This window comes from Leptopilina heterotoma, unplaced genomic scaffold (assembly GCF_015476425.1).
Source record: "Leptopilina heterotoma isolate Lh14 unplaced genomic scaffold, ASM1547642v1 Lhet_472, whole genome shotgun sequence".
In the NCBI taxonomy this organism is placed as follows: Eukaryota; Metazoa; Arthropoda; class Insecta; order Hymenoptera; family Figitidae; genus Leptopilina; species Leptopilina heterotoma.
Window position 1 is genome coordinate 369,082 of NW_025111099.1, and position 144,179 is coordinate 513,260.

The following is a 144,179-nucleotide window of genomic DNA, read 5'->3' on the forward strand; positions in this document are numbered from 1 at the left end:
CAGCACCTAGGCTAGGGACCGTTTACTAATGTTAATTTAAGAGATTTAAATCTATAATTAAACCATACTATTATTTACTTTTTTAGAGAAAAAGTCAATTGATATTTTCAAAAAATCAAAAAATGAGTTTTTTCAAAAACGGCCCAAGCGATTTTTTTCTTTTTGGGCTCAAAATTATCAGGGGCCATCCTAGAAAAGAAATCAAAAAGAAATTTTGATACGCAAGCATCTTTGGGTTGAACTTCATTCAAACCCACCGTGTGGACTATTACCCTTTTTATGTATATAAATATATATAAATATGTTTTTATTGTTTTTGATCCAATAACTATATTTTTCCTTCAGAATTTGAATACTTAAAAGTTTAGAAATTTATTATTTCCAAGAATTATTTTTAATGTATACATATTACGTTTCGATGGTTTTGAGTAGAGTAAAGTCTTGGTGGGGAATGTACACGTGCCTTTACTGCATCCTATGCCTGAACGTTAGGTTAGGTTTCGATAATGTTAGTGGTAATAGTGCTTTGTGTGTGAATTTCCCCGTTATCTTATATTTATATATGTATATAATATAAAGTGAATATATATTTTAATCATGATATAACGTAAAAAAATATCACCTGTGTATTTAAATTTAGTTATATTTACATTATAATATTTAGAATCAAATAAGTTAAATATCAGTGAAAAATCAAGATTTTAATGTGTAACTAAAGTTTGGAAAAAAAGTTTCTGAGCAATACAGGAAATTAATCGCTTGTGTGAGTAAATCACAGTGATGTCATATGCATCAAACATTCATTATTATTATTGTATATTGAAGAATAAGTAAAAATAGAGCCTGTACAATAAAATTTAAAAACGTTTTACCAATATATAAAATAAAATTAAATAATTGTTTTTATTAAACTGAAATATTTATATTTTAAATTCTATATCCCTTCTTGTTTAAATAAAGATAAAGATTGAGAAAACAAATTTAAAAAGAATTATTTTTAAATTAAAGTACAAGCGACTGAGAAATTGTTGCAACTTTAAATGCAAACTTGTCAAATTTATTTAATAATGTAGAAAACTTTATAAAAGTCCACAATATAAATATTCCATAATATTTATCTGATAAATCTCTGTATAGTATAAATTGTAGCATCCTTTATATGTTAAATGTAACAGATTACCTGATTTTTTAACGTAAAAATATTATTTATATTGAAAAGCCTTTAATTCGATCAGAATAATTTAGTTCAGTTTCCCAAATTATTTTATTCAATGATTTTGCTTCCCTTACAACAAAAAGATATCCTGATGAAACAGCCGGTCTCTGTAGGATATCCTAATAATATCCGTTGGATATCTCTAGGACATGCAGCGGATGTTTCCATAATATCCTGGGATATATAGTGCTATGAGGGTAGTAAAACAAAAATAATTTTGTCACCTCAACAAAAATGTTTAATACATCTTTCTTTTGTAATTCGGACAATTACTTAACGACTTTGATGAATCAAATGCGCATTTTTTCATTACATACAATACTTATTTTCTGAAAATTATATCATAAAAATAATAACTGGATTTTATATTTAAAAAAAGTAAAAACAAAATTTTATTTACGCTTTTTTAAATAATACCGATGCTTTTCTGATTAAATTTTTTAAATGTTTTTCATAATTTTATTCTTAAAGTTTTCATCAATTATATACATTGAGTTACACAGGAGGTTATCCTCTGTTCATTAATTTATTTTCTATAAATTTTAATAGAATATATATTACATTAAAAATTTTAATACTTAATTCTTTTCAGTTTTCGCTTGCTTTTGTATTTTCATTTTCATAATTATATAAAATAGAAAAGAAATTTTGAAATTCATTATCATAGAAATAATTTATAATTTATAAAAATTGGTCACAAATAAATGACAACAATAAAAGGAGCATGTCTTGCGGTTTTCGTTTTTAAATTTGATAAAAACTAGCTTAAATCTACTGTCGTGCTATCTGGATATAAACTTTGGAAATCTTATGAGTTTTATTTCATATCAAATTTTGCAAAAAATTTATCGAAACTCTTGAGTAAATTGATTAATTTTGATTTTTTGTCAAAAAATAATCGGTAGGTTAATCGTTTATAAAAAAGGAAAGTTTATATTTAATTAAAAAACGCATATTTGCTTCCAAAGCTTATAGCATTAGATTATAAAATTTCTAGGTTTTTTGGTCTTAAACTTTTTATAAAAACGGTCCTCCCTTTTTTTGGCCATAAAAGAAACGATTTTAAATGTCACTTATCGACGCCATTTCGAGAAAAAATTTCTAATTAAAATTTCTTCGCTTTATTTAATAAACTTTCTGAAAAGTTCCATTCTTTTTTTAATTTCCCCAAAATAAATAATCACAGATAAGTCTTTTTCCTTCCTCTATTAGAGTAAAAAATTGAAAATGAGTTTTTAAAATTATTTTTTTTAAATATATTTGATTGATTTAATTTAATTTTTATAATTTCAGAAAATGAGTTTCGAAGCAGACGCAATTTCCTCTTTTCCAATTGCAAATATGGCTAAAGATAAAATTAATTTAACAAAGCTTAAAGAAATTGAGAACAATCTTGATCGACAAGAAAAAATTTCTATAATGTTTCTCACGACACCAACAAAAATTGTTTTGCATAGTTATGACTTAATTTCAAACTTGCTGAAAAATCATGAAAATTGTGTACTTTCTCAATGGTTTTTGTTGGAATTTAATAAAACAAACTGGGAAGAAAAACTCTTAGAATCTTTATTATTAGTTCAGAATTTACAAATCATTAGGTATTTTGGATTCACGGAGTATGAAGAAGAACTTTTTAGAAAACAATTTCTAATCAATGAAAAAGAAGTTTCACCTAATTTAAATAGAGTATTAAAGTCTCTTTACTTATTGTGCGAAGATCTTTGCGATGAGGAGATGAAGAAAGTAGTTAATCAGTTTGGAGGGACTGATATTCAACAGGAGGAATTCGAATTGTACTTACTCTATTGGATTCAAACCAATCGCATTTCAATTTCAGGTATAGTACAAAAGATTATTTATAAAAATATCAGGAAAAGCTTTAATAAAGGTAAATAATACTATAGTTTACAGTGAAATTGACAATCGAAGAAAATTTTTTGTCTATTAGTAGGTATTTCTTGAAGAAAAAAAGTTAAATTTTTTTCCTCGTGCATTTCTTTCGATAAACGTCCGTAATCATATTTACTTTTTAAAGTATGTGAATATACATTATATACATATATATTCAATAGCAATTTTTTAGTGGAGTGAAGCTCGATTTAATAAAAAATGATAATTCTACAATAGATTTAATGACCAAAATTACTTTTCCATTTTTAGTAATTTGTTTTGAAATGTGGTTGTAAATTTTTTAAAAAAGTTTTAGTAGAAATTACGTGTGGAATTACATACGAATTTCCAGCACAATATTTTGAAAATTTTCCATTAAAAATTCGGTAGTTTTCACACGAATATCGTACAAAAGTCGTTCTGAAATGTGGTCGAAAATGTTTTACTAAATCAAAATCCAAAAACCGCTGCCAAGTTGTACATTTTTATAATTTTGGTGTTCATTTCATGAACACTTTGCTTCCTCATAGAAATAATAATAATTGAAATATAAGAATTACTTTTTATAAAAGGGTTAAAAATCATTAATTCTTGGTCCAAAAAATGTGTTTTTATATATTCTATAAGATGGTAATAATAGTTTAATAATTACACATAAGTTAATAAACAAGAATGTTGAAAAAATGATATTTTCCACAATTCTTGATTTTTCAAATACCAATAATTTCATAATTTCTGCCCGAATCAGGTTAAAAAATAGGTCAATCGAAGCGTTTTTTAATGCTCTTCAAGTTGGTAATAATTTTTTGAAGTTACTTTTACATTATTTAAAAAAATTTTTATAAAAGTCTTATTTTTCAAAATTTTATATTTTTAAAAGTTTAATATCTCCGGTTAATATAGACGAAAAATGTTCAATTAGGGCTCAAAAGATGCGTCTGAAAAAACTCTACAAAACTAAATACAAAACAAAACTTAACTTCTACATTTTTCAACAAAATTTTCAAAAAAGTTTTATTTTCTAAAATTTTTGATTTTTTAAAGTTTAATATTTCCGGTTAATATGAAGGAAAAATATTCAATTAGGGCTCAAAAGATGCGTGTGAAAAAACTCTACAAAACTAAAGAAAAACATTTATAAGTGTCCTAACATTTTTTTAAATTATGTTCAAAAAACGTTTTTTTACAAAATTAAAAATGCAAAAAAAAATAGTTAAACTTCATGAATCGGGCTGAAAATACTCTCATTTTATGTCCCCCGTGGAGACCTACAATTTAAAAAAAAATTGAGGCCTTTAGCTCTTTCTTGTTCTGAGATATTGAGGCAAATGTAATGTTAGTACACACACACACATCGGGACAAATTTTTAAAATCCGTTTTTTGGACTTCGGAGTTCAAAATACGTGGTAATTTTTTTTTATTTATTTAGAACATTTATACAGGGAGATCCTGTGCATATATAAAGTACTAAAGTATTAGGCATAATAAAAAAAAATTTATAAATATGTCAAAAAATGACAATCCAAAATTTTGCTAATACAAAGCTTCCTTTATGAGGAAGCAATAAATAAAAACGTCCAAAATAAATAATGAAACATGTGAAAAAGCCACGTTTTTACTTTTCAATCTTCAAAATAGAAATATAAAATGTTAAGTTTACCTACTTTCGATTCACAGTCATCAAAATAAACAACTAAAAAAAGACAATTTCATTCAAGGCAACCATGTAAATTTTTATATCTCAATTTTTAATTTTTAATTTCTTTTGACTTTTTGACCAGGACAAAAAATCCAAAAAGTAAGTGCAAAATGAAAACTATTATTTTTTATTTTTTGGATTTCATTTAATTTGGATTTTTTGGTTTTGTTTTGGACTTCTTGTCCGGATAGCCTTCTGATTATGATAAAGAAATTTCTGGAGAAAGCAAAAAATGTCCATGATATATGAATAAAAATTTTAAATTCTTTACAAATCTTTAGTAATATTTAAACGACTTTACATATATGCCAATCATTTTCTATTGTAGAATAATTTTTTCAAAGTGTTAAGATAAGATATTTATATAAAATTTAAATTTCCATTTTTTGTTAGAGATAAAATTAACTATTATTTATATTATAAATTATTCATTATACATTTATTTGGTATATACAAATAAACAAAATTCTGCATTCTCAAAAAAACAAAATTTTGAAAATTCAGAACTCAAAAATTTGACCATTAAATTGTGTTAACAAAAATTTTTAAGTCATAAATTTAAAAGAGCAGATTCTAATGCCCTCTGTTGCGAAGTAGTAGAAAATTTCGACTTATTATTGTGAGGTTCTAATACTGTATTACCTACCAGTTTTATAAAGTATTTCAAGAAATTGCTTTAATGAAAAATGAATTGACATCTCCTAGAAAAAGAATTTATTTTCTTATTCAATGTTTTAATTAGAAAATAAAATACAGTTTTTGAAAAATAATTTATTGCGAAATAAAAAATTAATATTTAAATCAAACAAAATTATTTTATTTAAATATTGAATCAAATAAATGTTTTTTGGGTATAATTTATTTTTGAACAGATATTTTGTTCGTAAAATAATAAGTAGAAAATTTCATATATATAATTTTTTGATATACAAGATTACTTTCTGTTTCTGTCTATACCTATGTTTGATACGAAAAGTGTACTGAGTTCAATGTTTGCCCAATAGGTTGAGCTAGGAGTATTAAAATAAAATCTGATAAAGAATGATTAACTTAGGGCGGTATTCATAGTCCCTACTTAAGCAAGGACTTAAGCTTTGCTTGATCAAGTCGGTCTTATTCGAATGAGTCGAGCTTAAGACCGTATGTATTCATAGTCAAAAATAAGCAATTGCTTGGTAAAGGAAATGCAGCTTAAGAACTTCTTGACCAAGCAAATGCTTAAGATGATCTTATTGAGCGTTCGGCTTTTTCCGTCAATATTCTCTTGTATCTACCAATAACCCAGTAAAAAAAGAAGTATTGAGTGGAGCGTTTAGGAATTGAGTGAAGCTCTGAGCCAATACGGATTCGAGTAAAAACCGTATTGGGACGTTTGACTCAATCTTTTTTTCATCCGCCGAATACGGTCTTATTTTAGCATTAAAATTAAAATCACATGAGCAGAGTACACATTATAAATTGAAAGCACAATTGTCCTGGAATGTAAAAATGCCGATTTAGATAAGAAACTGTGAATATTTTTTATTTTTTGTTAAAAATTGGTAAAAGCAAAGTTTGACAAGCGCGACTGATTTTACCATGTAAATAAATGAAGTGGCAAGTTTAAATGGACTAAAAGAAATCTTCTGTTACCGACAGAAAGTTCCTAGAAAACAATGAAATTTCATTGTTTTGTTGAATTTACCACAATTCTCTACGAACTTTCTGTTGGTAAAAGTAGATTTCTTTTAGTCCATTTCGTCCATTTAAACTTACCACTTCATTTATTCACATGGTAAATTCAGTTGCGCTTGTCAAACTTTGCTTTTACCAATTTTTAACAAAAAATAAAAAAATATTCAGTTTCTTATCTAAATCGGCATTTTTACATTCCAGGACAATTGTGCTTTCAATTTATAATGTGTACTCTGCTCATGTGATTTTAATTTTAATGCAAAAATAAGACCGTATTCGGCGGATGAAAAAAAGATTGAGTCAAACGTCCCAATACGGTTTTTACTCGAATCCGTATTGGCTCAGAGCTTCACTCAATTCCTAAACGCTTCACTCAATACTTCTTTTTTTACTGGGAAGCGATAGTAGATAGCTTATATTCATTAGAAAAAATGACGCTAATGCACATAAAATATCTGATAAGGGAGAGGAGGGGGGGGGGGGTAAAAAAACTGAAAAATATGCATATTTAATATTTTTAGGATAAAAGTTATAAAGTAAAAGGATACAAGAAATGACTACCAGAATGATGAAAAATTGAAATATTCTTATTCCTCACGAAATATTATATTTAGATTCTAAATGTTTCTGTATTAAAAAATAGAAAAAATTATTTTAACTATTATTATATTGTTTCTAAAAAAAATTATTGAGTCAGAATCAGTGAAATTTTACAAAAAAATAAGGAGTATTTTTATAATCGAAATGAAAAACAGCATTTTTATTTAGCCATTGTCTCTAACAAACAAACGACAGAAAAAATTTTGTTTAAAAAAAGTTATTGTAAAATGAATTTTTTTGCAACTTTTTATAAAAAAATCTTATTTTTCCTAAAACAATGAACCAAGAGTGCATATAAAAGGGGTAAAACAATTAACTTTCATTTGGAACTACAAAATTTTTAAAAATAGTATTTTTTAATAATTATTTAATATTAACAGTTTTATTTCCTCATAGGGTGTCGATTTTCTTAGAATCAATTATTTTTACAAATTTTCAAGTATAGCGCGTATATAAATATTTCAACATGGGGAACAAATTCTCCGGATGTATGTGTGTGGATGCATATCGAAATGTTTTTTCAACATTTCGATGAAAAAAAAATACTTTTTATTTCTCGTGAAAATTTTATAAATTTTGAACCTTTTTCTAAATTATTAAATTTTAATTATTATTAAATTGTTTTTAACAAAAAATCTTTTCATTTTTATTATAAATATTTATAAAAAGACAATAAGTAATTGCTTAAGTCATGTAAAACGTTGACTTAAAATCATAACCTCAATTCGTTCAAATAAGCTCACCGGCAATGTCAAATAAGATCATCTTATTTGACTATGAATACTTGTCATTCTTAAGATGGGACTATGCATCTCAAAATCAAAGCATTTACTTTGTCAAGCATACCCAGGCGCGAAAGACCAGTGCTGACGATGGATTGAAACTTGACTGAGTCTTGAACGCCCAGCGTGGGTAACCCAGAGTTGAAGCAGTCTTTATATCATTGTCACTGAATATTGGTTCAGCATGGGACACCAATGTTCGTCCCATGCTCGATTTAACACTCGGTCAATCTTCGTGAGTGGAGCTTCAACATCCAGTCTTTATTCAAACTTGAATCAATCTTGATAGTTTATTTATTACCGTGTGCACTTAACAGTATAAGATATAAATATTTATAAATTATTTAATATTAAAATATTATTTCTGATAATTTTTAGTAATTTTTTATACTATTTAAAAATTATTATTCTTATTATTAATTATTATTAAATAATATAATAAGTATTATTATTATTACTAGCAGGGCTACGCGCGCTAAGGCGCGCGCGATATTTCTGTTTCTGTCTTATGATACTCAAGACCTTATTTTATTGTGTGTATTTAAAAATGTGACTAAGACCTTATGATCCGTTTTTTTTTCTTCTGAAATATTGGAAAAAGATTACAATTTTTTTTTGAAGAATTAAAAAAACATAAAACACGAAAACCAAAAATTGAATTTAACACACTGAGCTATATTGTAAAATGTTTATAAAACGTTAAGGCAATTACAGATTTTCTCAAGATAATAGAAAGGTTTTTTCGCAAATAAAATTAACATTACCAATTTGTTGAAATTTGTACCACTGTTAGATAAAAGTTTTTAAAAAATGTAGTTAAATTTTTTACACCTGTGGGTACTTGTGAAAAAAGTTATAAGCGTCTTTGTTTTTAACTTTTAACATTGAGTTTTGTGGGAATTGAGTACATTTTCAATCATATTTACTCACCACAAAGTACTTAACATTAAGAAATTAATAAAACCTTTTTTAATACGAGACATATATATATAATGGTTGAATATCTGTTAAAAAAATGTCATTAGGTACCTGTGAGAGTTGCAATAAATTAATTTGTAAAAAAATTTCATGTTTTATACAGTATATTGAACAGCTGTTTGAACATCTGGAAACATTGCACACAATTTTCTACTCAAAACTACACGCAGAAAAATCCGATTGAAAATTGTGGAGTTCAGCGCTAGTAACTTAGATTTCATTCCCAAACTTGTCTACCTTTGCGGCTCCAGGATAGAAAACAGGGAAATGAATCGTAAAAGGTTTAAAGCACGTCAGTAGGCTTAAAATGTTTTCGTTCTTATGCACACTTATACGCGGAACAAAGCAGACTAAACACATTCATAGGCGCTTCTGGGCGGAGTCCAAGGCAAGTCTAGTGCCGAGTCCCATACTGAATATAATTTGAGCAGATCTTCTAGTGACCTACATTATTACTTTTATTTGTCAAAATATTTACTTTTATTGGAATATTCAATTTGAAACTAAATATAAAATCTAAAAATGAAACAACTGAAAAAATTAGAATACTTTGAATTTTATAAAACTTCTCACTAGGATTTTTATTATTCTTTAGATATTTAAACGTAGAATCTCTTTAAAAATTAAATACAAGTCCTTTGCCATTTTTACTAAAATGATCTGCTTTAAAACACGTTTAAAGAAAGAGATTTTATTTAAATATCTACAGATTAAATAAAAATCCCAATGCGAAGATTTTTAAAATTCAAAGTATTCTCTATTTTTTAAAAATATTATTTAATTTTAGACTTTACATTTAGTTGCCTAAATTGAACATTACAATAAAATATAATAACAATTAGGAATTGCATAACCGGCTAAAAACAAAATAAACACACACCTAACCTCAAAATGAGATCAAACATTTCACATACATATTTTTCTACATTCATTTGTAACACTAGAACTTTATTACAAAACTGCACTCACTATTATATTTAAAACTAAAATTTTTATTAATTGAAACAATTAATACACCACAAACTACACCGAGAATTCCGTGTATATCAAAAACGAAGAAACTGAACAAACGCGGGCGCAGTCGCGCCACAGAGTTTCGTATTCCAAAAAACTGTTTGGGAATGAATCTAAGTTAAAAGAAGACTATTGGCGTTTATTAAGATATTTAGCATTGTTCTTCATTGAAAATCGTTACTAAACTTTTTAGGATAGAGAACAAAAATGTAATATTTCTTTCTATGATAATACAAATCATTCAAATTGTTTTATATTCAGTCCGAAATCTGAATTTTCATTTTTCTCCGTGTAGCAGTGTAGTCAAAATAAAGTTTTCGTGTCACAACTGTGCTAAATTTTTTTATTTCTTTTAATACCAGATATCATTATATTTTATGTTTTTGGGGTTACTGAATCCAAATATTTGGATGGGTAAAAAATAACCAAACATGAAAAAATGAAATTTCTTTTCTGTATTTAAAATTAAAACCGCTATATTTAATTTTTGTTTTAAACGAAATTCTTTTTTTTCACACCGAAATCGAAAAGAGCACACTCAATACCTATAAGATACATACTTGCGGTATAAAATATAATCCGTTTTATTCATAAAAGTATAGGTTGAATTTGCGCAAAGAATTTTCTTATTTCGGGCGTTAATGGGTTAATCATTAAAATAATAATTATTATAATATTTGGGGAGAGTGGGACAAACCGTCCAGATGTCAATATCTCCGAAATGGCGAGATTGTCAAAACTGTTGTTTAGAATTTCAAAACAACCATGTGTAGTATACCTTATTTTTAAGCTAACATTTATCCTCAAAATGGGCGTATGGGTCAAACAGCAATAATTTCAATAAGTTAAAATTTGACTGGTTCCCTTCTTAAATTATTCTCTTCATGTAAATAGTAATTTTTTTTATAATTATTGAAATACCAGATTTTCTGTCTTGGTAGTTAAGACTTGCAATGCAGATATCAAATTTTCTTGCAGTTTCTTTCTTCTTTTCTAGACGTTTCGAGGAACCATGGCTACTTTTTTCGTAATTCGATGACGTTGTCGCAAAAGGTTCAATTGGTGCACTAGTATCTTTATTTAAAAAAAAGTTTGCAATCTTATAATCGAGTCAGTCGAAATATAAAATAAATGAACTAAAAAGAGTTATAAAAATGAAAATTTAATGAGTCCAAAAAGTAAATATTCATAAATTTTTATTTACATTGGGGTAAGGCTTTCTGAAGTGAACTCATGATTTGCGAAGGGTATTTTAATTTCATTGAAACACTATATTTTAAAAGTAAATGAGATAATTAATTAAATTTTCTTTACAGCATTTTATTCAACGTAAAATGTGGAACTATAACCAAAAAAAATTTCTGGGCCCGCATTTTATTTACAAAATAAAGCTATATTTTTGTTATTCGCCATATTGGATCCGCCATTTTAATTTTAATTTTAATTAAAATTTTCGAAATTATGAATCAAATGCTTAATAAATAAAGCATTAACTAACAAATTAAAACCAATTCAACGCATGTAACGCGGCAGTGCAACCGCCCGCGAAACTGCATGCTCCATGTATTTTTTACAGCGCGTAACAGGCATAAAAAACCATCGGTACACTTCAGAAAGCCTTATCCATTGTTCGAAGATAATTGAATCTTAAATAATTATACGAATTAGTTTTTTAAAATATTTGCGATTGTTCACAACTGGAGGCGGGGTGAGAGTCAAAAATTGATGAAAAATTGTCCATTTGGTTTATGGAACAACGATAAAATTTATACTTCTCACTCATACCTCGTTCTCGATCTCCCTTTCTATTACTCCTTAATCTATCTGTGAGTGAAAAAAGAAAAATAATTAGCCAATAAGGAAATAAGACGCCCATTTCGTATTTTGGCTTGAAAGTAAAATTCCCCACTTTTCCTTCCCCTATCAAATTCTGTTCCTCTCTTTCTACCCGACACGGAAAATGGAGAAAACATGATACCCCCTTCTAAACCCAAAAAGTGGGCATTACTTTCTTAACTATTCGTCTCTCTTTCGCTCCTTCTCTAAACTAAAAGGAGAGACAATACCTCTCTCCCTCTCTTTCTCTCTCACTGTGAACAGAATACATAGGGAAAGACTAACTTATTATACATAGATATAATAATAATATTCGCCTCTCTTTCGCTCCTACTCTAAACTAAAAGGACAGGCGATACTTCCCTCTCTTTCTCTCTATCAATCTTTCTCTCTCACTGTGGACAGAATATACAAGCTGTGGACAGACTGAATGAAAGAATTCGAAGATTATTATAGTTATTTAAGATATCAATTGGTAAATAAATATTAATATTTATTTAGTGTATAATATTTATATTAATTATATAAGATTCATATAAATAAAATTAAATTATATTTATTTTTTTTCTTGCAATGTCAAATTATTATTTTCAAAGTTCAAGAGTTTCGTTTATCTGAAAAATTTTCAGTGAAAAAAATGTTCATTAGGTAGTAATAAATATTTATGCCTAGTAGTTTTACACTAGGTTTAACTGTTTACTGAATATTATCAAAAATATATTTTTCGTCAAACGCGCGCGACTAAACACAAATAACCTTGAGACGTTGCGATTGTCGTGCTCCCACCATCCCATCTACTCAATGTACACTTGAATCCAACGATGCCTTCTCTCCGGGAAGGCACTAATTTGACGAAGTTTGCCAACCTTCTATATTGTCTAAAAAATCAGCCAATAGAAAAGCAGAATATAGAATATAGAAAAGAAATATAGAAATATAGAAATATAGAAAGTGGTCAAAACTCGTCAAATTAGTGCCTTCCCGAAGAGAAGGCATCGTTGGATTCAAGTGTACTCCCCGCCTGTGACGTCATGAGGGGAAAGCATTGAGTAGATGGAATGGTGGGAGCACGACAATCGCAACGTCTCAAGGTTATTTGTGTTTAGTCGCGCGCGTTTGACGAAAAATATATTTTTGATAATATTCAGTAAACAGTTAAACCTAGTGTAAAACTACTAGGCATAAATATTTATTACTACCTAATGAACATTTTTTTCACTGAAAATTTTTCAGATAAACGAAACTCTTGAACTTTGAAAATAATAATTTGACACTGTGCGAGAAAAAAAAAATAATATATAATTTAACTTATAAAATTATCAGAAAAAATATTTTAATATTAAATAATTTATAAATATTTATATTTAATATTGTACAGTGCACACGGCAATAAAGGAACTGAATATTGTAACAAGATTACTGAGACTTGTAACGAGTATGGGACGAACATTGGTGTCCCATGTTGAGTGGCGGCACTGGCATTGATATAGTAGATTAGGCGAGAAGCCTTCCAGCCTTCTGTGGCCGAGCGGTTTAAATGCGTGCGTTGAGAACTTCCGGTATGCGTTAGGGGCGGGGTGCGTGAGTTTCGATCCCACATGCGAGCGAATATTTTTCATTCTTTGTTATAAGCGTTTATATAAAATAATAAAATTGTGTGTTGTGTCGTGAATAAAAAATGTGAACATGTTTATAAATAATGTTAAAAGTCTGTTAAAAATCAAGAAAAAAATGTAACGATTAACAGAAAAATTGTCTTTTTTTACTAAAATTATTTTTTTAAAATTACTATTCAAATGATATTTATTGTTAGTAATATATTATTATTTATATGAAAATAATATAATTATTACAAATAATAACTTATTGTCATTAAATGTATATATATACACATACATGAATTAAAATAATAACAATAATATTTAATTCATATATTCACATTATATTGAATAAACGTGAGAAACGAGTAAATTTGGGAACAGTGGAAGCAGTCTTGTTTCAGTCCTGCATTAGGCGTCCGCAGCATTGATTGAGCATTGGTGCCAATGCTGAATCAAGGCTCGCGCTGCAATCTGGAATCGGTGTTACATTAAAGCTTCCATCATTCCTGCTCTCGCTGATTCACTCATGCTCAATCAATGTTGACCAATGCTCGGCCAATCTTTATAAAGCCTGAACTCGGCGTCACTTCGCGCCTGGGTATGCTTAAGTTGCGGCTTAAGGCAATGCTTATTGCACGACTATGAATCTAGGTGGCAGCTTAAGTCGCTGCTTAAGAAATAAGTATCGACTATGAATACCGCCCTTAGTCTAAGATGGATATTTTTTCTTCAATGCACATGGAATAGAAAAATCTGCCTATAAGGTAAAGGTCCCAATTATGGGACAATTTACAATTTTGTCCCTATTATGAGACAGTATTACAAAAAATAAAATAAATGCAATTAAAATTGGTCATAAGAAATTTCTACTTATTTCAAAAAATTTTACACGTTATAAGAATAATTATTTGTGTATATCATTTAATTTAATAAGAAATGTTTATTTGCATTTTAGATTTTAAATTAAGGTAAGCCAGGTTTTTCGTCAGACTACCGTCCCACATTAGGTACACTTATTATTTGCTATCCCTATTATGAGACACACAGGAAATATACAGCAAACATAACCTCAAATATTTTTAGTTTTTTCGCATTAATTTTCTACCAGAAAAATTAGTTTTATAATTATTTATTAAACCAGAATTTGTTTATTGTATTTTATTCTTTCTAATTAATATTCAAATTATTAAGATAAGTCAATAGAATTCTAATAACTTATTGATTTAAATAAATGTCTCATAATAGGAACATTCATTTTGGGACACCCGTACATACAAAAATCATCGTCCCATAATTAGTGCAGTGCAGAGTTTCATAATTTAATTAATATTATATTTATTTTATGAAAGATAACCATTTTAGGGTCTAAATATTATTCACAACATATCAAACTTTTAATCTATACCCTAATTATTCATATTAACACTCCTGATTCCAAGAAATTTATCATAGAAATTTAGTTTAGCTTAAACAGCGTCCCATAATTGGGACTTTTACCTTATATCAGTCATAGCCCATGAGTATGAGTAAAATATAATATAATATATAGACCTTTAAAAACACATTATGTTTTTCTGTGACTGACAAGAAGTTTTTCTTATGGTATATGTACATAATTTTTTAATGACTTTTGATAAATTTAAGACTAATAATTCATGGTAATAATTCGACTAAAAGAACGCTTTTAAAACTTGTATTTCTCAAATCCTAAGGCATATAATAAATCAAATTTTTTCTGCTTTAAAAATATTGACTAATTTGGTTAAAAATACTCAAGACACTTGCCGCTATCACACGAACCTCTAATATTAAAATGCATAGAAAATAAAGAATAAGGGTTTAATATTTCAACATTGAAAACCGCTACAAAGTTAAAACTTTGCATATTATTGCAATTTAATACCAAAAGAGTTGCTTTTCAAAATTTTAAAAATATCAATAACTTCTTAATTTTAAAATGTATTAAGTAGTGGTGTATAACAATACGAGATTATCTTATGTTTTATAAAAATTTGTTTGTATTTACGAGAAGTTTTTAATGCGAGATTTTTGCGAAATCTTTTGTTTTAGAAAATTCAAGGAAAAGACCTTAGGAAGAAGAACAGAACGTTATTAATGAGAATACTAAGTATAATGAATTTTAAGAATTTCAATTAGCAAAAAAATTAAATTATGTAAACTATTATCAAGCGTCAGGATAAGGTTAATTCGGTGAAAAAATGCATATTTTTAAGAATTTTTTTTTTGGCGATGCAAAGAGAGTTAATTTATTTTATCATTCATATAAATAATTAAAACATATAATTACATATAATACAACATTAAACAATCCTTTATGGTTTCAACCATTAAGGATCAGATGCATAATACTTGAAGTTTGGCATTATTTTTACACGTTAACACGCAATTTAAAAACTTTAGCAATTGACATTTCTTATGGCTTAAGAATCGCTCTTTCCAATGTTGTATAACAAAATATTTTTAATTTAAAAATAAACAAGTTACAAATGATTTTTTAAGAAAAATATAAATCTGGAAACCTGGGCCTACAAAAGGTCTGTGAAGCTGGCTGAACCACTTTCATAAAAATGAACCCGTGTAGAAATTTTGCTGGGGCCCTGATCAGGGCCGGATAGGGCCGACCTATTAGGGAATGAAACGCCGCACCCGATATGGCCCTGATCTGGAAATCCACATTTTCTTGTCGCCCCGATCTGGGCCTGATCGGGCGCGGCGTTTCATTCCTTACTATGGCCCTAGTAGGGTAATTTCTACACGGGAATTTGAATAAATTTTTTTTTAATTAATTACCTATTTAAAAAAAAATTGTTTCATTGAGTGAGTAATACGCTAACCGCACCATTACGACAGACGCGTCAAAACAACAACAAAATATTTATCAATAGCCTAAAATTTAGTGCTCAATTAGTGCTTGAAGATTAACACAAAAAAAATTGTTTATTAATTATTTATTTATAAAAAACATTTATTCGAAAGAGTGAACACGTTAAAAATGTTTTAAATTCGTTTTATCAATAGTCTATAATTTAGTGCTCAAATAGTGTTCGCAGATTAACAAAATAAAAATTATTTTTTATTAGTTATTTAATTAACAGAAAAACTTATTCAAATGAGTGAGCGAACCGCTATCCGCACCATTACGAAAAACACATTAAAAACGCCAACAAAATAGTTATCAATAGCTTATTATTTAGTGCTCAATTACTGCTGACAGATTAACACAATTAAAAATTTGTTTGTTAATTATTTATTTAAAAAACTAACTTATTCGTCTGACTGAACGATTCTCTGGTCAGACCATAACGAAAAACACGCTAAAAACGCCAACAGAATATTTGTAATTAGCCTATTTTATTTAGTGCTCAATTAGTGCTCAAAGATTAACACAATTGTCATAAAAATATCAGTCTTGTGACATTTCAAATAAATATCATAATTCTTGAAATGTTGAATAATTTAGAATTTTTGTCGATTATTATTTCAATGCGCTCATCATTAGATAAATTTCGAGATTTCATTTTATTGATTAATCATAACTTATTGTAATGTTAATAATAAATATTATTTATATTTATAATAATAAATATTTTAACTAGTTTTACGTATTTCCAAATGAAAAGCAAGATTTATGATATTTATTTCAAATGTCACAAGACTGACATTTTGATTACAATAGTCGAAGTAATTACACATTTTCAATTAGTTTGCAACATGGACCTAAGAAATAAATGGACACAGCACAAAGTCCTACTTTAGACAAGGGGGGTGTTACACATCATCGGTAAAGGGTAATGATTAGGTGGAGGCTAGTGGATTGGTTGATTTGGGCGCTTGCGCCGCGCATAATTTAAAGAGCGAAATCTAACTAAAAACATAACCTGCAAAAAAATTACATTCCAAGAAATGAGTTTTCTAATAAAAATATGCAACAAATTTGTTAGATTCATCATTTGGTGAATATTTAAAAATAATATATACTACTCTTAATAAAATATGATAAAGAATAGATTTTTCTTATCGTCTTATAGTTTATTCTTTACTTTAACAATTAAATACCTATTATATAATATTTATTACTTAATAATTTGTAATTTACTATTGATTAAATCACGCTGTACCTATTATTTGTCCCTGTATCATTATTTAATATAAAAAATATAAACTTTAAATAAATAAATTGTAACTATAAAGGAATGACGTAAACTAGGTAAACAAACATCATTTTTCAACTAATATTTCTCTGAAACAAAGACACACTTTTTACAAAAACCTGTCAACGCACAACGGGCAAGCATATAGCACATTCTAAATTACAATAATCAAAAAGATTTTTTAAATGAAAAATTGGAAAGGTTGAAAAGTAACATTGACAGGCTGCAAGAAGTGCTTATAGCCAGTGGCTTTATACATTACCTTCCAATTTTTCATTTTATAACCGCATTACTGCATGAATCTGAACAATATTTTCGATTATTGTAATTTAGAAGATGCTTACCTATTGTAGTTGACATATTTTGTAAAAAGTGTCTGTGATTATTTAAAAATTAGTTGGAAAACGTTTGTTTACCTATTTCACGTCATTTAAACCAGTCACTGCCCTATTCTGTTGGGCGATAATCGAAGGCCTCACATAACCTCGAAATCGAAATCTTACGTCCATGGTTTGCAAACAAAACTAATTATATTACCAAAATTTATTTAAATGATTAATGAGTTAAAATTATTAAAAATAATTAAATTAATACGATGTTAAATTTGCTTCTTTGTTGTAGTGATTTCTTTAAAAAGAATTTAAACTAACTGTTATTAGTGCGATTAAAATGCAACGATTTCCTGAAAACTGTATCACTTTAAAAAAGGCAAAAAAGATTGTAATGTTTTGACTTGTAATTATTATACTTAATCCCTATTATGAATAATGACATAATGAAGGTCATAAATTTATTTAAAAGTAGTAAATTAAATAAAAATGAAAAAATATAAGTGAAACGTGTGTGAAAATAAATTTGAAAATGATTTATTTAAATGTTTAAGAAATAACAAACTGTGATTACAGTAAAGCTGGGAAAAATAATATTCAAACAGTTAAATTCATTTTTTTTAGTTACCTTGTATTGTACCTAATTTGCCATCGCTACTAATATACTGCCCACGAAAATTAAATCCACAAGAAGTTTTTGTTGCATCTCAAATTTCATTTGAAATCCAATCCTCCCATTTCCCTGGATCCAATCGAAATCCTACTCTTAAGTATTCCTTGCTTTTATTGTCTTTCCTTTTACTAATTTTTTCAATAAGTAAATCCTCGTAGTTTTTTTTCACTAAATATTGTGAATGAATCAATTGGATTTTCATTATCAGAGTTACTTTCATTCACACTATTTAAACTTGAATCTTCGACAATACTATTACTTTCGGGTACACACTTTTTTTTAATGTCGCACATTCGGCTGTACAAAGTTTTGGGCTTCATTTTCCCACCCAACTCATTGGAAAATTCCACCCAAATTTCGTCTTCTTTGCTTTTAAGGCCCGTCATATTTTCGTCGTAAAAAAGTCGCGGTTTCCAATTTAAAAAAGCCATTTCTATTTCAGTCTTAGAAATATTTGGCTTCCTCCCAGGTTTATTTGCACTAATTTTTGTGGAGATCATAGCTTTTCAACTACTTCATGAAAACTAAATATAATTTTCTTATAATGACAATATTTATTTTCATTTAGAATTTGTTGAATTTCTAAGACAATTGTGTCGAAACTTTGTTTTTGTATAATTACAATAATCAATCAATATTGGTTCTATCATAGTATTAGTTAAGCGTAGACAGTGTTAGAAGTTGCAAATTGTCATATGTAAATAATTTTTTGAAATTTGTAATAAACTAATGATTCTATTATAATTAATCTAAAATCAAACATAAGAATTTTTAAAAATATTTTTTTAAAAATTTTTTTATAATTTCTGTATTTTTTAAAAACACATTTTTGTTAATTAAAAATTTAATTGATTCTTGTCAAAATCATATTCCTGGCCCGAAAACTTAAAAATTTTTATTCCGTTAAGCATGTTATATTTTAAGGTTGACTATTGTTCATAGAAAAGCGTGATTGCCAATGAGACGATAATGGAAGATATGTTTATTACAGTATTTTTGACTTATTAATTATCAAAAATAAATTACATTTAATTACTTATTTGTTATTTTGTTTCTAATAGTTTTCTAGTCAAAATTAAATAATATTATTTTCATGTCATTAACATTAAAAATTCCATTATTCAGAAGTATTCTACACAAAATCACTATTTTTCTAAATTTAATCAGGAAAATCAGAAAAAAGGAAGAGAATTTTGTCAAAAGTGCTGGAATAATATTCAATTTCAAGAATTCATAAGAAAATTCTAAATGTTATTCTTCAGCGTTGAAAAGATTTTATTTATTTCAAACTTTTCCTGTTTTTAACAATAATTAGACTTTACAGATTTAAAATTGATTTTTTAAAAATAATTTAATTAGGGGAGACTGGGGCGAAAAGTTAAACTGCCAAAACCGTTAAAATTCAATATCTTTCGAACGAAAATAGTTAGAGCATTGCAATTTTAATTATAGAAGGGTGTTATCACCCTAAATAAAAGTCCGGAGTTGTGTGCAATTCTGTTTATTTTTGTGGTGTCGATATTGAAAGTTTTTTTTCAACCTACTTTTGAAAATTTTTTCGAAAAAGAAAATATCAACTTTTAAGTATATTTTTTGAATTTATTCTCATTGCGATTTTTTTACTTAATTATTTGGGTCCCCTGAAGAGATAGCTAAAGGTATTTGCCAAATATCTTTAGTCAGATTTTTTATATTTATTGTTAAAGCCAAAAACGCACCCTGGGGCGAAAAGTTAAATAATGGGTGGGGCGAAAAGTTAAATGTATTTTTACATGTTGTTAAAATTTTTTTTTATTTTTCGTTTTTTTGGGTTTATTTGTTTAAACATTATTTATTTGACATTGGGCAAGTACTCTGTCAAAAAATAAGCCGGTTAACGTGAAATAAACCAAAAATTTTTTTTTTGAAATTTCAATTTTTTAACTTTACAACTATTCTAAAGCTTTTGTCAAATAAACAAAGATCTTTTATTTACTAAATTACTTGTTTACGTATACTTTAACTTATCTACTACTTATCACCTATCAGAAAATAGTTTTAGTAGGCTAAAAATAGAATTTAACTTTTCGCCCCAGGGTGGGGCGAAAAGTTAAAAAAAAACAAAATTTTCAAAAAAGGACAATACATGTATTTCTTGCGAAAAATATTTTCTTAAATATTCTTAATATTTTTTTAAATATTAATTCTTATATATATATATATATATATATATATATATATATATATGAATTTTATGAATTCTAATTACATTTTCAGCCATATTATGTCAGCCATCATGAATTTCGTGTTTATATATATATGTTGTTTATATATATATATATATATATATATATATATATATATATATATATATATGGGGCATTCTTTCTGAACGGGAGTCCCCTATCCATCCAAAAATAAATTTGACCTAGAGAGTTCTATTTGGTATTAAAATTTAGCTCTTTGTGTCTACTTTTGAATGCAAAGTGGCCAAACACGAAATTCAAGATGGCTGACATAATATGGCTGAAAATGTAATTAGAATTCATAAAATTCATTTTAAATTCCTATGCCAAAAAGATTTATTTTGACAGTCAAGTCAATTCAAAGTTTAGGTCCAACTAGCCAAGGTTAGACAAGATCAGTGCCCAGGCTGTAAAGCAAAGACTAGTTTAGGTTCAACCAGCCAAGGTGAGACAAGATCAGTGCCCAGGCAGTCAAGCCAAGACTAGTTTAGGTCCAACAAGCCAAGGTTAGACAAGATCAGTGTCCAGGCAGTCAAATCAAGACTAGTATGGGTCCAACCAGCCAAGGTAAGACAAGGTCAGTGCCTAGGCAGTCAAGTCAATTCAAAGTTTAGGTCCAACCAGCCAAGGTTAGACAAGATCAGTGCCTAGGCTGTAAAGCAAAGACTAGTTTAGGTTCAACCAGCCAAGGTGAGACAAGATCAGTGCCCAGGCAGTCAAGCCAAGACTAGTTTAGGTCCAACAAGCCAAGGTTAGACAAGATCAGTGACCAGGAAGTCGAGACAAGACTAGTTTTGGGCCAATCAGCTAAGGTAAGACAAGATTAGTGCCCAGACAGTCAAGCCAAGACTGGTTTAGGTCCAACCAGCGAAGGTTAGACAAAATCAGTGCCCAGGCAGTCAAGCCAAAACTAGTTTAGGTTCAACCAGCCAAGGTGAGACAAGATCAGTACCCAGGCAGTCAAGCCAAGACTAGTTTAGGTCCAACCAGCCAAGGTTAGACAAGATCCGTGACCAGGCAGTCGAGCCAAGACTAGTTTTAGTCCAACCAGCCGAGGTGAGACAAGATCAGTGCCCAGGCAGTCAAATCAAGACTAGTATGGGTCCAACCAGCTAAGGTAAGACAAGGTCAGTGCCTAGACAGTCAAGTCAATTTTAGTTTAAGTCCAACCAGACAAGGTAAGACAAGATCAGTGCACAGGCAGTCAAGCCAAGACTAGTTTAGGTCCAACCAGCCAAGGTAAGACAAGATTAGTGCCCAGGCAGTCAAGCCAAAACTAGTTTAGGTTCAACCAGCCAAGGTGAGACAAGATCAGTACCCAGGCAGTCAAGCCAAGACTAGTTTAGGTCCAACCAGCCAAGGTTAGACAAGATCCGTGACCAGGCAGTCGAGCCAAGACTAGTTTTAGTCCAACCAGCCGAGGTGAGACAAGATCAGTGCCCAGGCAGTCAAATCAAGACTAGTATGGGTCCAACCAGCTAAGGTAAGACAAGGTGAGTGCCTAGACAGTCAAGTCAATTTTAGTTTAAGTCCAACCAGACAAGGTAAGACAAGATCAGTGCACAGGCAGTCAAGCCAAGACTAGTTTAGGTCCAACCAGCCAAGGTAAGACAAGATTAGTGCCCAGGCAGTCAAGCCAAGACTAGATTAGGTCCAACCAGCCAAGGTAAGACAAGATCAGTGCCCAGGCAGTCAAGCCAAGACTAGTTTAGGAACAACCAGCCAAGGTTAGACAAGATCAGTGCCCAGGCAGTCAAGTCAATTTAAAGTTTAGGTCCAACCAGCCAAGGTTAGACAAGATCAGTGCCTAGGCTGTAAAGCAAAGACTAGTTTAGGTTCAACCAGACAAGGTGAGACAAGATCAGTGCCCAGGCAGTCAAGCCAAGACTAGTTTAGGTCCAACAAGCCAAGGTGAGACAAGATCAGTACCCAGGCAGTCAAGCCAAGACTAGTTTAGGTCCAACCAGCCAAGGTTAGACAAGATCCGTGACCAGGCAGTCGAGCCAAGACTAGTTTTAGTCCAACCAGCCGAGGTGAGACAAGATCAGTGCCCAGGCAGTCAAATCAAGACTAGTATGGGTCCAACCAGCTAAGGTAAGACAAGGTGAGTGCCTAGACAGTCAAGTCAATTTTAGTTTAAGTCCAACCAGACAAGGTAAGACAAGATCAGTGCACAGGCAGTCAAGCCAAGACTAGTTTAGGTCCAACCAGCCAAGGTAAGACAAGATTAGTGCCCAGGCAGTCAAGCCAAGACTAGATTAGGTCCAACCAGCCAAGGTAAGACAAGATCAGTGCCCAGGCAGTCAAGCCAAGACTAGTTTAGGAACAACCAGCCAAGGTTAGACAAGATCAGTGCCCAGGCAGTCAAGTCAATTTAAAGTTTAGGTCCAACCAGCCAAGGTTAGACAAGATCAGTGCCTAGGCTGTAAAGCAAAGACTAGTTTAGGTTCAACCAGACAAGGTGAGACAAGATCAGTGCCCAGGCAGTCAAGCCAAGACTAGTTTAGGTCCAACAAGCCAAGGTGAGACAAGATCAGTACCCAGGCAGTCAAGCCAAGACTAGTTTAGGTCCAACCAGCCAAGGTTAGACAAGATCCGTGACCAGGCAGTCAAGCCAAGACTAGTTTTAGTCCAATCAGCCGAGGTGAGACAAGATCAGTGCCCAGGCAGTCAAATTAAGACTAGTATGGGTCCAACCAGCTAAGGTAAGACAAGGTCAGTGCCTAGACAGTCAAGTCAATTTTAGTTTAAGTCCAACCAGACAAGGTAAGACAAGATCAGTGCACAGGCAGTCAAGCCAAGACTAGTTTAGGTCCAACCAGCCAAGGTAAGACAAGATTAGTGCCCAGGCAGTCAAGCCAAGACTAGATTAGGTCCAACCAGCCAAGGTAAGACAAGATCAGTGCCCAGGCAGTCAAGCCAAGACTAGTTTAGGAACAACCAGCCAAGGTTAGACAAGATCAGTGCCCAGGCAGTCAAGCGAAGACTAGTTCAGGTCCAATCAGCCATGGTTAGAGAAGATCATTGCCCAGGCAGCCAAGTTTGTCAAGCTAATTTGATACCTATCAAAAAATGAAAAAATGGCTTGACTGCCTGATCACTGATCTTGTCTAACCTTGGCTGGTTGGACCTAAACTAGTCTTGGCTTGACTGCCTGGGCACTGATCTTGTCTCACCTCGGCTGGTTGGACCTAAACTAGTCTTGGCTTGACTGCCTGGTCACTAATCTTGTCTAACCTTGGCTGGTTGGACCTAAACTAGTCTTGGCTTGACTGCCTGGGTACTGATCTTGCCTCACCTTGGCTGGTTGAACGTAAACTAGTTTTGGCTTGACTGCCTGGGCACTGATCTTGTCTCCCCTCGGCTGGTTGGACCTAAACTAGTCTTGGCTTGACTGCCTGGTCACTGATCTTGTCTAACCTTGGCTGGTTGGACCTAAACTAGTCTTGGCTTGACTGCCTGGGTACTGATCTTGTCTCACCTTGGCTGGTTGAACGTAAACTAGTTTTGGCTTGACTGCCTGGGCACTGATTTTGTCTAACCTCGGCTGGTTGGACCTAAACTAGTCTTGGCTTGACTGCCTGGTCACTGATCTTGTCTAACCTTGGCTGGTTGGACCTAAACTAGTCTTGGTCTGACTGCCTGGGTACTGATCTTGTCTCACCTTGGCTGGTTGAACCTAAACTAGTTTTGGCTTGACTGCCTGGGCACTGATTTTGTCTAACCTTGGCTGGTTGGACCTAAACCAGTCTTGGCTTGTCTGTCTGGGCACAAACTGTCTTACCTTAGCTGATTGGCCCAAAACTAGTCTTGTCTCGACTTCCTGGTTACTGATCTTGTCTAACCTTGGCTTGTTGGACCCATACTAGTCTTGATTTGACTGCCTGGACACTGATCTTAAGTTACCTTAGCTTATTGGCCCAAAACTAGTCTTGTCTTAACAAACCTGAACTTAACTATCCATATTAGATCCGCTGTTTTTAGTGTTTGATATTAATGAGCAGATTCGTGATCAGCGACCTAAAAACTTTCGAATTACGAGTTTTTTTGCGAATTCGTGAGTTTTTTCAGAAATTCGTCTACCATATTGGATCCTCCAAATTGCATTTTTTGAAAACTAACTCAAGATTCGTAATCAGCAACCAAAAAAACCCCCGAGTAATAAGTTTTGAGTGAATTTATGCAATTTTAAAAAATTAGCCGCTATATTGTGGCCGCCATCTTGAATATTTTAATTTTTCATTTTGTATTTTGAAGTAGACATTAACAGCTAAATTTTGAGACCTCGTACAACTTTTTTCGTCAAAATATATCTTTTTGGCATAGGAATTTAAAATGAATTTTATGAATTCTAATTACATTTTCAGCCATATTATGTCAGCCATCTTGAATTTCGTGTTTGGCCACTTTGCATTTAAAAGTAGACACAAAGAGCTAAATTTTAATACCAAATAGAACACTCTAGGTCAAATTTATTTTTGGTTGGATAGGGGTCTCCCGTTCAGAAAGAATGCCCCATATATATATGGGGCATTCTTTGTGAATCCGGCCACCCCCCTGCACACTTTATTTTTGAAGATAAAATTTTGTAAGTATACTCAAAATTTGCGTGAGAAAGTCAAGTTTTTGATGCCGTCTGGCGAATTTTATTTCCATTTAGGGGTTGTGCAGTATGTCCAAAAAATCGCCCAAACTACCCTAAAAATATGGCCAATTGAGTGAATAACAAACAAAAATAAAGTAATCTTTCTTGTAACAGAGAAAAACATTTTATTTATGTAGTTTTAACACTGTACCTTCAAAATAATAAAAATCACCCCTAAAAATCACCCCCTAAACATAGGTTTAAAAAAGTTCCAATTTTTCTTTAAAAAATTTGTTAAAAGAAATAAATAACATTTATGAGGCTCGTGATTTAATCAGAATAGATTTTAATCGAATTTACCCCCATAAAAATAATTACCTATGCAAAAAAATCACCCCCTGATCATAATTTTCACAAATTTCCAATTATTCTTAAATAAATTGTGTACAAAAAATTTAAATACGGTCTCTGAGGTCCAGAATTTGTTCTGAATATATTTTAATCAAATTTTCCCCCATAAAAATAATGACCAATGAACAAAAATCATCCCCTGGACATTATTTGGTCAATTTGGTAATAATTCTCATAAACATAGACATAACTTTTTTTTATAGATTCTATAAGTTATGGAATTTTCTCACAATTTATTATGTTTAAACTAAAAATAATATTAAGGAAAACAACCCCTAAAAATTATTCCCTAATCATAATTTTGACAAATTTCTAATTATTCTTTAAAAAATTGGTTAAAAAAAATAAATAACATTTTTGAGGCTCGTGATTTAATCAGAATATATTTTAATCAAATTTACCCCCATAAAAACAATTACCAATGAACAGAAATCATCTCTGTACATTAGTTGCCCAATTTGGTAATTATTCTCCTGAACATTGACATAACAATTTTGTGTTAATTCTTCATACCATAGGAATTTTCCGACTTATACGCGAATGAAATTTACAGCTAAACGTAACCTTTTAAAATCATCCCCTAAACATTATTTTAACAACTTTGCCATTGCATTAAAATGCAATTGCATTTTAAAAAATAATTAATAATTAAAACAATTTTTGAGCCGCCGGATAGTATAACTAAGTATACAATTTTTAATGCTGTTCTAGTTGCATTCTTATAGCCTCAAAAATTAACAAAAAAATTTTTTTTAGAATTATTTTTAATTAAACTTCTTTATTAAAGTCATTAAAATTTTTTTTAAAACTTTTTTGGACAACAGGCTAACTAAAAACAGTTATTAGAAGTATATGCGTGATTGATACTATCCTGCAGTTCAAATAATAACCTTCTTATGATAATTTTTTGATGATAATTTTTCGCGGGTAAAACTAGCGACATCTGTTGGTGTTACATAGAAGATCGTTGTAAGTGAACTAATATTGTAGTTCACATTATATTACTAGGTGGATGCCTTTCTTACAAGAGACATTAATATCTAAATGTATATAAGTAAAGAGTGAATTCATTTATTTTTATTTGAAATTTGAAAAATTTCTCGCAGGTTTGTACTTTTTATACTATTACATAGCTTTTTCAATTCTCTAACATCTATCGTTCATATTGTTTGATATTGTTCATCTATTATTTTTTCTTCCGTTCTTTCTGTTTTTTATTAAGGTGCAGTTTATAAGTAAATTTTTTTTCACTAAAATTTTTCACTTTTATAACAAAATTGGTATATTGGTTTTAAACGATTTTTAAAAATGTCCGCTAGTGGGCATAAGGATAGATGCGTGAATATTTTTAGAAAACTTGGTGAAAAAGGTCATGTAGGTAAATATCTAAGAAAAATTCCTTCCCGAATTTTAGAGCATTTTCCTCACTTGCCTCTAAATTCAATGATTTGCAACAGTTGCTACAAAAGATTTCAAGCAGAGGTGGTGGACGATGATCAAGATACGGATGAGATGGACGTTGATTCCTCGTTAACTTCTAATAATGATAATGATATTCCCATATTAAGTAGAGAACAAGAGCTAGAAGAAATCCTAAATGGTCTCAAAGAAAAATTCAGAACTCTTGATTGCAATGATCCCCTTCGATTGCAAATTCTAACCATTCTTCCATCATCCTGGAGTACCAGGAAGATAGCGAGAGAATTTAATACGAATCGACATTTGGCAGCAAAATCGAAATAATTGAAAGAAATAAGCGGCGTATTGGGCGAGACAATAAAAAAATGCGGAAAAAGGTTACCTCAAATTACAGTTGATAAGGTAACTGAATTTTATACCAGTGATCTTAATAGTAGGTTGATGCCTGGGATAAAGGATGTCGTTTCTGTGAAGAAAGATGGAAAGCGCACGCAAGTTCAAAAACGACTTCTTTTATTAGGTTTGAAAGAGCTGTTCGTGTTGTTTGAAGAATCTTACCCGGAATATAAGATTAGTTTCAGTGCATTTGCTAAGTTAAGGCCGAAAAATTGTATTCTTGCTGGTGCTGCCGGTACACATTCAGTATGTTCAGTATGTTGTACATTCAGATCTGTGTAATTCACCAAAATGTAAAACTGATGCTAGATTCAATTGATATCGATGTGCTCACAAAGGACACACAATTGCCGATAAAAAATTATAAAGAGTGTTTAAGTAAGATTGTTTGTCAACAGCCTTCTCCAGATTGCTGGCTTGATGATTGTGCAAACTGTCCGGGCATTGACGAATTTTCTAACAATTTAAGAGTACTCCTACAAACTTCCCATATTTCAGAGGTGGAATGTCCTCTATGGACTGGAACTGATAGATCAACAATTTCAACGCAAACATTAAAAACTGAAGATTTTGTAGATTTGCTATGCAACAAATTAAAAATTCTTAAGAGTCATTCATTTATTGCTAAAGAGCAATCAAATTTTCTTGCACAAGAAAAGCTCAATCTCTCTGAAGGAACAGTAATCGTGATGTTTGACTTTGCAGAAAATTACTCTTATGTTTGCCAAGATGCTTCTCAGGCATTCCATTTTAATAATAATCAGTGCACAGTTTTTAATGTCATCTATTATTGGAAGGAAAATGGCGAATTGATACATAAAAGTAATGTGTTTTTGTCACCAAGTTTAAAACATGACACCGCAGCTGTGTACACTGTCCAAACCTTATTAATTCCCGAAATTAAGAAGACAGTAAAAAATGTAAAGAAGGTGATTTACATGACAGATGGTGCCAAACAACATTTTAAAAATAAATACCAGGTTGCAAATTTAATCCACCATAAAGAAGATTTTGGTATAGAAGCTGAATGGCATTACAGTGCAACTGCTCATGGCAAAAGTGCTTATGATGGCATTGGTGCAACCTTCAAAAGGGAAGCTTATAGATCTAGCTTATACTTGCAAAACATGGAAACGAAATGTTAACATCAGAAGCTCTTTTCGCTTGGGCCAAGAACCATTTTCAAACCATAGACATTTTTTATTTCACCCAAAAAGACCATGAAAAAATGAGAAGGAAATTGAATAAAAGGTTTGAAAAAGCTCCATCAGTTCCAGAAATAAATAAGAACCATGGTCTTATTGTAAACTCAAATAAAAAGAACACAGTGGTCACCATCAAGAGATATTCGAATGCTCATTATGGAGTCGAATGGTATCCACATAAAAAAAGATAAAGAAGACATGCAATACTGATACACTAGCGATCGTAAAATTCAATAAAAACTGACAAAATCCAATCGGCCCTTTTTAGGGCCACATTATGCCATACTAATACACAAGCGATCGTAAAACTCAATAAAAACTGAGAAAATCCAATCGGCCCTTTTCAGGGCCACATTATGCAATACTAATACACAAGCGATCGTAAAACTCAATAAAAACTGAGAATCCAATTGGCCCTTTTCAGGGCCACATTATGTATGTACGAATTCCAATCGACCTTTTGTTATTGATATAAAATAGATGTAATTTCATAAGAATAATTACACTTAAATCTTGCTATAACGAAAAGTTCGGGAGTCAAGTCTCCCTCTATTACGAGCGCAAGAGGAGAAATAAAAAATCCCCACTTTTAAGATTCTTCATTAATTTTTTTGTGTTTTAAATCAACAGGATGTGCATTTGTTTATAAATAGTGGGGGTAATAGGAAAGGGTGAATTTGATTGAAATATATTCAGAACAAATTCTGGACCTCAGAAACCGTATTAAAATTTTTTGTACACAATTTATTGACAAATAATTGGAAATTTGTGAAAATTATGTTTAGGGGATGATTTTTAAGGGTTGTTTTTCTTATTATTAGTTTGAGTTTAAACATAATATATTGTGAGAAAATTCCATAACTTATAGAATCTATAAAAAAAAGTTATGTCTATGTTTATGAGAATTATTACCAAATTGACCAAATAATGTCCAGGGGATGATTTTTGTTCATTGGTCATTATTTTTATGGGCGTAAATTTGATTAAAATATATTCAGAACAAATTCCGGATCTCAGAGACCGTATTTAAATTTTTTGTACACAATTTATTTTAAATTAATTGGAAATTTGTAAAAATTATGATTAGGGGATGATGTTTAGGGGTTATTTTTATTAATATTATTTTTTGTTTAAACATAATATATATATTGTGAGAAAATTCCATAACTTATACAATCTTTAAAAAAAATGTTATGTTTATGTTCATGAGAATAATAACCAAATTGACTAAATAATGTACAAGGGGTGATTTTTGTTCATCGGTAATTATTTCTATGGGGGTAAATTCGATTAAAATATATTCTGATTAAATCACGAGCCTCATAAATGTTATTTATTTTTTTTAACAAATTTTTTAAAGAAAAATTGGAACTTTTTTAAACCTATGTTTAGGGGGTGATTTTTAGGGGTGGTTTTTATTATTTTGAAGGTACAGTGTTAAAACTACATAAATAAAATGTTTTTCTCTGTTACAAGAAAGATTACTTTATTTTTGTTTGTTATTCACTCAATTGGCCATATTTTTAGGGTAGTTTGGGCGATTTTTTGGACATACTGCACAACTCCTAAATGGAAATAAAATTCGCCAGACGGCATCAAAAACTTGACTTTCTTACGCAAATTTTGAGTATACTTACAAAATTTTATCTTCAAAAATAAAGTGTAGCTTAATCTTTGGTTCACAACAACCACTTAAAATGAATTTAAATGTTTTTATTTATGGGATCGTGTATTCTTCTTCTCTTTATATCTCGATTAATTTAATTTTCAATCTATTGTTAATTTAGGACTTTTAGGAATTTCATTAGGGATTTCAGATAAGAACTATGGGTTCAGAATAATTTAACATCTTGTTTAGACCAAATAAGATATTATATTTATTTAGCAATAGTCATAATTGATTTTTACTTACAATTATCTTTATATTATGTAACCTTAATCCCTACCGCACTGAAAAAAGAAGAATGAGAGAGAGTTATTTAAAACTAACCTTTCTTCTGGTCAGAACGGGCAAATTTGATGATTGATTATTTTGTTAATGGGTTGTTCATTTGTTAATTCTCAGTCATTACTATTTTGAACTTTTCACTATTAACGGTTTATTTAAATGGGACAATTTAAAACACTCATTTTTAACCTCACGTTGTTTTCGTCTCTACTCGTCTTAATTTCTCAATCTTTACGCGGCTATTTAATTCGACTATCTATTGCTTTGAGTTTGTTATATGATCACTGTCATATATTCAGAGCAATTCAAAGTGTGACGAAAGGGCTGCCAAAATTGTATAATATGCGAGAGAGAGTAATTAACAATTTTTAGGTTATTTTTAATGAATTGATTTAAATTATTCCACTTCTTTATTTTGTGTTCACTATAACTTCTCAGTCTTATCTATTCCAAACACTTCGCGATTTTTGAGTTTAACGTCTACCCGAATTCGATTGCCCGTGGCGAACCCTTGAACCGGTCGAGTTTCGCAGACGGTCAACCTCGCGATAACCTGTCTCCAGGAGTTAACTGTCGCGAAGAAGCGAATTACATCGTAAGCACACCAGTTTTATTGCATGAAATTGAGGCTTGGGTGTGACAAATTATTGAGAAGGGTTAAGTATTAGGAAATATGTTCTGATGAAACTGAATAATTATGATTTCATTGCACTTTTTCTTATTGTACAAAAATGCTTAACTCATTTTTGATTTTGCATCATGTGATGGCAATAAGGTCTGTGAGGTTAAGGATCTTTTCAGAAACGCCTGCGTTTCTGTTTTGTCAACAAACTACAATCTGGTCATTGAACCAAAAGAGTCTTTGACACTTAAATTTTTGAGTTAATGCATAAAAGTAGTGAAATCATTCTTGTATTTTGTGCTTGTCAATTATTTTAAATTATAGAATCGTAAAAAGGAATAGAATATAAAAGAATTTGGAATTTCTTAATCATGCAAAAAGACTGTTATGAACTCGAAGCAATCCTTATGTTATTGACCTGTTTGCGACACTACGGCTTTTACAAATAAGTTCATTGAATTTAATAATCTATTTAAATTTCAAATAACAATTAATTATTATATATGGCACATAATCATATAGAGATCTGATTTTTCAAAGTATAACTTTTAAATCAATAATAGAAAAACGATACTTTGAATGTATTGTAACAGATTTTTAAATTTATTTTTATGCAAATGCGAGACAAAATACTGAAACAGTAAAACTTTGATTTTCAATCTTTTTTGCATTAAAAAATAACTTACACTATGGCATTGCCAATTGTCAAAATGAAATATTGGCAATACTTAGAACATCTTGTAGGTGAGCTGAGGTAAAAATATTGACGTCGTACTTATTTTTAAATTTCTAAATTTAGCTGAAACATCTACTGTTTACATTGACCTCTTGTTTACATTTACCCCAAATGATCCTATAGCATGAATTTTAAGAAATAATTAAATTTGAAAATGGTTTCAAATCAAATTCTTTAAAAATTTGTATTTTTCATACTTATAACTAACAATTCTGTAGAATTAATTATATTAAAAAAGTTTAATTGAATTTTATCCTGAAATTATTTTAAGTGTTTATTTTTTAATTCGTATTTAATTAAAGAATTTCTGAATAATTTAAATTTCGTAAAATTGATTTGTAAACAAAAGGATTTTAAAATTCTCAAAGAACTTTTTGCAAAAATTATTTAAAATAATTTATTCCTGTAAGAAAATAATAATGATTAAAAAGTTATTGATGAAGTTATTGATGTTTTTAAATAATTTTAGAAATTGGTAAATAAATGTAATAAAACATTTTTTGAGTGTATCAGAATTTTCTTTAGGGTTAGAGAAGAAGTCAAAATTTTGTCAAGTAATTAAGTTTTTCATATAAAAAAAAGAAAATATTTTGCAGGATTTATTTCTTAAAACAAAGGAAATAATGAATAATATAATAACATTAATAATTTTTTTAAATTAAGAACAGACTTGACAGAATGGACAGAATACGACGATTATTAGGGTAGAGTGGGGTAAAAAAGCCACATTTTTACTTGTGATGCTGTAAAATCTGTATTTAAAATTTTTTTCTCAAATTTCCAATTGTTATTGAAAGTTTAGTTATTAAGCTTGAAAATTCTTGACGAAAATATTTTTTATCTCATGAAAGGACTAAGTTATAAGAGTTTTACGAAAGCACTGCAAGTGGCTTTTTTGCACCACCTGGTGGGGTGAAAAAGCCACCCTACGATTTTAGCAAAACATGTTATCAATTTAGGTATTTTTATAGTTTTCCTTTATTTATATGATAAATAGTCTTATTTGAAAAATATTTTAATAATTATGAAAGAGTTTTTAGCAAGCAAAATTGAAAATTATATTAAGTTTACCTGTTTTCGATTTGCACTGCCAATTTTTCGTACCTTTTTTAGAAGTTCTCTTTAAGTTTCACCACAGATAACATATTTCGTTGCAACCGTTTATTCATTGTTTATTTTTTAAATGCACTTTGAACTACTTTTTCGTCGTGTTTAATTTATTTTATCAAATAAACACGAGAAATTTTGTAAAATAAGAAGGTTAGTTTAAATAGAAAACAAGTGAATTTCACAAAATATTCAATGGATTTTTTGCCCCGGCTTTTTTACACCCAAGACCAGTTATTAAAAAAAGCAAAAATAAATTGTTAATTCAGTTCAATTTCCAAAAATTAACATTGTATACGTTTTCGGTATACTTTTCTCCTTATGTACAAACATTTACTTTTATTATTCGTTCACTTAATCAAATTGTAATATGTTTGCAAAGTTCACCAAAATGTTTTCAAAAAAGCAACAAAAAATTAAAATTACAATAAAAACAATATTAATCTAGGTACAACATTCAAATTAGATTCAAAAGTTGCGTATTACCTAATAGTATTTATATTCTAAACAGCTGATAAATCGGCTTAATAGTTTTTAAATAAAACTCAAATGGCTTTTTTACACCATGGCTTTTTTACCCCACTCTACCCTATAGTTAATTGCTTTGAGAATAATTAATTATACATTTTATTCAAGGTCAATTTACTATTTTGTAGACGGGAAAAAAAGAATAATCAAATTTACCATGAGGAGTGTCAAACTTGAAAAAGGTTAAGAAAAAATTAATGTTTTTTATTTATTTATTATTAAATTCTAATAACCGTATCAAATTTAAACTAGTTGACAATATTATTTATTCAATATTATGAATATTGTTGACATCCATACTTACATTAATTACAAAGTAAAATTCACGCATGATCTAATTTATTTCATTAGTAAGGGATGTTTCTTAAATAGGAAATTTCCCCTATCGATTACGTAGCCGAGAGGCTTAATGTAAAAGCGTGCGATTTATAATTATGCGTATATTTAGTTGTATGGTTAGGTGTAGGTGTGCAATCCCGTATGATTGTAAGATTTTCCGATGCATTTAGTTGTTAATTGTGTTTTAATGCTCTTTACAGTGATATTTGGAACTAAGGCCCTCTATACACTATACGCAATACCCTAAGAATCTTGATGGAAATGAATTAATGTACTTTTACTGGACTGAGTCCTGTTTTTTCAATATTGACTCCCAGTTTTTCAAACTCCATTTTTCACCGTGAAAAAATATTACAATATATAATGTATAATTTGATATAAATGTAATACTTTTACACGTTACCAAAACAATGTTCATTAAAGTGCACAAGTTACTTCCCCTTAACCCTTTAACGCCCAAATGTGCTGTTTTCTGACTTGAATTTTAACTTCGTACAACTATTAAAAGAAAGCTAAAAAAATTTCAAATGTTCCATTTCCTACTATTTTCGGGGTCGCTCTTTCGAATGGCGTTGTCAAAATTTCCAAAAAATGAAATTAACCACCTCTTTTAATGAAATTTTCTAAAAAATGCAAGATTTTTGGATGAAAATTTTTTTTATTGCAATTTTCATTGATATATTGGTATCTACATATCGTCTAAGGTATAAAAACCGTATTCCTGATAGCTGTACTTTAGAAATATGCAGTAGATTTTTTTCATTTTTCATTAAAAAATGGCGCCCGAACGCTAAATTTTTTTTTATTACACATACAAATTTTTTTTTCTAAATTTACTTAAATTCGCTTGAAATTTGTTACTCGGGGGTTTATGAGGTCGCTGATTACGAATCTGATGTTAGTTTTGAAAAATTAAAAATAGCGGATTCAATATGGTGGACGATTTTTTTTTTAAATTTACAAAAATTACCTGAAACTTGTTACTCGGGGGTTTTCAGGGTCGCTGATTACGAATATGATGTTAGTTTTTAAAAATCCAAAATGGCGGATCCAAAATGGCGACCAAAAAATAAAGATCATTCAGATTGGCTTAAAAATTGGTACTCGGGGGTTTTTGGGGTCGCTGATTACTAATATAATGTTAGTTTTTAAGAATCGAAAATGGCGGATCTAAAATGGCGGACGAAAAAATAAAAATCATTCGGATTGGCTTAAAAATTGGTACTCGGGGGTTTTTGGAGTCGCTGATTACGAATATGATGTTAGTTTTTGAAAATCCAAAATTTCGGATCTAATATGCAACAGATATTCAAATAATAAAAAACATTTGTCCTTAGTAACTGAAGGTATCCCGAGATAAAACTTTTTTTAATTTAACCCTCAATGTGTAAAATCAAATCAGCACTTTACCTCCCTTTTATTATTCGCTTAATAAAATTACACTTGCCTTAGCTTAGGACGTGACAGAAGACAACCTCAAACAAAGTTTAATGATGAAAAAAGGTCCCCACTTTAAAGTTCAATAAGTAATTAAACTAAGTTTTATGAAAGTAATGTTTCAAGTTTGACATTATTATTAATTGAGTATAAGGAAATTCCAAAATTGACCCAAATAACAATTTTCAAGCCAATCCGAATGATTTTTATTTTTTTGTCCGACATATTAGATCCGAAATTTTGGATTTTTAAAAACTAACATCATATTCGTAATCAGCTACCCCAAAAACCCCCGAGAACCAATTTTTAAGCCAATCTGAATGATTTTTATGTTTTGGTCGCCATCTTGGATTCGCCATTTTAGATTTTTAAAAACTAACATCAAATTTATAATCACCGACCCTGAAAACCCCAGAGTAACAAGTTTCAGGCGAATTTGGTAAATTTTTAAAAAAATCGTCCGCCATATTGAATCCGCCATTTTGAATTTTTCAAAACTAACATCAGAAAACAGCACATTTTGGCGTTAAAGGGTTAAGGTAAAAATAAAATAAAATTTTTACTAAATCCATAGTTTTTTAAATAAATAAAATTTCTTTTGTGCTAATCTTTGAACACTAAATTATAGGCTATTGATAAATATTTTGTTGGCGTTTTTATCGTGTTTTTCGTTTTCAAAGTTTTTAGACGTATTCTACCTTCAAAAATATTATATAGCCAAAATTGTAAGTGCCTATCTCATAAAGATCAATCACAATCTTCAATTTCATGAAAAGTGCCATTTTTGAAAACTTAGATTAAAAAATCCATTTTTGGTTAAAAAATGTCCAATGGCGTTGGAATTTTTGAGATATTTCAAAACGCATGCGCAGTAGATTAAAAAAACTACTTTTTAAAAAAAAAATTATAACTCAAAATCACCTTTTTCGATTTGGCTCAAATTTTCAAGAAACATAGTTGAAAATTTAAGCCCAAATTCACAATCCTTGGAAAAGTTCCAATCAATTATCCATATTGAAACTAAATTTTATTTATTTTAGACAAATTTTAACAGCAAAAACAAATACAAGTTATAATTAAGAGTATTAAAAAGGTGCGCATGACGATTAGGGTGGGCCAAAAAATTGTTTAGTGGAAAGAAACAAGAAACCCCTGCAATTTGTTCCAATGACAATAAAAATAAATACGTATTTTTCTAAAAACACAAGATCCGACAAAAAACGTTAAAAAATCGATATTTTACCACAATAGCACTGCCCTACAACGGAAAAAGATACATAAGGGACATTTTGGTGAAAATTGAGTTTTTGGTATCAATAAATTCGTAATGAAAAACTGCATCTAACTATCGTAATTAAAATAAAAAACTTTAATTATTTATAATAAAAAATTAGCAATGAAAATATTGCAATTCGCGAAAAATAAGGAAATACAACGGAAAAAGATACATGAAGTACTTTGCGTAGCCCAGAATTTGCAAAAGGCATGAAATACGTCACAAAATCCAATGGAAGAATATACATGAAGTCGTTTGCGTTCTTTTTCCGTGGTAAATGCGGTCGAGCTGCGCCTCATTTTCGAAACCACATTTGCAAGGCCGCTTATGTATATTTTCTGGTTGTGAACTCAGTGAGCAAAGCAAAGATGTCCAGCCAAAACTATACGCAAGGGACATCGGTTAAACTCGGAACTGCTTTGCGTATGTTTCTTCGCTGGACATCTTTACTCTGCTCGATGACTTTACAACGAAAAACTCCGCAAGCGACTTTGTGTTCTTTTTACGTTGGATTTGTAATAAAAAAAATTCACAAGTGCATTTTTTAATAGAGATTGGTTAAATAATAAATTTTTTATTGTAAAATTAGAAAAAGCACATGTTATTTACTCTAGTAGGGGAAAGTGGGGCAAAGGCGCTATGCGGGACAAAGACGTTTTTTAAAATATCTCCTTTATTTTCTGTCTATTCCAATTGGTATTAAAAATTAAGTTGCAATTCAATCAGACCAATTGATTAAAAAAAGAAAAACCTAAAAATATCAAATATTTTAAGAAATATAACAAAAAAATTGTTTTGCAAAAATAAAATTATAATTTTACTGAACGAACTTTTATTTTTTAAAACATAAGTTTAAGTATTTAATTTTTAAAAACGTAACATGTAAATAAATTAAATATTTCTCTACACAACTGGCGTGGTGTTTTAGTTTAATTTTGTATCTAAATATTTTAAATTTAAAGTAAAAAAAATGTTTGTTAGGGGTGAGTGGGGCAAGACGGGGTACTTAAGGTTTAAAGCGCAAAAAAACGAAAATTATCGAATATATACTTTATTATTTTTTTTAATTCCCTGACTTTTCCCTGACCGTTAGAAATCCCGCGGGATTCCGCTCCTTTTTTATAAGTATGTTGGATTCAATAAATAGTGTGGGATCCCGCTCTGAGGGATTGCGAGCTCTATTATAATTACATTATTTAATGAAATTTAAAAACAATGCGAAAAATGCCTTTGCCCCACACGCTAGGGCAGCGACGTTTTCGCTTGTATTTCTAAAAGAAAGCATTTATAAGCCTTAAAAAAATTAACAAGTGATATTTAGTAGTATAATATTTACGAAACATAAGGTTTACAACATATTATTAAAAGAATATAAATTTTTTTCTAACTGGCAAGGGATACAGAAGAAGGGAAGCATATGTTTTTTTCTTTGTTGAATCGTAAATTGTAGTAATTAACCTTTTTCTTTGATTTCGTAGGTATGGGCAAGATGGGGTAGGGGAGAGTGGGGCAAGAAAGGGTTCACAAATTAAGTAAAATAAAAGAGAAATAAGGGAAGTTAAGAAAACTACTTAAATCAAGACTGAATAAAATAAGAGTGACCAAAAAGAAAAAAGCTTGTCAGGTTAAATCATCAATTAGCGATGGTAAAGTGGAAAATATACCTTGTCTCTATTGCAATGGTTATTATTGAGACTCAAATGAAGGCTGGCCTGCTTGTTCTGTCTGCGGCCAATGGGCGTTGAGCAGTTGTGCTGGTGTCGATGTCAAAGATAAAAATACAACCTTTACTTGTAAAATTTGTCGACAGAAATAGGTTGTTTATTAGTACCCCATCTTACCCCTACGGGTACCCCATCTTACCCGCCGGTGGGGTAAGATGGGGAGATTTGCAATTTTTTCAATATTAACAATTATAAGCTTTTTTAAAAAACAGATGGCCTTTGTACGCCTTTTTTACAAAAGACTGATTCCCAAAGGTGATAATTAAAAGAAGCGCATGAAAAGTCTCTAATTTTTAATTTCCGAATCTTTATTTTATCGAAATTCTTTTTATCTAATAAGAATTAATTATAATTTTTTTTAATCGAAAGAATAATTGTCAAAAACAATATTTTTTTGAATGACTAATCAACAGAATGTTTAATACTGCGAAAGAAAAATTTTTATAATCTTCAAATAACTGAATTATCATTTCTAAAAATTATTATTTTTTATATTTCTTATTTACACTAATATTTTTATTTTCGAAATGTCAATTTTGATAAATATTATTTTGGCTTCCGTTTCCGGTACCGTTGAGTTGTGCACGCGTTTGTAAAGGGTTAAGAGTTTTTGGCAAAATTTTGAGTATTTTATTGAAGGGTGGGTAGTGTAGTGTTTGAGATAACAAAGGAAAGAGTGGTGGTGAAAGTAAAAAGAGTGTATGTGTGCGAGTGGTTAAGTATGAGTGATAAAAAAGGTAAAAATAGAGAAGTGAATGTTGTGAGGTTAGGTTGCTTGAAGTGAGAGAAAAGAGAGAGAGAGACATTGGGAAATATTGAATGATAAGGTAGATTTCTGGAATGGCTGAATTTGATTCAAGTAGTGTGCGAGAGACTGAGAAAAAGGCGCCAATATTTAAAAGAGGGTTTGGGAAGAATGGAAAGGTGATGACGTGTGAAGACTGTATGGACTTGATGGAGTTAGTGGAAATGTTGAATGAGGCAATGGAAGAGCGTTTTGTGAGAGTGAGAAAGAATTTTGTAACGGTGTGTGAATTAGGTGATGAGAGGGGTAAAGAAATTGATGAATTAGATGAGGAAATGGAAAGGATGCAGGAAAAGTGGAAAAGGTGGGCGAGTGAGTTGGAAGGTATGAGAGAAAAAGTGGATGATTTGGAAAAATTTATTTTAGACAAGAAGGAAGAGGATAAGAAAATGGAGGTTATGTTGAAAAAGGGGGTAAAAATGTGTAGTGAGGGGAGTGAAAGTGTATATTATGAACAAAAGGTGAATGAGCTGGAAAGAAGAGTGGAATGGATGGAAAAGGATAAAAGAAAAAGAAATATAATGATTAGGGGTATGAATGCAGGTTTAAGTGAAGGAAGAAGAGAGGTGGGGAGACTGGCTGAAAGGATAGGGGTGAAAATTAATATTAGGCAGATGAAAGCGATGAGTATGGATGCGAATGGAATTCCGAGGATGTGGTTAGTAGAACTGGGAAGTGAGGAGGACAAAGAGGAGGTTATGAGGATGAAAGGAATGTTGAAAGGATGTGTTGAGAGAATAGATGAGGATAGAACGTGGAGGGAAAGGAGAATAAGATGGTTACTGGGAGAGAAGGCATGGATCGAAAGAAGGAATGGAAGAGAAGTAAGAATGGGTAGGGAATGTGTGTGGGTGGATGGGGTAAAATGGTGCGTGAGAGAAGGTAATGGACGAGTGCTTGAGGTTGGAATAGATGATCGGGTGAATGGGGAGAAATGAAGAAGGACAGGAAGGAAGATGGAGGTTTAGGATTTAAAGGGGTGGGGCGTTAATGGGGAATCAGTCAGTATGGACAAAGGGAACTGGAAACGGAAGCCCTGGCACTGGCGAATTTTGAGTGGATGAGTGTGATGAGAATAGGTTAAGTTGCGTGTTGATTAAGTTGTTGATAAATATTATTTTGTAGATTTGTCAATAATTATAATAATTATGTTCCCGAATTATTATTCAATATAATTCAAATATTACCGAATTACCAATTCTTAAAAAATTTATTGTTCCTAATAATATTTTTTTATAATGTGTAAATGTTCTATATTTTAAAGTTTCTAAATTTTATTCTTTCGAAATATCATTTGTTATAAAACTTTTTTCTTATAAATGTTTTTCAAAATAATTTTAACTTTTTCGAATTAACATTACTCATAATTCTCTTTACTTCTAATCATTCTTCTTTATAATTACTATATTTTCTAACATGTATTTCTTCTAACTATAACTTTACCGAATTGTCACTTCTCATAATTATTATTATATGAAAATATTATTTTTCAAAAATTTTGTAATATCTAATAATTTTTTATACAAATTATTTTATTGTATAATAACCAGTTTTTATAATTTTATTTTATTCGAATAATTATTTCGTATAATTTTTTTCTCACCGAAATTATATTTTAAATAATTTTTTTAATCGATTTTTTATTTTTCCTAATATTCATTTTTCCAAATAATTCTTTTTCATAATTTTTATATTTCCTAATTCGTATTTTACATAACATACATTTTTCTAAGATTTAAATTCTCTAATTTATTATTTTCCTAACCTATAAATGTCATAATAAGAATTGCACCGAATAGTTATTTCACCTACAGAATATCCGGTTTCGACGTTTCCCATCTCTAAAGAATATGGCGCCAAATTTGAAAAAGTTTATTATTTTATTATATAACAATTAACTATAATAATCTTCGAATTCTTTCATTCAGTCTGTCCAGAGCCTGTATATTCTGTCCGCAGTGAGAGAGAAAGGTTGATAGAGAGAAAGAGAGGGAAGTATCGCCTGTCCTTTTAGTTTATAGAGCAATTCCACGGGAAGTGATCTGAAGAATTTTCGATGATTTTAGCAATATTAATAATACTTACCGAATTTGTTCCCTTATATACATGGAATAAAAATGTATAAAAGTTTTTTCAAAATTTTCAAAATTTTTTGAGTTACCGCTTACTCAAAATTTTGGTCGGTTTTTCAAAAAAGACACATAACTTTTTTCTTTGTTAACCGATTAAGATAATTTTTTTTGGAAAATACTCATAATAAGAAGCACTTTAAAGAAAAAAATAAAAAGAAAAAAAAAATTTTTTTTTGCCCGAAAAAATTTTAAAAAAATTTTTTGAATCAAAATTTTGAAAAAAATACCTCTTCGATTTGAAAATTTTTTTTTGTAGTTATTGTCTATAAAGTCAAGAATACTTCCTATAAATTTAATTATGGGACAACAGTAACTTTACGAGAAAAAAAATAAAATGACCAGCGCGGCATGCCGGGACTCGTGCATGTATTCGCTTATGGCGGCGCAAGTTTCGTTCCAAATCACTCTACAAGTCACAATTTTTTGCCAAAACGATTTTTCTTTTTTTCGAAATCTTCGTAATTAAGTTTTCTATCGATCTCTCGAGCCCGGTTTTGAAATTTTGTTTTTAAACATTTTTTAATAACAATAAGCTTTAAAAAAATCATAAAATCGTAAAATATATTTTTTTCAGCTTCAATCATTCAGAAAATTAATCAAAAAACCTATTAAAAGAATGTTTGAATGTTTCTGATGTATAACAACAGTATACCAATTTATTAAATTGTTTAAACAATTAATTGTTATTTCTTTCCTAAACTGTACTTAGCCCATTAACGCCTGAAACCTTTGAAATTTTGTGTTTAATTTAAGATATAATTTTATGTATTAAACATGCTCCCTAAAAATAACTGAAGCGTTTCTTTATGTTTTCGGGGTCGCTCTACAAGATTCCATGCTCAGATTTTAAATTTATCGCATAGAAAATTAAATATGGCGAATTTTGTGCACCAAATTGCGAAAAAAATGAAATTTTTTTTTTTTAATAATTATTTCTTACTGAAAACATTTTTTTCAAATGAATACAAGTATCACAAATTGGCACAAACTTATTAAACTTTCAAAATATGCAATAGCGGAAACAAAAAAAACAAAATGGCGGCTTCAAAATGGCGCTAATTTGAAAAAAAATTAATTAATTTTTTTTATAGTGCACCGATTCAGGCAATAGCTATGAAATGTAATAGAACTTAGTGTTTATATGTTTTTGAGGTCTCTCATCACGAATATGTACTCGGATTTTCAAAATTCAAAATGGCGGATCCAATATGTCCGACGAAAATTTTAAAAATTTACTCGATTCGCTTGAATTTTGTTACTCAGGGGTTTTTGAGGTCGCTGATTGTGAATCTGCAATCGGATTTTCAAAATTCAAAATGGCGGATCCAATATGGCCGACGAACATTGTAAAAATTCACTCTATTCGCTTGAACTTTGTTACTCAGGGGTTTTTGGGGTCGCTGATTATGAATCTGCTATTGGATTTTCATAATACAAAATGGCGGATCCAATATGGCCGACAAAAATTATTTAAATTTACTAGACTCGCTTGAAACTTGTTACTCAGGGGTTTTTGGGGTCGCTGATTATGAATCTGCTATTGGATTTTCAAAATACAAAATGGCGGATGCAATATGGCCGATAAAAATTATTTAAATTTACTAGACTCGCTTGAAACTTGTTACTCAGGGGTTTTTGGGGTCGCTGATTATGAATCTGCTATTGGATTTTCAAAATACAAAATGGCGGATCCAATATGGCCGATAAAAATTGTTTAAATCAATTCTAGTCGCTTGGAATTTGTAAAATGATGACCATCTATTTGCCGTCAGAATAAGACGTTTACCAACTCTCTAAATTATTCTAATGATATTAAAGCTAAAATTCGATAATATTGGTCAACTACTCCTTATCTGTCATCTCAAATTGTTTCATTAACAATGTCAGGTTATAAGCTTTGCAGTATTAAGTCTTATGCTAAGATAGTTTTGAAACAATTTATCTAAGCCAATTAGATTTAGACCTACAATTTTTTCGTTGTGTACTTCTGAGGGATTTGATTTGTATTTTGCCTTATTCTGACGGCAAATAGATGGTCATCATTTTACAAATTCCAAGCGACTAGAATTGATTTAAACAATTTTTATCGGCCATATTGGATCCGCCATTTTGTATTTTGAAAATCCAATAGCAGATTCATAATCAGCGACCCCAAAAACCCCTGAGTAACAAGTTTCAAGCGAGTCTAGTAAATTTAAATAATTTTGTCGGCCATATTGGATCCGCCATTTTGTATTATGAAAATCCAATAGCAGATTCATAATCAGCGACCCCAAAAACCCCTGAGTAACAAAGTTCAAGCGAATAGAGTGAATTTTTACAATGTTCGTCGGCCATATTGGATCCGCCATTTTGAATTTTGAAAATCCGATTGCAGATTCACAATCAGCGACCTCAAAAACCCCTGAGTAACAAAATTCAAGCGAATCGAGTAAATTTTTAAAATTTTCGTCGGCCATATTGGATCCGCCATTTTGAATTTTGAAAATCCGAGTACATATTCGTGATGAGAGACCTCAAAAACAATTTAATAAATTGGTATACTGTTGTTATACATCAGAAACATTCAAACATTCTTTTAATAGGTTTTTTGATTAATTTTCTGAATGATTGAAGCTGAAAAAAATATATTTTACGATTTTATGATTTTTTTAAAGCTTATTGTTATTAAAAAATGTTTAAAAACAAAATTTCAAAACCGGGCTCGAGAGATCGATAGAAAACTTAATTACGAAGATTTCGAAAAAAAGAAAAATCGTTTTGGCAAAAAATTGTGACTTGTAGAGTGATTTGGAACGAAACTTGCGCCGCCATAAGCGAATACATGCACGAGTCCCGGCATGCCGCGATGGTCATTTTATTTTTTTTCTCGTAAAGTTACTGTTGTCCCATAATTAAATTTATAGGAAGTATTCTTGACTTTATAGACAATAACTACAAAAAAAATTTTTCAAATCGAAGAGGTATTTTTTTCAAAATTTTGATTCAAAAAATTTTTTTAAAATTTTTTCGGGCAAAAAAAATTTTTTTTTTCTTTTTATTTTTTTCTTTAAAGTGCTTCTTATTATGAGTATTTTCCAAAAAAAATTATCTTAATCGGTTAACAAAGAAAAAAGTTATGTGCCTTTTTTGAAAAACCGACCAAAATTTTGAGTAAGCGGTAACTCAAAAAATTTTGAAAATTTTGAAAAAACTTTTATACATTTTTATTCCATGTATATAAGGGAACAAATTCGGTAAGTATTATTAATATTGCTAAAATCATCGAAAATTCTTCAGATCACTTCCCGTGGAATTGCTCTATAGTAGGAGCGAAAGAGAGGCGAATATTATTATTATATCTATATATATTAAGTTAGTCTTTCCTTATATATTCTGTTCACAGTGAGAGAGAAAGAGAGGGAGGGAGGTATTGTCTCTCCTTTTAGTTTAGAGTAGGAGCGAAAGAGAGACGAATAGTTAAGAAAGTAATGCGCACTTTTTAGGTTTAGAAGGGGGTATCATGTTTTCTTCATTTTCCGTGTCAGGTAAAAAGACAGAAACAGAATTTGATAGGGGAAGGAAAAGTGGGGAATTTAACTTTCAAGCCAAAATACGAAATGGGCGTCTTATTTCCTTATTGGCTAATTATTTTTCTTTTTTCACTCACAGATAGATTAAGGAGTAAAAGAAAGGGAGATCGAGAACGAGGTATGAGTGAGAGGTATAAATTTTATCGTTGTTCCATAAACCAAATGGACAATTTTTCATCAATTTTTAACTCCCACCCCGCCTCCAGTTGTGGATAATCGCAATAATTTTAAAAAACTAATTCGTATAATTATTTAAGATTCAATTATCTTTGAACAATGGGTAAGGCTTTCTGAAGTGTACCGATGGTTCTTTAAGCCTGTTACGCGCTGTAAAAAAAACATGGAGAGTGCAGTTTCGCGGGCGGTTACACTGCCGCGTTACATGCGTTGAATTGGTTTCAATTTGTTAGTTAAGGGGACATTCCAGTTTAAAACAGGGAAAAATTCGTCTTTTTTGGGATTTAATTAAAAAAAATTACCACATTTATTTATAATTTTTCTTTTACATATTATAAACAATTTTTTTAAGAACATAAAAATTTTTTTTTCACTTTTAGTCCAAGATGGAGGCTATACATGACATTTTCAAAAATGTCTATTTCCCCTGGTGAAAACGATTCCAAGAGTTCTAAAACAGATAGAGACATGAAATAAACGACATTCTCTTCGTTAGATATTTCTCCAGGGGTGGAACCTCAAAAAAGTAAAATTTTCCTCCCCTTCTTTTTTTAGGGCACTTTTTCCCCAAAACATGAAAAAAACACATGTTTTTATTCAGAATTTTTCTTATAGAAAAAAAGGAGCCGCAGATTTTTCAGTTTTTGAAGTTCCACCCCTAGCCATGATGATAATGAATCAAAAGCAGTTTGGTTTTTCAAAATTGGTTCAGTAGTACTCGAGCTATCACTTTTACCAGTTCAAAAAAGTATATTTTGAGAAAAACACACTTAAAGTTTTGGTTAGATAAGTTAGCTTATATACCTCAAGTTAAATCGAAAAAATCAAGTTATTTTGCTAGAAAATCGTTACTCGGGGGTTTTCGAGATCGCTGATTACGAATCCGATATCGATTTTTCGAAATTCAAAATGGCGGATTCAATATGGCGGATAATGTCAAGACTGATGCGAGTCGGTCGAAATTCGTTTCTGAGTGATTTTCGAGGTCGCTGAATTCGAATTTGATGTCAAAAATAAAAAATTGATGTCAATATGGCGAAAATTTTAAATTTTACGCCATTTTTGGCCGCCATATTGGATCCGCCGTTTTGAATTTTGAAAATCGTCGAAAATATTCGTAATCAGCAACCCCAAATACATTTTATATGTCTTTTCTGGAAAAGGCAAATAAGAAAACATTTTAATCATTCGAAAGGGTTCTAGTAAGTATTAAAACATCTTTGACATGGCAAGGAATATGTACGTATAACTTTTGTTTCACTTCGAATTTTTCAATAAAATTTAAGGAGAGTATACTTGAGACTAGTAAGAAAAGCTATCCGTGAGTCATAGGAAAGTATGGGAATCGCATAAGTCTGTCTCACTCCCACTCATGGGATATGACTGACGTGGTAGGTTTTCGTACTGTATAAGGAACACGAAAATAGAAAAATAAAAAAATCGATTTTTTTTTATTTTGAACTGGAATGTCCCCTTAATGCTTTATTTATTAAGCATTTAATACATAATTTCGAAAATTTTGATTAAAATTAAATTCAAAATGGCCTTACCCCAATGTAAATGAAAATCTATGGATATTTACTTTTTGGACTCATTGAATTTTTTTAAAAATTATTGTCCTGTTTATAATTAAAATTCTATAAAAATTCAAATGTCAAAGATGCTTTTGTATGCGGATAAGCAATGGAATAATTTAAATGTTTTCTCATTTGCATTTTTTAAAAAAGACAAACAAAAATGTATTTTGTGTTGCTGATCACAAAGATATCAAATTTTTAAAATTCAAAATGGCGGATCCAACATGGCGGAAAAGAAAATTTTTTAATTTTAATTTTTTTTTCGTCCACCATATTGCATCCGCCATCTTTAATTTTAAAAAAATTATGTCATATTCGTAATCAGCGACCCCAAAATCCCCCCGTAACGATTTTCAAGCAAATCCAATGATTTTAAAAAAAAAAGAATGTCCGCCATATTGGATCCGCCATTTTGAATTTTAAAAATCTGATTAAATATTCGTAATTAGCGACCTCGAAAACCCCCGAGTAACGATTTTCAAGCAATTCCGATAATTTTTTTAAAAATTTCGAAACTTGTGAACAAAAACTTAGAATGCGTTTTTCTCAAAATATCTTTTTTTGATATGGTAAGTTCTCAAATGCGCCACTGGACAAATGCGCCACGGATCAAATGCGCCACTGGACAAAGGCCCCACATTTGTCATATTTGAGGAAAGTGAAAAGTTTGTTCGAGAGATGGAGCTAGGTGTTCTTGGTATAGAAATTAGTCAAGTGAATTCAATTTCTTGCCAATTTCGCTCCGTATAGTGAAAATAAATTTAAGTGAAGTGTTAATTAACTGGTAATTAATTAAATGTTCTATATCAATTACGGATAGCATTTTTGAGGTAAGTTGCTGTTTTTATTTTATATTAATAATAATAATAATAATAAATATTATTATTATTGTTTAAAGAAATGTGGAAATTTTTTTTAATAACTAATTTATGAAACATTTTATTTTTAAATCGTTTTTATTTATATTTTTTCTTTGGAATAATTTAATAATTCCTTTAATAATAAGATTTTTTGATATTTTCAAAAGCTCTTTATTTTTATAGAATTAGTTTGTATTTTAATTAAATAACGAGATTAAGAATTCTTTATTGTATTATACTTAATTTTACTTTCATAATTATAAATTAATTGCATTTATTTTAAACTTAGAAAGTACTTAAATTTTCTTGAAGACAAATAAAATATAATTTATTAACAATTGTAATATTGAATATAATTCTATTTTCTAATTTGAATTTCATTTAATTAATTTTTTAAATTAGGTAACGTAAAAGTTTTTCTGAATTCACGTTCATACTTTTAGAAATGATAAGACTTCTTATAAAGTTTCAAATATTACGGAAGTTTAGAAAAATTATTCCAATTTTTATTTTATAATTAATGGTATTTATATTAAAAACAGTAATATTTTGAAAAATAATTTTTTTTTGAAACGTAATATATAAAAAAGCAGGCTTCGCACTCATCTACTAAAATCTATACTATTTACTCCTTTTTTTGTCAAATTTCTGACACTAAAAGATACATTTTCACAAATTACATTAGTTTAAATCCTCTAATGATTGAAAAAAAATTATTCTCAATCAATTTTTTGTGATTTGATTAAAACGAGATTTTTTTAATCGTCAAATTTTAATTTTTCGATTGCTACTTTTTACTACTATTTTCAGATTTAAAGCTACTTTCTGCTACTTTTTTAAAAGTAATTGTCAAGTGCGAAGCCTGAAAGAGTAATAATTTATTAATTATTTGACAATGGTATTGAATTCTATAAATATTTCATTATTTTAACCTCTTAAAATATAATGTGACTTCTTTTTTTTAGATTCTGATCAAAGTGAAGCTCTGATGATTAAAATCGAGCCTTAAGATGTAGTGACGATAAAAAAAAGTTATAAATAATTAGGCATCACAGAAATTTGACAAAAAAAGGAGTAAATAGTATAGATTTTAGTAGATGAGTGCGAAGCCTGCTTTTTTATATATTACGTTTCAAAAAAAAATTATTTTTCAAAATATTACTGTTTTTAATATAAATACCATTAATTATAAAATAAAAATTGGAATAATTTTTCTAAACTTCCGTAATATTTGAAACTTTATAAGAAGTCTTATCATTTCTAAAAGTATGAACGTGAATTCAGAAAAACTTTTACGTTACCTAATTTAAAAAATTAATTAAATGAAATTCAAATTAGAAAATAGAATTGTATTCAATATTACAATTGTTAATAAATTATATTTTATTTGTCTTCAAGAAAATTTAAGTACTTTCTAAGTTTAAAATAAATGCAATTAATTTATAATTATGAAAGTAAAATTAAGTATAATACAATAAAGAATTCTTAATCTCGTTATTTAATTAAAATACAAACTAATTCTATAAAAATAAAGAGCTTTTGAAAATATCAAAAAATCTTATTATTAAAGGAATTATTAAATTATTCCAAAGAAAAAATATAAATAAAAACGATTTAAAAATAAAATGTTTCATAAATTAGTTATTAAAAAAAATTTCCACATTTCTTTAAACAATAATAATAATATTTATTATTATTATTATTATTATTAATATAAAATAAAAACAGCAACTTACCTCAAAAATGCTATCCGTAATTGATATAGAACATTTAATTAATTACCAGTTAATTAACACTTCACTTAAATTTATTTTCACTATACGGAGCGAAATTGGCAAGAAATTGAATTCACTTGACTAATTTCTATACCAAGAACACCTAGCTCCATCTCTCGAACAAACTTTTCACTTTCCTCAAATATGACAAATGTGGGGCCTTTGTCCAGTGGCGCAATTGATCCGTGGCGCATTTGACCGGTGGCGCATTTGTCCAGTGGCGCATTTGAGAACTTACCATATTCCTAAAGCTGTAGGCCAACGCAGAATAGAATCTTTAAGCCCAACGCATAATAGGTTCGCGAAAGTCGTTCGCAAACGAAATGCATGAGATAGACAAGGACAGAAATATATCGCTATCCTTTCCTAACTTGTGTGCTTTGCTTTCGCAAACGACTTTCGCGAACCTATTGTAATTAGGCCTTTATTAAACGGAACCAACAAAAATTGAGAAATTTCAACAAGCAAGGTTGAGCAGCTAACAAAAAAATGGGGCATTTGTCCGGTGGCGCATTTGTCCTGTGGCGCATTTGGGAACTTACCGTTGAACAAAAATTGAGAAATTTCAACAAGCAAGGTTGAGCAGCTAACAAAAAAATGGGGCATTTGTCCGGTGGCACATTTGTCCTGTGGCGCATTTGGGAACTTACCTATGGTAAGAGTGACATCTCGAGTTCTTCTGAAGCGATTTTAAAAAATCAAACGGCTTTTGATTCAGCGTCATCATGCCTATAAGTGGAACCTCAAAAACTGGAAAATTTCCAACTCTCTTTATTTTATAAGAGAAATTCTGAATAAAAACACCTTTTTTGCATATTTTGGGGAAAAAGTACTCTAAAAAAAGGGGGGGGAAGAAAATTCCACTTTTTTGAGGTTCCACACCTAAAGAATTATCTAACGAAGAGAATGTCACTTCGTTTTTGGTTTTATCTGTTATAGAAAGTTTGGAATCGATCTTACCACCGAAAATGGGTATTTTAGAAAATGGCGTATTTCGCCGCCATTTTGAAATAAAAATGAAAAAATTTTTTTTTACAAATTCTTAAATAAATTATTTATTACATGTAAAAGAAATTTTTTAAGTAAATGTCATAGTTATTTTAATAATATATACCCTTGTTGCTTAATATAATATTTTTACAAGATTAATGATTAGGTACAATTTTATTGTGTTATTTGAAGAAAAAGAATAGATATTAATCTTAATTAAAGTTTTTTGACAGTCTTTATTATGAAAAAATTGATGCAATATTTAAATTTTCATTTCGACAATTACACAATTACACCTTCATTTTTAAAATAAGGATTTTTTTTGCAAATGACCGACAAAATAGGCCCTTTTCATTTTTCTAAAGAACCAATGAAATCTAACAGTTAAATTATCGATAAATTAATGAAAACCGCAAATTCCTGGTAATGAGAAAATTATAAAAAAACATGTTTCCCGACATGAATTTTTAGGGAAATAAGAATTTAATATAAGTGAAGAAAATTTTAATTTACTTAAACTAAAAAAACCTAAACTAAAAACACTACATTTGCACTAGGTTCTTCGTAATACGAAGGTCGGTGGAAATTCTGAGGTCGGTGGAAACTCAGGCTGGTGGGAACTTTTTCAACCGACTTTAGATATTTTAATTTTTTGAAAAAAGTATCATTAATTTTCAATCGGTTTAAAGTGGATCTCATTCGTATTGACCAAAACAATATAACTACGCTTTATTTAACATTTTTTATAAATAATTGTTTAATTTGTGGTAAAATATTTAAGGGTCGGTGGAGATTATTTTGTGATTCCCTTATCAAATTTCCAACTTAAAATGAGTGAAAAATGAATAAATCAATTAGAACATTGATTCTTTTTCCTGAATTAACTTAAGGAAGTTATTTTTTGTGTTTACAAAAGTAATTTTAAGTTAACATTTGATTTTCATTTAAATAATTTACTGTTTGTTAATAAAATAATGAATAGCATCCAAATTTGCTGTCAAGCATAAACTGAAAAAACATATATGAAATTAATTTTTTTAAAAATTTTTTTTATTCAACTGTACTAAAGTAGACGATACTAAAATGTCAATAATAATTGTATTTATTATTGCATTATTGTATTAATTTACTGCAACTCTCACAGGTACCTAATGACACTTTTTTAACAGATATTTAACCATTATATATCTGTCTCGTATTAAAAATGTTTTATTAATTTCTTAATGTTAAGCACTTTGTGGTGAGTAAATATGTTTGAAAATGTACTCAATTCCCACAAAACTCAATGTTAAAAGTTAAAAACAAAGACGCTTATAACTTTTTTCATAAGTACCTACAGGTCTAAAAAATTTAACTACATTTTTTAAAAACTTTTATCTAACAGTGGTACAAATTTCAACAAATTGGTAATGTTAATTCTATTTGCGAAAAAACCTTTCTATTATCTTGAGAAAGTCTGTAATTGCCTTACGTTTTATAAACATTTTACAATATAGCTCAGTGTGTTAAATTAAATTTTTGGTTTTCGTGTTTTATGTTTTTTTAATTCTTCAAAAAAAATTGTAATCTTTTTCCAATATTTCAGATGAAGAAAAAAACGGATCATAAGGTCTTAGTCACATTTTTATATACACACAATAAAATAAGGTCTTGAGTATCATAAGACAGAAACAGAAATATCGCGCGCGCTTTAGCGCGCGTAGCTCTGCTAGTTATTATTAATACAAAAATTTGTATAAAAAATTATTAGATATAACAAAAATTTTGAAAAATAATATTTCGATATAATAATAATTATGAGAAGTGACAATTCGGTAAAGTTATAGTTAGAAGAAATACATGTTAGAAAATATAGTAATTATAAAGAAGAATGATTAGAAGTAAAGAAAATTATGAGTAGGGAAATAGGCTACATTGAACCAGGTATTTTATAAAGTCCAAGAACTAATTAAATTGTACAAACGATTAGGTTTTTGTATCAAAATTAAGCTGAAGTACTCCTTTAGTTAATACACACGTTACAAACACAAATTATTATGATTAAATAATTAAATTTAATTTTTTTTAACAACTTACACTTTTCTTATTTTTAAGGATCTGTGTCTACATTGAACCACCTCTAATAAAACACTACAATTTACTTCAAAAATAATATTTCCACTTACACATTGTAAAAAATCTTATTTTTCAGTCAAAAAAATAGAAAATTGTTGTTAAAGAGTTATTATTTGTTCATATAGGAGATTAATATATTTTGATGTCAGCTTAGGTAGGTAAAGTGACAGTTTGAGTTTATCTCGTTCACAATTGTGATAAAAGCATGTCTTCCAGTATTTTTCTTACTAATTAGTAGAGCAGACAACTTTACAACTCTTAAAATTGAAAATTCTTTGCTTTTTCGGGTGGTTCAATGATGCCGCACTCACTGTATTCACATGACATTCACAACAAAAATTGTTTATAATAAATTTATGTAAGAGTTAAAATTCTTTATCACATCGGAATATTGAAGTTGACACCCTAAGCGAAATAAATCACAAGTTTACTAATTTTTAAAACTTCCTATTTCAAAAAAAAACTTGATTATATTTCCACAAAAGTTTTTGTTTTGTACTTGAAAAACAGTTTTTTTAGTTTTTCTTTATAAATAATAAACCTACGTGCCCGAAATTTTTGGACATAGTTTGTTTCAGTAAAACTAACTTACATATTAAATAAGAAAAAATTTCACTCAGTCATTTCTCAGAAAATTGAAGTGGTTCACTGTTGACGCTGGTTCAATGTAGCCTACTCTCCCCTAATGTTAATTCGAAAAAGTTAAAATTATTTTGAAAAACATTTATAAGAAAAAAGTTTTATAACAAATGATATTTCGAAAAAATAAAATTTAGAAACTTTAAAATATAGAACATTTACACATTATAAAAAAATATTATTAGGAACAATAAATTTTTTAAGAATTGGTAATTCGGTAATATTTGAATTACATTGAATAATAATTCGGGAACATAATTAATATAATTATTAACAAATCTATAAAATAATATTTATCAAAATTGACATTTCGAAAATAAAAATATTAGTGTAAATAAGACATATAAAAAATAATAATTTTTAGAAATGATAATTCAGTTATTTGAAGATTATAAAAATTTTTCTTTCGCAGTATTAAACATTCTGTTGATTAGTCATTCAAAAAAATATTGTTTTTGACAATTATTCTTTCGATTAAAAAAAATTATAATTAATTCTTATTAGATAAAAAGAATTTCGATAAATTTCGGAAATTAAAGATTAAAAACCCGCGGGATTTCTAACGGTAAGGGAAAAGTCAGGGAATGTCCGTTTTACAGAGAATGCCCAATATGTATTTTATATTATATGTATTTATATACTAGCTGTCGTACCCGTCTTCGACGGGTTGTAGTTTCTGATAATGCACTTAACAGTGTATCTACCAACCTAGAAAACCGGAAAATAGCCGGGAATTTGATTTGACAGGGAAAAAATAATAATTAGTTACTATTGTCTATTTCATTAGGAAAATAATACCATTTGAAACAGTGACCGACTTTTTATTATCAAATTAGTTATTTTTAACTAATTCAAATGCAGAAAACAATATTTCTCAATTTGTAGTACTTCAATCAATATAATGTATTAAAATCAATCTAAAATTTCCTCCAGTTTTTTGAGTTATAGTACAGTCTAATTCGAACTAATTGTATAGCAAGTAAATCCAGTTTTTCTCGGTTACATTAAATTCCCTGATATTTTACGTCTTTTCTGGTTGGTAGACACCCTGTTAAATGTATTATTAAAAAACACCCGTCGAATAAACCAGGAAAAATTTGGACAAAGCCGGAAAATGTTTTAAACCAAAATAAACACCGTGTTTAACTTTTGTCTTTACATTGATCAAGATATCTCTAAAAGTTAAATCAGAGAGCCCACAAATACTATTGAATTAAGCTTCATAGCAATTGGTATCAAGATAATTTTTTCAATTTTTTGATATTCAAAACATTTTTATACTTACATCTTCGTTATAAGAAAGTATTTTTGAAAAATTATGCTAAAATGTGACTAAATAACATGTAATATTCAATTATATAAAGTTTAAAAGCTATCCATTGAAAAATGTAAAATTTAGAAATTTTTGATTTTTTAAAAATATTTTTATATTTCCATTTTAGTTACAAAGTATTATTTTTTGCAAAATTATGCTAAAATGTTAATAAATAACATGTAATACTCAACTATAGAAAGTTTAGAAGCAATCCATAAAAAATATAAAATTTAGAAATAATTTGTGTTAAATAAATTCATTTATTAGAGTCAAGTATTTATTTAATTAATCCAATTAAGATTTATTTGATTTAACTAAATAAAATTATTTAAACGAAATAAATTTTTATTAGATCGAAATAAAAACTTTTAAATAAGATATTATATTACTATTAGGTATTAACGTAACTTACAATCATAGCCTTATCCGATTAAAAAATATTAACTTGAACGAAAGTTATGACATTTTTCCAAAAAATTCGAAAAATCAAAAAAATGCAAATTTTTTATCTTTTGTAAAATAAATGCAAAACTATCATTAGCTAACTTTTTCAGATAAATAAAACCCATTTCTACAATAAAATTTTTAAAAAAGACGTATTTTGAAATTTTTTTTCGTTTTTTTAGATCAACTTTTTTCTAAGAAAATAGTGATTTTTAATCTTTAAGCAAGCTTTTCAGGAAAAGTTATTAAAGTTTTTTATTTAAAGATCAGTATGTAAAGTAAGAAATTTGCTACATTAAACAAAAATAATTAAGCTAAATGCCATAAAAAAGAAGAAAAAATGTTAAATTTTAAGAAATTCGGTTTTTTGAATTTTTGCTAATTTTCCATAATTTTAGATTTTTTACCAAAGGGTGGAGATAACAAATAAGGTTAAGTATTTTTGAAGAGCCCAAAAATAATGAAGCCAAAAGCCATAAAAGAGAAGAAAAAATGTTGAATTTTAAGAAATTCCGTTTTTTGAATTTTTGCTAATTTTCCATAATTTTAGATTTTTTACCAAAGGGTGGAGACTATTAAATATAAGTAAAGTATTTTTGAAGAGTACAAAAATAATGAAGCTTAATGATATAAAAGAGAAGAAAAAAATGTTAAATTTTAAGAAATTCGGTTTCTCGAATTTTTGATAATTTTTGATTTTTTGCTAAAGGGTGGAGACTATTCAAATAGAATAATTATACTACCGAAATAGCTAATGGTTACTAATTATTAATTTTCCGGTGAAATTAAATTCTCGGGTATTTTTGATTTTCCAGATTGTTAGAAACATTGTTAAATGTATTGGTAGAAACTAAAACCCGTCGAAGACGGGTACGACAGCTAGTGCTATATATTATCAAAATTTTTAAAATTCAAAATTAATCTTTTGAAATAATTATTGTCATCAATTTTACTTAAATTTGATACAGGGTTAATTTTAGTATTTTTTATTACAATTTAGTCATCAGAATTAAATTTGAGTTTTTCATTTTTTGATCATTAATTAATACTAGCTGTCGTACCCGTCTTCGACGGGTTGTAGTTTCTGATAATGCACTTAACAGTGTATCTACCAACCTAGAAAACCGGAAAATAGCCGGGAATTTGATTTGACAGGGAAAAAATAATAATTAGTTACTATTGTCTATTTCATTAGGAAAATAATACCATTTGAAACAGTGACCGACTTTTTATTATCAAATTAGTTATTTTTAACTAATTCAAATGCAGAAAACAATATTTCTCAATTTGTAGTACTTCAATCAATATAATGTATTAAAATCAATCTAAAATTTCCTCCAGTTTTTTGAGTTATAGTACAGTCTAATTCGAACTAATTGTATAGCAAGTAGATCCAGTTTTTCTCGGTTACATTAAATTCCCTGATATTTTACGTCTTTTCTGGTTGGTAGACACCCTGTTAAATGTATTATTAAAAAACACCCGTCGAATAAACCAGGAAAAATTTGGACAAAGCCGGAAAATGTTTTAAACCAAAATAAACACCGTGTTTAACTTTTGTCTTTACATTGATCAAGATATCTCTAAAAGTTAAATCAGAGAGCCCACAAATACTATTTAATTAAGCTTCATAGCAATTGGTATCAAGATAATTTTTTCAATTTTTTGATATTCAAAACATTTTTATACTTACATCTTCGTTATAAGAAAGTATTTTTGAAAAATTATGCTAAAATGTGACTAAATAATATGTAATATTCAATTATATAAAGTTTAAAAGCTATCCATTGAAAAATGAAAAATTTAGAAATTTTCGATTTTTTAAAAATATTTTTATATTTCCATTTTAGTTACAAAGTATTATTTTTTGCAAAATTATTCTAAAATGTTAATAAATAACATGTAATACTCAACTATAGAAAGTTTAGAAGCAATCCATAAAAAAATATAAAATTTAGAAATTATTTGTGTTAAATAAATTCATTTATTAGAGTCAAGTATTTATTTAATTAATCCAATTAAGATTTATTTGATTTAACTAAATAAAATTATTTAAACGAAATAAATTTTTATTAGATCGAAATAAAAACTTTTAAATAAGATATTATATTACTATTAGGTATTAACGTAACTTACAATCATAGCCTTATCCGATTAAAAAATATTAACTTGAACGAAAGTTATGACATTTTTCCAAAAAATTCGAAAAATCAAAAAAATGCAAATTTTTTATCTTTCGTAAAATAAATGCAAAACTATCATTAGCTAACTTTTTCAGATAAATAAAACCCATTTCTACAATAAAATTTTTAGAAAAGACGTATTTTGAAATTTTTTTTCGTTTTTTTAGATCAACTTTTTTCTAAGAAAATAGTGATTTTTAATCTTTAAGCAAGCTTTTCAGGAAAAGTTATTAAAGTTTTTTATTTAAAGATCAGTATTTAAAGTAAGAAATTTGCTACATTAAACCAAAATAATTAAGCTAAATGCCATAAAAAAGAAGAAAAAATGTTAAATTTTAAGAAATTCGGTTTTTTGAATTTTTGCTAATTTTCCATAATTTTAGATTTTTTACCGAAGGGTGGAGACTATTGAATAAGTAAAGTATTTTTTAAGAGCACAAAAATAATAAAGCTAAATGCCATAAAAAGAAGGAAAAATGTTGAATTTTAAGAAATTCATTTTTTTGCATTTTTGCTATTTTTCCATAATTTTAGATTTTTTACCAAAGGGTGGAGATAACAAATTAGGTTAAGTATTTTTGAAGAGCCCAAAAATAATGAAGCCAAAAGCCATAAAAGAGAAGAAAAAATGTTGAATTTTAAGAAATTCCGTTTTTTGAATTTTTGCTAATTTTCCATAATTTTAGATTTTTTACCAAAGGGTGGAGACTATTAAATATAAGTAAAGTATTTTTGAAGAGTACAAAAATAATGAAGCTTAATGATATAAAAGAGAAGAAATAAATGTTAAATTTTAAGAAATTCGGTTTCTCGAATTTTTGATAATTTTTGATTTTTTGCTAAAGGGTGGAGACTATTCAAATAGTATAATTATACTACCGAAATAGCTAATGGTTACTAATTATTAATTTTCCGGTGAAATTAAATTCCCGGGTATTTTTGATTTTCCAGATTGGTAGAAACATTGTTAAATGTATTGGTAGAAACTAAAACCCGTCGAAGACGGGTACGACAGCTAGTGCTATATATTATCAAAATTTTTAAAATTCAAAATTAATCTTTTGAAATAATTATTGTCATCAATTTTACTTAAATTTGATACAGGGTTAATTTTAGTATTTTTTATTACAATTTAGTCATCAGAATGAAATTTGAGTTTTTCATTTTTTGATCATTAATTAATATAATATAATAGCAATTTTGAATTCTGTGCAATATACTGACAAAAGTCTCATATTAATTATATGGATATTGTTAATATTCTGACCTAATAGAATTTTTTTAAGAAAGTAAACTTATGATTTCAACAACAAATTTTTATTGTTGACCTAAGAAATACAACCGTATAAAAATTAATTACAAAAAAATTTCAATTTTTAAACTTTTAATTTTTCAATATTTAAATCTAACACTTTTTATTTGTTATTCAAAATTTTATTATTCTGACGATTAAATCTTAATAAGAAACACTAAAATTAACCCTGTACCAAGTTTAAGTACAATTCACTAAAGTATATGAAAAAACTAAAAATTTCGAATTTTCGAATTTTTGAAAAAATGGCATAACTTTCGTCCATATTAATATTTTTTAATCTACTATCGCTAGGATTTTAAGTTAGGCTAATGCCTAAAAGACTACCAAGTTTCACTTCAAACGATCGAACCGTTTTTCCGTGATACGCGGTCGAAAATTTGCGGACATACATACACACATACACACATACACACATACACACATACACACATAATTTTCTTAATAGTATTTTCGCATTCCTTAGAGTGTAAAAATAAGGAATATAATAGAAATTTTGAATTCTATGCAATGTACAGACAAAAGTCTGATTTTATTAATAAGGATTAATAAATTTCGTATTTTGAAAGTCTGACTGCATATTTGTCATTAACGAAAAACCCAAAAAACCCTGAATAACACGTTTAAATCGAATTCCATCATTATTTTAAAAAATGTCCGCCATGTTGGATCCGCCTTTGTGAATTTTAAAATTCTGACTTCAGATTTGTAAACAGCGACTCCAAAAACTCCCGAGTAAAAAGTTTTAAGTGCATTTGATCAATTTAAACAAATTTGCGCCATATTGGATCCGCTATTGTTAATTTTAAATATCTGACTTCAGATTTGTAATTAGAGACCCCAAAAGTCCTGACTAAGAAAATTCAAGTGAATTTGATTAATTTGAAAAAATAAGTCCGCCATATTAGATCCGCCATTTTGAATTTTGAAAATCTGACTTCATATTGGTAATCAGCGACCCCAAAAACCCCCGAGTAACAAGTTTCAAGTGAATTTGATTAATTTTTGAAAAAGTCGTCCGCCATATTGGATTCGCCATTTTGAATTTTGAAAATAAGAAAAATCCGACTTCAGATTCTTAATCAGTGTACCTGAAAACCCCCTAAAGTGTACTTGGTTTTTAAATTCCTTATCTAGAAAAATGTATGCTTCAAAGGGTTAATGACTATTACACCAACTAATGTGGAATCTGAACGAGCATTTTCTGCCGCAGGATATCTTTGTAATAAACTTAGAAGTAGTTCAGCAGATAAAACCATCGATACTCTTTGTTTCTTAACCCGTTGACTGTCGCTGACGCATATTTATGCGCAAAACTAAATTTGCCAAAAGTGTTCATGACGCATATATGCACAACTTAAAAAAGGTGATTAAAAACTTCTTAAATGTTCCTGAAACCGGTTACTCGGGGGTTTTCGAGGTCGCTGATTACGAATATGACATTCGTTTTCGAAAATTAAAAATGGCGGATCCAATATGGCCGACAACAAAATAAAAAAATTGATCAGATTGACTTGGAACGTAATACTCAGGGGTTTTTGGGGTCGCTGATTACGAATTTGACATCAGTTTTTCGAAATTCAAAATAGTGGATCCAAAATAAAACATTGGTGCTAATGTATGAAACAGTGTCTGAAATAAAAAAAATTGTGGGGTTTCAATTTGCAAAAGAATTTTAGGTAATTTATGGATGGCCTTTAACGATACATATAAGTTTAAACGTGTTTTTCTCAAAATAACGTTATCTTAAATTGCGGACAGTTTATCTCTGAATCTACTAAACCGATTTCAATAAATGATAACTCGTTTTGTTTGTTAGCATGTCCTGTGTGAGAATTTACCAGAAAATGGTCAAAAAATGTTTTTTTAAAATTTTTTTATTTTAGTCGATTTTTCCTTATTGGTGGTAGATTTCTATGCAAGACACCTTCCTTTTTAAAAAGCAATTTGGATTTTTTGTTTCCGATTTGTCAATCTTGAGATAAACTGTCCGCAATTGGACAACTAACTTTTTTGGAGTTTCGATCTGAATGCTGTCTGCAGATTGTGATATTAAATAAAAATTAAAAACAAACCATTATTTTTATTCTACAAATATGTACTAATATAGGCAAAAAAGTTTTTTTAAATATTTATAATAAAAGACGTAAGAAATTTTTTTTTATATTTGGTCTTTTAAGAGCTTTCTAAAGTGTAGTAGTATCTTAAATAAATAATTCATAAACAAAATTTTTATTTTGTTAATCTTTGAGCACTAATTGAGCACTAAATTATAGACTATTGATAAATATTCTGTTGGCGTTTTTGAAGCGTTTGAAGCGTTAATTGAGCACTAATTAATGGTATAATTCAAATTCATTTTTATGAAAGTGGTTCGGCCAGCTTCACAGACCTAAATTTTTTTCATATTCAGCGATACTTCTCAAGAGCCAGTAAAGAACATGGTTACTTTTCATTTAAAACGTCGAAAATGAAACGGAAAATCTTTAGATGCTTCTTTTGAGATTACTTTCTTGACAAAAATATAATAAGGAAAATTTAAGATTTGTCTTTGTGAAAATCCTAAAAACATAAAAACAATTAACATGACAGGAAATAATAACAAAGGCCTCAAAAGACATCTCAAAAAGTTTCATCCAATGGAATTTAAAGAAACTCATCAATTTGATATTATAAAAATCTTATGAGCAATTCCACGTGAGATTTCAGTCGACCTCTTAAAATCGGCCAAAAATATTATTTTTCTATTCTGTATTGAAAAAAACAGATACGTATTTTTTAATCTTTGTTTTAGGTCAAATTTTTGAGTTAGGTATGAATTTTCAAAATTTTCGTTTTTTAAATGTAGGTATATTTTTGATGTCAGAGAACTCAAAAAATATTGCTTCTTTTCATTTTTTGACAAGAGAAAAAAAGTTTTGTTTTTCTCTCTACTTTTAAATAATCATAACAAAAAATTTTTGTTTTCATTTTTTATTAAAAAAATTAAAAAATTTTATAAACAAATTAATTTTTTTTAACTTTGGGTATAATAAATTTTTAATTTTCTTTTTTTAAAACATACCTGGAAATGATGAGAAGGTTTTGCAAAAAGTTTCAGAGTGGGCCTGACAAGTTTGATGGGTCCAAAAAAATAATTAAGCTGTCTGTGCAGGTCGCACGCACGCGGCACAATGGGATTTTTTTACAATTTTTTATTATTAATTGTTTAAAGCGTACAAATTCAATAATAATCAAAATTTGATAAAATTTGTAGGCTCTAGACAATTTTTAATAGTAAATTATAAAAAAATCCCATTATGCTGCGTACGGTGCGAGCGACCTGCACGGGCAGCTTAATTATTTTTTTAAACCCATCAAACTTGTCAGGCCCACTCTGAAACTTTTTGCAAAACCTTCTTATCATTTCCAGGTAAGTTTTAATAAAAGAAAATTAAACATTTATCATACCCAAAGTTAAAAAAAATTAATTTGTTTATAGAATTTTTTAATTTTTTTAATAAAAAATGAAAAAAAAAATTTTGTTATGATTATTCAAAAGTAGAGAGAAAAACAAAACTTTTTTTCTCTTGTCAAAAAATGAATAGAAGCAATATTTTTTTAGTTATCTGACATTAAAAATATATCTTCATTTAAAAAACGAAAATTTTGAAAATTCATAACTCAAAAATTTGACCTCCAAAAAAATAATAAAAAAATACGTATCTGTTTTTTTCAATAAAGAATAGAAAAAAAATATTTTTGGCCGATTTTAAGAGGTCGACTGAAATCTCACGTGGAATTGCCCTCATATTAATATTATTTTAATAATTTTCTTCATAACTCTTAATAACGTTTGCATGTTTTGATTAAAGTATTTTTATAAAATATATTTATTTTTGACAACAAAATATTTGATTGATATTTGAAGGGATAAATTACCATTGCGGAGTGTGAATTAGCCTAAAAGCTCTAAAAGAAACCTAATTTTATAGGTTATATTAATGATGTAAAATATAAATTTTCGATTATTCTAATTAGATTCAAATTTGAAAATAGAAATAAATAAACAATATTAGTTCATTGAACGTACAGAACTTTAGCCAACTTTGGCAAATCGACACTTTTTTATTTACATAAAACTGACTTTAAAATTTTATATTATTCTAATAAAATTCTAATTTGAAAATAGAAATAAATAAACAAAATTAGTTCATTTGAACGTACGAAACTTTGAAGATAATCCTTCCTTTTTGCGATCCAATCTGAAAATAAGAAATCACCAAGTTAATAAATAGAAATGTAATTGAATTTAATTACACGGAGAGCCCAAGATTAGTATTTTTTGTATAAAATCACACTAGAATTTACTATTTTCACATTGCAACCACCGGAAATAAGAGGACTTTTTGTATTTTTTACTATTTTCTACACTAATCCGACAAATGTTTAACTAAATTAGTAAACTTTCTTACTATTTCGTCCAATAGTTCCAAAAACTGTAGTAAACTCAGAAATATTGTGTACGTAAAATTACTATAGTCGTTTGTAAATGCAGAAAGAAAGAGTGAAAGAAAAAATACGGATTTTTATCGCCGGTTTCCCGTCAATTCTTTACTAATGAAGATAAACTGGAAGGATTTTTACATACACAGACACACACACTTATATATTTGTTGGATAAATATTTGAAGACACGCACATGTTTATTTCACTTATATGTTGTGACGTATGATTTTAAACTATTTTAATTTAGTATAAAAGTTCTGCTTACGTCAGGCAAAATCTGACGCTTTCAACAAAAATAATAATATGAAATTTAAGTTAATAAATTTCGCCGTCAGGCGCCAATTAATTTTGAAGCTCAATTAATAAACTACTCGACTCTTTAACAACAACCCGACAAACAACAACACCTCTGAGACGCTCTCAATCGTCAGAGGAAATTCTGCCTGAACAAGTTGGCAAGCAGAAATGCCAACGACGAGACACGACTGGTACAATACTGGCTCGATACTGACTCACCCAAGGACGCTTCTCGATCTCTCTCTTTCTGGCTTCTCGGCGGCTGTTTTCCTCGAGGATAAATTGGGGAATTATCCAAAAGAAAACAACTACACTTCAATTTACACTCTTTATTAATTCTCTTCTCGGCACGACACTCCAATTTCTCGACACACTCAAAATTTGACAAACTATCACACACGTCTCTCAGAACAACTATCTACACACGTCGTAGATCAACTGAGAAACAATATGTCGGCGAAAAACTACCGACACCTGTTCCTGGCTTTTCCCACACGTGCTCGGCTTCTTCGTCTCTTCTTCTCTCTCGTTCCACTGGCTCTACTCTCTCTATCTCTTTCTAATAATAATCGGCTCTGCCCTCTACCACTTTCTCTCCTACTAACTAGCCGCGCGACACACATTCACCACTGATAGTGGGTCACACGGCAGTTTCGACTTTCTAAATTACCATACCAATTAACGATCACGGTTCAGGGATAATTCCGACAGATGACATGACGATTCAGAATTTCGACAAAATAAAGAACGACAATTCACATCGTCACAATCCCCTCCCCATGACCGGTACTACTCCCAGTAGTACCGTCATTACCAATGACTAACTACTGTCCGATGTCAATGGCTGTCTCGTTAATTTTGGTATGAGTCTCTCTCCTCTCTTTGGCACACTGCTCACAAAATTTGGCTCTTCTCTCTTCGGTACACGGCTTACGAACTCGGCTCTCCTCTCAAATTTTCTGACTACAATGCTTTCTAACATCTCTAATCGCAAAAAAAATTTTTTTTTTCTTAGGGTTGGGTCAGCTGTGACTCTCACAGCCTCTCTCCTCCCCTGGACTATAGGTACTGGGATCACATCCGTACCTTTAGTCCCACACTCGTCAGCATTGTTTTCAACTACATTTTGACAGAGTAAGCTCTCTTTACTCGGTCGGTTCTGGCACACTTCTCACACAGTTCTCTTTTTCGGCTCTTCTTCTCCCGCTTTCGTGGCCCAAGTGTACAGGGCATCTCTATGCCCTCCAGGCCCCGCTCTCCAAGATTCTCCGTATTTCTACACAATTCTGGCATCTCAAAAAGTTTACTCCTGGTGTTTTGCACACTAGGCATGACTCCACTTGAGTTTGCCTCAGAGGGCATTGTTTGGCATAATGTCCCTGTTGCTGGCATTGAAAACAGATCCTCTTGGGACAATCTCTGGCCCGATGTCCTATGGACTGACACTGAAAACAAACTCCCATAAATTGCTTTGTTGCCGCTTGTGAACCATTTTGTCCTACATTTGGCAAACCAACTGGTTTGGCTCCTCCTGACACAATTCCTGCATACATGGCTGGGTATGCAATTTGCATTGTTCCTGGCAAGATTTGTGGTGGGGGTGAACTGGCTACTTGACTCTGCACTGCTGATTTCTGGGCTGTTGTCATAAGTGTCATGGCATCTACACATACACTTTCTGGCTTCTCTTTTATCCTGGCCTCGTTCGTCTCTTTATTCTCCTTGGTAGAGTGGTCACTACCACTCGACTCTGACTCCTCCTCTGACGTCGCTGCTTCTGATCTCACTATTTTCTTGAATCAGCTTTCCTTCACCGCTGCTGCAGGAAAACGCATCTTCTCCTTTGGTGGAGGGGGGGTGTATCTTTCGTCTAAGTCCCTGGCCTTCTCATAATTTCTCAGGATCTTTTCCATTTGGCTCAACGATTCGAAATACAACCTGTCTAATTGATGTCTGTATGCTGGCGACAAGCCTTTATAGGCGATCTTGACTTGTTTCTTCTGGCTAAGAGGTCGCTTCATATGACCTAAGATTAATCTAAGGCTGGTCAGATATGGTGAGATTTTCTCCTCTTTACCCTGGGTTCTGGCTCTTAGTTCATCTATGACGTCATCATCGTCGACCGTCACCAAATACTCGTTTTTAAAGGCCGTCCGGAATGATTTCCAAGAATTAATTTCACGGCGCAACGACCTAAACCAACTGCTGGCAGTTTTCTGAAGGATGATTGGCAGCGCTTGCAATATTTCTTGATCAGAAAAATCTGACCAAGCCTTACAGTCTTCCAAGCGCTCCAAGAATTCTTCGGCACTGTCGTCACCACCAAAGAATTTTAAGTCCCAGTCCTTCAGTGTTCTGATCACTTTGGACCTCCGACTGGACTTAATTTCTTTGTGTTTCCCCCCACTACTCTGGCACTGACTCAGATCACTCTCAGATTCTGACTCACTCGTAGAGTCATCTAAGATTGATCTCCGGCTCTCCCACTCACTTCTCTTCGGTCTGTCGACACTCTTGTTCCCTCTTCGGCACTTTCTACTCACTCTATCACTAACGCTAAGTCTCTCGCTGTCACTACTTCCTTCATTGCTCTCGTCCTTTTTTCCTCTATTCAGTCTGGTTTCTCTCTCCCCTTTTCTCTGCTCTTCTTCTCTAATTTTACCCAATTTCCTAACATGACTTCTTTTTCTTCCCCCTCTACTACACACACTTCGTTTAGTCTCTTTTCTCACTGGCTCTCCTACCGGCTCTCCATTTCGTGGCACTCTTTGTTGAGTTGCACTGTCTTCATTCCCACTACTTCGGCTTGACTGGCTTCTAGGGGCGGGTGTTGGCCTCACTCTATCATTTGTGTGATATGATTGTGAGGTCTCGGCTACAGGAGTTTTTCCATGTGGGGACACGATGCGCGATTGTTGATGGTGCGTCAATTGATACCCGTCACCAATCTCGGCCCTACATTGGCTTTGTTGCAACTCCCACCCCCCTACGGAATACTGGTGATCTATCTTTTCGGCATACTCCATGAGTCTACTTATTTCTGGCGACAAACCCAACCGCGCGACTGAATCACGCAGGCTCTGAACATTTGGAGCCATTGTGGCTGACGTGATGGTGTGAGGCGATGTCATGACAGTGCTCGTTGTCATACTAAATTGAGCACTGGTAGTGGTGGGAGAAACTGTCGTCATACTGGCTGTTGACATGACTGGTGGTGGGGGTGTGTAATTTGGTGTGGACATAACGTTGGTCGGCCTAGGTCTACTGTACGGTGTTCCAATTTCCGTTTTACTTTCCCCACTCCCGAGAGTTTTCCTGTCACAAATACGCTCAAAAATCTAGCTCGCCCCACTGTCCGATTCCTCGTCATCTGCCGATGACATCTGACCACCTCTACGATAATTGACAAATGGAAATTTATCAATTTCTGGCTCTGGGAAGGCTTCCACTACAAAGATTTTATCAGAACTTCCGAGGTCGTACCTGTCACTAAATGGCACGTCGCTACCGTCGATTTGGGCTAATCTCACCTCGGCTCTTAATAACCTCTCTCTCAAAACTTGTGACGACCCGCTGATACACAATTGGTGTCTCAGTAAATTCGTCACTACTTGACCAATTTGCATAACTTTAATTTTTTCCCATGCTCGGCTTACGCATGGTACTTCAATTAGTTCGCTCATGCGTCTTTTGTAGTCCTGCATCTCGCTAATTGCCTTTGCCATTTCAAAATAATCAAAAAAAAAAAAATATCTAAGTTCGAATAATTTTTAATTTCAAGGGGGGTGCACGATTAGTATACACGGCCCTGTGCTGTCTTGAAAGCAAGGAAGTACCTACTGAAGGAGAGCCCCCTTTTAAAATTTTTCTTTTCTGGCAGACTGGTGACTCGACTCTCCCACTATCTCTTCTTCTCGTTCTCTCTTTCTCTCTCTGTGTAGCCGCAATTACTACTACTACTGAGCCACTTTTCCTGGCGCGCGCAAACTTTCTCTCGACTGCTAAAATTCAAATATCCCGGCGCGTCGTTTCTCTCGACCGTCCGGCGCACTATTTACAGTCACGTGACTAATCCGAATTTTATTTCCGGTCTAACATGTGCTTGGCATGAAATTTTGAGAAAATTTTTGTTTTTGCACAAGTTTGTTGGGAATTTTACTCGGAATTTTCTCACGAAACTGGCTTTCGGCAAAAACAAAAAAATTTTAATTGTTGATTTCAATTTTTTTTCACGGCAGGAAGTTTTTACAGTCTCAAAAGAAAAAAATAAATTCCAAAATTTAATGGCAAAGGCATTTTACAATTTTATTTTACACAATTTTTGGCAGTAATTTACTCATAATTTATGAATAATTAATTCTGGCAGTGGCAAAATAAATCGGCAAACAATCTGGCAAATGAATTTTTGAATTTTCTTGGCAAAAAAAAATCTATCTGGCTCTGGCAAATTGAAAATTCAAAATTTTCGGCTTCTGGCTATTGAATTCTGAACTCTCGGCTATTGACAAGAAACTTGTCGGCTTTGGCAAATTGGAAATTCAGAATTCTGGCTCACAATTGTACAACACAATGGCAAAATAATTTTATTCAGACTCTTCTGAATTTTTATTTCGGCTTACCATACAATTCGGCTCAACATGATCACTTTCAGTCTGGCACAATAAATAATTTTAGTCGTGTCTCGGTTCTGGCCTGGCCCCACGTTGGGCGCCAAATTTTGTGACGTATGATTTTAAACTATTTTAATTTAGTATAAAAGTTCTGCTTACGTCAGGCAAAATCTGACGCTTTCAACAAAAATAATAATATGAAATTTAAGTTAATAAATTTCGCCATCAGGCGCCAATTAATTTTGAAGCTCAATTAATAAACTACTCGACTCTTTAACAACAACCCGACAAACAACAACACCTCTGAGACGCTCTCAATCGTCAGAGGAAATTCTGCCTGAACAAGTTGGCAAGCAGAAATGCCAACGACGAGACACGACTGGTACAATACTGGCTCGATACTGACTCACCCAAGGACGCTTCTCGATCTCTCTCTTTCTGGCTTCTCGGCGGCTGTTTTCCTCGAGGATAAATTGGGGAATAATCCAAAAGAAAACAACTACACTTCAATTTACACTCTTTATTAATTCTCTTCTCGGCACGACACTCCAATTTCTCGACACACTCAAAATTTGACAAACTATCACACACGTCTCTCAGAACAACTATCTACACACGTCGTAGATCAACTGAGAAACAATATGTCGGCGAAAAACTACCGACACCTGTTCCTGGCTTTTCCCACACGTGCTCGGCTTCTTCGTCTCTTCTTCTCTCTCGTTCCACTGGCTCTACTCTCTCTATCTCTTTCTAATAATAATCGGCTCTGCCCTCTACCACTTTCTCTCCTACTAACTAGCCGCGCGACACACATTCACCACAGATAGTGGGTCACACGGCAGTTTCGACTTTCTAAATTACCATACCAATTAACGATCACGGTTCAGGGATAATTCCGACAGATGACATGACGATTCAGAATTTCGACAAAATAAAGAACGACAATTCACATCGTCACAATGTATAGACAAGGTTAATTAATACACTAATACACAACTGCACGCACGGCAACGAATTTCACTAAAAGTATACATCTTTGTTTCCTTACACGGAGAAAAAGGAATAAAGACACATCCAGATACATGAATATCACAGCCATATTATATTGAAAAATACGGGATATCCATAGTTAAGGTTGCTGCATCCATATTCTATGGCTGGCTGTATATTGTTGGAGCAGCAAAAGATCTATGGTTGGGTGATCCATAGTAATGGAAATGGGAAACAAAAAAATTAGAATCACTCAGTTAATTAAATTCTATGTCACTTGAGATATTTTATACACATTTTTGTTAATTAATACACACCACTTATTGAATAACCGCATATTTACGAAATAAATTATTAACCGATGGGGGAGACATGAACCCTAGACCTAACGCATACTAAACACTAACGCTATCCACTACACTATACACGCAACTACAATATTTGAGCATATAATATTCCTTATATACTCTACACATATTTCATGAAAATGAATTTACATAAACACTAATAGACAATAACGATAATAAATAATAAACAATTATAACACTATTTATACACAATAAACTCACAACGCGATTATATAGACGTGACAGGAGATCGACGCGTTGGACAAATTGAGACGACCATTTTTAAATGGATGTCATGATAATGAATTGCGCGCAACATGTATCGAAATTTTGAACTAACTATGGATCTCCCAACCAAAGTTTATATGGATGAGTCAGCCATATATGTGAAAATCCATATCTTGAATTGTAAGCCCAACCATGCCTATGGATGTCACATCCATATTTGATTCAACAATATAATATGGCTCCCTCATCCATTGAATATGGAATGTGCTTCCATTCTGAAAGTTGTCTCTTCCATTGAATTGGATAACACAACAATATTCTGCTCAACAATATTTTTATGGATATCTGTTCCAGACCTTTTCTTTCCGTTATATTGAATAATGAAAATTTACAGCACTTACGAGAAAGCAGTTTACTTTTATCAACTTATTATAAGACATAGTTCTTGGGACAGGAATGTCAGGAATAAATGCAAAATTTATTAATTTATAATGGTCAATTTCTGAGATAACGAACGACCTACGTTTTACTTTATATTTAATTATTATAGATAATATCCAAATTTATTTTACATACGCGAAACATAGTCACTGTCAATGATCGGATGGCATCGGCTCATTTACGGAGATTGACGAAGTTAGCAACCAATAGAAATGCAGGCGCCATATGACTGTACTCGCTAGCCACACGGAGAAAAAAATCAGGGCTTTTTAGCATGGAGAGTTCTATACCTTAAGCGCATGGGCGCTTCCTTCGGGGAAGGAACGAAGTTGTACGATTACAGCAAGAGCTCGCCCTATTTTAGTAAGGAGCCTTGCTGCAATCGTACGAGTTCGTTCTTTCGCCGCAAGGAAGCGCCCATGCGCTAAAGCTATACTTCATGCTACAAAGCCCTGATTTTTTTCTCCGTGCACACTTGCTCACCAAAAACTACTACAGTATATAGTAGGTTTTAGTGGAAAATGTTTTTATTTGTCAGATTTTGTCTAATTAAATTAGATAAAACTATAATCAATTTTCGCTACATTTACAACTTTTACACAAAATATTAAAACTTGCTATTTCAATGTAGCAAATTTATCTATTTCTGTAGTACATTATGATAAAAGTCCCCTTATTTTCGGTTATTGCAACCATTTTTAGTAATTTTTACATATGTGGGTCTTTCCGTGTAGATTCCAAGAGGCAGTGAAATATCTATAGGGGAGGGTAGGCTACATTGAACCGGGTTTTTTATAAAGTCCAAGAACTAATTAAATTTTACAAATTTTGATCAGGTTTTTAAATCAAAATAAAACTGAAGTACTCCTTTAGTTAATTCACACGTTACAAACACAAATCATTATGATTAAATAATTAAATTTAATTTTTTTCTAGCCAGTTACACCTTTCTTATTTTGAAGAATGTGTGTCTACAATGAACCACCTCTAATAAAACACTACAACTTACTTCTAAAATAATATTTCCACTTACACATTGTAAAAAATCTTATTTTCCACTCAAAAAAATAGAAAATTGTTGTTAAATAGTTATTATTTGTTAATATAGGATATTAATATATTTCTATGTCAGATTTCGTAGCAGAAGTGACAGTTTAAGTTTATCTCGTTGACAATTGTGATGAAAGCATGTCTTCTAGTATTTTTCTTACTAATTAGTAGACCAGACAACTTTACAACTCTTAAAATTAAAAATTCTTTGCTTTTTCGGGTGGTTTAATGATGCCGCACTCACTGTTTTCACATGACATTCACAACAAAAATGGTTTATAATAAATTTATGTAAGAGTTAAAATTCTTTATCACATCGGAATATTGAAGTTAACACCCTAAGCGAAATAAATCACAAGTTTACTAATTTTTAAAACTTCCTATTTTAATAAAAAGATGTCATTATATTTCAACAACATTTTTTGTTTTGTACGTGAAAAACAGTTTTTTTAGTTTTTCTTTATAAATAATAAACCTACGTGCCCGAAATTTTTGTACATAGTTTGTTTCAGTAAAACTAACTTATATATTAAATAAGAAAAAATTTCACTCAGTCATTTCTCAGAAAATGTTATTGAAATGCATTCTGGCAAATTTTTGTTGAAAACAAAATAGCTTGGAAAATAAAAGATCAATGTTTTCCTTAGAAATCTTTCCAACTATCCGCAGAACTTCTTCATCATTGATTTCGTTTGCATTTATTAAGCCTTTTGCGTGAGCAAATGACAAAATTTTATTGGATGTTTCTTCAAATCTCGTCGTTAAATTATTAATTGAATGTCCTATTAAAATTTCGTAATGACAAAATAAATATTCCTGCTCCAATAAAATTGGCTACATTTAATTAATTTGACTGAAGCTAGGTGGCTGAATCAAATTATTCAAAAATTTTCTTTGAAAGCTGAATGTTAAAACGAAATCTGTTTGAACTTTGTTTTTATTTTGCTCGTCACTCAACAAATTTAATAGTTGGTCAGGCTCATCTTCACTTTCTGCTGTTTCTTCTTTGTCGCTGTGATTTTTATTTTGTTTATTTAACCACTTTCGCATAAAAACTCTTTTTCCTTCCAGAATGTGTATTGATTGGTTTAGTTGTGGTTGCCACTTTAAGCAACCACCTTCAGTCTAAAAGAAATTTTGTCATAGCCGGAGGTATTTGATTTTGTGGAAGACAGTTACATTCCAAAACTTTACACTTGCAAGCAGCTATGTCAAACATCTTATCGGCTTCACTAAGATAAGAACCAACAGCTTTTTTAAAATTAGGTTTTTCTCCATCTCTTGTAACACTTTTTCTGAATTTTTGAACTACATTGGCTTCATTTGATATTAAATTTACAATTCTTTGGCGGCTGACAATAGAAATCGAGCATTTTTTCCAAATTTTTTCAAGTTCCGTTGCTACCATATTTGACACATTATTAAATTTATTTGTCTTGCAAATGAAATAATAATATCTTATTAAATCAAGAGATGTGGGCAATTTAATACTGCTCAAATTTGTGCAATCTCCTAAAATGGAACAGTTTATATTCGTAGATGAAGCCATTATGATGAAAGACACTAAAATTTATTGAAAAAAATGAAATTATAAAGTAAAAAGGAATAATTATATTTTAAAAAATGCGATAAAATAAGGTTAATATAACGTTTTAAAAATTAAAAATTTCTTACCTATTAAAGGAATAACCTTTTTGAGTTGTTAAAAACCTGTATTTTTATCTTTCTAAAACATCATTACAGAAAAATATTATTACAAAATATTCACATAAAATAATTCCTTGAAAACGACAGTATAATAACAAACAATAAATGCATTCGAATATTTTAACAAATGAGCGACATCTACGAAATACTAAAAATCTCCTACCTATAAATATAAAAAAAATTTTCTCTTAAAAAAGAAGCAAATTTATAAATGGAGGTACAGTTAAGCAAAATATAGAAAAGTAAGCAAACGTTCTAACTTGACATTTTGACTGAATTTAAATAATTATTATAGAAAAAAATTATATTTTTCTTTTTAATTTTTGTCTATATTATTTTGATCTCCTTGACCGGAAAAAATGTGTTGTAACTAAACCCCAGTGATGAAAAAGTAAATCAATTTCTTTTGGACGACATTTCACAATTATTAAAATATGACACCTTAAATTAGCCGTGCATACACTGCGCATCGCGCGAGTATGAGTGCCAATGTTAAGCATTGAAATTGAAATGACACCTTAAAACTTTCATGTCACATTATTGTTGTAATAATGTTCTGTTAAATTAATTATGAGTTAAATTTAACAATTTAAAAAAGAATTTTACTGCTTACAGTGTAGTTTATGAAAAATTTCCGAGTTAAATAGTTTCAAATAAAAAATATCAAAAATATTGATTTTTTCTGAGTTTTTAGCTTTTTTCGTCTGCGCTCACGAAAAATTTATATTTTTTTTATCACGGATTTTTTCTACGATTTTCTAACATTAAATAGAAGCTTTTAAGGCCTGAGGCCTTTAAAAAAAAAGAAAAAAAATTTTTTCGGCCCACCCTAGTGTACATTATAATATTATTGTTTAAATCATGAATAATTTATTGAATCTTTATTTTATAATTAAGGTTATGTATAAATGGTATAAATTTTACTACCAATAAATTAAAGTCTAAACTTAAATAAGACCCATATGTAAAAAAAAATTATTGTTAGTTCATTTTGCAATTAAAATAATTATAAAATAGTTACCTGTATTTATAGAAAACAATTTTCTATTCTCAACAAATCATTCAGTAAAAAAGCAGAATTGGAAGAGAGCGAATAGTATTGGCGGTGAGTTTCTGCCAATACGTTTTCGCGTGAAAACCGTATTGGGGGCATTCAGACAATCCTGCCTTTTCACCGTCAATTCTGTCCTCTTGGATTGGTGGACAATTTTCTAAAAATCCGTTTCCCAAAACAGTTTATCCCAAAATATTTTTTTCCCAATGCTGGATTTTCCAAAAAATAATTTTCCCAAAAAATTTTCCCAATGTTATATTTTTTCCAAAATGTGTATTTATTGCCAAATTAGTAGTAAATAATCACATTCGAACGTAATGTCCAAGTGATTGTAAATACGTAACAACATCATTGTTATCAACGTATTCGTGATACTTTAATACAATATTAAATATTCTTTTATCAGTTTGCAACTTCTTGGAATCTCTATTTTTTAACTTGCTGTCCTGAATTCTCGCTGTTTGTTGAATTACTGAGTCGTACTGACTCTATATTTCCGGAACGTAACAGGGCGGTACTTGTCTACGTCGGCCTCTTGCAGGTTTTTCTCGAATCTCTTCAGGAAATTCATTTTGCAAGGACTCGAATTCTTGGGCAATGTTTTGAGGTGGCACGAAAGCCAGAGCACATACCATATGTGCAGCCACTTTTATAGAACGAATTGCTTGGGAAAATATTTTTTTGGGAAATATAATATTAAGAACAATTTTTTTTGGAAAAAAATTTTTGGGAAAATTGACCCCTTTGTCAATTTTTTTGTCCTTTTGAATCTTCCGATTTCACGTTTATTAACTCGATTTGGCATTTTAATCAAAAAGACTGATTGATTTAATGTGTAAAAATGCTGATAACGAACAGGAAATATAAAACTTTGTTAAAATGTAAATAAATAAAATTTGACAGCAGACTGCGTGTACTGTTGGTCTATTACCATATGATTTAGGGTATTTTCTGGATTAGCGCTGTGACTTATGCTCACAGCGCCCCTAGCGCGAACGTCGCAAGCTTCCTAAATCATGTGGTAATAGATCAACAGTACACACTTAAGTCGAGTCAATAAACGTGAAATCGAAAGATTCAAGAGGACAGGATTGACGGTGAAAAAGCAGGATTGGCAGAATGCCCCCAATACGTTTTTCATGCGAAAACGTATTGGCAGAAACTCACCGTTAATAATATTCGCTCTCTTCCAATCCTGCTTTTTTTACTGGGCACCTTATTACAATCGTATACCTTTATCCATTAGTTTTGGTTTTTTATCCTTCTTACGCACTTCACCACGAGAAGTTTCAAGCAAAACTGTAAAGCTTTCAAATAATCGTCCACCATATTGGATCATCTACATTAAATTTTTTAAAACTGACATAAAATTTGTCGTTAGCAATCTCAAAAACCCCAGAACAAAAAAGTTTTACACTACCGGTCAAAATTGAAAGAGCACCCATTTTCAGGCGAATGAATAACGTTTTAAAACATAAGATTTATTGAAACTAAAATTTTTTTCTGTTCATTTTTTGATAGATGATAAAATTTTGTAAAGAACAATATATTTTAGAAGTCGTTTTGCCAATAATTCATTTAGATATTTTTAAAAAATTGTCATTTTCAATGTTTTACAAAAATTTGAATAACTTCTAAAATAATGAACGCTTTTTAATGATCTTAGGCTTATTTTAAAGGTCATTTGTTACACTATAAGAATTACTTATAGGCATTAACGTGTAATTTTTTTCTTAGAAAATTCAGGCCGTCAAACTTGGACCAGAAAAATTCAAAAAATTTGGAGCAATTTTTCTGTACTAAAAACGATTCTAGAAAATATATAAAACACCAAATGGTGTAGATTTTTCAAGAAAATTTAATAAAAAAAATACGTTTGAATTTTAAAAATTATTTTTCTGTTAATAAGAATGGTCCAAATTTTTTGAATTTTTTGGTCCAAGTTTGACGGCCTGCATTTTCTAAGAAAAAAATTACACGTTAATGCCTATAAGTAATTCTTATAGTGTAACAAATTACCTTTTAAATAAGCCTCAGATCATTTAAAAGCGTTCATTATTTTCGAAGTTATTCAAATTTTTGTAAAACATTGAAAATGACGATTTTTTAAAAATATCTTAATTAAATATTTGCCAAATGACTTCTAAAAGATCTTGTTCTTTTCAAAATTTTAACATCTTTTAAAAAATAAAAAGAAAAAAATTTTAGTTTCCATACATTTTATGTTTTAAAATGTTTTTCAATCATCTGAAAATGGGTGGTCTCTCAATTTTGACCGGTAGTGTATGTAAAATTTTTAATTTTTTAAAACTGATATAATTTTTGTGATCAGCGACTCCAAAAAATTGAAATCAAAGAAACTTCTTTCCGCATTTTAGTTACTTTCTTTGAAACAATAAAAATAATTAAAATTTGCACTTCATTTTTTTAAGTAATAAACACATTAATACTTTAAATATTATTTACACTTTATTTTTCAAAATGCGCAAAACAAAAATATGATTGTAAGTGCCATTAAAACAGTTTTTACACTATAAAATATAAGGTTTACTTTCATTTGTAGTACAATTAAATTATTTTGTAAACCAAACGCTTCAATAAGTTCAGAAACCACATTACATAATTCCAAATAACTATGCACTCACACTAATATTTTAATTAAATACATATATATTTCTAATAACGGAACAAAGAACTTGATTGCGCTACGAGAAAAATTGATGAAGACTATTGATGTTTCAGAATTGAGTGGAAATTTAAAGTCACTTCTAGAACACCTAAAAGCAATCCAGTTCGATATCGACAGTGCACCTTACATAAGTTTAGAAAATTGGAATGAAAAGGAAAGAAATAATGAAGTCTTAATAATTCCAAGAAATATGCAAGACAATTTGCAAAGTTTAGATAATAGTTTACCGATGGATGGCTGTTTTACTGAAACGCAGTTTCATATAGATGTAAAACACGAAGATTCGATTTATGACTTTGAAAAAGGTCTTTGCTATATTATAAATGAAGAACAATTTGATAAGGTAGAATTTTAGATTAACTAAATATATCAGGCAGATATTTTAAATGTTTTCATATTTCTGCAAATTATATATCCAAATTACCGTTTTTCCTCCGGCCACACCTCATATGGAATGTATATAGTTTATGGACGTCTAATATTATGTTTTAAAAGAGAGCGAGAGCTAAGAAGTTTTTTTCCTAGCTCCTGCTCTGAAACTGCAAACTTTTGAGGTTAAAAAGTGCAGCGAAAGTGGTACTTTTTCCAACTCTTTTGAAAAACAATGGCAAAAGTAAACTGTCTTGGAGTCTGTAATACTTAACTATTCAGCTTCGTTTAAACTGTCGCTGAGAGCAGTCTTTTCTTTTGCTCCGTTATTATTATTTATACTCACACAGCACCGAAACTTTCCTGAAAATTTATTAAAGATTTACTTTAAATTTTAGGAAAGTTTCGGTGCTGTGTGGGTAACTACAATTACACAGTGGAACAATTTTAGAAAAATGTTTTTGGGTTAAGACTTAACTATAATGGGGTGAAAGTGCTACCCCAGCAGAGTAAAATCCCTAAAGGGTTTTGAAAAATTAGCAGCCGTTTTATTTTTATTGTAATTTTAAATTTTGAAAATTCAGTAATTTATTAAATAATCGCCATAATCAGCTTTTGATCAGTAAATCGTGCATTTTTCACAATAACTTCTTAATTTCTTGAGTAAAATTGTAGTTTTCATTACAATAAATAAATCCAATAAAAAATCACTTTCATTAAAAATTGTCTATCAATTATTCAATTTTTCTCAATTTTTTCACACTTCTCCGTAAAATATTTCATTGTTTTATTTAACCCTAGCAGGAGTACGTAAATTGACTCAACCTCTAAGGAGTAACTGGGGTGTCTAGACACCCCAAACTTCAATCTTGTTTTAAAAGTTTTCTATTTAACGTAAAGTCAATTAAAGATAGTAAATTTTATTGGTTTTTTAATCAAGAAAGCAATGCTTTTATTTATTTTTTGTTAAATTAAAATTTTTTTGAATAATGGGTAAAGTTTGAAAGCGAAAAAATCATTTTTTAAGTTAGAGGCGTTTTTTGAATATTGCGTGGGGTGTCTAGACATACATTGTAATTTTAGTTTCCAAAACGAAATTTATAGACACTTATCTGACTTGAGTACAATTTTTTGTTTAAATATTCAAAAGAGTTATTTAATTTTAATTTCTGTAACATTTCAGTAAAAATTTAAATAAAAAAATATAATAATTTGCAACGCAGTGTGAAAAAATTGGAAAAAATCGAATAATTTTCCCCAAAACATTAACTATAGGTAATTTTTTAACCATAGTTCGTTAATGGTTTTATTGTAATAAAAACTACAATTTTACTCAAGAAAGTACGACGTTATTGTAAAAAATGCACGATTTACTGCCAAAAGCTGATTAGAGCGGTTATTCAATAAATTACTGAATTATCAAAACTTAAAATTACAATAAAAGCAAACATCCGCTAACTTTTCAAAATCTTTTGGAGATTTTACTCTGCTGGGGTAGGACTTTCATCCCATTATAGTCAAATCTTAACCGATTTTTTGGTGTTCCACTGTGTTATAATGTAGTATTTATGCTTTTATTTGTATTATTTACACGTCCGGGTTCTGTACTTTCAAGTGTGTTGCTGTGACATTTGTATAGTTATGTGTTATATGATTTTTTTTACTTTTGCACCCTTGACTGCACAATGTGAAATGTTCTATTTTCAGGGTGGCCACTATTTTTACGCTTTTCGTCACCCGGTTTTTTCCCGGTTCTCCCGGTGAAGATTAGCAATTTCTCCCGGTTTTAAATCACAATTTTACAATTCGCAGAACATCATTTTTATATGTACATAATATGTACCTATTATTACATAAAATTTATTGTAAATGACTGATTTTCTGTGACTATTCTCGTGATTTCAATCAGTGAAATTTTATTTAAGACCAGTTAAAAATAATTGTAGGTAATATTTGTCAATTTTCACTGATTGGAAAATTAAAAAATAACTCATATTCTTAAATGCTAAAAACAGAAATTTCTAGTAATTTTTTAATTGGTCAACCAGTGAAAAATTACTTATATTTTAGTAATTTTTAACTGATTTTCAGTGAAATTCTATAAATGCAAATCGCGGCAATAGTCTTTGATTGTCAGTCAAATTTCACTGATTTTCAGTGGAATTACAATGATTCAGATTTGCAGAAATTTTTTATCAAATTTGTTATGACCGTACTTTTAATAATTAATTAATATTATGCAAAATATAATTATTATTTCCCTTTTCGTCACAAATCTGTCTTTTATACCAACGCGATAGTTAAACGCCAGTTAATTTTATTATACAAAAACTAACAAAAATAAATAGTCAAATAATCAACAATAAACAATGAAGAAATTATCTTAAAGGAGATCCTGCTGAGAGATATTAAAAGCAAAAGGGAAAAGCTTTATTCTTCGAGACACGACACTGAACAAAATTTCTACTTACCAATTTTGTTTAATTCTTTTGTCAATAAAGTGAATTGGGTAAAACAATCTTCTCCAAATCAACCACAATAAAAATATCACACTGTCAATTTAATACTTTTATTCAAAAAATATAAACTCTCTTCTTATACATCAATTTACCAACTCTTTGTCCCATGTCTATTCAACGACAACACAAGTCGAACTATCTCCAAAAATGTGCTTTCGTCGTCTGCTACATTTTTCGCGAAGCGCCGGAACACACTTGTCAAAAAGGGGAATTTACATTTTTCCCTACGCCTTAAAGTCAAAAGGACTAACGCGCTAAACCCAAAATCAAATAACTATTAATTGAAATTATAATAATAAAAAGAAAGTAAATAATGAACATATCATGACGAAACCATTTCGTCAGATTGTTTAGAATCTGACGTATTTAACTAAAATCGAATACAATGAAGTGTTTTGAAGCGAACTTTAATTATGTAAAAATGTAATAGTTTATATAACTTTATCTATTAATACGTACACTACCGGTCAAAATTGAGAGAACACCCATTTTCAGGCGAATGAAAAACGTTTTAAAATATAAAATTTATGTAAAATAAATTTTTTTCAGTAAAAATAAATAAATTTTTATATTTTGAAAGATGATGGAATTTTGAAAAGAACATGATATTTCAGAAGTCGTTTACCCTATATTTGATTTAGATATTTTTAAAACATAGTCCTTTTCGATGTTTTACAAAAATTTGAATAACTTCTAAAATAATGAACGCTTTTTAATGATTTTAGGCTTATTTTAAAGGTCTTTTACTACACTATAAGAATTACTTATAGGCATTAACGGGTTATTTTTTTCTTAGAAAATGCAGGCCGTCAAACTTGGACCAAAAAAATTCAAAAAATTTGGAACAATCTTATTAGCAGAAATATAATTTTTTAAATTCAAACATATATTTTGTATTAAATTATCTTGAAAAATCTATACCATATTATGTTTTATATAATTTCTAGAATATTTTTTAGTACAAAAAAATTGGTCTACATTTAAAAAATTTTTTTGTCCAACTTTAACGATCTGCATTTTTTATCAAAAAAAATTAGACGTTAATGCCTATAGGTAATTTTAATAGTTTAGCAAATGACCTTTAAAATAAGCCTAAGATCATTAAAAAGCTTTTACTATTTTAGAAGTTATTCAAAGTTTTGTAAAACATTGAAAATTACGATTTTTTAAGGGGAGGGTATAGTTAATTACATGAAAAAATGGCATGTTTTCGTGATTTTTTTTGGCGCTCTGGTTAGAGCCAGTGTATTGGACAAATTTTACATTTATAGTACATCAGTTAAAGATAATTTAGTCTAAATTTGAAAGCTATATGATGAGAAGGAACTGATTGGCACGCGATTTCCGAAGACGCCTTCAAAAAACCATTTTGCAGTGTTCACTGTAAGTCGAAGCTGGATCATTTGAATTATAAAACCCAAGATTTTTTTGTTAACTGATGAGTGTCCCAAGGTAACGCTGTCGAGTTTTTGTTTTTGGGTTTTTGGCACCACTTTGAAGTCAAAAAATCGTTTTTTGATATAAAATGTCAACACATTTGTTATTTTAAAATGAGTAATAATTAACAAAAGAATAAAAACTCGACAGCGTTACCTCGACATTTATGTGTATAAAAAGTATACCAAATTTCAAAAGAATCGGTGCAGTAGATTTTGAGTGACAGTGAACACCGACTTTAAAAACAGCAAGTGTGGGAAAAACGGTTTAAGGAAAGGGTAAAGTTAATTCTGTGAAAAATGGCATGTTTTCGTAATTTTTTTTGGCGCTCTGGTTAGAGCCAGTGTACTGGATCAAATTTTACATTTATAGTACATCATTTAAAGATAATTAAGTCAAAATTTGAAAGCTATATGATGAGAAGGAAGACGCCTTAAAAAAACCATTTTGCGGTGTTCACTGTAAGTCGATGCTGGATCATCCGTCAGTTTTGCTCGGATCTGCTTCAAATTTTCACACAATACTTTTGAAATATAGTAGATTAAAATAAAAAAATAAAAAAAAAAATGAAAAAATAAAAGCTATAATACTATACCCTCCCCTTAATAATATCTAAATAAAATATTGGCAACAGCTTCTGAAAAATCTTGTTCTTTTAAAAATCTTATCATCCTTTATATATATAAAGAAAAAAATTTTATTTTTATCCCACATGCACAAAAATGGCGCTTTTTGATAGCAGATGACAGGGAGGAAAGTCATTTATTTCTTCGACCGTATGAAAATGGCGGCCGTGTTCTCCTAAGGTCAAGAAAATTAGCTGTTCACATGCATTTTTCTTGCCCATGCATGGAAGAAAACGGCCGCCATTTTCATACAAATCGAACACCACTAGACCTCCACTCGTGTCACAAAAATCACCGTAAAGAAATGGCTGCCTTTATCTTCTTGTTGCTTAACCTAATTTTTCAAAAATCAATCGGATTCTCTGGAAAATTCTTACTCAGGGGTTTTCGGTGTCGCTGATTACGAATCTGATATTACTTTTTCAAAATTCAAAATTGTGGATCCAATATGGCAAACAAAATTTTCAAAAATCAATTGGATTCTCTCGAAAATCCTTACTTGGGGGTTTTCGAGGTCGCTGATTACGAATCTGATATTACTTTATAAATTAAAAATGGCAGATCCCATATACCGGGTAAAGAAGGTTAAATTTTATTTAATTCTTTTGAAAATGCTTACTCAAGGGTTTTTAAGGACGCTTAATTTAAATCTTTTTTATTAATTTAAACATCTTCAGCCACCAGTTGCTAAACTGATGTTTCCAATTATCACCGCGTGGAAGTAGATGAACAACAAGAATTTTTTTTTATTTAAAAAAATTTTTTTTTGCTTCTTTATTTTTTAATTTTTTTTGTATTTTAAATTTATTTTTATTTTATAAATTAATAAATTAGATTCAAATTTTATTTGTTTAACTTTTTTATTCTCATTGCTTCTCTATTCTCCTTGTGACTGTTTGAAACATTTTACACAGAAATATTAAAGACAGGTGTGGCAAAATTTTCGTGCTCTTATAGAACATTTATTTGTTGAGCAATATTTTTGTGATTCGCTTCTTTCCACAACAGGATTTTTGCACTTTTTGTTAATCAGATAACTTTTGCTAATGCTTATAGAAAACTCTTTTATCTCAATTTTTTCGATTCGCAAAAGTTATCTGATAAACAAAAAGTACAAAAATCCTGTTGTGGAAAGAAGCGAATCACAAAAATATTGCTCAACAAATAAATTTTCTATAAAAACACAAAAATTTTCCCGCACCTGTCTTTAATATTTCTGTGAATAATGTTTTAAACAGGCACACGGAGAATAGAGAAGCAATGAGAATAAAAAAGTTGTACAAATATAATTTGAATCTAATTTATTAATTTATAAAATAAAACAGTATATTAAGCAGCAAGAGGATAAAGGCAGCCATTTCTATGCGTAATTTTTGTAATACGAGTGGAGGTCGATGGCGCCGTAGGCGCCCCGAGACCGGAACAAGTGTCACAAAAATCATCGGAAAGAAATTGGCTGCCTTTATTCTCGTGTAACTTACGATATTTTTTATTCCTAATGCACAAAAGTGGCGATTTCAGATAGCAGACAACACGGAGTAAAAGTAATTCACTTGTTCGACTTGTATGAAAATGGCGGCCGTTTTCTCTCAAGGGCAAGAAAAATTCATGTGAACAGCTAATTTTCTTGCCCATGGGAGAACACGGCCGCCGTTTTCGTACGGTCAAACAAATGAATGACTTTCCTCCCTGTCGTCTGCTATCAGAAAGCGCCATTTTTGTGCATGTGGGATAAAAATAAATTAAAAATCCAAAAACATTGTACTTGTTTACTACCTCCACGCGGTGATAATTGGAAACATCAGTTTAGCAACTGGTGGCTAAAGTTGTTCAAAATAATTAAAAAGATTTAAATTAAGCGTCCTTAAAAACCCTTGAGTAAGCATTTTCAAAAGGATTAAATAAAATTTAACCTTCTTTACCCGGTATATGGGATCTGCCATTTTGAATTTTAAAAAAGTAATATCAGATTCGTAATCAGCGATCCCGAAAACCCCCAAGTAAGGGTTTTCGAGAGAATCCAATTGATTTTTGAAAATTTTGTCCGCCATATTGGATCCGCCATTTCGAATTTTTAAAAAGTAATTTCAGATTCGTAATCAGCGACCCCAAAAACCCGCGAGTAAGCATTTTCAAGACAAAAAAAAAAATTACATCGAACAATAAATTTTTGAATTTTTAGGCGCCATTTTGAAAAATTAAAAGTTTATTTACAAAAGGGCGATGTATATTTGGAAAGTGTAACAATCGAGTGCACGATTTATGGAAATGTGAACCGTTAAAAAATTTTTTTTGACATTTAAATTTAAGATTAAAAAAAAAATCATTAAAAAATTGTGTAATTTTTTAATTATATGCAAAAAAATATTGTTAAACAATTTTTTAATGATTTTTTAACATGATATTCGGGTAGAGGACACTCCAATAGATAAAAAAAATTTTGTCCGAATAGAAAATAGTATTTTTTTAAAAAAATACTTAAGTTTGAAATCAGACTAAAAATTCAGTGCATTCAGGCGTTAATGGGTTAATATACTATAGTTTCCATTCATTTTATGTTTTAAAATGTTTTTCAGTCACTTGAAAATGGGTGGTCTCTCAATTTTGACCTGTAGTGTATTATATTTACAATTATATCTGTCGAGAATTCGTTTGCTCTCAATGTGACACTTAACTCGTTAATTCTTGGTAACCTAACAAAATTTCCGTCTATAATATAAAAATTAATATTAATTATTTTATTTTTTGTAAATATTTTAAAATTAAAGTTTTTATTTCTATGTAGTTTACTAAAAACCTGTTTTATACTTTTTCATTTACATAAAATAGCATTCATTTATTTAAAAAAAACACATCGGGCAATCAAAAACCTAGAAATTGTGCCTTGCTCCATTTTTCGCAAATTTATAGTGTTATAAAAATCAAAATTTTCAAACTCACACTTTTTTTAGCACTTGTATTTGGATCACACTTGACACGGAAATTTCGACTAAAAAAGTGTTACTCAAAAAACATTACACTTTTAGAGACGTTGCCATCCAAACCTCGCACTTTTCGGTGTAAAACAATATCTCATTTTATAGCCTAAATTGCATTGTTTATAGTAATTTTTAAGTACAATATTGCTAAATAAAAACTACATAATGTTAGTATCACTTAAATACTACTTCTCATTTAAGTTATATAAATACTGCATTTATTTTTCAATTTAAAAACTGACCCTTTAAGATTTAATTATTTTACAAGTAATAGAATAGATTTAAAAAAATATTTAGCATATTCTTTCTGAAAATAAAATTGACACATTTTAGCTTTAAGTTTTCCATTATTTTGACAATGACCCAGATAGTTTTAAGAATCTAGGCTAAAGACGGGAGTATACACTAATTGTAAGTAAATAATAATAAAGAAAAATTTATTTTTAGTGGAGTAATAGACAGGGATCACAAAAAGATGTTCAAAAATTGAAAGAAACTTTCGAAAAATTTGGATTTGATATTGTTATCAAGGAAAATTTAACTAAACAAGAAATTTTCGATAATCTAAAATCTGTTAGCAATTACACTAAACAAGATTATGATTGTGTTATTCTTTGTATCATGAGTCACGGAGAGAAAGGTATTATTATTTTAATATTTTATCTGTTTTCATTTCTTTTATTTTGATATAAGTGAATTAAAACTTTGATTATTTTAGGAACAATTGTTACGAGAGATGAAAAATTAGTTTCCCTTGATAATATAAAAGATTTAATTTGTACCACTCAATTAAAACGAGTAGTAAAAATTATTATAGTCCAGGCTTGTCAAGGACAATTTTTAGGTAAGAAGAATCTATAATTACATCTATCTAGATCATAATGAATATATTAAGAACATTTGAGTTTGAATATAAATAAACATTGCAAATGTTGTCAAATTTATAATGTAAGAAATACCTGCCATATTATATATTTCATTTTTAAGCATATTACATTAGCATGTATAACTTTTTGTCATTTCGGGTTTGATTTTCGACCTCTCATATGAAATACCATTTAATTTGATTCAAGCTTGCGATGCAATAATAGACTTTAGCAATCCGACTTTAGCTATAGAAAATAGGCAATAAATTCACGACTTTTCTAACCACAATAGACCAATTGAAGATGTTCTAAATCCTTTACAACAATAGGAACCGACTCCCAGATTTTCCAAAATGTCATATAACCAACCTAGTTCAACCGGAAAAGTGCCAGTGCACTTCCGGTAAAGAGCGTCAACGACGGTGAGACTAGCCCGGAAGACGACACCTCGATAGTGGAAACCACGAAGATTCTATCTGGCGCCTAGTAAAAGAAAAATTTAATAAACAGATTCTTGCGGGTTGCCTGTGATACAAAAGTGTACGTATCACCGGCTCGTCCTTTTCACAAGAATATCATCATTGCTATTTTTGTAAAGCTATGTCAAGTAATAGTAAACATCGTTGCAAGGCGAATAAAAAGCTCTATTATGGCTTTAAAGAAAGCTTTAACCTTAATCTATTAGGTCAAAAAGTGAAAACTATTTGCTGTTACCCCTAATGTTTATTTAACATCCTGCTCAAAATATCTGTGAATCTAATCAGTAGTGCAAATCAATTCTTCATAATCGGATTGGCTAGAAATTTGATACTCGAAAGTTTTTAAAGTCACTGATTACGAATTACATTTTGAATTTTTGAAAACTGACTTCGGATTCGTATACAGCGACTCCAAAAACCTCAAAGCACTAACTCTCGATCAAATCCGAACAATTTTTAAAATTTCTTCCGTCGTATTTTGAATTTTTTAAATCTGACTTCTTGTTCATAATCAGTGACTCCAATAGTCCCCAAGTAATAAATTTCAAGCCAATCCGATTATGAAGAATTGATTTGCACCGATGCTAAGATTCACAGTTATTTTGAACGGGATGTCTAAGATATATTAGGGGTACTCGGTAAGTACAGGTCCCCCGCAATTACTTTTCAGTTTCCGCTTCCTTTAAAGCCATATTAGAGCTTTTTATGCCTATGGGGCATTCTTTCTCAAATTTACCACCACTCTGCCCATCTTCAGTTTAAACGAAAATCATTAAAATACCAATTAAAATTTGCAGAAAAATTTCAACTTTTGAATGGCGAGTGGCAAAATTGTACGTTTTAAATTGTTCACTCCGAATCTATCAATAAATGAAAAAAAGTCAAGAAAATAATTTTTTATCTAAGTATAATGTTTGTTTAATTAGACATATTAATTTTGTATGATCACTTTATAGTCCTCTCTTCATGTCTATATTGTCATATTATGAGGCTAAATTAAATTTGAGGTTATAATATGGCCGTCAAAACTGACTTAAATTAACTAATTGCGATGTGTTTTCTGTGCAGCATTATTTTCAATAGCGAATAAACTTTCAAGGGTTTCTGGTCTGACCCATAACGTATATAATGCTTGTGACCAATAGAAATTACCAATTTGAATTATTTAATAAAATTATTATTTGCAATTATTTAAAATAAATCAATAAATAATTTTCTAGACTTTATCTGCTATTTTATTATTTTCAATTAATCAGATAATCTTTCAGTCTAATCAGCAATTAATTCTCATGTCTCTCATGAACAATTTACCAAAAATAAAGCTCAGTTGAGCGCCAGTTATTTTACTTATTTTTTAAATTACTAAAATGACAAAATAATTTATCACTTAAAATTAAACTCGACAAAAATCAAAATTGAGACTCTAATGTTGGGGGGAATTGCTATTGAAACCGCCATGGAAAGCACATGGCATGAAGCACAATTATTTAACACAAAATTTTAGGTTAACTCACCGCACGGTGGGCTTAGACTAACTTTAACCTAAAAGTATTGGCCCATCTCGGTTTTCTTCAGATAATTATTCTACTCTATTTCTTCAGTAATTTGAGCCCAAAATGAAAAAAAATCGGTAGAAGGGATATTCAAACAAACTCGATTTTTGTGAATTTTGCTTCTTTATGAGGATGCTTTGCATTCCTCACAATTTTGAATTTTTCAAAAGAAGGTTATATTGACTCATTTTTATCTAAAATACATATAGGTATGTGAAGTATTGAACAAATGTCCCGATCTATGTTTGCGTATGTGTGTGTCACAAAATATTGTGTATATATTATCTCAGACACAATTTGACGGATTGTCCTAAAATATTTTACGCTTATTGCAGTCCTTAATACCTAAAATCTGACAGAAGAATTTCTAAATATATCCAACAAATTTTTAATACAAATTTTTTAAAAATTTGAAAAATTGTTTTCGTATTTTTTAAAATAACTTTTTCCTAATTTAGAAATTGTAACTAATTTTTGTTGTTCATTTCGTGATCATTTAGCTTCTTCATTATGATAAATAAATTTCTTCTTGAGAAAGAAAATATTATTCATGATATGATTATAATTTTTAAATTGTTGTATGAATATATAGTAAAATTTAAACTTTTTATATGACAACTGCATCATCTTTTATTGTAGAATAATTATTTCAAATTGTTAAGATAAGTTTTAAAAATTTCGAAATTTTAATTTTTTTTTAAATATAAAATAGCTTTAATTATATAAATAATGGTAAACTGTCTACTTTATGTAATTAATCGACTTTTTTCGTACCAGGAATATAATTCTGACAAAAATTAGTTACAATTTCTAAATAGGAAAAAGTTATTTCAAAAAATACAAAAAACAATTTTTCAAATTTTGAAAAATTTATAAAAAAATTTTGTGGATATATTTAGAAATACTTCTGTTAGATTCTAGGTATTTAAGGACAAAAGCGTATAAAATTCTAAAACAATCCGTAAAAACGTGTCAGATAATTTGCACACAACATTTTGTGACACACACACAAACACGTGCATAGATCTGGACATTTGATCAGAACTTCACATACCTAGAGTAGAGGGGGGTAATGTAGTGCACTGGCTTTACCGACTAAACGAATGAATTGAATTACCTGCCGTAGGTATGGTAGGTTTAAAGTATCAAAGTATATTAATATATGTTATTTTGACTTGATTGTGCTTCTTCTAAAAGAAGTTGTAGCGTCACTTCAAAAACACTAGATTTCGAAACCATATTTCCGTTTTTTAGTGACTTGAAGAAAATGTAAGGCTCGTTAAAAAAGTATCTGGAAAGTGATTATTCCATGTAAAATTTAATTCTAAACACAAATCTAGTATTGTTTTTACGCTTAATTTTGTTTTTATTGAGATATTGAAGTCAACGAGATGAGATGATACCATGCAAAGTCTCGATCTCATCTCGGTTTTTACATGCAAAGTCTCGTCTTGTGGGCATCACTACTAGTTTATAGTTTTTTAAGTTTCTTATGTTCCTAATGTTATATCTAATAAAATAAAATCGTTTATAATATATTCTCTGCTTTTTATTTCACCAATAAAGTGCTGCACTACATTGCCCCACAAATTTTAGAATGTCGAAAAAAGTGCCTTCAGTTTTTTGAATAAAGAAAAGCTCCATCTGCAAAAAAATAATGTACACCATAAATGTAACTAGAAGCATTATCTTTCCAACGAGTCCTTATTGATCAGAGTTGGTTGAAAATTGCGACCACAGGAGTTTTCGAAAGAAAAGTGCACTACATTACCCCCTTCTACTCTATATGTATTATAAATCAAAATAAGTCGATATAACCTTCTTTTAAAAAATTTAAAATTGTCAGGAATGCAAAGCATCCTTATGAAAAGCAAGATTCACAAAACTCGAGTTTGTTCAAAAATCCCTCTACCGATTTTTTCATTTTGGGCTCAAATTACTCAGAAAATAGAGTAGAATAATTATCTGAAGAGAACCGAGATGGGCCAAAACTTTTAGGTTAAAGTTAGTCTAAGCCCACCGTGACCGTTGTTGATAGTAATTAATAAAATAAAGAACGCTGGTTACTCTAAATTAATTTATTCGTAACAATGCTGGCTCTCGAAGGATATTAATCCTTTGTTAATCAACGGTTTATTAATCACATAAAAAAATAGTCACTCAAGTCTAGTTCACACTACGTTCGATTATGATTACCAAAATTATAAATTCACTCTATTTATCACAAAGTATTCTCTCAAATTTTAGATTGCGTTCCGTAAGTTTTTTTGAAATTTTTTAAGTTTTCAGAAAGTTTGCTGCAAGTTTGTTACAACTTTTCTGCAAGTTTTCTGTGAAAACTTGAAGCAAGTTTGCTCCGCAAACTTTACACAAGGCGGACATTTGACAATTTGACACAAATTTTCTGCAAATTTGCAAAGTTTGCAATGCAAACTTGCTGCAAACTTTCTGAAAAATGTTGTGCTATCTCGGAAGGCAAAAGAGAGTTATTTGATGATAGTAAGAATGAGAATAACTTATCAATCAGCGTCACGCTGGAAGGTGTCTTGGAAATTTCCAGTAAAGAGGTGGACAGGCATTTGCTGTTTCAATTATCGTCCCCTCGATCAAGAAGTTCAGTTCCAAGCATAACTTTAGTCTCGAATCGTGCACCGGTTTCTGTTATTTTGGAGCAATTCCACGCCAAGTGATCATAAGAATTTTCGATGATTTTAGCAATATTAAAAACTAGCAGAGCTACGCGCGCTAAGGCGCGCGCGATATTTCTGTTTCTGTCTTTTGATACTCAAGACCTTATTTTATTGTGTGTATATAAAAATGTAAGACTTTATGATCCGTTTTTTTCTTTTTCTAAAATATTGGAAAAAGATTACAATTTTTTTTGAAGAATTAAAAAACCTAAAACACGAAAACCAAAAATTAAATTTAACACACTGAGCTATATTGTAAAATGTTTATAAAACGTTAACGTAATTACAGATTTTTTCAAGATAATAGAAAGGTTTTTTCGCAAATAGAATTAATATTACCAATTTGTTGAAATTTGTACCACTGTTAGATAAAAGTTTTTAAAAAATGTAGTTAAATTTTTTAGACCTGTGGGGACTTGTGAAAAAAGTTATAAGCGTCTTTGTTTTTAACTTTTAACATTGAGTTTTGTGGAAATTGATTACATTTTCAAACATATTTACTCACCACAAAGTACTTAAAATTAAGAAATTAATAAAACATTTTTTAATACGAGACAGATATATAATGGTTAAATATCTGTTTAAAAAGTGTCATTAGGTACCTGTGAGAGTTGCAATAAATTAATTTGTAAAAAAATTTCATGTTTTATACAGTATATTGGACAGCTGTTTGAACATCTGGAAACATTGCACACAATTTTCTACTCAAAACTAAATGTAAACAAGTCATACCAAGTATTTGCCACACGACTAAAGAAATGCTGTGATGCCAGACGTTTCAAAGTACCAAGCAAGTCAAATTACAAAATAATGGTTTTTGTTTTGATTAGTACAGTCAAGCGATAAAAAAACTTTATATATATTAATTATACATCAGAAGAATTATTTTATTAAAGTATTCTTCCTTCTTTGTCAAAACATTGACACCGAGATTTATTAATAGTCATGATATAAGTCGAGGTATAAGCCGTCCATAAACCACGAGGACAATTTTTTATTAATTTTTGACCCTCCCCATCCAATATGGAACACAAATTTTCACTTTATGGAATGGACCTTAATTTTGTCACTCGGTGGTTTCTAGGGACGCTGATTACGAATTTGATGTAAGTTTTCATAAATTTGAAATGATGTATTCAATATGCCAGAATTTTCTTTTAGATTTACGCAATTGACCTTAATTTTGTTACTCAAGAGTTCTAATACCAGTCAGTTAGCTGTAAATGTCATAGGAGCGCTCACTGACAATTATTTTAGCACTTGCGTCGATTCACGACCAGCGAGCGTGTATAGAAATTTTTTTTTAATTTCTCTTTCCCATATTATATTAGTCATTTGAAATTTTGAAAACAAACATCGCATTCGTAACACAGCCCCACAAAAAAAGTGTCGTGCGCGGCAGACCAGACTAGTCATTTCCTATGTATTTTGACGCGCTGAACACGAATCCGAAGTCCGTTTTGCTCCATCACGTCAGGATTTTTTTCTAACCTCAAAAAATCTGTCGGATTTTGAGAGGTAGGCTATTTTTTCTTAAATTAATGGATTTACTTCAAACTTGGTAACTAGGGGTTTTTTGGGTCGCTGATGACAAATTTGAATTTAGATTTTCAAAATTCAAAATGGCGGCTCCAATATGGCCGACGAATTTTTTAAAAGTTAATGGATTTACTTCAAACTTGGTAACTAGGGGTTTTTTGGGTCGCTGATGACGAATTTGAAGTTAGATTTTCAAAATTCAAAATGGCGGATCCAATATGGCGGACGAATTTTTTAAAAATTGATAGATTTGCTTCAAACTTGGTATCTAGGGGTTTTTTGGGTCGCTGATTACGAATTTGAAGTTAGATTTTCAAAACTTAAAATGTTGGCTCCAATATGGGGGACGAATTTTTTAACTATTGATGGATTTACTTCGAAGTTGGTATTTAGGGGTTTTTTGGGTCACTGATTACGAATCTATAGTCAGACTTTCACATTTTGAACCCCCTGCACGGAAAAAATGTCCGTGCACCGCTTGTCTCACTTCCAGTGCAGTTGATGCAGAGGTTGTCCGATGGAAGTGCGTTTGCTGTCTCTAAAAAGGGCCGTATATGATCCCTTTTCAAAGTGTAAGATTTGTACTGTAATTAAGGACCATTGGTGCACATATAGAGATAAACAGTGCACAGAAATTTTTTCCGTGTGGCTGCTCCGAAAGATTTTTTGGTAGAGTGTTGTGTAGCGGGAACTGTAATTTTTTGTTTTGTAATGAACTACTCTCAAGAACTGACAGTTGGGTCTCATTGCATCAAAGAGATCAATTCGGCAAATGCACAAAACTTTTTTCATTGAGGTAATAATGTGACAATAAGATGTAATAGTTAAATAATAAATTTTTAAGCAACGAGATAAAAAGGAACTTTAATATCCTCTATCCTTCACTATCTTATTCCTTAAAAATACATTGTTTACCTTGTACGCTTTGCACTTTTATTGTGTTTTAGCACAATACTAATCCTGCTGCTTCGATAAATGTAGTAGGCGATGACAACTGCCCCGAAAGGGGATGTGTAGAATGATTCGCTTCCTGTTTATCGAAGTAACGAAGCCAGCGTAGGCGCGCTGCCCTGCAGGGGGACGTTAGGGTGTGAGGATGATGCCGTAGTGTGTCCGACGACGAGTTGACTTTGTCCTCGTCAAAGTCAGAGAGCTCTCATACTTAGGCCTGGGGAGGTATGAGGGTTATCACCCCTAGGACGGCGGACTCACCTGCGATCGGGCCAGGATCCCTAACGTGCAGGTTTTCACATAAATCATGGCTTCTTAAAATCAAAACAATAATAAAACTCCAAAGGCTTCAAAACTTAATTTTGCAGTAACAACGTCGGAACACTTATGCGACAGCAATGCAGATGCATTTTGTTACATATGTGGACAATTCGATGTCCCCAAAAATCGTAAATCAATAAATGAAAATATCAAACAGATCTACAAAGATTATTTTGATCTTGAGATAACCAATCAGGATAAAAATTTTGTTCCACACAAAATTTGCAGTTCCTGTTACACAATGTTAACTCGTTGGAATCATAAAAAAGAGGATAAACTAAAGTTTATAAAGCCAACTTTGTGGGAAAAACCATTAAATCAAAAAGATTGTTATTTTTGCAACACCAATATGCAAGGATATAATAACAAAAATAAAAATAACATATTGTATGCTAATGTCCCCACTGTAAAAAAAACCATAAATTTCATGCAATCCACCTTCTTCTCCCAAAACCTTGAAAATTGACAGTTCAACTGAAGATGTTCTAGATCTTAAAAATAAAGACATGAGAACCGATGATGAGGACGACTATTACCTTCCGTATGATGAACAGGAGATAAAGATTCGACAAACGTTTAACCAAGAAGAACTTAGCAATCTCATTAGAGATTTAAAATTGCCGAAGGATTGTGCAGAACACCTAGCATCAGTGTTGAAGAAGAAAAACTTGTTATCAAAAGGCACAACAGCTAGCTTTTATCGAGACAGAGAAAAAGAATTCCGACAATATTTTACAAAAGATGAAAATCCGTCGTTGGTATATTTCTCAGATGTTGTCGGACTCATGAATAAATTAAAAACAAATATATACAAAGATGAAAGTTGGAGACTATTTATTGACTCTTCGAAAAGAAGTTTAAAAGTAGTACTACTACATAATACTAATATTTATGCTCCAATTCCAATAGCGCATTCAACGGAAATGAAAGAAAACTATGAATATATGAAACTAGTTTTGGATAAAATTAGATACCGAGAACACAACTGGCAAATTTGTGGAGATTTTAAGATTTTAAGCATACTACTTGGACAACAATCAGGTTTTACAAAAACACCATGTTTCCTGTGTTTGTGGGACAGTAGAGATCGAGCAAATCACTACATTAAAAAACAATGGCCAAAAAGAAATTCTTTCAAACCAGGTTCAAAAAATATAATAGAAAATCCCCTAATCGACCCTTCAAAGGTGATAATTCCATCCTTACACACGAAACTAGGAGGAATGAAACAATTTGTCAAAGCCTTAGATAAAGAAGGAAGCTGTTTTAAATACCTGGAACAAAAGTTTCCAGAAAAATCTGATGCGAAACTAAAAGAAGGGGTTTTTGACGGACCACAAATTCGCAAATTGTTAAAAGATGAGCAATTTATCACCAAGATGAATAAAAAGGAGAAAGCCGCATGGCTTAGTTTCAAAGCAGTTGTCGAAAATTTTCTGGGTATTCACAAGAGTGAAAATTGGGAGCAAATAGTTAGTGATATGATTAAAAATTTTGGTAAGTTAGGATGCTTAATGAGCATAAAGATGCATTACTTAGACTCGCATCGGGATCGATTCCCTGAAAATTTGGGAGATTACAGTGAAGAACAAGGAGAACGATTCCATCAAGATCTTAAAGAATTTGAGCGTCGTTATCAAGGAAGATGGGATGTAAATATGATGTCCGACTACTGTTGGATGCTGAAAAGGGATATTTTACCTGGAGGCACCAATTTGAAACGAAAACCATTGCACAGATCCTTTGAGGACAAAAGAGTGCGCTACCATAAAAGGACGTGAATACCTTACTTATGTATATAAGAATTTCCATTTCGAGTTTTGAAAATCTAACTTCAAATTCGTAATCAGCGACCCAAAAAACCCCTAGATACCAAGTTTGAAGCAAATCTATCAATTTTTAAAAAATTCGTCCGCCATATTGGATCCGCCATTTTGAATTTTGAAAATCTAACTTCAAATTCGTCATCAGCGACCCAAAAAACCCCTAGTTACCAAGTTTGAAGTAAATCCATTAACTTTTAAAAAATTCGTCGGCCATATTGGAGCCGCCATTTTGAATTTTGAAAATCTAAATTCAAATTTGTCATCAGCGACCCAAAAAACCCCTAGTTACCAAGTTTGAAGTAAATCCATTAATTTAAGAAAAAATAGCCTACCTCTCAAAATCCGACAGATTTTTTGAGGTTAGAAAAAAATCCTGACGTGATGGAGCAAAACGGACTTCGGATTCGTGTTCAGCGCGTCAAAATACATAGGAAATGACTAGTCTGGTCTGCCGCGCACGACACTTTTTTTTGTGGGGCTGTGTAATCAGCGACCCTAAAAACCACCGAGTGACAAAATTAAGATTAATTGCATAAAGTAAACATTCTGTTCCATATTAGATCCGCCATTTTGATTTATGGGAAACTAAAATTGAATTCGTAATCAGCAACCACAAAAATTCCCGAGTGACAAAATTAAGGTTTATTGCATAAATTTTAAAAAATTTTGTTCTATATATTAAATCCGCTATCTTGAATTTCTTAAAAATAACATTAAATTAGTAATCAGCGACCCCAATAGCCTTCGAGTAGGAAAACTTAGGCGAATTTAATTACATTTTAGTATTTTGAAAAATAGTCACCACCCCTTTCAAAGTTCCCTTCATATTTTAGGCCATATTTGGTCCGCCATCTTTAAATTTTACATTCTAATTTACTTTTTTTTAAAGTATACAATTTTTGTGCCTCTATGGATGAGAATTGAATATTATTCACGCACGTTTAACTCCTTAGCAGAGTAGTCAAAATAAAGTTTTCGTGTCACAACTTTGCTAAATTTTTTTATTTCTTTTAATGCCAGATATCATTATATTTTATGTTTTTGAGTCAGTCCATTGACTTTCGTCTGAGAGTCGTTGCGACCATATTTTAAAAAATTATAATTTTCATATATGTGAAACTCGATGATTTTCTGATTTCATTAATCATAATATTATGTTACAAATTTTATTTCGTTTAATAATATTAATTATCAAAAATAGGTTGTTCACGATGTGATTTCGTAACCTTAAATTTTGCAACTTTTTAAAAGACGTTATTATTCAAAAACTATTAAATATTAGGGGTTGGTACTTACCACAAATATAAATCTTTCCATTATGCACGTTCTAATGACCAAAATGAACTAAAAATTCTATAATTTGTGGACGAAAATTCATTTTAAAAATTTTTTTATCCAAAAAAATTACACTTTTTGTTTCACTTACAACTTTTTTGTCGGACTTAAAAAAAATTTGGGGTTTTGCAAATATTTCTTTAAGAACATAATTTATCTTCTATTGAAATTTGACGAAGGTGTTTTTCTTCGTTCTCAAAATAATAATTATAAAAAATTTTGTTCAAAAAGGTTAATTATAATGCTTGAAATAAACAACAAGCATTGTTATTTTAGTGTCAATATCAACTTCAAGTCTTAGAATTAACCTTTTTGCATACAAAATTTTTTATAATTATTATTTCGAAAACGAAGAAAAACACCTTCGCTAAATTTCAATAGAAGATAAATTATGTTCTTAAAGAAATATTTGCAAAATCCCACATTTTTTTGAGGTCCGACAAAAAAGTTGTAAGTGATACAAAAAGCGTAATTTTTTTGGATAAAAAAATTTTTAAAATCAATTTTCGTCCACAAATAATAGAATTTTTAGTTCATCTTGGTCCTTACAACGTGCAGGAATGGAAAGATTTATATTTGTGGTAAGTACCAACCCCTAATATTTAATAGTTTTTGAATAATAACGTCTTTTAAAACGTTGAAAAATTTAAGGTTACGAAATCACATCGTGAACCACCTACTTTTGATAATTAATATTATTAAACGAAATAAAATTTATAACATAATATTATGATTAATGAACTCAGAAAATCATCGAGTTTCACATATATGAAAATTAGATTTTTTAAAAATATGGTCGCAACGACTCTCAGACGAAAGTCAGTGGACTTACCCTTTTGAGGTTACTGAATCCAAATATTTGGATGGGTAAATGGGTTAAAAAAATAACCAAACTTGAAAAAATGAAATTTCTTTTCTGTTTTTAAAGATAAAACCGCTATATTAAATTTTTGTTTTAAACGAAATTCTTTTTTTTCACCCCAGAATCGAAAAGAGCACACTCAATACCTATAAGAAACATACTTGCGGTATAAAATATAATCTGTTTTATGCATAAAAGTATAGGTTGAATTTGCGCAAAGAATTTTCTTATTTTAGGCGTTAATGGGTTAATCATTGAAATAATATTATAATATTTGGGGAGAGTGGGACAAACCGTCCAGATGTCAATATCTCCGAAATGGCAAGATTGTCAAAACTGTTGTTTAGAATTTCAAAACAACCATGTGTAGTATACCTTATTTTTAAACTAACATTTATACTCAAAATGAGCGTATGGGGCAAACAGTAATAATTTCAATAAGTTAAAATTTGACTGGTTCCCTTCTTAAATCATTCTCTTCATGTAAATAGTAATTTCTGTCTTGGTAGTTAAGACTTGCAATGCAGATATCAAGTTTTCTTGCACTTTCTTCCTTCTTTTCTGGACGTTTCGAGGAACCATGGCTACTTTTTTCGTAATTTGATGACGTTGTCGCAAAAGGTTCTATTGGTGCACTAGTATCTTTCTATAAAAAAAAAGTTTGCAATCTTATAATCGAGTCAGTCAAAATATAAAATAAATGAACTAAAAAGAGTTGTAAAAATGAAAAGGTTTTTTTTATTTAAGTAAATTAAAATTTTTTTCACTTATATTAAATCAAGATTCGCGGTAGAGAATCGCCGCCAAGTAAAAAACAAAAACCGCGAATATATATTCTCGAAATATCGGCTGTTTTTCGTTAAAATTGAATAACTCGAGTAAATCTCAACCGATTTGGCTCATTCTTTTTTTGTTGGATAAAGAATCAAAAAAGAAAGAATTCTGTCAAGTTTATTTGAATATTTTTGATACTTTTATAGAATTTAAGCTAGGAAAACCGAAAAAATATCGATTTTTTGAAATTTAGACAAACGTGGAGCGTAAACTCCTAAATGGATTTCTAAAATATTTTAGAATATTATTAATTAGGTTAAAATCTCGATATACATTTCCGGAAATTTTAATATACTTCGTATTTTTTGAAAAATTTGGATTTTTCTCAAAAAAATGGAATATTTTGACATTTAGACAAACGCAGAGAGCAAACTTCTAAACGGAAGTGTAAAATATTCTATAATATCATTGATTGGGTTAAAATCTCGATATATATTTCAGGAAATTTTAATACACTTCGTATTTTTTGAAAAATTTTGATTTTTCTAAAAAAAATAAAATTTAATTAAATTTAGACAAACGTAGAGACTAAACTTTTTAATGTATTAAAATTTCCTGCAATATATATCAAGATTATACTCCAATCAATAATATTCTAGAATATTTTACAAATCTGTTAAGTAATTTAGTCTCTACGTTTGTCTAAATGTCGAAAAATTCAATTTTTTATAGAAAAATCAAAATATTTTAATAAATACAAAGTCTATTTAAATTTCCTGCAATATATATCCAGATTCTAATCCAAACAATAATATTCTAGAATATTTTACATATCCGTTTTGAAGTTTAGTCTCTGCGTTTGTCTAAATATCAAAAAATTTTATTTTTTTTACAAAAATCCAAATATTGAAATATTTATATTTTTCTCTAAAAAATTGGATTTGACATCTAGATAAATGTAGAGCCTGAACTACTAAACAGTTTTATAAAAGACCCTAGAATTTAATTATGATGCAAAAAGTATTTCAATCCCAACAAAAACATCTTTGATGCAAAAATTCCGCCAAGTAAAAATTTTGGAAATGTCGAAATAATTAGTGAAATAAAAGTTTACCAAGTAAAATTTGTAACGAATGTATTCAATTGTATTCAATTGTAACAAATGTAGAATTTAATTTAATTATTAACATAATCAGCTAATGAAATCCAATTGTTCGTCTTAATAAAAAATTTCTATTTGAAGCAATTTTAAGATCTTGGCGTCAATAATGTTTCTAACTTATAATTAATGAAAGTATTGACGCCAAGATCTTAAAATTGCTTCAAATAGAAATTTTTTATTAAGACGAACAATTGGATTTCATTAGCTGATTATGTTAATAATTAAATTAAATTCTACATTTGTTACAATTGAATACAATTGAATACATTCGTTACAAATTTTACTTGGTAAACTTTTATTTCACTAATTATTTCGACATTTCCAAAATTTTTACTTGGCGGAAATTTTTGCATCAAAGATGTTTTTGTTGGGATTCTTATTTCCCTAAAAATTAATGTCGGGAAACATGTTTTTCATAATTTTTTCATTACCAGGAAATTGCGGTTTTCATTAATTTATCGATAATTAAACTGATAGATTTCATTGGTTCTTTAAAAAAATGAAAAGGGCCCATTTTGTCGGTCATTTGCAAAAAAAATCCTTATTTTAAAAATGGAGGTGTAATTGTGTGATTGTCGAAATGAAAATTTGGATATTGCATCAATTTTTTCACAATAAAGACTGTCAAAAAATTTTAAATAAGGGGCCATACACATAATACGTCACGCGATTTTTGACCATTTTTAACCCCTCCCTCCCCCTATGTCACACTTCGTCACAAATCTTGAACCCCCCCTCCCCCCTACGTCACGTCACACACGTAAATTTCACTGTAAATTTTATACATTGGACAATATATATGTATATTATATCTTACACTCTAAATATAACTTTTTTCTTGTTTACCGATTGAGATAATTTTTTTTGGAAAATACTCATAATAAGAAGTACTTTAAAGAAAAAAATAAAAATTTCAAAAAAAAAATTTCAAAAAATTTTTTGAATTCAAATTTTGAAAAAAATATATCTTTGATTTGAAATTTTTTTTTTGGTAAATATTGTCAATAAAGTAAGGAATACTTCCTGTAAATTTAATTATGGGACAACAATAACTTTACGAGAAAAAAAATAAAGTGTCCAGCTCGGCGTGCCGGGACTTGTGCATGTATTTACTTATGGCGACGCAAGTTTTGTTTTAAATCACTGTACAGGTCACAATTTTTTTCCAAAACGCTTTTTTTCAAAATCTTCGTTATTAAATTCTCTATCGATCTCTCGAGCCTTATTTTTGAATTTGGTTTTTAAACATTTTTTAAATAACAATAAGTATTAAAAAAATCGTAAAATATATTTTTTTTAGTTTTATTGATTAAGAAAATTATTTATTTTATTTAAAAGTTGAAAACTATAAACTGTTTAAACAAGGGTTAAATAATAAATTTTTAGTTTTTCTATTATACTTAAGTGTTTAAGTTATCAAAAATTACACAAATGAGAAAAACAAACAATTTATAATTTTAACTATAGTAAATTAAAAAATTAACAAAATCAATTGTTTAAACAATGTTTAAATAAGGGGCCGTACACATAATACGTCACGCGATTTTTGACCATTTTTAACCCCTCCCTCCCCCTATGTCACACTTCGTCACAAATCTTGAACCCCCCCCCTACGTCACGTCACACACGTAAATTTCACTGTAAATTTTATACATTGGACAATATATATGTATATTATATCTTACACTCTAAATTATTGAATCAGTTAAGAATATCTGATTTAGAAGCAAAAAATCAGTCACTAATTCAAATAGTAATATTTTTTTCTGACAATTAGTTGAAAATAACTGATGTTTCAATACAATTGTTTTTGATTGATTCAATTAGTCACGTTTAACTACCTACATAGCACCGAAACTTTCCTAAAAATTTACTAAAGATTTACTCGCAAGCTTCGAAATATTTAAATGCAAAGTTTAGTTAAAATTGTGTAAAGATTTAAATATCCCACTTCAATAAATGTTTAGCGGGAAACTTTTCCGAAAATTTAAGTTAAATTTTCAGGAAGATTTTCACGAAAGTATAGTCGAAAATGCAATTCAAATGTTCAGGAAAGTTTCAAGCTATATTTTTAAGAAAATTTGACGACAGACATTTATTGGAGTGAGAAATTTAAATCTTTACACAATTTTAAAATAAACTTTGCAAGTAAATTTTTTGACTTATGCAAGCAAATCTTTAATATACAATATTTAGAAAAATTTCGGTGTTTTGTGGATAATTTTTGTTATTTTTAACTGATTCAGAAGCAAAAAGTCAGTCACTGCTGATTGACAGTTAAAACCATGATTTTTAACTGATTCAAATTAAGAGAATATCCCATGTAGAAATTTCGCTATGGTCCGGATCAGGGACTGATCGGGCCTTCCATATTAGGGAATGAAACATACGGCCCGATATGGCCCTGATCAGGAAATCCACATTTGATCGTCGCCCCGATCTGGCCCAGGTCGGGCCGTGTGTTTCATTCCCTAATATGGCCATAATAGGGATATTTCTACACGGGATATTATTTATCATATTATAAATAATATGCCAATAGATGTTAAACAGATACATAATAGATATTAAATAGTTCAAACCATTCTTAACTTGTTTTATTTAGAAAAAGTGACATTGTCACATATAATTTCTTATTATCTTTGAATTTAAAAGATCCTGACGTAACACATGAGTTCACCCCCCCACCCCTATGTCACACTTAGTCACAGTTCTCAGACCCCCTCCTTCCCCCTAGCCGCGTGACGTATTATGTGTACGGTCCCTAATTAATTTTTAGTTTTTCTTTTATACTTGAATACTTTACTTACGAAAAATTGCACAATTCAGAAAAAATATAAATTTTAAACCCTAAGTATAGTTTATGACAAAATAATAACTTTTTATTGTATACCAATTTTTAACTAAATTATTTTTTATTTTTTATCAATCAAACATTATTTCAATAGGTTTTTTGACTAATTTTCTTAACCAATAAAACTAAAAAAATATATTTTACGATTTTTTTAAAACATATTGTTATTTAAAAAATGTTTAAAAACAAAAATTCAAAAATAAGGCTCGAATATAACATTAAAGAATATTATAAGTAAATTCATTTATTTTAATCTAGTCTTAACTTAGATATTTTGTACCGGAGGTACGGTACAAAGTTGACGGTAAAGGCAAACTGAAACGACGCAACGCATCGCCTTTATAAGAGAGTCTAGAGGCACATCTCACTCATCCTGTGTCTTCCGCTCGACTGACTCTCGCTCTCGAAACCTCAACCGTACCGCGCTTGCTCGGAACGGGTGGGGGCAACTCACGCGCTGATTGGCTCTTGCCAAGGTGGAAGGGATGTTGCGGATGTGACTCAGTAGAGGAGCATAAATACCGCACATTTTCCCTGACTCGCTCTCTTACCTCGCCAGCCTTTAACAAAGCTACACGTCTCTCAAGCCGGGAGACACCGACGCCTGCCACGTTATTTTTGACCTCATTCTTTCCAATTGAGGAATCTTTGGATCTGGTACTTCCGTTTGCATTGGAGGAGCTTCCTCCTTTTTCCTTTTATCGGTTTGGGTTCGAGTCTCCTCTGGACTTTCACCCTCTCTCTTCCGTTTCTGAGCATCACTTATGATGCTTTTGAGATTACGCCAATAGAAACGCTTTCTCTCTTCCTTACGGTCTTTGCGGTTACACTCCGCACCGCTGAGAACGCATGCCAAATCGAAGTCCGACTCATCGGCCACGGCATGCTTTACTTTTGCCTCTTTCAGCAGGACTTCGATGACTTTACTATCTTTTACCGTCTTGTTGACGTTCCTCTGAATGTCGCAAGACTTCATCATCTTAGCAACCTCCAACTTCATTTGGTCGAAACAAGTCGTCTCCTCCTTTCTGAGCCGCAAGCATATCTCGCGAGTCTCTTCTATCGCCTCGTCGTCTACTTCTGAGTGATAGCGCTATATGCGATTTTTCCGCTACTGCAACTTGATACACTCAGAAGACTCGAAGCGCTTCCTTTTCTCATTCTTTCTCCTTCCACGATGTTTTGTGAGTCTAACCTATCCACGACCACCCGTGGCACTGCTGCAAGAAATTGTGCGCCTTCACAATCCGCGCGCATTTGAGCATCAGTCCTGGGACTGATGGTGAGATTTCCCGTTTCCTGCCTGCTCACATGGGGTACCTTCTTTGAATTTTGTGAATCCATTTTTTCTTGCTGTTTGGTTGTCCTTTAGTGAATAGTTAATATTACATGTGAACTAGAAATATTTAAAATAAAATTGCTGAATTAATTAAAGAACCCATATATTTATTTCAGGATGCAACATTGTATTCAGAATACAGTTGATGTGCATCCTTACGTTGATTCTGGAAAATGACTGACAATGAAGAAGAAATTGAGAAAACCTTTGGTGGGGAACAATTAAAATGTAAATCATAGCACCTCAAAATCTTCAACCAAAGAGAAACAATACTTTGACAGCAGACATCTACGGAATATTGTTAATTTTTTTACTGATAACAAAGAAAAGTACTACTGTTGTACATCTTATGTTTTAGCATTTTACAGGCAGCAGCATTATAATGTGGATATAATATTGCACAAGGGGACTTCAAATATAGTAGATGAAAAGTACAAATTTAAAGCATCCATGATGGGTTGATGCATCCAAGTTGCTGCTTTGTTGAATGCATTGCTTGATTTCGGAATGACAGTTAAATAAAGCAATGTATGTATTAGCAAACTTAGCTAATGGAACCGTGGTCGTCATAGAAATTTGTGTTGATAAAAATCAACACAAAAGTAAAGGAATTTCACGAAAAAGAAGGACTTTAATCAACGTCCTCTGGATATTTTAAAATCATCTTCAGAAGTAAAAATGTTATCAAAAATTTAAAAGAAGAAAATTATGCCCGTTCATTGGTCACCATGTGGAAATAGTTAGAAAAACCCTAATACTATTAATAATAGTGTGCAACATACCGTGACCTCCACATACGACAACTACGAACTAAACGACGTACAATATACCTGTGTACAGGCGCCGGAAGATGGGAGCTAAGAGAATGTTTCTAATTATCGGGATATTGTATTGATAGGAGTACCCGTTACCTCCATATAAGACGATTAGAAATTTATACAAAACTATTTTGTTGCAACGGGGTCTCGAGAAGTTACAACTTTACAATTTTCTTCATAACAGTGGGTTTTTTTTTGCTTAGGGAATTTTGGGAAATTTGCCTACAGATACCTTGGATTCCGCACTCCACGGTTATGTGGGGTTGGTATAAAAAAATAAATAAAACAAAATAAATAAAATGAAAATTGTTTAATAAGCTGGCGACCTACTGCCAGCCCCGATCCACTAAAACCCGTAACCCTTCTTTTGAAGCCCTTTACCCACCCTCGAAACTGTCGTAAGACTTTAGCCTTCAAGGGCAAGGTCTACCGAACATATCATATCCATGATGTCAATAATGTATGTCAGTTGATAAGCATCAACTAATCCCAGCACATCGATGATGTTCGGCAGTGGACAACAGTGGATTTAACTTCAAAAATAAAAAAAGTTTTTAGAAAAATAAGTGATTTTAATTAATTAGGTTTAATACTTAAGTAATGTCCAATATATTTTATAACATATATATAGACTGTACGCAAGAAATATGATTTTATAATCTATCTATCTATATGAATAAAATCAGACTTTTGTCTGTACATTGCACGAAATTAATTTTTTCTAGCATAATTTATTTATTTGAACAACGGAGAATCCAAAAATGGTAATAGAAAATTTCCTGTCTGTATGTATGTATGAATGTATGTATGTATGTGTGTGTGTGTATGGATGTCCGCAAAATTTTGTTCGCGTATAACTTGAAAACGTCTTGACCGATTAAAGTAAAATTTGGAAATCTTTTAGGTATTGGTCTAACTTAAAATATTAGCTATATTTGATGAAAAAATATTAAGCTGAACAAAAGTTATAAATTTTTCAAAAAATTCAAAAAATTTTTTTTTTAATTTTTGCAGATTGGCATAAATTTTTTAATTTATTAATAACATAAATGATTTTAAAGATATATAACAATAAATTAAATTAAAAAATAATATTAATATAAAAAAAATTATGAATTTTCTAAAAAATTCGATTTTTTTTAAAATTTTGATAGATTGCTGTAAATTAATCAGTTATAACTTTTGTAAGATATATATAAACAATAAATTTACAGATTTTAAACATATTAATTAGAACGGGAGGTATTCAATTTTTCAAAAAATTAGGAAAATTTCCAAATTTTATATTTTTTAATGCATATTTTTTAAACTTTCTGTAATTAAATATTACATGTTATTTAGTCATATTTTAGCATAATTTTGAAAAAAATACTGTCCTTAACTAAAAGATGGAAGTAAGTATAAAAATGTTTTTAATATCAAAAAATTTAAAAATTATAATTGACAGACAAATTACTATCAAGTAATTCAGTAGTATTTTTGGGGTCTCTGATAAACTTTTGACGTCAAAATAATGGAATTTAGAAATATTTGTTTATCCATTTGATCAAAAAATTTTGAATTGCAAAAACTTCGAAAATATTAAAAATGGAGATTTTTTATAATAAAATTGATACTGCAAGAATTTAAGAATACCTGTGATACGTTACTTGCATTATGATACTGGGAAATAACATAGATAGTAAAAAGTTTTGTTATTTTAATTCTAGATTTAACTTTTAGGGATGTTTTGAGCATTGTAAAGGGAAAAGTTAAACAGGGTGTCTATTATTATTTATGTTTAACAAACTATCCGGTTTTTACCAGCTTTGTACAAATTTTTCCAGGTGTATCTTTTCTCATCAAATATAAATTTTCTTGATAAGTATTAACAATAAATAAAACTACAAACGGCTACAAAAATTCACTTATTTTATGAAAATACTCTTCGACGGGTTTTTGTTTTTACTAACACTTTTAACAGTGGTTCTACCAACTGGAAAAAATGGGTAATATGCAGGAATTTAATTTAATCGGAAAAAACTGTGAATTTAGCCTGCAATATAGGTCTTATTTTAGATTTTAGCACTGTAGACACACTGTTGAATGTATTTGTAGAAACTAAAACCTGTCGAAGACGAGTACGACAGCTAGTACAGAAATATAATCCTGAATAAAGAAAATTCATTTTGGATTGTGTTCACAAATATATAACATATTTCTATATAGAAAAAAATTTCTTTAAACCATTTTTAAAAGTTGTATAAATTGGAAGACCACAAAGCTTCGACCACAAGGAATCAAAAATAATGATTCGAAGAAATTTTACAATATTTGACAAAAAATTTTAAACTTATTTAAAAATTTAAGATTAATATTCCCTATGATATGTAATACTCTTTATTTTTAAGTTCAAAATGTATTACGAATTAAGATAATACATTTTCTCTAAATTCAGAAATTAACTTTATTCGGAAATGTCTCTTTCTTGAATTCAAGAAACAATGTCCTAATTTGAAAGACCATATATACAATCCGATAGTTTTTTCAGGAACTCTTCTTTTTAGAAGAACTGGAAATCAAAATATAAAACTAAAGAAATTTTTAATTTTTAATGCAGGTCACGATACAACTGATGGATCTATGTCAGAAGAAAGTTTTGTTGATGGTGATAATCCTGTGAAAGGAAAAAATAAGATGTTAAAGGACAATATTAAGTTTGCCGATTTAGTGATGTTTGTTGCGACGATTCCGGATTTTAAAAGTATCAGAAATACTGTTCAAGGTACTCAATAAGTTTTTTTATAAACCTAAGGGTTCATACCACTTTACACGCTTGAAAATGAAGCTATTTTCTAGAAATTTTTTTACTATTCCTATGGATTATATTGATCAGCATCTTTTTTAGTTCAATAAATACACTATTTAACTTTATAAAAAACCTTATTTCATTAAAAAAATATTATTTGTTTATTTAAAAATTAACAATACTTTTAGACCTGCTGAAAGTACCGATGTCAGCTGCGTAATTGATTTCTTTGGTCAGAAAAATCTGAATTACAAAATTCAAGTTGATTTATGTTCAGTAGAACTGTGCTTACCGTCCGAACTATAATTTTTAATTTTTATGCAAAAATAACAAAATGGAGTCAATTTAAATAAAAATTTTCGAAAATGAAGGTTTTTTGGCAGTTTTTTGGTGTAAAAAATAGTAAAAATTAATAATTTTAAATAATTCTAGATGGAAAAATGTGGTTTAGAGAAAAACGCGTTTAACCCTTGGGCGGGCAAGCTAAAGAAATCACGCAAGCGGGCAAGCGGGGTCCATTAGACCCCGCTTTAAAAACGCTTAAGGGAGGAAACCACATTAGACGTCTGAAAAAATCAATTTTTTCTTTTTTGCATAAATTGTTAGTTAAGGTGTTCAAAAATAGGCTGCAAAAGTTTTAAGAGCAAAATTCGACGTCCTCGCTGTACTGGTGATGAACGAAGCGCGCTCCAGGTTACCGTAGATTAGTAGAATAGGCGTAGCACTTTTGAGACTAAGGAGAGTAGAAAGGGACGAAAAGAGGAATTATTAGACTTACATGCTACTTATCAATTTTTTGATACTTTTTTCAAATGCGTTTTTCTCAAAACAGGATTTTTGAAATTGCCGCGCAGTGTAGCTCAAAAAGTTATTGACCGATTTTAAAACGAAAAATTGGAAATTGTTAGTTATTGAATTTATTATTAAGTGAACCAAACTTAAAAAGAAAAAAATAATTTTTAATACCTTTTTTTAAATAAAAAAGTTGCAAAAAAGTAGGAAAAAAATCGAATATTTTTTTAAAAGTAGTGTCAATTTTTCAATTTTCAATATTTTCACATAAAAGTTGGTTCACTTAATAATAAAATATTTATAAAATGTGAATAAACTTGATTTTTTGCTTTCGGACGAAATTTGTGGGCCCAGGACTGCACGGCAGTCATGAACTCCGGCGGAGCAGCTCTATATGTAATAGCTCCCAATTTAAAAGATTTTTGATATAAACGCTTTAAAAAAATATGAGTTACAGTTGAATATATGTGAAACATGGTGGAAATGTTTTATTTCATTAATAAAAATTCTTACCTTAAAAAAAAATTCGCGAAAAACGGCTAAAAAACAGCGTTCTAATGTGGTTTCTCCCCTTAAGGGGTTATACGTGTTTGGCATTTTTTATTTTTCGATTTTTTCTATATTGGCCTAAAATATACTATAACATCCCTAGACTAATAATCTATAACGTCCTTGCATGAAAACAACTTGGAACTGATTTCAAAATTATTTTTTCTTGAGAAATTCCGAATTGTAAATATAGAAATTTTTAATTTCAAATGCATTTTTTTTAAACAATGTTTTTTTTATTGGCTTAAAATGAACCGTTCGCTCGAATAACGGCTTAAGTTGATTTAAGCCGTTTTTCAAAAGACGCTTACCATCGTATTAATCAACATCTAAATTATAATGGTTAATTGAAATTGTTCAGAAGCGAAACCTATTAAATAAAATAATAATGTTTTAAATGAGTTATAATTTATAAATGAATGTTAATTTTAAGATTTCCCAAAATGCCTCCAAAACACTTAAGCCGTTATTCGAGCGAACGGTTCAAATATACTATGACATTCCTAGATTGATAATCAAAAACGTCCCTGCATAAAAACAATTTGGATGTGTTATTAAATTTAATTTTTCTGGATCAATTCCGGAGTGTCAGAATGGAACATTTTAACTTCAAATGCATCTTACTCGAAACCATGTTTTGTAAATCGGCGAGCAGTAGAACTCGAAAAGTTTTCGTTCGATTGGCCTGAAAATTTAACTGTAGCTTCTTAGATAGATTATCTAGTGAAGTAAACACGATTTTTACAATTGATGAACAGGATTTTTTTATCAATAATTAAAGTAGATTTTTTTGGGTGAAGAATACGATTTTTTTGCAAGTCTCACAATTCTTCAAAAAAAATTCTAATATTATAATAAAAAAAAAATTTTTTATTCCAAAAGCAAGCCGATGTTGCCAACAATAATTTAAAACTGTACTCATAAAAAATTTTGAAAAACACCCTTGTTTTAAGCCTCCAAACAGGTATTACCCTTTAAAAACGTAGATCTATGTATATTGTTTTCTTTTTATTATATTATGAATTTTAATGCATTAAAATATAAAAATGATTGGTATGCCCAAGTCGTGAAATGTAAACAACCAAAAATGTAAACAAACCAAGCACAAAAATCGCAATTTTGCGACAGCCGATTCTCCTACAAAAATTAATATTTTTACACTTTCTTTACGAAAATGGAAAATTAGAATGTCAAAGTTCCCAATGAAATTATTTTTTACTATGATCAATAAAAAGCAATTAGTAAAATAACTAATTAAAATGACTAGTAAAATAGCATTTTTGACGCGTCGCGAAAATAAAACTGTTTAAGTATATATAAACCACACTGACGCACAGTGGTCCAGGATCGTCGATTTTTGGCCAAAAATCATTATTTAAAAAAATAAGATATTTACGAATAACAAGTACACTGAAAAAGTTTTGGGGGTTCAGACTCCCCAACGCGTGCGTGAGAACCACCAAAAAGAAAGTCCCTGCATAACCAACATCGTGGTGATGACTGTTTCTCTCGTTGAGGGGTCTGACCAATTAAGATAAAGCTGAGTCTCCAATAGGTGCCAATATGCATGTGAAAGTGCCAGTGCCAAACCCATTTAAAATGTATTGGGGTTTGGCACTGGCACTGGCACTTGCACATGCATATGTGAAAGTGCCAGTGCCAAACCCATTTAAAATGTATTGGGGTTTGGCACTGGCACTGGCACTTGCACATGCATATTGGCACCTATTGGAGACTCAGCTTTATAGGTATGTACAAGTCTCACAGCGTTGGTAAAGCAGTTCCCCGCAAGAGTGAGAACTCTCATTTCCCAAAATTTAGGAAGAGGGGAAATTGAATAGCTTTTAGAATTTTATACGCGACAGTTCGAAGTTTCTGCAAAAAAGAAAAGCAGTGTTCGGGTATCCCAGTGTTCTTGGAAGATTCGTTTTGGAGTTTAGAAATTATTTTATTAGAAGTAAGTAGTAAAAATAAGAACTAAAATTATTTAAATCAAGTGTATTGTTTAAAAGAATTAATTAGTGTTATATTCTTATAATAATATTCTTTGAAATATTGTAATATTTTTAAAAATTTATTGCAGAAAAATTTTACTTTTGTTTGTAGTTTATTGTCATAAATATTAAGAAATTAAATGATTAAACACTTTCAATAAATAAAATATAATATATATGAGGCATTCCATGTCAAGTGATCCAGGTGGAGAAAAATTTTTCTCCAATCGTAGCAAAACTTGGGGCTTTTGTAGTACTAATTGATAGTATTTTTTCGTGAAAATATTTTTTTACCTAGTCCAATATTTTCCGAGGGGGAGGGGGTTAAATTTTTGGGTTTTTCAGTACAATGCTTATTTCGATAATTTTTTACTCTTAAACTATTAAACATAAAAATTTGGCAAGGTACATTTTGGAAAGGTTTTTTCATGCTCTTTCGATTGAAAATAAGCATTTAAAAAAAAAAATTTTTTTTTGACCCAAAAAAATCAAAATTAAAAATAAATTTTAATTTTTTGGAAAAAAGGTCCCATTTTTTTTTTTTTTTTTTTTTAAACGAAAGCTGAGGTTTTTTCCTAAAAGGACATATAAATGAAAAAGTGGGACAAGAATGTTTAAACATTAAAAAAATGAATTTTCTCGTAAACAGAGCTAAAAACCGGGTTTAGAGAGTAGAAACCTCTGTTTTTCAATGTTTAAACATTCTTGTCCCACTTTTTCATTTATATGTCCTTTTAGGAAAAAACCTCAGCTTTCGTTTAAAAAAAAAAAAAAAAAAAAATGGGACCTTTTTTCCAAAAAATTAAAATTTATTTTTAATTTTGATTTTTTTGGGTCAAAAAAAATTTTTTTTTTTAAATGCTTATTTTCAATCGAAAGAGCATGAAAAAACCTTTCCAAAATGTACCTTGCCAAATTTTTATGTTTAATAGTTTAAGAGTAAAAAATTATCGAAATAAGCATTACACCGTAAGACACCTGGATCACTTGACATGGAATGTCTCATATGTATACATATATATTTTTACAATTACAGTTTATAGATAAATATTACTTTATTTAATGAATATTGAAAAATTATTAAATGAATATAATAAAAGTAATAAATAAAATTCTAAAATATATGAAAATTTATCATTTTTGTAAGCAATAAATTTTCAAATTAATTACATTTTATGCAAATAATTTTTGCTTATTTTATTTAAGTTCAAATGCTGCATAATTTTATTCAATGAATGATATTCAATGTTAATCGAAAATGTTAGAAGAAATGGAAACGATGGCAATCATAATAATATTTAATGAATTAGGTTTATTTATTTTTATTTATTTTTTTAAAGCAATTTCAATTTAGAGAAAATAGTGTTTTTTATCTTCTGAATAATTCATTACTTGGAAGAATTGTATTAGGTAAATACAATGAAAATAATGAATTAGAATATAATTTACTGAAAAACATTGTAATATCAAATAAATTGAACGAACGTCCTGACAGTTACACGTAAGTATAATTGTATTTTGGAAATAAAAGTTTCCAGTTTTATTAATATCAGAACAATTTTTTTTAAATTATACTAATTATCAAAATACAATTTAAAATTATTTTCGATAAAATTACAAAAAATTTATTTCTTTTGAATTTAACATTTTTTGTAATGTACAATAAAATGTACACAGAAAACAATATAACTTATATGCAGTATCGGAAAAATGATAATTGTTATTAATATATTTATTTCTTGGTATTTGTTTTAAATTAAAATATCAATTATCAATATATTTAACAAATAAATATTATTTATTTACAGTATTATGTCTAAGAAGTTTGAAGATCTGAGAGATCAAATAATTGATCTGTTCCCATCGCAGGATAAAGATTACTTCTATATTCCATACAATAGAGGACCAAATAAAGAAACAATTAGTGCTAGAGGCTGCTTGTATGAGCATTACAAGTTCTTCAGACAAAAATTGAGGGAAGCAAATCTTCTAAACGGAACTAGTTCTTTACATGAAAGAAGTAGCAGTTTTGAAGGTAAGCTATAGCAAATAATTTACATTATTAAGAAAACATAGTTTTCGTTGCCATGTTTAATAATTAATTCCTAAATTAATTACTTTGAACTACAGAGGATGAAGAGAACATTAACTGTATAATGGATCCGAATGCAGAAACATTTTCCAAATCAGAAATTATATTAACATGGAACAATACTTTTGAGGAACGGATGAAAAAACTAAATGTTTACGATCCACGATTTGAAGTATTGAAAAAATATTTGAGAAGTTTTCCGTGTTTAAAAACACCGTTGGGAATAACATTGGTAAATATTCTGTCATATTGCAAAGATATTTAATGTGATTTTTAAAAAATAGTAACTTTCTATAATTATTATACATAATTTGTTATGAAATAGCTTGAATCTACAATTCACTTCTCTAAGGAAGAAATTTCCAAAAATTTTATATTGCATGTAAAAGTAAGTTAAATAAATTCCCATGTTAAAAAGTTCCTAGGAATTTCTCGGGCGAGAAAAAAATAATTTTTATATTACTTTTTTTTACTTCCTGCAAAATCCAGAGATTCTTAGAATTTGTCTGGAGTGACTCTCGAAAATAACTCTGTCTCATTCTTAGGAACTTTTTTCACTAGGGATTTAAATGTAAAATGCACATTACTTAAGTATTTTATCACATATAATACATAATATTATTTTATATTTAATGGTTTATTCTTTTTTTTAGGATCCAGATAATTTAGACTCTGAAATATCAACGCATGAAAATTGGTTGCAAGAAAGAAAACTGCCCATTCTACCGTAAGTTGTCTTGTGTGGAAAAATTGGAAGAATTTACCAATCTTACGTAATATTTAATTGGGAAAATATGCTTATGCTTATCCAAAATATGGATAACAAAATGATTAATTTTCTTTTAACATTTATCCTGGGATTATATGGCAATCCTTCACTTCCACGAAATATTGTTCAGATCGTAATTGATTATATGAGAAATTTTATCGCAGGCTTTTTTTACCCGGTTTGTTAAAAGATATTTCATCAATTCTTAAAGAAGACAATGTTGAAAATCATACAATATTAAAAGTAAAAGAATGTTTTCAAACATACAGTTTAATTTTAGATGATGTCTCGACAGAATGTAAACGATTCCAATTACTAAAACAGAGAGGATTATTAATTGATTTTGAAGAATTTACTATTGGTAGACACTTTGTAGATAGACTTGTAGATAATGAGACGATACTTGTTTCAGAAAATTTACACGGAATACACGTTCCTTTGAGGAAAACATTAAAATTATTCCTAGAAATTCCTGGTATGTTAAAGCAAATCACTTCATACATAGAAAAGTTAAAGATAGAATAAAATATTATCATGAATATTATGCAGGCTGACTTATGGTTAGAGAAATTTTTAAAAATTAGTGATAGCATTGTTTTGACGCTTTATCTTTTCTACGATGACTTAGAAACGGGTAATCCATTGGGTAGCCACGCCGGTAAAATCAAATTTGGTGCTTTATATGCGTCGATAGCTTGTCTTCCTTCGCACATTTCATCTCGACTGAATTCAATATTTTTAACCCTTTTAGTACGCACTAATGATTAAAAATAGTTCAAATGACAAGGTTTTTAGAAAAATTGTTGAAGAAGTTAATTTCTTGCAATCTAAAGGGATTCTCATCAAAATGAATGGAAGTCTACAACGCCTAAAATTTCAACTAACTTTAATTCTTGGAGATAATTTGGGACTAAATAGTATTTTTGGATTTGTTGACTCTTTTACAAATACTCACTTTTTCAGAATTTGCACAATTTCTTCAGATGAATATAAAAAAATATTTTTAGAAAATGATAAAATTCTAAGAACACATGAAAATTACGAGAAAGATTTAAAAAAATACATTTTCTGAAAGTGGTATAAAAGAAGAATGCACTTTTCATAAAATTAAAGGTTTTAATATTACGGAAAATGTATCAGTAGATCTTATGCACGATTTACTAGAAGGTGTTTCTCTGTACGTCTTGGAATTTATAATATGGGAATTTATTTTCGTTAACAAATTTTTTACATTGCAAACTTTAAATACTCTTTTACAATCTTTTGATTATTATCAATTAGGACTTACTACTGCTTTACCTAAAATAATTATAAACAAAGAAAAAAAATAAAAATGTCAGCATTTGAAACTTTATGTCTTATGCGTTGTTTTCCATTTGTTATTGGACACTTAATTCCATCTGACAAACAGTGTTGGCAACTGTATAAATTCTTAAGACAGATTTTAGACATAGTTATTTCACCCAGAATAATTCGTTCTGATGCAAAAGCATTAAAAACATTAATTCAAGAACACAATCAACTTTATGTTAAACTGTTCGGAGACTTAAAGCCAAAATTTCATTTGTTAGTTCATTATCCACGAATTATTCTCCGCAATGGACCATGCGTTAATTTCTGGAGCATGCGATTTGAGTCGCGTCATAGACCATTGAAAGCCAATGTGCAAGCAACAAATTGTTGGAAAAATCTTTTATTTACAATCGCTAGAAAAGAAACGCTGAAAATGGCTGAAATATTTCATACTTTCAAGAGCGAACATGTCATTAATTTTAATTGCCCAGATCATTCAAAATCCACATCTGATTCTTATTTTTCGAAAATTGAATTTGCGAATCAAGCCGCGTATTACAATGAAGTAGAAATTAATAATTCAATTTATAAAGTTGGAACATTCATTGTTTCTAATATGGAAAAATCAGAAAAAGAGTTTGGAAAAATTATTAAAATCATTAAAATAAATGACAATATTTTTTTCGAAATGGAAATATTTGACGAAATCATTTTTGACGACCATTTTCATTCATTCCATGTTAAAAAAAGAAGGAATGAATCGAGAATTTTAAACTATAATGATTTGCATTAATTGCGCCTTGCATATACATAAAATTAAGAAAAAATCATTTTGTTTCTCCAAAATATATATTGTAAAAATTTTAAGTATAATACTTTCATAATAGCGACTTTTCTACATTTTTAATAAAATATAAAATGTAGCGGAAAGGTGTACGAGATGATCCCCCTAAGGAAAAAAACCTATTATTCAAAAAAAATCAACATATTCGAGTTTTTTTTGTACGCACTACTAGATAATGAATCTATCTAACTATTTTGATTTGAAATATTTGTAGCTAATTAATATTTTACTATTAAATTTAATTTTTCTAAAACCTTACAAAAGGATCATCTTGGACACCGGGGTGTCCAAGATGATCCCCATGGTATGGGCAAGATAATCCGTAGGGTTATCTTACCCCAATTATTGGAAAAGAAGTATAAATTGAAGGAATAACAGTGTATCAATGTTAAATATACTTTATTTAGGCCACAAACGCTTTTGACCACTAACCACGATTCGTTTTCCTATTTTTTAATTACGAGGCATTGTCTACAACGAGAAAATTAATAAAATAGATGTAGATGTCAACTTTTTGTTTTAGATAAGTTAGTTTTCTTAATAAAAACATATAAGAAGCGAGAAAAATTGAATTTTTTATTAATACTAGAAAATTCACTTTGAGGTGAGACGAAATACATGGGAATCAGGGGGGATCATCTTGTACACCCATTGAGGGATCATCTTGCCCCAAATGCCACTATTTTGTAATTTGTTCGTAGCTTAACCTACGAGCTCTGTTATTCCATAATACCAATCAGAACACTTAGTTGAAGAGATACTGAAGCCGTGAGTACAAGAAACATGGAATTTCAGCTACTACAACAAAAGTTACCTAAGCCCAAAGTTAAGCTTTCCTTAGATCAAAAGTATGAAATTTTTATTTTTTCCAATAGAATTTTTTTAATGACGCGTGTTGTCATAACAGTTTGACTGATTCATAGGTATGTCATTGGCAACGTATTACCGTATTTGCCTAAAAGGTGGCGCTAATAGGCTCGCCAAAATTCAAAAGGATCATCTTGCCCCAGGGGATAATCTCGTACACCTTTCCCCTACATGGAAAGAAAAAAAATAATCTGATTTTTGAGATTTTTTCAAGTCATGGAAAGTATGACAAGAACAAAGTTTTCGTACAAGATTACTTCTTTATACAATTTATGAAATATTACTTTTAATAGATTTTTAATTTTTTATTGAATATTATTAAATTTTTTTTAAAGACATGAATAAAATAAATTATTTTAATAAAAAATCAATTTATAATATAACTATGATTTTTAATTTGGTAAGCAGTTAACAAAACTTAATTTTCCATGATTTTTATAAAAATTTACAAATTTTTTTAGCGACTTTTATAATGTAATAATTATATAAATAAACAACATTATACAAATGACTGACAATTTGTTTTTCTTAAATATTAATTAAATTTTTAACTGTTGTTCTACCTATGTTTAAAAAAAAAGTAATGTGATCAACTTTTTTTGGAACTACAGCACCCCCAAAAATTAGGAACGCAGCGCCTCTAACATTTGGTTAATCCTCTCCTCTAAATGGGAATATGCTGACGTCCCAAGTGCGTAGGTACGCTGACTTCCACCTTTCTGGCAGACTGTCCTCCAAGACTTTTTCAGTGTATGCTACCTACAGTTTTTGGGGTCGCCGATTACGAATCTGAAGTCAGATTTCAAAAATTCAAAATGGCGGATCCAAAATGGCGGACATACAATTTTTAAAGTTAATCGATTTTTATGAAACTTTGTATCTAGGGGTTTTTTAGGTCGCTGATTACAAATCTGCTGAAAGAATTCATGTGGATTTTAGATTGGATAAGATTCGCCTACAATTTGTTGCTTGGGAGTTTTTAAGTTTGGTGATTACAAAACTAGTGTCTATAAAATTCAGAAAATAAAAAAAATTGTCCTGCTATTAGCTTACAAAAATAAAATGTATAAACACTCCATTTCATATCTAAATCTGATTTCAGAAACACAGTGCTCATTTTCAGATTTTTAAAATCTGACAACAGATTCGTAATCAGCAACCCGAAAATGTTTTTTAATGTTCTGTGCCTTTTAAAAATTTTTAAAAAATATGAACATACACTTAAAACTTTAAGAAAACAAAATCCGTTGAGAAAATTTAGGAGCAACAATTATTTTAAAAGTTATAATGAAAATTATATTGGCGCGGTGTAGTGCATCAACGCTGAACTTAGTTTTTGATCATTTTTATTAACTTTTATGGTTATATAATTGAATAAAAATGTTAATTTGACAGTGTTTTGTTCATTTCGTAGTTAAAAATAATGTTTTAATTCTGAAAATCATCAAAATCGCATCTCCGTTCAATATAATTTTCATTATAACTTTTGAAATAGTTGTCGCTCCTAAATTTTCTCAGTGGATGTTGATTTCTTATAGTTTTAAGTGTATGTTAATATTTTTTCAAATTTTAAAAAGGCGCAGAACATTAAAAGAAACTAATTGTTTATAAAAAATTTATTAAATAATTATTAAAAAATAAACTTTTTAAAAGCTTTCTAATTCTAAACAAAAGTATATTTTATCCCCTTTATATTCCCGCTTGGTTCATTTAAATTAGTTCATTCATTTAGGAGAAATAAAATTTTGTTTAAAAAGTTGCAAAAAAATAATTTTGCAATAACTGTTATAAAAAATAATTTTTTTTATGTTTTTAGTGGACGCATTCTTAAGGCCAAATAGAAATGTTTTTTCAACATTTCGATTTAAAAAAATACTTTTTATTTTCTGTGAAAATTTCACGAATTCTGACCCCTCTACATACCTATGTATTCATTAATTAAAAAATTGATTGATTAATTAATTAAAAATTTAAAGAAAAAAATTTAAATTGATTAATTGATTAATTTAAAATTTTTTATGACCGTTATTTTGATTTTTTGAAATCTGACATCAGATTCGTAATCAGCGACTCAAAAAACCCATAGATACCTATGTTTAATTCGAATTTATTGATTTTAAAATTTTTATCTCCGCCATATTGGATCCGCCATTTTCAATTTTTGAAATCTGACATCAGATTCGTAATCAGAAACAAAAAAACGTTAGATACATAATTGATTAATTTTGGAAATTGTCTTTATATATTTATTGAATATATTTATATATGTTTATTGCAATATTGTTGTTATATTGAAAAAATACGAAAAGGCGCAAAATGGCACATATTGGCGTCAAAGTAAACATGCTAAGTAATCGTTGTATAACTTGTTTTCCCAAATATTATGCGGCTCGGAGGTGCTTGACTAACTGAAAGTCGGCACTCTATTGAAAAATCCACTATTTGTTAACTTCAATGGAGATCTGTTGATGAGAAAAAATAAGTACTTATACAAAAATAATTAATTTATTTCTAGATATATTGAGTATTTTAATCAAAAACATTTCATTATTTTAGTTAAATGTTAAACTTTAAATAGTTCTAGAAGACACAATTTTGTATTATTTAACAAATACTTTATGCAATAAATTTCTTATTTACTATTAAATACTGTGGATAAATTCTTTTGTGCATATTTGAAAGTTGAAAAATTGTAGTTTTGGCCAAAATTCGACGATGAAGAAGTCCCATGTCAGCGATTGGACCTTCAACATGTGGAAGGGGAAAATTTTCCCTTTCCTCCTTGTAATTACAAGAGAAAGGGTAAAAACTTCTTCATCGTCCGTGCGGTTGATATAGTCAAACACTTTAATTTTTCGCGACGTGAACATTTCGGAAAAATGACAGGGAACGGAACTGTGTTGCTTTCTGCGCATACGCAAAGCACCATGTGGAAGTGCACATTTTGTTTTAGATTAAAACTTGGTTGTTTTCTCATGCTTTCAGTTATGCAAGGTACAGTAACCAAATTCGATACTTCAGTTCACCATTTTCATAAAGAAAATGTGAATTTATATGTATTAACGCAAATGGGAACTGCGAAAAAATGCTTTATTATAGACCGAATAGTGAAGAATATTGCGCGGTTCCTATTTGCGTAAATAAATATAAATTCACATTTTCTTCATGAAAATTGTGAACTGAAGTATCGAATTTGGTTACTATACCTTGCATAACTGAAAGCATGAGAAAACAACTAAGTTTCAATCAAAAACAAAATGTGCATTTTCGCATGGTGATATCATTGAGACCTTGGTACGGTCTGTGCATGCGCAGAGAGCAACAGAGTTCACGTCGTAAAAATTTAAAGTGTTTGACTATATCAACCGCACGGACGATGAAGAAGTTTTTACCCTTTCTCTTGTAATTACAAGGAGGAAAAGGAAAAATTTCCCCTTCCACATGTTGAAGGTCTAATCGCTTTTTATTGCTCATAGTAAAAAATGATTTCATTGGGAACTTTGACATTCTAATTTTCCATTTTCGTAAAGAAAGTGAAAAAATATTAATTTTTGTAGGAGAATCGGCTGTCGCAAAATTGCGATTTTTGTGCTTTGTTTGTTTACATTTTGGTTTGTTTACATTTCACAACTTGGACATAGCCTTAAGATTATAATTTAACAAACAGCTAGATTTGCAAAATACTCTGGAAAATACAACACACCGTTCTTAGTGCAAGGCAGGATTATTTGGTGTAGGCTCAAATTTCTTAAAAGAAAAACACTATTTTGTTATTTGTTTATAGTACAATTTGTAAATTTTGTCTATTCCAATAAGTGGTACTGTAGTCCCCATAGTAAATTTTTTACCGTGTACGTTACTGCAATGTTCTTATGCTTATGACAATGCGGGGTCCAGTGGACCCCGCTTGCCCGTTTGTGCCGGTAAAAAGTTTAAACACCCATGTGGCATCATGCACAATTGGAATAGGAAAACTGTAAAATTATTTGGATGTATTTTTAGTCTATTTAACAGAATTTCTAGGATAAACGCCCAAGGGTTAAAGATTGTGTTGTATACTTATAGCCCGTGTACGCGCTCAAATAGCACTGAAAAAAAATATTTTTAGTGCTAGGATCTTTCTAAATATTTTACACCACATTTTTGAAATATTTTACTTTCGAAATCCGTAATAAAAAAATTTTTGATTTTTTGAAGATGACAAACTGGTATGAACCCTTAACTTTATTCAAAAGTAAATAAATTTAACAATATTAAATTATTTTCGAAAAGCCCTAGTGCTCTTACATAATATTTAAGAAAAATTGTATTAGATAGTACATTTATTGTGCAGAAATATTTCCATGTTGATATATTTAATAAGCCGAATATTTTCCATGCTGACGAGTGTAACTTCTATTCTATTCTTTCAGGTTCTTGGTTTATCCAAAAATTATGTGAGGTGCTTGAAGCTGAAGATAGAATTACGTGGAAAAAGTTGTCTCTTAAAGTCAAAAATCTTGTTTCCAATGAAAGAGGAGAAATATGTGATAATGGAAAACGATACAGTGACATTGTTCAAATTCCAGAAATTGTTGAAGATCGGTTAACTAAGGATTTTATATTTAGGAAAGTTAATTCTAAAATCAAACATTTATCTTAAGCAGTTAAAGTATAAGAGTTATAGCCAACTGATTTGAAAAACGTGAGGTCAAGGAAGGTGGATACCAATAGGACGTCTATGTCAGATCCTGAAATATCCGTTCCTGTTAGGGGATATAAAAAAATAATTGTGTTTTTATAATTAACATACCCTCATTTTATTGTAATCGATTATTTTTATCACACATTGATAATGTTATGATTATTAGCAGCTTTGTAGTGAAATTTAACATTGTATTATTTTTCCCTCTAAATTTAAGGAAAAATGAAAGTTCTCACTTGATGGAGGAATTACATACATTGTAAAAAATTATATATTAATTTGAATATATTTATGATTAAAATATTTTATTTCTTTGTTGTTTACTAAATAAACGTACATAATTAGGTTAAACTAGAAATTGATCACAACAATTTTGATAAAATAACCAAATTAGTTAGATAACGGAACGAATTTAATACAATAAAAAAGAATATCACTCCGCATTCAGACCAGGGATGTCCTGAGATATCTTAAGGACATCCTGGGAATATCCAAATTTCCGGAGGTGACTAGGACTTCAGTAGGATATCCTTGAATATCCGTTGCTGTTAGGGTGGTGTGGGCATAAAAATTAAAATATCAACAGTGATAATTAAGGAAATAGACAAATCAATTCACAGCCAGTCAAATTCATAAACTATAAGAATTCCATAAATCAGTATAATGGTGCTTGTTTCTCAAGATTATTTATGCCCACAATTGCTTTTTCTCCCTTTAAAATTTGGTTTATAAGAATGTAATACTTTGGGATGCAATGTAAAGCGATACATGTATTGAACTTTTGTTCAATCATAGTGGTAAATTCTTGTACACCAGATTGACAGCTTTTGTAAATCTTCTTTCGAGGTAAGTAGCACCAGCTACTTCTGTGCAACCAAAACTGGTTAATGCGCGTTGCTACTCGTAGAGGATACCATTTTTCGTTTACCGATGTTGATGTTGGACTTAGGTCAAAGTTTCTCAAAAAAATCGAAGTTGGTCATGAGATGGTCTTTCAATTTTTGTGAAACTTGGTATAAATGTAGTGTTTTATGACAAAAGATTTTAGGAAAAAAAGATTTTAAAAATTGTGTATTTAATTATTATAAAACTTAAAGGAATTCCGTAAAATTCTGTAAGTAGTAGTAATTTTTCATTTTTGGTCCATAAAGTCCGTATTTTTAAATACTATCACTGGTTCGAGCACTGAGTTCATATTGACTCCCATTCTTTAAAGTTATTTTTCAATTTTTTCCATATACTTTCTTTCTGACGCAATGTTTTCAAAACCTTTAAAACGCCACAAGAGCCTTACATTAAATTTTTTAATATATTAGCCGCTCTAAATTATAAATCAAATGAAAACAAAAAAATTATATTTTCTTCTATGACCTATAGTGACTAGTGAGGTATCTTCACAAACTAAAAAGCAAGAAATTCATGTGGCAAGATACACAGATTTTGACGACAAACGGTTTGATTCTTGTAATTCAAATAAATTAAAATCTGACTCCATTGTTAAGGATAAGCCATTGTTACAAGTGGTGATAGATTGAAATCCACACCATCAATTTTTTGTCTTATGCAATTGGGCAGATGTTAAGGGTGCGCTATTTTTCGAAAGAATCAAAGAAACCTTTGCCTAATCCACCATCGTTAAATAATTGGATCAATGGTTATTTTCTAAATTATGGAAACTTTTGGATCCTTAAAGAGCTACGAAATACGTTTTGTAATTGTTTTGTAATCAACCAGATTTTCGAGAACTTTTCTTACAGTCACCAGTTCTTCGCTATTAACAACAAAAAATATTAAAAGAAATTTTTTTATTTAGTTTAATATATCTGTAATAAAATGTAAAAATTTTAAAATGTTCATTACAAAAAAAAATTCTTCAAAATAAGTACAAAAGACCTAGACTGCCCCCTTAATCGACTAGACAATAATTGACAGTGCATCATTATACATTATACATCATTATACCTCGACGTCAAATCTCCCGCTTGATATATGACGAAAGTTCGAGGGGCTTCTCACTCATAAAATAACGTAAAATTCTGGTTCAGATCTTGTCATACTCTGTATCAACAAAACTACAATTATGTTAGGTTTCGTCAGAGTCCGTCAAAGACTGTCACTGAACGCGTGTGCAAATAGGTAAAACGCTCAACTTCACATGATTTTCGCATGATTTCGTAAAAATCTGTCAAGCAATATTTAAATGAATCTAACGGAATCTTAAGTGAGAAGCCCCTCGCGAAAGTTCGCATGGGTTTGCCTGGTTTGATATTGAAATCGAATTCTGAAGAAGGTGGTAGATATCTAAGCTACATTAGAAATATAATAATTATTAAACCATTACTTTGTTTTTAACTTAATCTACTTTAAATGACAAAATGTTTCTGTAAAAATAATGCCAGTTGCATTTCAAGTAATAGTAAGAGTAGTAAATAATAATTTTTAATTAAATTATACTCAGGAATTAGTATTAAATATTAATTGTAAACTCTTAATCTGATACAACAAAATTATTTCTATTTATTGTTACATACATACACACAGGAGCATGTTCTTTTAAAGCTATTGCATTTGTAATAAAATTTAACCCCTAATATTTTCTAAACAGGGCATATCAAGCAAATCTTAATGTTTTTTTATTTTTTCGCCTGACAAATTAAATTAAATTTTGAAATGTCGGCTTCAGATTTATTTTCAGCAACTCTACATCTACCGAGTAATCGTTGGAAATAATTCAGGCTTTAAAGGTTAATAAATATTTTTTTTCTACAGCGAAACTATATTTTTGAAAAGAATAATAAAAATGCTATTAAAAACATTTAAATAATGTTTTCCTATAATTAATAACAAATTCGATTACTTAAATTGTAAATCAACATCTGTATTATTAATTATTACATTTTTGTTGGAAGGAGAAGACTTCATTTCGTATAGAATTAGTGACAGGTTAAGGTAATGACGTGTACTTGAGCATCTGGATATTTAACGCTTTATCAATCTTTTGGAGAGTTATTAATGACACTTGCTGACTCATTGTATCGGCTTCAAAAGTGATATCTTCAAAGTTTAATATCCAAAGAATCAAGTCAGTCGGCCGATGTAGAGAACATACATATAACACTTCTGTCATACTCAGTATCTAATATTCGACTCTTGGAATATAGTTAAAACCTATTGGAGTATCTCGGTTTAATTTTAAAAAAGTATATAAGTCATTCTATTTTAAAACAACCCTCCTCATATACAATTTCAGACAATTTTTAAATAATTATTTCTCATAATTAATGAATCCTAAATTTATTAACTATTAGTGATTTAAAAGAAAAATTTCTCAAATTTACAGGAAGTAAAAATATTTTTCCACTAAAAAGATTGTAATGCACTATTCAGGGAATTTAGAGAAATTAATTAAGTTTTACAATGATTTAAAAAGTTAAAATGTAAATATAGAGCGAAATTTGATTTTTCAAATTTTCACTTTTGTTTACCTTAAAATAATCATTTTGAATCATAGAAAAAAAACAATAAATATTTTGAAAATAAGGTTTATTTAAATGTAATATGTTGTAAATTTAACGACTACAGTAAAACATGGAAGTGCAAAATATTTAAGAGTTATTCAAAAAATGTAAATTTTATAATTTCTTAAGATTTAGTAAAAACAAATGCTGCATTATTCAATAAGTGGTTTACAATCTTTACAAATGAATAAAACTAGAATATTTAATATTCATTTTGACATAAATTGGAAACAAAATCGAGATTTTCGTCAGTTTATCGACCAAAATTAATTTTTTTTAATTCTATATTAATATTTTGAAAATTGTTTTATATTGCCAATTGTTTATAAAGAAAGTCGTTTTAAAATAGGAATTCTCATATTTTAAATCTACTGAAAGATACTTTGCACATTTTAAATATTAATAAGAAACTGTTGTCAATGTACTTGAAATATTAATTAAACAATTTAGATATTTGGAACAAATATTAATTAAAATTAAATAATAATAATCATTTATCGAGAATCCTTGGATATACAGTGCCGCTCAATAACTTTTGCCCACCCTACAGCGATTAAACACCTTACAAAAAGTTTTGTATTTTGTTTATTATTAAAGTTAAAAAGCTCAAAAAGGTCTCTTTTTAAAGCTCTTTTCTTGAGCTTTGACACTACATGAAACAGAAATTAAAAAAATTAATTTGATAATGTTTAAAAAATGTTATTGCAACATAAAATTTTTCTTTTTTTTGGTTTTTTAAAGCGATACCGTTTTTTAGGAAATCATCGCATGTGAATCACACTTGTATCATTTTAAACCTAGTTTTATCACCTTTAAAACGCATTTTTTAAAAAATTTTTACAATAATTTTTAAGAATAATATGATTATTTGTTTAAAAAATTAGCCATTTTTTTCAATTGTTGATAACTCAAAAACGGTTCATTTAAAAAAAAAATTTTAAGAACATAAATTGTTCATTTTTAGGGTTTCGTGGCCAAGGGCCAAAACCCTTATAGCGAGACTTCGGTGTCCGTCCGTAGTTTTTACGTCTTAAGTCTTAAGTCTTATGTAATAAGTCTTAAGTCTTATATAACGAGACTTTGGTATAAGAAAGTCTTAAGTCCTAAGACTTAAGACTTAACTTTCCGTATAAGAAGGTCTTAAGTCCTAAGACTTAAGACTTAACTTCGGTATAAGAAGGTCTTAAGTCCTAAGTCTTAAGTCTTAAGTCTTATAAGTCTTAAGACAACATAACAACCGTTGCCATGGTAACCGTTGCTATGTTAATGGTTGACATAACAACTGTTGCCGTTGCAACCGTTGATATAGTAATGATTGCAATATAGTAATGGAAAAAAATTTTTTAACTCATTTTTTGAATAAAAAAATTTTTTAACCCATTAACGCCCAAATGTACAATTTTTTGGACCAAAGTTTGATACTATATTTTAACATAAAAACTCAACTTAAAAAATTCCGCAATAGTAATTTCTTATTGGCCAAAAACCACTCTTTCGAATAGCGTTCCAAAAATTTTTATTAATTTATAAATAAACAAATTACATATGTTTTTAAAAAAAAATATGAAATTTTTATGTTTTATTTTTAGTTTTTCGAATTTTAGTACATGTATTCGTATTGGAACACATCTAAAAGTCCTATAAATAACGCGTCAAAAATATATTCCCTATCAGATAGGGGTATTCCGAAAAAAAATTTCAAAATGGCGACTAAAGTGAATTTTTATTTACAATATCGTAGCCATATAAACAAAATCGCAAAACTTGATCCCATTTAATTAACATGGGATTTTTGCCCATTTTTAGAAAATAATTTTTATTTCCTTTATAATACTCTTTGACTAACCAACAATGCTTGATTTTGTTTCCATTATGATTCCTTTAGATAGAGAACTTTTCATATTATAACGAAAAATTTATTACACAAGTTTTAAAAAGGTCAATTTCATTTTTATTGATTTTTCTGATTATTTTGCTAAATCTACTTATTAATTTATATCATTCGGTATTTCATTGAAAGTGTCTTGTTTTATGCATCCAATTTCAAGTGGGCTAAACCATTTTGTCAATCAAGAAAATTTTTTTTTAATATTTATTTTTACAAATTTTCAAATTGTTAAAGTTTACGTCAACAATGTTATAACGATTCATTTGTTTTTAAAAATGCAAGTTAACTATTTGAAAATTTGCAAAAATAAATATTTAAAAAAAATTCTCTTGATTGACAGAATGGCTTAGCCCACTTGAAATTAATAGGAAATGTTCATAATTATTTTAAAAATTTGTAGTAAAAATTTGATAACAAAAAAGGTGGTGTTTTTGAGAAAATTGATCTTATTTATTTTCAGAAAATCATCCCCTGTTTTTATAATTTTAAATTTTTTTTTCAAATTTTAAACTGGATTGCGAATAGGACAAGACCATCTACAAGACCCAAGAAAGAAAATTAAATTATACTCAAAAGAAAAAAAATGACAAGCAAAACAATTTTTTTTCTATAACATGAAGTTTGTCGACATGCCTGATTTGAAATGGATTCAGTCTACTGTGTGATTCTTGGATAATTAATAAATAATAAATAATAATAAATTTTTCGTGATAATTTGAAAATTCCTCTATCTAAAGGAATCATAATAGAAACAAAATCAAGCATTGTTGGTTAGTCAAAGAGTATTATAAAGAAAATAAAAATTATTTTCTAAAAAGTGCAAAAATCCCATGTTAATTAAATGGGAAAAGTATTGTTATTTAGGCAGGGTTAAACGGAATCGTAAAATTTTTTTCTAGTTTCTAGAATTGTCTTTAGGTCAAAAAGAAACGATTTTGACGATACCCAAATTAAAATAGCTAATTTGGGAAATAACGGACACCCTAATACACATCATGGTGGAGGTGGGCTCAAACTGTCGATGACGTGTATAGACGCAAGCAGATTTTTGGCTACAAAAACATACAGATTCGTCCACAAATTGATACTCGGGGGTTTTCGGGATCGCTGATTACGAATCCGATATCAGATTTTGAAAATTCAAAATGGCGGATCCAATATGGCGGACGACATTTTCAAAAATTCATCGGATTCACTTGAAACTTGTTACTCAGGGGTTTTCAAGGTTGTTGATTACAAATCCGATATTAGATTTTAAAAATTCAAAATGGCGGATATTTTCAAAAATTCATCAGATTCACTTGAAACTTGTTACTCAGAGGTTTTCGGGCCGCTGATTACGAATCCGTTATCAGATTTTAAAATTTTAAAATGGCGGATCTAATATGGCAGATCTAATATAAGAACTAGTCAATATTTATGTCGTAGATTAGAAATGTAATATCGGTTTTGAAAATGGCGAATACAAAATAGTAACAAACAAAAAAAAATTTTAAAAACAAAAAAAATAAAGGAGTATAAAATCCTACCGCAATCCTCCCCGTGGTACACTTTGGGGTCGTAAGTAACGTAGTATACTAACCAGCTGACTGCGGGGGGGAAATTTGGTATTTTTAATCGTTTAAAAAGTTTTTCGTAATCAGCGAAAACCCTCTAGTAACAAGTTTCAAATGAATTCGATGAATTTAAAAAAATGTCGTCCGCCATATTGGATACGCCATTTTTAATTTTTAAAATCTGATATCGGATTCGTAATCAGCGACCCCGAAAACAGCCGAGAAAAAAGTTTCAAGAGAATCCGATGAATTTTTTAAATGTCCGCCATATTGGAACCGCCATTTTGAATATTGATAATCTGATTTCAGATTCGTAATCAGAGACACCCAAAACCCCCGAGTAATAAGTTTCAAGTGAATACGAGAAAGTTCTAATTTTGTCTTCCTCCATATTGGATCCGTCATTTTGAATTTTCAAAATTTGTTATCGGATTCGTAATCAGCGAGTTTAAATACAAAAGTATGCTCGTTTGCGCAAATTTTAGTTTTCTAAAAAGTTGTCGACATTTTGAGCCCACTTATGAGATTTTGGTCTTGACTGCGAATGGGTTAATTAAAAATTGATTGGATTTGACTGAAAATTGATACTTTCTGGCTTTCAGGGTCGGTGATTACGAATCCAAAATCAGATTTAAACAATTAAAAATGGCGGATCCAATATGGCGGATAAAATTCAATAGGCCGAATAAAATTGTTAAAAACTAATTGGATTTACTTGAAAATTGTTACTTAGGAGTTTTTAGGGTCGCTAATTACGAATTCAAAGTCCATCTGCCATATTGTATCCGCCATTTTGAATATTTTAAATCTGACTTTGAATTCGTAATCAGCGACCCCTAAAATCCCTGAGTAACAATTTTCAAGTGAATCCAATTAGTTTTTAACAATTTTATTCGCCCTATTGAATTTTATCCGCCATATTAGATCTGCCATTTTGAATTTTTAAAATCTAACTTTGGATTCGTAAAGCGACCCCATAAACCCCCGAGTAACGAGTTTCAGGCAAATCTAATCCATTTTTAGAAAAGCCATCCACCATATTGTATCCGCCATCTTGAATTTTCAAAATCTGACTTTGGATTCGTAATCAGCGACCCTGAAAACCTCCCGAGTATCACATTTCAAGCGAATCCACAGATTTTCAAAAAATTTCGTCCGACATGTTCGATCCGCCATTTTGAATTTTTAAACTCTGACTTTGTTTTCGTGATCAGGGACATCAAAAACACTTAGCTGTCAAATTTTAAAGAAATCTATCAAGTTTTACGATTTTGTTCACATGGCTACGATATTGTAAATAAAAATTCACTTTAGACGCCATTTTGTGTCCGCCATTTTGAAATTTTTTTTTCGGAATACCACTATCTGATAGAAAATATATTTTTAACGCGTTATTTAGGACTTTTAGATGTGTTCCGATACGAATACCTGTACTAAAATTCGAAAAACTAAAAATAAAACCTAAAAATTTCATGTTTTTTTTTTAAAACATATGTAATTTGTTTATTTATAAATTAATAAAATTTTTTGGAACGCCATTCGAAGGAGTGGTTTTTGGCTAATAAGAAATTATTGCGGAATTTTTTCTGTTAAGTTTTTATGTTAATATATAGTGCCAAACATTGGTCCAAAAAATTGTACATTTGGGCGTTAATGGGTTAACCCTTTAACGTCCAAATTTTTTTTTCCATTCAAAATTCATGACACTTGGTACCTAGGGGTTTTCGGGGTCCCTGATTACGAATCTGATGTCAGATTTCAAAAATTCAAAATTGCGGATCCAATATGGCGGACCGGAATTTTAAAATTTGGTGAATTTTTATGAAACTTGGTATATAGGGGTTTTCGGGGTCGCTGATTACGAATTTTAAGTCAGATTTTAAAAATTCAAAATGGCGGATCCAATATGTCAGACCGAAAATTTAAAATTCGATGGATTTTCATGGAACTTGGTATCTAGGGGTTTTCGGGTTCGCTGATTACGAATTTTAAGTCAGATTTTAAAAATTTAAAATGGCGAATCTAATATGGCGGACCTAAAATTTAAAATTCGTTGGATTTTTATGAAACTTGGTATGTAGGGGTTTTTGTGGTAGCTGATTATAATCCAATGTAGCTTGGAACTAGTGGCTTACTAAGTCCACGTCGTTAGTTCTGGGTCACGCAAAGTGTAAGTTGGTTTCGTATTTAAAAATTATTAAAGACCTAATACAGTTTCTAAAATTTATCCATTATCTTTAAATGCGACATTTTGAATATTGAAAATATGACATCTAATTCGTAATCAGTGACATCGAAAACCCCTAGATCCAAAGCTCCATATAAATTCATGAATTTAAAATTCTCGGTCCGCCATATTGGATTTGCCGTTTTTAATTTTCAAAATCCTACATCAGATTCGTAATCAGCGACCTCGAAAACCCCTAGATACCAAGTTCCATGAAAATCCATCTAATTTTAAATTTTTGTCCGCCGTATTGGATCCGCCATTTTGAATTTTAAAAATCTGACATTAGATTCATAATCAGCGACCTCGAAAACCTCTACATACTAAGTTTCATAAAAATCCATCAAATTTTAAATTTTTCTATCCGCCATATTGGATTTACCATTTTGAAATTTCAAAATCCGACATCAGATTCGCAATCAGCGACCCCGAAAACGCCTAGATACCAAGTTCCATGAAAATTCATCGAATTGTAAATTTTTGTCCGCCATATTGGATCCGCCATTTTTAATTTTCAAAATCTGACATCAGATTCGTAATCAGCGACCTCGAAAACCCCTAAAGACAAAGTTTCATAAAAATCCATCAAATTTTAAACTTTTCGATACGCCATATTGGATTCACCATTTTGAATTTTCAAAATCCGACATCAGATTCGTAATCAGCGACCTCAAAAACCCCTAAATACCAAGTTTCATAAAAATCCATCAAATTTTAAATTTTTCTATCCGCCATATTGGATTTACCATTTTGAAATTTCAAAATCCGACATCAGATTCGCAATCAGCGACCTCGAAAACGCCTAGATACCAAGTTCCATGAAAATTCATCGAATTGTAAATTTTTGTCCGCCATATTGGATCCGCCATTTTTAATTTTCAAAATCTGACATTAGATTCGTAATCAGCGACCTCGAAAACCCCTAAAGACAAAGTTTCATAAAAATCCATCAAATTTTAAACTTTTCGATACGCCATATTGGATTCACCATTTTGAATTTTCAAAATCCGACATCAGATTCGTAATCAGCGACCTCAAAAACCCCTAAATACCAAGTTCCATGAAAATCCATCAAATTTTATATTTTTGTCCGCCATATTGGATCCGCCATTTTGAATTTTTAAAATTTGACATCAGATTCGTAATCAGGGACCTCGAAAACCCCTACATACCAAGTTTCATGAAAATCCATCAAATTTTAAATTTTTCGGTACGCCATATTGGATCCGCCATTTTGAATTTTCAAAATCTGACATCAGATTCGTAATCAGCGACCCCGAAAACCCCTAGATATCATTTTGTAATTAAATATATTAACCCTATTTGAAGATAGGTTTTTTTATTCTTTATGGTACAGCATATGTACCGCTGGACGTTAAAGGGTATTAAAAAAAAATTTTTTTTTTGCATTTTTTATATTTTTAAGTTTTAATTGTAGAAATACGCATTTTTTACTTACTAGAACAAAGAAATAAATTTATTATCATATTTATGTAATTATTTTCAACTAAGCAATTATTGTTTAAATAAGTTTTAATCAGTTTACAAACAATAAACTTAATTATATTGTCAAAAGTTATTTAAATGATTACTGAGTTAAAATTATTGAATATAATTAAATAAATACGATAATAAATTGATTTGTTTGTTGTGGTAAGTGAAAGTTGCGAATTTTTACAATTAAACCCTAAAAATACAAAAAATGCAAAAAAAAATTTTTTTTTAAATATGTTAAAAAAAATTTTCTAAAAAAAATTTTGTATATTTTTTTTCTGATTCTACATGTAAAAATGAACAATTTATGTTCTTAAAATTTTTTTTTAACAAACTGTTTTTGAGTTATTAGCAATTAAAAAAATTGCTAATTTTGTAAACAAATAATCATAATATTCTTAAAAATTATCGTAAAAAATTTGTAAAAAATGTGTTTTAAAGGTGATAAAACTAGGTCTAAAATGATATAAGTGTGATTCACATGCGATGATTTCCTAAAAAACGGTATCGCTTTAAAAAAACCAAAAAAAAAATTGAAAAATTTTATGTTGCAATAACATTTTTTTAATATTAAGGGGTTACACCACTTTGACCCGTTCAAAACATAAGCTTTTTCAACAATTTTTATTGAAGAATAGAAATTTTTTTAGGAAAATTAAATTACAGTAGGGTATTGTACTACTCTTGAACTACAAAAAAATATATATAAATTTCTTTTTTTTTAAATTGTCGGTTTGACAGATGATATGTTAAAGTGCTTTAAAAATGTATCGCCATAGGATGGACACTATAACTCGGTCCAGAATTAAGCTAGACCAAAAAGTAAAAATGCTTTATTTTCTGTAGCTCAAAATCTAGCGAAATACGTATCCGTTTTAGAAAAAATTTATTTTTCGCAAAATGGCATCAATTTGAAGGAAAAAGTCCGTATTTTTGCCTAAATTTCATAATTTAAAGTTGTCTAGAAAATTTAAATATTAATATTTCGAAAAATCCGTACGTATTTCGCTAGATAATTATATCACAAACAAAATAAAAAAAGAATTAAGAGAATCGATCGAAAATTGTGGCAGCTAGTGTCCACCGATTTTTAAAATACAGTTTTGAGAAAAACGAGTTTAAAGTTTTGATTACAATGTAAACGTTAGCGCGCGACCCTGCTTGAACAGTTCGAAAATTGTCTTTTTACTTAAGATCTCGATATATAACTAATGACATATCATTTTGGTGTCCACAGAGAGTATTTTAAGCAAAAAAAATTTTTTCAATTTTTTGAAAATTTTAAAGTGGTGTAACCCCTTAACAAATTAATTTTTTTAATTTCTGTTTTATATAGTGTCAAAGCTTAGGAAAAGAGCTTTAAAAAGAGACCTTTTTAAGCTTTGTAACTAAAATAATAAACAAAATACAAAACTTTTGGTAAAGTGTTTAATCGCTGTAGGGTGGGCAAAAGTTATTGAGCGGCACTGTAAATACATAAAAAAAGCTCTAAATAAAGATTTCAATTCGATTGCTATAAATGTTATCAAAAACGATAAAAGTAGTTTATATGTTATTTGTAATAACCTTTACTTGAAGTTCTTCTATTTCGAAAGCAGTGTTTATCCCTTTATTAAAAATAATAATGCGTTACTGTTTCTGTCAATTACTTTAAAAAATAATTCATTACCGTTACTCTTTTATGTTACTGTGAAAAATAAACATCGTTTTTTTTAAGTTCTTATAGGCTGTTTCGACATTTGCTCGGTGTTAATACAAGTTAACGAAAACCCAATCATTATTAATTTCTATTAACATTCTTTTAGATCTATCCAATCATGATTAACTCTGTAACGAAGGTATATTGCAATGCATAAGCAGTTGCCATAATCGTCGCGCTAGCCATTGGAGAGAGCGAGAAACGTCGGCGCACGCAGAGTCGTGTCTCTCTCTCCCCTTCCATACTCGCTCGTCTCTCTAGCTCACGAGAGACCAAGGTACCTCGCTGCACGATCGTAGATCGTCAGTTCGTCTACCGCCATGGCTCGAGGTGCTCTTCTTGCCTAACAGGTACGAACTCATGGGCATTATACTCAGGAGAGGTGCTCTTCTGTGAGTAGTATGCCGTCAAGAGAAATGTTCGTTCTACCCAGGTGCTCATAGGCTGCATATAAGAAGATCAGAAATTGATAGTGTTAGTTCTTTAATTCAGTGTGTAGAAGAGGTGGCAGAGATAGTTAAAATGATGAAGACGGAAGATAAGCAGGAGAAAACACCTACTAATCAACTAGCAGAAGTGAGTAAACCCTACGATCTTAAAACTCACTGTTGGAGATGCGGTAAACCAGGTCATCGGCGTAATGTTTGTCGTAGTAGACCAAAGAAGTTTTGCTCCTATTGTGGTAAAGAAGATATTTTTACGCGTGACTGTAAGTGCCATCCGTCGGAAAACGCCAAAAAGGTCGAGCAAAAGGAGTAAGCTCGGCCTTATTAATCCCCGACTCCAGAATTTTCGTGAAATGCAATTGTGAGGATGTCTTTTTCGCCGCTCTAGTTGACACAGTAGCCGTCTCATCATTTATTAACTCTGAGACAGCAAATCGTCTAGCTAAGTTGGGTGAAGTATCGTGTTTAGAGGACATCAATATCGCTCTAGCCAACGGTTCACAATACAAAGTGAACACTAGTTTTCAAATGAAGATTCTGGTCGGAAGAACCATGGTAAAGCACAAATTTCTCGTTTTACCTGGTCTAATGCAGTCTATGTTAATTGGAATAGACTTGCTTAAAAAACTAAATTTTTCTTTACTAGTTAATAACCAAAACTTCTAACTAGTTAAAAATGCTTTTCGTATAGAAGTATGCAAAGTGGGATCTCCTGGATTAAAATCAATAGATTTAGATCAAGAAAAAACTCTTGATCTATTATTGGAAAAGGAAAAAGCCCTATTTTCGGAAATTCAAGGATGTACACCGTTAATCAAACATGAAATTCGTTTAGAAGAATATACGCTCATTAAACAACGCTACCAGCCTAGGAATCCAGTGACTCAGGAAATTATGCGTCAAGAAACTCTAAAAATGTTGAAGCAGAAGGTAATCAGGAAATCTAGGAGCCCTTGGAGTTCTCCAGTCGTCATGATAAAACGGAAAAATGGAAAACTAAGATTTTGTAACGACTTCAGAAGGCTCAACAAAATTACTAAGAAGGATGCATATCCAATTCCCCGTATTACCAACATACTCGATCAACTTAAAGGAGCAAAATACCTGTCAACATTGGATTTAAAAAATGGATACTGACAAGTTCAACTCACTGAAGAAAGCATTCCGCTTACAGCTTTTACAGTACCTGGTTTGGGACTTTTCGAATTTCTTGTTATGCCATTTGGTCTTTACGCAGCACCAGCAACTTTCCAACGATTAATCGATCTAGTTATTCCTGCAGAACTCGCACCTAGAGTATTTTCTTATCTCGATGACATCGTTGTGACCTCAGAAACATTTGAAGAACATCTTTAACTCCTAGAAAAAGTGTTTCAAAGATTACGTGAAGCCAAATTGATTCCAAATTGGGATAAATGTTTTTTCGCAAGAAAACAATTAACTTACCTAGGACATTTAGTCGATGAAGAAGGTCTTCATCCAGATCCAGAAAAGGTGGACGCCATTTTGGAAATTAAACCTCCTACAAACATTAGAGAATTAAGGTCATTTATCGGAATGATTTCGTGGTATCGCCGTTTTGTTAAAAATATTTCACAATTAACTGCACCGCTGATTCATCTGTTAAAAAAGAACACTGTTTGGCATTGGAACGAGGATCAACAGGCAGCTTTCGACGAAATTAAACGCAAATTTACCGAAGCACCAGTTTTAGCATGTCCAGATTGGACTAAAACATTTTTTCTACAAACGGATGCAAGTTTGTTAGGACTTGGAGCAGTTTTAACTCTAAATGAAGGAGAAGAAGAAGTAGTTATCGCATATGCTAGTAGAACTCTTAACCCAGCGGAGAAAAATTATTCAGCTACGGAACTGGAATGTTTATCCGTCAAATGGGGTGTGTGAAAAATGCGTCATTATCTTGAGGGTTATCATTTTATTGTGATTACCGACCATCAGGCCCTTAAATGGCTCAACAACATCGAAACACCTTCTGGATGTTTGGCTCGCTGGATTATGGAGCTTTCTCAGTGGGATTTTGAAGTGCGCTATAAAAAAGGCATTGAAAATAGGTTGCCCGATTACTTATCTCGTGTGCCACTCCAAATCTCAGAAATAAATAAATTACCTTCTTGTCCTTGGTATCAACGTCAATTTAAATTAACCCAGGAACAACCAGACCGAAACCCGGACTTCAGGATCGAAGAAAGAAAATTGCTTCATCATGTGCTTCATTCGCTAGATTATAAAGAAACGCCGTACAACAAACAGTGGAAGTTGTGCGTCCCTAAAGAAGAGCGTGATGATATCCTTAAAAAAGTCCACGACGAACCAACAGCAGGTCATCTGGGAGTAGCAAAAACTCTCGCTCGCCTGGGAGAATTTTTCTTTTGGCCAGGTATGCAAAGAGACGGTACTGAGTATGTAAGAAACTGCGAAAATTGTGAAAAGAATAAAAGTTCACAACAAGCTGCTCACAATAAATTACATTCTACAAATGTTGAAAATCCGTGGAAAATGTTATCCGTGGATTTCGTCGGACCACTTCCGAGGACAACTTCCGGTAACACTATATTATGTGTTATCCAAGTTAGATTTACGAAGTGGGCAGAATTTAAACCTCTAAGAAACGCGACTACTCTTTTGTTAATTTCTACATTAAAGGAAATATTTTTTTCGTTTTGGATGTCCAAGAATTATTGTCTCGGATAATGTCAGACAATTCATTAGCAACGAGTTTAAGAATTTTTTGGAAGATTTTGGTATTACACACCGTCTGACACCACCTTATTCTCCTCAGTGTAATCCAGTGGAACGAGTCAACAAGGTGATAAAGACGATGATCCGACAATTCTTAGACGAGAAGAAACCGGACTGGGATCGCCATCTATCGGAGCTGCAGTTCGCTTACAACACCGCGCGTCACTCAGCTACTGGTTATACGCCAGCCTATCTTACCACCGGCCGTGAATTCCTACCACCAGGTTTCCAAGACTCGCGTTTAAACTCCCTAGATAATACGGATATCAATATTCGTATTAAAAAAATTCAAAGTGCTCTTGAATTAGTTCGTTTAAATTTGGCACGTAATTTTTATTCTCAACAAAAACAATATAATTTGAGAAAAAGAGAATGGTCTCCAATTATCGGTGAAAAAGTATTAAAAAGAAATTTTCATCTTTCCAATAAAATGCAGAAAAAAAGCGCAAAATTATTGGAAAAATTTATTGGTCCATTTTTTATTAAAAAGAAAATTTCTCCTGTAATTTTTGATCTTAAAAACCTAGAAGGGAAAATTTTCAAACATGTTCATATTAAAGATATTAAGAAATTTGTAGACAAAAAGTCTACAGAATAACATCGCCTCTCGACTCGTTGTCTTTCCCGTCGTCCCCGTTCTCCCCGGAGATAAGATAAGGATTCCACTTAAATCTCAGCATTTTTCTTCGAAATATTCACTCAGTTCTGAGAAGCCAGTCGCTATGTCTCGGACAACAGTAAAACTTTTTGAAATGGAGAATCGAAAGAAGATTAAATTCAACGCGTTTGATATGAGTAATTTTAACCACGTGGACGAAGAATTGGATTTTGCGTTTCAATCTAATTTTCATGACGTTCTACCGGAAATTGCGGATAGGGTTAAAACAGAGGAGGAACTTAGTTTTGAGCTAGGAACAACAAGGAAATCTAAACTTGCAAAATTAAAAGCTCCTAGTGTTAAACCACCCGTACTTGAACTACCACGTAAAGAAACAAAAATTTCTCCTCCATTGTCGTCAAAAGATTTGGAAGAAGTTTTAATTGATATCGCGAAAAAAGAAGAAATTAAAATGTTAGAAGAGGAAACTAAAAAAATTAAACTTATTCTTAAAAATTCGTCCTTTCCAATTATTCGTTTGGATCGAATTCCTTCACCACTTTTACCAGACGTCATCCCTGTATCTTCAGAAAATTCAATTTCAAAGATGCAACTCATCGCTAAAAATAAAATTTCTAAGAAATGGATATTAAAAAGGTGAAGAAAACTACAAAGAAATCTAAAATCACCATTACTGCTAATAGGCCTAAAATTGGTAAAAAGAAATTATTGTTAGTAAATCCAGTTATAAAGTCTAATGACAAAATTAAGGAGAGAATCTTACCGTCAATTATATCCGAGGAAATACTTACTACGCCGGTAATTTTTAAAAAGTCAAGCCCTTCAAAATTATCGGAAGATTGTCCACAAACTTTCGATGATCTTTTCGCAAGTCTCCAGGATATTATTGATGACACAGAAGATTTGTTAAACGTTAACATTTTCACTCCGGACACCATCGAGAACAACAATCTTCTGCAATCATTTAAGAGCGACGTTAATAACAATTCTGTTATCATCGAGGGTTCTACAGAGGATATTCCAATTCCGCTGCCTACGTCGATGCAAGGTCGTCCATTTAGGGTTGCGCGTCTCCCTGGTGGTCCATGGGTGCAAGTACCCCTAGGTACGGATCGGTTTCGCATTCCTGTTCCAGGTGCTAAATGGGTTCTCCGGATAGTAAAGGAAACTGGTCTAATTAAGCATGCAAGATTGGTTCCGTAAGTTGCACATTTTTATTTTATTTTATCTCTTTTCATACGCTCATTAAAATTCACTTTAAAAGAAGGGGGGATGTAACAAAGGTATATTGCAATACATAAGCAGTTGCCATAGCCGTCGCGCTAGCCATTGGAGAGAGCGAGAAACGTCGGCGCACGCAGAGTCGTGTCTCTCTCTCCCCTTCCATACTCGCTCGTCTCTCTAGCTCACGAGAGACCAAGGTACCTCGCTGCACGATCGTAGATCGTCAGTTCGTCTACCGCCATGGCTCGAGGTGCTCTTCTTGCCTAACAGGTACGAACTCATGGGCATTATACTCAGGAGAGGTGCTCTTCTGTGAGTAGTATGCCGTCAAGAGAAATGTTCGTTCTACCCAGGTGCTCTTAGGTCGAACGAAATTTCTTTTACCAGGTGTTTGGCGACTAACCAGGGGTGCTCTCGTGGAAGGTTGCTAAACATTTTCTAGTTTTTAATGTCTTGCTTGCCACCCTCGGTGGTCAGAGGTGCTCTTCTGTCCACTCGTGGTGACGTCACGGACACAAATTCTTATCCCGGGTGCTTTCAGGAGTAGAAATTGTGTCTCTAGAGTCAGCCAAATTAAAGTCAAATAAATTCACGTATTTTATTGTTCTGGCAAGAAGGCTAGCTAGGGCTTATTTTAAGATTTTGCTAAGATTTTCTAATTGTTATTATTTTATATTCATTATTTTATTATTGTTAATTAAATTCTAACTTCTCCCTACGTTCAATTTAGTTTTATATTCTATATTTAAATTTTATTCATTTCTTATGCTTATAATACTCAAGTATTAACTTTATTAGTATTATTTTATTTATGTTAATTTACCATGTTATTAAATATTATTTTGTTACAATATACTTACTTACTAAGGTTTAAATTTGGCCTAGTTAATGATTATACCTTTTCCAAATTTGGTCCTAATAATTTCCCTACTAGAAGATTATTGTTTTGATATAAAAATGGCGCTTTCCGCCTAGTAATGTTCCTTTCTTAAAAAAGACATGGAGTGGAAAGGTCGAATGTATCGAAAAGTATCGAAGTAAAGAATGGGCAATGAGAATGTAAAATCTTAATAGAAGGGTGTTTTTAAAATTGTTTGTACATGTGAAGGTGGCGCTGCAGTCGTATGTTATTTAAAAAGAGCGCGAATATATAAATTTTATTTTTGTTAAGAGAAAGTACTCATAATAAATCTTATTTTGCATTGTCAAAAAAACGTCAACATTTCAAATATAAATAAGCAAATTATTAACTGAAAAAATTTAAATATTATTATTAATGAAATAATGGACTTGGACAATGGACATATAAAAACTAGCACCGTAGACGGCCGCTTGCGGCCGTCGGAGAAGCTAGTCTTAAATAAAATAATAAGGTACCCGGACTCCATCCAGCGAGCGAATTCCGTAAGTGTTTATACCATAATAGCTTTGATTTTTTTTTATTTGGAAAAAACAATTGACTTTAAAAAAATTGCTAATTTTTAAGGAATGAAAAAAGTGTAACCTTGAGTGGACCACTCCTAAAAAATTGTAAAAGTTACTCTTAATTCTTTAATGTATTTAATATTTCTGATATATTGAAACAAAATGTATGCTTATGCAGCTTCAGACCATGTATGTGTCGCAATGTTTACAAGTGAAACCACTTTTAATAATTTTGGCACATATCACATCAATATCACAAAAAAATTAATAAAGAACATAAAACATAGTTTCAAACCAATTTATTTCCTTAAAAATGGTAAACTGACATTAAAAATATTAAAAATAGACAGTTCACTCATGGTTATAAACAGTGGTCCACTCATAGTGACATACAACTTTTTATGTCAGCCACCACAATTTTTTTTTTGAGTCAAAATTATCACTTAATTAAACTAAGACAATCAATTTCAATGTCCAAAGTAGTACGAAAAAAATAAGTTACCTTTTGAAACTTAAATTTTACACTACTTTTACACTTCTGAATCAGTTTACTCATTGTAAGAGCGACTTCTTTTTTGGTTTGTGTTCTTAAAAATGCGTTACATCAAACAATAACGTACATGTTTATCGCGGAACTTAATTTCTTACGATTTCTAGGTGCGGTGCTGCTATTCGTTTTGTTTATTTCATGTTTCCGCTGTCAGATAACTTAAAAGCTCAGGTGGTCCACTCAATGTGACATTACCCTACACGGAGAGACCGAGATTACTAATTTTTGTATAAAATCACACTAGAATTTACTATATTCACATTGCAACCACCGGAAATAAGGGGACTTTTTGTATTTTTTACTATTTTCTACACTAAGTCACTAATCCCGACAAATGTTCACCAAATTAGCAAAGTTTCTTACTATTTCGTCCAATAGTTCCAAACAACTGTAGTAAAACTCAGAAACATTGTGTACGTAAAATTACTATAGTCGTTGTAAATGCAGAAAGAAAGAGTGAAAAGAAAAAATACGGATTTTTGTCGCCGGTTTCCCGTCAATTCTTGACTAGTGGAGGTAAACTGGAAGGATTTTTACATACACAGACACACACACTCACACACTTATATATTTGTTGTTGGATAAATATTTGAAGACACACACATGTTTATTTCACTTATATGTATAGACGCGGTTAATTAATACACTAATACACAACTGCACGCACGACAACGAATTTCACTGAAAGTATACATCTTTGTTTCCTTATATATTGAATGATGAAAAATTACAGCACTTACGAGAAAGCAGTTTACTTTTAACAACTTATTATAAGACATACTTCTTGGGACAGGAATAAATGCAAAATTTATTAATTTATAATGGTCAATTTCTGAGATACCGAACGACCTACGTTTCACTTTATATTTAATTATTGTAGATAATATCCAAATTTATTTTACATACGCGAAACATAGTCACTGTCAATGATCGGAAGGCATCGGCTCATTTACGGAGATTGACGAGGTTAGCAACCAATAGAAATACAGGCGCCATATGACTGCACTCGCTAGCCACACTTGCTCACCAAAAATTACTACAGTGGATAGAAGATTTTAGTGGAAAATGTTTTCATTTGTCAGATTTTGTCTAATTAAATTAGAGAAAACTATAATCAATTTTCGCTACATTTACAACTCTGAGTATACATGTGAATGTGTTGTGTGTATATGTTTGAGTATACGTGTGTATGTGTTCTGTGTATATGTGCGAGTTTATCTAAAATAAAATTGTAAAAAATTGTTGCAATTAGTAAAATTTAAGTTTCAAAAGGTAACTTATTTTTTTCGTACTACTTTGGACATTGAAATTGATTGCCTTAGTTTAATTAAGTGATAATTTTGACTCAAAAAAAAAATTGTGGTGGCTGACATAAAAAGTTGTATGTCACTATGAGTGGACCACTGTTTATAACCATGAGTGAACTGTCTATTTTTAATATTTTTAATGTCAGTTTACCATTTTTAAGGAAATAAATTGGTTTGAAACTATGTTTTATGTTCTTTATTAATTTTTTTGTGATATTGATGTGATATGTGCCAAAATTATTAAAAGTGGTTTCACTTGTAAACATTGCGACACATACATGGTCTGAAGCTGCATAAGCATACATTTTGTTTCAATATATCAGAAATATTAAATACATTAAAGAATTTAGAACAACTTTTACAATTTTCTAGGAGTGGTCCACTCAAGGTTACACTTTTTTCATTCCTTAAAAATTAGCTATTTTTTTAAAGTCAATTGTTTTTTCCAAATAAAAAAAAATCAAAGCTATTATGGTATAAACACTTACCTGGGGATCTAAACTAAAGCTTTTTTTTTTTTTTTTTTGTTTTTATTCCAATAAAAACCTCCGATTAATTTGCTTTCATAAAGAATTTTTTCGAAAAGAAGCTTAAGCTGTCCACTTAAGGTGATATTACCCTACTATAAATTACATATCTTTCACTGCCTTTAGCATAGAAGAAAACAATGTTTTTAAATTGTTTTCCACTTGCTGATGTCTGTTAAGTGGATGAATGTGGCGCTTTCATCCTTTTCTTCCTTTGAAATTTTCTGAAAAAAATAAATCATATTGATTGCATTCGTTTACCAACTAAGAAAGTATTTCGCATCAAAATCTATATTGTTTTATATTAACATTATTTTTTTTGTATTGTATTTATTAAATTTAGAATAACTTTTGCTATTTTATAGGAGTGGTCCACTCAAGGTTACACTTTTTTCATTCCTTAAAAATTAGCTTTTTTTAAAAATTAAAACTTACTATTCTTTCTTCTATTAACTCCATTCTTAATTCTTTCCTTTGGTAAATTTTTAGAATAATAATAAAATCTTTTATTATTATAAATACGAGAACGATTGTAACAATTTTCACTTTCTTGTTCTAGGCAAGATAGGCTTTTCAATGGGCATTTCCTTTTTAACGAAGGGGATTAATGTCGGTAGAGAAATACTGCTCCTTTATTACATATTGATTCCAAGTATTAAAACTACCTGTATCACGTGTTTAATTATTCTTATTTAAAAAATAATTGGTAATAAGCACTATTTAAAATTATTATTTATTAATTGCCATAGAAATAAAAATGTAAGAATTATAAAAGAAATACTTGATTTGTGAAAATCAGACTTTTTAAATTATCCTGCCATTCATGTAAAAAAATAAAGTTACTTGTATAGAAGATTTTTTTCTCCTGGCACATGATAGTTTAATATGGTTGGTTAGGTTCTTGCTTTGCGTTTATCGAAAGCTTCGAAACCATCGTTCGATTCTCCTTTCCACCAAAATTGTTTTCAAATTTGTCTCTTTAATATTAAGTTTACAAAAACAAAATAGACAAAAGTGTTAATGAAGAAAAGAAACAAGTTACATGAATAATTTTTTTAAAAATGTATTTTTATGAAATTTAATAATGCCTAGAAATATTCACATTTTAAAAAAGAAAAGAAAAAGAATTAATTTTTGGAAAAAACTGTTTTCTCCACTATATAAAGGAAAAGTTTTTAAATAAACGAGCTTTCTTAAAGAGACTAAAATATGATTCTGATTCTGCGATTTGCGATTTCTGTGCTATACCTTAAAAGATACGATTTAGACAATTCTCCCCTATTTGTCTGGTGGATATGAATATAATATTTCAAGGATCTCCGGTTCCGCCCTTGAAATTAAATTTGGCATCACTTTTGAATTTGTTTCTATTAGCCTGACTCGCTTGTGCGGGTTCCCGTTCGGCACTCTAGATAAGCCAAAGCTTTGTACTTTTTAAACGGCGAAAAATTGCGGGAGGGTGAAAATCTCACTTTTTCTCTCTCTCACTCTTTCTCTCTTTGCTTGAATGCCTTTAAAACTTTCTCGCACCCTTCAGAGAAAGTTCGCGCCACCAAATGAAGTTAAGGGGCGCGCGACGCGCGACAGACAATCCCCCATATTATATACGATATCGATATTTTGTATAATGGCCCTCATAAAATATTTCATCCCGCACTTTTGAGCTTGGAAATATATCAAATTTCATCCACAAACTGTGAGTTTTCATTTTACAATTTATATAAGGGTGAATGGCTTGAATGGTTGTCAATTTTAAGATCAAATTGTGCGTCCAGTTAATCGTTTATTTTTTATTTGTAAATTTCGGATCCAATTTCAACTAACTTTGTTAGACTTTTGAATCCTCATGGAGAAGCTTATAATGATGTCAATTTCGGAATTTCTTCAAATAAATTAATTTAAAGGTTATAAATACCTAGTCCAACATGAGGAACAATTCTCTATCGTAATTCATGTGCTGTGTAAATGTTACCGTTTCTTGTGGGCAAATTTTCTTTTGAAGAATTTTGACAGACTGTTCTAAATTATTGAATTTAAATGTAGTTCTGGCTGAATTGAAAATTTAAAAACTTGGAATGAAGATTCATGGTATGTGATTAAAAAACATAGACGCAATTATTGAAATTTCACAACAGTGATTGGAAATTCATTATTGTTATTGAAAAATTAAATTTCTCTTTGAAAATTTAAAAACTCGTGCTTTTTGATTGTTTTATAAACTATATACGTATAGCTAACGATAGTAGTATAGCTAGGCCGGTTCTGCCACAGGTTCTGATCTCGGCTAAGTACCCTCGGTCGGTAATGCAGATTTCTACTTTATCAGTGGTTGGTAGGGGTGCTTTACCTTACAGACCGAGTGTAGTTCTGGCTGCCACCGCTAAATGTCGCTACTAGCGAATTCAAACTTGCTTGGCGGGAAATTTAAAATTTCAATTTTAAACTTTCGAGTGGCTTAGAAGGGGATTCTCTGTTTCACCGACCGATTTTTTTAGTTCTGTCTGCCGCCGATGGATGGCGTTACTAGCGAATTCAAACTTGCTTGGCGGGAAATTTAAAAATTTATTTGAAAAATTCAAACCGCTTGGACAGTGAGCCGCCATTTTTTTTTACCGACCGATCTAGTTCAGGGTTAATTTTTAGTTATAAATAATTGATTGTTTATATATATATATATATATATATTACAAAAAGATATCGCCGCCGACGCCGCCGCCGCTGTTTCAAGATTTTTTGACCTACAGGTCAA

At 30.2% G+C, this 144,179-nt stretch overlaps 1 protein-coding gene across 1 annotated transcript; it reads left to right on the plus strand.

The window, feature by feature from the left end:
* The first annotated feature begins 491 nt into the window (after nucleotides 1-491).
* LOC122507545 (caspase-3-like) lies at nucleotides 492-120,498 on the plus strand. The gene is made up of 7 exons (XM_043620330.1): nucleotides 492-763; nucleotides 2,510-3,053; nucleotides 76,274-76,563; nucleotides 84,597-84,789; nucleotides 84,868-84,993; nucleotides 106,118-106,282; nucleotides 119,919-120,498. The coding sequence occupies exons 2-7, from the start codon at nucleotides 2,513-2,515 to the stop codon at nucleotides 120,146-120,148; spliced, it is 1,545 nt and encodes a 514-aa protein (XP_043476265.1). The 5' UTR covers nucleotides 492-763; nucleotides 2,510-2,512; the 3' UTR covers nucleotides 120,149-120,498.
* Nucleotides 120,499-144,179: the final 23,681 nt, after the last annotated feature.

Excerpts from the sequence above, each read along its gene's own strand:
- LOC122507545 (XM_043620330.1), top strand. The coding sequence starts at position 2,513 with ATGAGTTTCGAAGCAGACGCAATTTCCTCTTTTCCAATTGCAAATATG. Across the intron at positions 84,994-106,117 it reads TTGTCAAGGACAATTTTTAG|GTCACGATACAACTGATGGA; the intron begins GTAAGAAGAATC and ends TTTTTAATGCAG. Across the intron at positions 106,283-119,918 it reads TATCAGAAATACTGTTCAAG|GTTCTTGGTTTATCCAAAAA; the intron begins GTACTCAATAAG and ends CTATTCTTTCAG.